Here is a 130,431-nt window from a genome sequence, read left to right on the forward strand (position 1 = left end):
TCCTAATCTTTGAACACATTTAGGAGATTTCTTTCATGTGTTTTGCATTCTCAGTCTAAGGTAGACTTATTCAACATAAATTTTTTCTCAATTTCACTGAAGCATTAAGTACCATACATCAATAATTAGAGAAGTATTTGTGAAATCCCTCAGAGGAATAATATCCATGCTAGAATAATCAAATTACATCCAATCTTTTTTGTCCTTTCTCATTCTAGTGAGGAACATACATAAAGCATATACAGTATGTGTGCATGTGTATATGCTTTATAAACATATAGATATAGATAGAGGTGATACAGATATGGATTTCCATGTATATTAGTGAGCTCTGTTAAATGAGCTTCTGTTAGCCTATGTTGGTAGACCCTATTACAGTGTTATTTCACTACCTGTCACCCCCAAATTTAGTGTACTTAAAGAAACTTGGATATAACATGGTAGAAAAAACCATAAAACTTTAATTTGAAAATACCTTAACACTCATCCCAATGGATGCAGAAATTCCACTCTGCAGGAAAACACATTCCATTTTAGGCAGCTCTCATAGTCCAAAATTAACCCTTATGTCATTCTCTCTCAGTAATGTTCCTCCCAGTACAGAAAGCTCTCATTAGGCCTTGGGTCCCCAGCTATTAGTTGATTACTAAAGTGCTTTGGCTTGTCTACTAATATTAATAATTAACTTGATTGATTAATATACATTAAAGGGGCAGGGGAAAGTCATGCTGGTGGGAACCTGTAACAGATTGGTTATTTATTTGAACACTATGGGGCATTAAGAGTTCATTTTGGCTTCCTTGAATACCGCAAAGCAGATAATTGCTCACTTTCCTTAGGATTAAGAAAAAAATTACAGTTTTTTCACAAGTTGCAAAATGTAGTGACTAATCCTTATTACGTTGTATTACACAGTTGTATGATGACTCCTCATGTCAAGAGACCATTTCCCATTCCACAGACTAGACTTACTTGACTTTCTGTTTATTTTAGTGACACTCTTGTTTGAAATTCTGGGGGCTTCTTATCCCTTTGAGTCACACACTGCGTCTAGGAGCCTCTGCTCTGGCACTTTTAGCACCTCATTAATTACTGACTGTAGCAAAGTCCTGCTGTTTTGCAACTCCTCTGCCTTTGTCGGGAAATCACAACCCCTTGCTAGAATGAGAAGGCAGGACAATAGTTATCTGCCAAATGTCCAGTTTGCAAGCATATTACAAAGGCTAATTATCTTAGTGTCTAGTAATTTCCCTAGATATTCAAACTTGATAAGATAACTCATTGTTTCTCTGAAGTACCTTTAAGTTTAGCACCAGGGGAAATCCAGGAAGCATTTGCATTCAGCTAACTGATATTCAGAGAAGTTAAATAATTGTTAAAGTTAAAAATGAGAACAGGTGATGAAACAATATACCCTCCCAGTTAACATAGCCATCTTTTAGAGGGAGAGCCCAAGGCACAATACCCACAGGCAGGCGTAACAGCACCCTCAACTTCTTTTGCACATGCTGTCTGAATCTCTCATTGGTTTTCAATATATGCTCTGCTCCACTGTTTTTTTTTTTATTTTTTGTGCATCCTAGTTCTGATACCAATCCCTCCTACCCACGCCAACAAATTTTAAGTGCTTCAGAGGTACGAGCCATATCCTCTAATATTTTTACCTGTAACACCTATAAGAATGCTCCACACATTTCAATATATAAATACTTAAAATGCAGGCTATTTTCCTATTACACAATATAAATAATTCTCAGAATCAATGCAAGATCTTGCATGACAGCTAAGAATCTTATGAAGAAATAACCTGTCAAATCAACCTGGTGTTCTATATCAAGATGGCAGATGTGTTGAATATAAGTGTTATCCACACCAGTATTAGAAATGTATTATTTGGGGCGCCTGGGTGGCTCAGTCGGTTAAGTGTCCGACTTCAGCTCAGGTCATGATCTCACACTCCATGAGTTCGAGCCCCACGTCAGGCTCTGGGCCGATGGCTCAGAGCCTGGAGCCTGCTTCCGATTCTGTGTCTCCCTCTCTCTCTGCCCCTCCCCCGTTCATGCTCTGTCTCTCTCGGTCTCAAAAATAAATAAGTGTTAAAAAAAATGTATTATTTCCCTTTGTGTCATGTTTATCAATAAAGAGACTACCCATTCTTGAAATCAATATTCCTCAATCTGGGGTTTAAATATAAGTAAAAGGAATCCAAAGGACAGCTTTTCCCAGTACTGAAGAGTCCCTACCCCTTCTGTTCATAGTAAATCCTAAGACTCAGAGTCAAGTTAACCATTCTGATTTGCTCTCTCTCTTCCCCTAGAAACTATGGTTATCTTGTCTGAAATGTTCCCTTTCAGCACCAGCCCTTCCCAAACAAAGAGACTTAGAGGTGTTGAGAATCAGTCACTGATCTAGGAGTAGCAATAGCTCTTGATAAAGATAAAGGGATGCCTCACTTGAGTCCTACCTCCACCTCTGCTCCCACCCTATCAGATATTTTGGACTCTCATCCCACATTCTCTCTTTTCCATGCTGACCTCCCTGCTTTGTGAGTCCATCCCCTCCTGTCACTTAGTGAAAGGACAGAGAGGCTCTGAGACAAAAATGATCTCCCACAAGATTACCAGGTAAAAGGAATGAACACCACAAGATCACCAGTGTTTCCCGGGCTTCCTTGTTAATAAATGGCTTGTTCAATATACTGAAAATTCTGATTTCTGACTCAGTAGGTCCCAGACCTAGACTCTGGAATCTGTTTTGTCAATAAGAGCTGTAGGTGATTCTTATCTTTAGGCATATTTGGGAAAGAGTAAAGCAATGTGCTTCACTCTGTTGGCACACTAGAAACTCTGGGAAGTATTTAAATCATACAGATACCCCAGTCAGCGGATTTTTATTTAATTGCATTGAAATAGATCCCATTCATCAGTACGTTTAAAAGCTCCCCCAAAGCAGCTTCTCAAGCTTTAATGTGCATACAAATCACCTGGGAAATGGTTAAAATGAGTCAGTAGATTGTTATTCAGCAAGTCTAGGGTGGGGCCTGAGATTCTGCATTCTAACAAGGTGATGTCTGTGGTGCTGGTCTGTGGACCACATGTGAGTACCTAAGACTATTAAGTGATATCTTTGGGACTGGAGCCAGAGCTAGAGGTAGCACTCACTCACTCACTTTCCCTTTCCCTCTCCCTCTCCCACACACATTATTTATATATTTTAGATTCCAGTAGTGAGTAAAATGAATAGCATGGAAGGGAAGATTGAGAGTAACCTGCTGACCTGCCTAGATGGGAGAACTACTAGGTGAACAAAGGTGACAACATGCCATAGGTGCCTCACGTAAAGCCTGAAATGTGAGTTCTCAGAAACTGGCCCTGAATGTGAATCTGAACACGGTGAGGGGGCATATGCACAGAGTGGGTCATTCAGTTGGTCTCAAAAGAGAGAGGAGGAGAATTTGAGCCTAAGTCTTTCCTTTGAACAGGAATAACTATAACACCTGAACTGCCCTTTCCCTATATCTCCCTGAGATTTGCTTCAAAATCTGGATTAACGCTCAAGTCTTCGAAGACTGGCACCTTGACTGAACTGCTCATCTGTAGGCTAAAGAGCAATCTTTTTCTAGGGATGAGAAAGTATATGTAACATAAAATTTTCATTGTTTCTATATTTCTTTATATCTTCTTCTTGACTAAATTATGACCTCCTGGAGACCTGTGCCCTTTATTTCTTCTGTGGCACTCTCACAACATTTAATAAACTTGAGTTTATTGCCCACACCATAGACACTCAGCACTCTCACCAATTGGCAGTGTGGAAGCCGAGTCCAAGTGATTTTTGTATATGGCAGGAAGTTGAAAATAAATGGATACATTTCAACAGTATTAGTTAGCTTAACACATGAATAAACACATTGCCTTATTTATTTGGGCAGGTTATAATTTTTTTCCTTAAGTCTGACTAAAAAAATAAAAACAGGGCCACTTGTACAACAAATTTGTGTTGAAGTTCTCTATCATAAAAACAAATATGGGCTTCATTTCTAAAAGTAAATGCAGAAATATTAGAACTTCCTTCTATTATATTCAGAATTCACCTGACCCTAGACTTTAAAAATGCAAGTATATCAATATCAATAAAGAATTATTAAAAGAACCAAAATTAAAGTGTTTAACTCAAGGATATGAGTAAATTCATTATTATTTTAAACTCTATGAAGAATTCTTCATTGAAAAATGATAATGAGAAATTGAGGATAATGCCCAAAGACGATACTAAAGAATTACTACATAAATGTAAGTGAATGAATGAATAAACTAGTGAATGAATGAGCTGTTCTCAAATTCCATTGATATGAAACAAAAGGATACAAATTTTTAAAGCAGCATGAGTGATGAAACAGCATCCAGAATCCTGGTGTGATCAAAAGTATCCTACTCGTGAAAGGGAGTGCATTTTATTCTCAGCACTGACCATAGGGCCTTGGGCAAGCCATTTAAGCTTCTGGGTCTCAGTTTCTTCATATACAAAATAAAATAAAATATACTAGATGATCTCTAAGAGTTCTTACAGTTCTCAAATTTTATGAATTTTGCAAGCCAAATTAAGCTAAAACATTCATTAAAAATCAGAAGTTTTACCAGTTTCTAGGCAAAGATTCTAGTTTCCTTTTGAAATTTCAACACAGAAACCGGATGTTGGCATAGCTTGCATTGATGAGAAATGAAATTTGTTCTAAATCTTTAAAAGCCTACATAGAAGATTGGAAACTCCCCCAAGGTCTTTAAAAACAGTATATACACTTTCCTCTCTCAGAGATGCTTTAAATATTCTCCTACCGCAGGTTCAACTGGCAAGCAGGTTTCCCTATTGTACTCCAGCCCCCACTGATTGACAGTCACAGCACATAGCCCTGTATGTAAAGGATCCTAAAGGCCCTTAGCCCTTGGGGGGTCAGAGTGCCATGATCACATCAATATTGTACACTTCTGAGGAAGGGAGTTGTGGCTCCGGACTGAACATTTGCCAAGAGTGAAAGATTAAATTAACTGTCAAACCCTTCAAGTTCTCCAAAATACATGTATTTCAACTTGGTATTAAAAGTAATCACTCTTTGGGGTGCCTGGGTGGCTCAGTTGGTAAGTGTCCAGCTCTTGGTTTCAACTCAGGTCATGATCTCACAGTTTCCTGGGTTCAAGCCCTACATCAGGCTCTGTGCTCACAGCATGGAGCCCTCTTGGGATTCTCTCTCTCCCTCTCTCTCTTCCCCACCCCCACTCATGCTGTCTCTGTCTCTCTCAAAAATAAATAAATTTTTTTAAGGTGATCATTCTTTAACAATGGACATAAAATAAAAGAATCCATTCAATTAATCCAACAACAGAAAATATATTTATTCCAGGGGATCCAGATGTTCCATTTTTCAGCCAGTCTTGCCCATTATCTGTAAGGACCTATTGAATCTTATTCTGTAAATGATCCATGACTTCCCTCTTTGTTATCTTAATACAAACTGCCTACTTTAATTCCCTTATTTACTACCCTTCTGCATACTCATTTTGGTTTGCTTATGCTAGGCTCTATGCTGATGAAAGGAATCAGAATCTGACTTAAGGGAAACCTCAGAACCCAATAACTGCAAAGTATATTTCTCATTCATGCAATATGTCCAGCATAGTCAGCAGGGGCTAGGGAGTGAGAGGGCTATTCACCATAGTCCCACAGTGAGTTAATCTGATGAAGGCTTAATTTTGTCAAGTGCTTCCATGATCATCAATTACAATGTTAAAAAAGAGAATGTGGTAAGCCAATTTTGACTCTTAAAACTTTTATCTTCAAGTGACTTAGTGTCACTTCTGCTCTCATGTATACATTCTCCACTTAACTTTGCTGAACAGCCCCATAGCTACCACAGAAGGCCATGTCGGGGCCAGCAATATAGAGAAACCTCTTTGGGTCATTTTTTTACCCATGCTTGAATGCTGTACAAGATGTCTTTGGCCCCCAAGTAAATTTGCTCTTGAACTATTATATTAGGTCCCACCAGCATAGAGAGGAATTTTGTATCTCTTCTGACCTTTGATTATAAGGTCCTCATGGACATTTTGGTTCCAGAAAGGCTCCACTCCCACTTCCTTCTGATAAGGAAATCTTTTAAGTGCTGATTTCTCACGATGACTTTTAGTGAAACTATATACTTAGACCTCCACACAAAGTTATTACAATATTATTGACTATATTCCCTATGCTATACTTTTCATTTCCATAACTTACGTATTTTATAACTGAAAGCTTATACCTGTTCAACCCCTTCACCTATTTCGCCCATCCCTCCCCAACCTCTTCTTTGGCGACCACCAGTTTGTTATCTGTATTTAAGAGTCTGTTTGTTTCTTTTTGTTTGTCTATTCACTTGTTTTGTTTCTTAGATTTCACATTTAACTGAAATCATATGGTATTTGTCTTTCTTTGTGTTACTTATTTCACTTAATATAATACCCTCTAGGTGCATCCATGTAATCACAAATCACACATCCTTTTCTTATGGCTGAGTAATAGTCTATTTTATACACACACACACACACACACACACATCTCCCATCTTCATCCATTCATGTGTCAATGGACATATTTGTGTTCTTTCTATATCTTGGTTATTGAAGTAATACTGTAATAAACATAGGGGTACATATATCTTTTCAAATTAGTGTTTTCGTTTCCTTTGGGCAAACTCCCAGTAGTGGAATTATTGGATCATATGGTATTTCCTTTTTGAACTTTTTTTTATTTAAAATTTTTTTAACGTTTATTTATTTTTGAGACAGGGAGAGACAGAGCATGAACAGGGGAGGGTCAGAGAGAGAGAGACACAGAATCTGAAACAGGCTCCATGCTCTGAGCTGTCAACACAGAGCCCAACGTGGGGCCCGAGCTCACGGACCGCGAGATCGTGACCTGAGCTGAAGTTGGCCGCTTAACCGACTGAGCCACCCAGGCACCCCCTTTTTGAACTCTTTAAGAAAGCTATTTTTCATACTGGTCGTTGCACTAATTTACATTCCCACCAACAGTGCAGGAGGGTTCCCTTTCTTCATATCCTTGCAAACACTTGCTATTGCTTGTCTTTGATACTAGCCATTCTGACTGCTTTGAGGTGATAACTCATTATGGTTCTGATTTGCATTTGTACTCTACTTTTAATCTTCAGTGCACGTTTTGGATAATTTTCCTGTGTCATAGAACATGCCTACTCAGATGAGTCGTGTCAGGGAATTTTAATTTTTTTTAGAACAACCCATTTTATAATCTTTAATGCAATCTCTTCCTTCACTAAGGAGATTGCAACAGAGTGTCTAAATTAAATTTTTATTAATGCTTTATTGGGCGATCCCTAGAAAACTAGGTTCATCCTTAAAACACACCTCCCCTCTGCTGCTGCTTTTTCTTGCAGTTTTGGTTTCTGCCCTCATTTTTCACCTCCCATAATCACTAACCATCCTTATTAGATGCAAATCTCCTAAATACTCACATTCCATAATGCCCTGCACAGGTTGGACCTTCTCCCTTTGCCAAATGTCAGAGATCTGTTACAAAGAAAACAATCTAATCAATATAATCCACCAGTTCTTCACTTTCTTGAGAGTATTTGTACTTAAAATAAATTTCTAGTTGTGATGATTTCAAGCAGGACATACATAATTTAATCAATAAGAATAGATGAAAATATGCATACACATTCACACACAGAGGAAAGCAAGCTATACATATCAGTATCATTATTTAGGGGAAATGTCCTCAAGTTATTATCTTGAATTTCTAGCTATTATACTATGCATCTTTAACAAAATCATGAATGACCATATTGTATGTAATTTGTAACGTTACAAAAAAAATATTGATTCTTATGACCACAAATAATGAAAATTCACCATAAAGTCATGCAACATCAATTATCATTCTTAAGTTAGAGAATCAATTAACAGCCAAGGAATAAATCCATTAGTTTACTTGCCTCCTCTCCTAAACCCTGGTAAATCTATTTTGTAGGGCAAAATCAGTGTATCTATTTCATTAAATCTTAGAATTATGGAATTTAATAAGATAGTAGTTTCATGTTCTTATGCACTAAAATGACAAGTCTTTCAGTCAATTTTAGTAAACAAAAGAAAGGCCTCCCAGCAAGAAGGCATGTACACAGTGGTTCTTTTTAATGAAGAGACTTGTAGATTGTATTCACAAATTTTTAGTAATGCTATCTTAGCTCTTGAGACCAAAAAGAAAGGAAGGGAAACAGGCTGAAGTTACCTCTATATAAAGAAAGTCCTTACGACTTCTCCCACAATCAGAATGCTCCAGCAATTTTTTCTCGGTGAGTTGCAAACCATAACACCTCTCTATTAATGGACTTAATGCCAAAACATCATTGCAAAAGTAGTCTGTACTGATCTGATATTCTGAGGTCTCAAAACTGGAATTTAAACTCAATCCAAAGAAAGAACTAATCTAGAACCAGAATACTCTTTACAGATAGAGTATATGGGAAGTCTCATTTTGCTTTCTTATTTCAATTTGGTATCAGTTTTCTGACCTCCCAAAGGGTTTGAAAGCTTGACTTTATACAGAGATCAATAACCTTTTCATTACCTTTGTGATGGGTTAAAAACAGCCAGTAATTCTCATATTAAAAGATGGCATCTATTGGGTAAACTTTGGAGTCTGGGCCAGCCCTGTAACCTGCTTTCACCATCAGAATGTAGTGGAAATGACACTAGAGAGCTTCAAAAGGGCTTTTCAGTCTCCCCAAAGAGCCCATGCTCAGAGGGTTGAAAAACCACCTGAGGAGAGAGGCCTGCCTTCTCTGCGGTCTCAGATGAGCCCACTCAATGACCTACCAGCTGAATAGCATATGAATGAAGCATATAAGCCTAGGCAGAGAGACCAGCAAGAGAACCAGTCAACCCACAAAACTGTGAGAAGCCATGAATAGTCAACAATTTCAGGCACTAAATTTTAGGGGTGGTTACAGCAATTTGTAACAGGATTCAAGCTCCCTGGGAGGAAAATCCTTTGTTTCCCTTCATTTTCTTACAGAATATTTCTCACTGAGGCAATAGGAAAACAAGGCAAATAGGCTAGCATGCAAATGTCAGAGGCACCAGCCAATGAGAACCTTTTCTATTCCTCCTAATGGCTTATAACTCCCTACATCTGTGGCATACCCCACGGGACAACATAAAATTAAAATAGGTTCCTAGAAAGAAAAGAAGAAAGAGAGAGGGCAGAACTAAGCTAACTCTTAATCACTACTACGTGACCTAGGGCTAGGTTTCAGAGTAGAAATCTGCTAATGTGGAGAAGTCTAGACAGCCAAAGGGATAAGGTTCAGCAGGGAAATTCTGGGTAAGGTTGGGGGCATAAAACATTGTTTGGGGAGAACAAGTTGCAAAGGAATTCTAGAAGGTATGGGGAATGGTGGAACATGAGGCTGGGGCAAGAGAATGAGAGCAGCTGGACACCTAGGAAGGCTGATCCTCGTTTCTTTGTCGGTTACTCTAAATACACTCAAACACTTGTAGGAAATAGGAGAAATGAAGAGTCATTTTTCTCACATGAGAGGAATCTACCCACAGTGTATCTACAATAAGCTGGTCAAATCATTAACCTACAAAGACACCCCCCCCCCCCAACACACACAGGTATCAGCCATTAACAACTCTCCCACACGGTCAATATTGAGCCACCTTGAATTGCTGAAGGAGGAGGAGTCCTGATACTACTCCAGACTACGGCTGCCTCCCTAGCAAGCAGGCAGCTGACTGGAACCACTGACCTCCAGAAAACAAGATAGAAGACCTTACACCTCCACCTCTGAAATCAGCACCAGTCTAAAGCAAAGGAAAAAGTCTTTCCTTATCTACAGTAAGACTCACCATCAAGTCCTTTAAATGCTGGTACATTTTAGACACAGAGTTTATCTCTACGCCCCATCCCCACGCATTCTCTTTCCTCTTCCCACAACATACCACGTAGACTTTATCACACAGCATTTATTTCATGAAAGCTTCAATGGTTTATACACCTGCCTCCCTCAGTGAGGGTTTTCTACTTGAGGGCAGGGCTATGTGAACTACTGTTCATAGTCTCGTATCTCTAGAAACTAGCATGGTGTAGAATAAGAGTAACCAGCTGACCAAAATTTGTTACCCAAACACATCAGTAGTAACAAATGTAAACCATAAATGATAGCTAATTACATAGATGGGGAAAGGGTTTTATTTTTTAATATAGGTCCTTTATTTTTTTTAATGTTTATTTATTGATTTGAGAGAGAGCATGCTTGCATGAGTGGAGGAGGGTCAGGAAGAGAGGGAGAGAGAGAATCCCAAGCGGACTCTGCACTGTCAGCTCAGAACCCCACGCATGATCTCACAAACTGTGAGATCATGGCCTGAGCCAAAATCAAGAGTTGTACACTTAACTGACTGAGCCACCCAGGCGCCCCTAACAGAGGAGCTTTAAAGAGATGTTTCCTAAAGCCTGCTGTTGAGCATACCCATATGTGCTTCTACACTCCATTTTATTTGCTATAAACTATAACATTGCTTTTAACCAGAAGATCAACACGAACTATAAAGTCATCTCTTCAATATTCTTGTCTTAAGGGCCATAAATAAAACTTCTGTTTGTCTAGCCTGGAATCACCCATAGCAGGCAGCCTTAACAAACATTTGTGGGATGAATGGATGACCAATTTACCTTAGCTACCACACTTTACTACCCTTTCCAACAAGGCACCCTTACTTACCTATGAATTGTTCAAGATGAGTTTTAGATCTAGCAGAAATTAATTAATTTTTTAAAAGTGACTTAGTCAAAACAGCCTCAAAATCAATGTCATCTGCTGCTGCTGCTGTGTCCTGCCTTGCTCCTTCTCTTCCTCGTTATCATGTTGTTTCTAATGCCGGGCTATAATTTCGAACATGAACTTTGGTCTGCTCCTTGACATTCTGATTCTAGTTATTCGCTCTGGCTTAGCCCACAACCTTACTCTGATGTTGGGTGCCCATGGCCTTCCTTGATAAGCCTTTCTGGCTTGTAACCCTCCAGTCTCCCTTGATCCCCTCCCCTTCATCCAACTCTGTTTTAATCAGGGTGCATTCTCTGGAAAGGCCAGATGACATGAGAAAAAATAAAAATCACTGGCTTTAAACCAGGCAAGCTGGTTTCAAGTCCCAGCTGATACTTATGGTCACTTAAGAACACAGCAAGAAATTTTGGAAGGTACTTTTACAAGAGGACTATGATAGTGCAGAGTTAAGGGATACAACAGGAGATGTTGAGGAGCCCAGGGACTAGGAACAATGGGAAGCCATTTCCACTCCTAGGCCTCAACAGGCAGGGAGAGTAGAGGGTGTTATTAAAACCTGGGAGAGATAAAGCCATGGAAAAGGCCTGCTTGGCAAAGGCCCTCAGTCACCCTGAGGGATACACTGATTTCCAGAATGATGCCAAAGCAGGGAGGGAGCAGAATCACTCTTTCCTTACATGCTCCCACTGGTGTCCCCGTTGACTGAACTAAACCAGAAAGCAGAAGAGGAAAGCTCTGATGACTAGTCCACAGAAGTCAACATCCTGGGATCACAGAGGACAGAGAAAATAGATGTCAGGGTAATATAAAATAACCAGAATAGTTCCATGTAAATTTAGGCAAGTGACTTTACCTTGCTGACTTCAGTTGTCTCCTCTATGAAACAACTGTTTTGAGGCTGTTTTGAGATAACACATGCAAAAACAAGTATACAAACATGCTCATTAGGGGTGCCTGGGTGGATGAGTCTGCTAAATGTCTGACTTCGGCTCAGGTCATGATCTAATGGTTCATGGGTTCAAGCCCCATGTCGGGCTCTGTGCTGACAGCTCAGAGCCTGAAGCCTGCTTCTGATGCTGTGTCTCCCTTTCTCTCTTCCCCTGCCCTGTTCACGCTCTGTCTCTCTCTCTCTCTCAAAACTAAATAAAAACATTAAAAATTTAAAAATAAATGCTCATGAAAATGATCTTTCCCCTAACCTTGCACTCTCCATTTCATAGTACTTTTATGTCTTTGATAGTAAGCCCTCAACCTAAAGCTGCAACCACAGCCACTTAAACTTCACTGTTGACTTTCTGAGAGTTTCTTGAGGCAAAAGAGACGTGGATATAAATCCTTATCCAAAGATTTAGATAGGAAAAAGAAAGGAATAGCATGAAATAAAAGGGAAAGTCCTCATTCAATGAAATCCCTGTTCCTTCCTCATCTATAGATTTTTGAAAACAGGAACTGAGATTGAGTGGTTATCTCCAGGAGGTTCAAAAGTCCTTTTCCTTAACCACTCCAAGCATCTGCTCACAATCTGAGGCTTAAAATTTGTTCTTCCTTGTCCCAAAGTCTAGAGACATCTAGAAAGAGTAAACTAGTTCTGGACACATTTTGCTAGGCCAGAGTCATCTAGGATTCTTGTAATGGGTTAAGCGTTTCCAGAAAATCAACAAGTTTACAAGCAGGTTTCTAAATCTGGGCCTATTGAATTAAACACAATTCTGTAAGTGAAAGCTGTGATGTCACATAACTAGAAATAGCATTGACATTTGCAATTACAAGACTGCCTTTCTTTTTTGGATATATTGTCATTATTTTCAGAGCTAAAAGGCACTTTGGAGATCATTTAACTGAATTCTCTCATTTTTCAGATGAAGAAACCTGAAACCTAATGATAAATGCAGAACAAGAACTTCACCTTGGTCCCTAGATTGCTAGTCTAGTGCCCTTCTTACTGTAACACATAGCCTTTTGATATTAAAGCTCTACAATCAAAAATTTCTGAGGTATTAAATTCTTTATATTAAATACTACTGGATATTCGCTTTTAAATGAGCCCAGCAATTAGCTTATTTGTGAAAGAAAGAAGTTTTTAAAAGTAAGGACACTAGACAGTGCTCACCAGTTTTGTAAGTGTCCTATAACTTCATCTGGGAGGAAGAACATTCCTTCTTGTTGACAGAAAGTAATCCATCATGGGTCTTGACTTTCTCATTTTCTTAATGCTATATAACCATTTAATCATTTTTTTTAAATTGCTATAATAATTCTGTCTTCTTTATTTCTTGCTCTAAGAATAGTAGCTGTCCTTCATCTGCTAATTTCAATGCCTTTTAAATGCTGCCGTCTGCTCTACATTTCAGGGATGACCTCTAGCTGCGTCAGTTACCCCACCAGCAATACCCTGTTTTCACTTATTCAGATGTCTCCAGATCTGAGTAACTGGAAAGCTGAGCATTTTCAGGATCTGCATGTTAGCTCTGTGGTATAATGACTGATGTCAGCCTGAACTTTGCCAAACATCTCTCATCACTACTAGCTATATCCCATTCCAAACGATTGGGCTTGCTCTCTTTCTGGAGCACACCCCCTTTCACATATTTGAGTATGGATTCAACAATATGACAATCATTTTCTTTCCTTAAAATGCCACTCCTGCCATGGACAAAAATAACTTGTTACTGTTGTCACTGCCTGCTAGGGGAGGTGGTAAAGGGGAGATGAGAAGTTGTAGTAACTAGTCTGGATGTGTTTAGTCCCCCATCTTTATCCAAAACTATTCTATTCTCCTGGCTGACTCTCTTAACTCCTGGTTATCCAAACTCCTTGGGACTTGAATGTTTTCTGGAGAAAAATTACAAGCAAACGTTGACTTCTATGCTGAGCCTATGGCTTGTAACTTGCTTTAGGCTTGGGTCCTGGAATACATTGGCAGCCACAGACTTCTATGAGTGTCATTTTATTGATTTATAAAAAAAAGGGGGGGGGTACTATGTTGCACAAAATAGGCCATGGCATGCTTTCCATAAGCTGCTAGGACAGTTGAGGGAACGGACGACTCAGCCAGGCAAGTAAACACACGTTTAATAGTACGGTAACATGGATCAAGAAAAAGTTATTCTAAAGCATAGCGTCAAGAGAGAAAGAATACACTCTCCATTTATTTAATGTTTTCCTTATGTTTCCTCAGAACAGTGCTTATTCGTTGACAAGCTTTCCCTGCACACAGCATCTAGTACTTCTTTCCTGGGATAGCCCAAGAACTGCAGCCTGTCTCTGTGCTTGTTTATTTATTTACACTGCCATTTATATTCTCATCCAAACTAACATATGTCTGCAAAATACAGAGTGAAAAGTACATGTCTTTCTTCGTGTTTATTTCCCTGAAGTTGTTCACCAAATTGCTTTTTTTTACATCCCTTTTGCAATCTCATCCCATCCGGCTCAAGTATCCCGGATTAGAAAGGCCGTCTCTGGAGTCCTTTTCAAAGGGAGCCTCCCACAGCCTTTAAATCCCCCACATTTTATGGTGCAGATATTCAGGATCTGAGGTATTAAGTAAGAAGGAAAGCAAAGCTGACTGGGACGGTCACAGAAAAATAGAGTAGCTTCTTGTTTGGATAATCATTATTGGAAGTGTCCTATTATCTGTAACCTTTCTGGTTCAAAGTAATAAACTCAGTCATTTGCAACTGGACATCATGCAACAGATAAAAAAGGGTAGTATATGTGTGTGTGTGTGTGCGCGCATGCACACACACACGCACACGCATGCATGCAATGTACAGAAAATACAGTTCCGCCAGAGAAAGAAATGTTGCAAATGGCAATTCTTAAAAATAAGTCAAAAATAATCTTGAGGCGGTTGTTGTCTTCCCCATAATATGAAATCTAAAGAAAACTACATCTAACTTCAAAATTCCACTACAGGTATAAAAGTAATTAATATTTAATTAAGGAATTAGCCGGTAAAAGCCAGCCTCTCAGATTCTACTTTTTAGCTTCTTAACAAGAATGTATTTTATGTTCCTTTCCGTTTGCTTCTGGGCCACTTCATCTCCTCAGTCCTCTCCTCTGGGATGTATAACAACTACACCATTGACGACTTCAGAGACATACAATTTGAAGCAATGCAAGCTTGCAAAATGGGATGGGTAGGAGCAATGACCTTTTTATCCCTCTCATTTATAAACACATAAATAGAAGACAATCCAGTCTAGGGATTATAAATGGAGGAAAAAGAGAGAAATACAAATCTTACTTGCTTCCCAGAAAGGCTTTGGCTATATTCCAAACCTAAATTATTTGAGCATAACAGTTAGCAAGGTGTATATGAATCGGGGACTTTTTCAAAGTGACCTCTCAGGGGCTGTGTAAACTGTAAGGTTATAAAGTATTGTCTTTAGGATATTATTAAATACAACTACCTACTAGTTTATATTAAAATCACTTTGAGGGCTTGTGACTTTAAATCCTTCTTCAGTAACTTCTGGAAGCTCATCGACTTGTGCTACTGGAGAAAAAAGGTGGGAAGCTTACCACTGACTAATAACAGCCAGAGTGCATACCGCTCAGAAACGCCGGCCCTCGGTTCTCCCATCCCTGGGTGGACCAGCGAACCTTATTTTCCAGATGCCATGCGGCCCTTACCTGCGCTGGGAACAGAAGGAAGTAGTGGACCCTCCCCTCCTCCCCCAAGACTGGAAAAAGTCTTTCCAAATATCATTCCCTGCCCTCCAGATGAGAAACTACACTGCACAACAGATCCTCTCAAGATTGAGAGACGGAGGGTGAGGCAGAGAGCACGCGCCAAGCGAGGGCAATCAGACTGAGGAGAGAACTGCCTAAGGGGTGGAGGAATCTTCCAAAGCAGCAGCAAAGGCTCAGTTTGGAAGAAAGCCTCAACACAATTGAATGTCCAAAGGGACGGTCCTGAACGCACACACCGCTGGTTCCTACCCACTCCGGGCAGGTAACCCGAGGGCGAAGTGACCGCCAGCGCCCAGTGAGCTCCTCCGGACCAGCCTCCTGGCGCCCAAGTGCAGCTGCCTTTATTGAAAGGAAGAAAGAAAGGGAGCAAAGCTACAGAGAGGGTCTTCAAGAAAACTGGAAAGGAGTCCGCAGATAGAAACCCTCCGGCGATCTGCCTAGGTGGCGAGGTTAGAGCTGCCTTGGGGGCCAGTCGTTGAGCGCCAGTGCTGGGGGCGGAGGCGCGAGGGAGCTGGGGAGCTGTGCCCGGGAGAGCGGGGTGCGCCCAGCCTGGGGCCGCGGAGAGTAGCGGGCTCAGAAGCGGGGGGCGGGGGTCTGGCGCCCGCCGGACCTTCGGCCCCAACACTCCCAGCGCGAACGCGCACACCTCTCCCCGCGAGAGCTGCCTTCTGAGGGGGCTCTCCTCACCACGCTGTGCCTCCCCCACTCCCCCCGGCTCGCGTTCTCCGCCTTCTTTGCAGTGTCCAGAGATGCTCCGTCGCAGACCCGGGACCCCTTAGGCGCCTCTTCCCGTCCCTCTGCCAAATCGCAACGCCTGTACTTTTCCAGCTCCCTCTTTCCCTCTTGAAATTGAAAGTTATTGAGGTCGCTCAGGGTTGTTGCTCCAGCAGTTTCCTTCCCCGCCCCCGAGCTCCCCCCGCCCCCCGCAGCCATCCCCCTCTTCCCCCTCCCTCGTCCCGTCCTTCCCTCCCTCCCTCCCTCCACCACTGGAGCGGCTCCTACTCGCGAACAGCAGAAGCAGCTCGGGGTCTCTCCGCCGCCCCTTGGCCATGGCCGCGGTGCCGACGGCGCCCGCTCCCCTAGGATCCCCGGGCCCCCGCCGTTGCCGCCGCAGCCACCGCAACCTCTGAGCCCAGTGGGCCGCCGCCGCCGCCGCCGCCCCCCGCCCGCCCGGATCCCACCCGCCGCCGCCGCTCACCATGCTACCTGCGGCCGTCCCGGCGAGGCCGCTCGCTGCTCGTGGAACCTTCGCTCGCGGTGTTGACAGCCACCGTTGCGGAGCCGCCGGGGTCCAGGGCTCGGACAATTTGAAAGTACAATAGTTGGTGTCCCTGCACCCGACCCGCTTCGTTTGCCATCCCAGCACGCCTATCGGATCTGCGGGGAGAAGTTGTCCGCTGCTTGCGTTCTCCCTCTCTGTACGCCCAACACCTACCTATATTTCTAAAACATTTAATATAATTAACGGAAGAAAAAGGAGAAAAGGAAGGGAAACATTACTGGGTTACTATGCACTTGCGACTGATTTCTTGGTTTTTTATCATTTTGAACTTTATGGAATACATCGGCAGCCAGAACGCCTCCCGGGGAAGGCGGCAGCGAAGAAGTAAGTGCAGTGTTTTTTGTTTTTGTTGTTTTTTACGCGTTTGCTCCCTCCCGCTGCTTTCACCTGTCGGGTCTTCTAGCCTGTCCAGAGTCAGCTCCCAGCTGCAGCGGTCCTCCCGCCCAGCACCCCACGCCTCCGGGAGAAGGCGGTAGTCCAGGCTCCGGTATTGACGGCGTCTCTCACGGCTTCTCGCTACGCGCCCCTGTCTTCCTCCGCATCCTCGCGGGTGCCAAAGCGGGCGGACCGGGCGCTAACGTGGCTCCCGCCCCCTCGTGACTTAAAGTTCGCGGAAAAGTTCTGTCTTTCGTTAGACTAGCTCTAGGTATTTGTGCTTTCCTTCCGTGACTCGGGCGGGGGCCCGAAGCCCCAAGCATCCTAGACGCCCGACCCGCGAGTTGCCCCTGGCCACTGAATAAGCGCCGGGGGAGGCGCGGCCGCGGCGCCCGCTCACCTCACGCCGACGCCTCGGACGGGGAGAACTAGCTCGGGTTGCGAAGAGCTCGCGGGGCCGGCCTGGGAGCCAGCGAGCAAGCGCCTGCGCGGCCGCTATGCGCAACCGCGCACGGAGAGACCAGAAAGGCACGCGGGATGCTCGGGGTTCGCGTGTCTGCGCGCTTGCTGAGCCATTCGCGATTCCACTCCGCCGGCGGGGTGGGGGGTGGGGGGGTGAGTAGGCACTGCGGAACCCGCCGCTGGGAGCCAGAGGTGCAGGGTTTCCAGTTACGATCTTGCCCGTCACGCGTGAGCGCTTTTACCGTCTCAGGCTCTTTCAAGGGTCCCCTGGGGCAGACGGGGCCAGTGAGGGTGGGGTTCCCCCCAAAGACTTAGGCTCGCCTCCTAGCTGCCCCTTATCCTGACTCCTGTTCCTTGGACGGTTATTTTGTGAAGGCATCTTAAAACAGTGCTCTGGCTTGAATTAAACAGGTATCCCCAGGGCACCCTCAACACGGGCTGGTCTGTCTGAAAGGTGGCGTCTTCCAGAAACTAGGAGACAGGCGCGAGAATGGCACGTCTCCCTGCGCCCGGGTAGCCCGGGTAGCCCGGGTAGCCCGGCGCGCTGGCGTCTGTGCCGCCGTGGGGAGTCTGTTCGCAAATAGCAGGGCCGGGGGCGACCCTGGCTCCAGCGTGGGGGGCGCTGGTAGGGTCAGGGAGGGAGAAACCTTCCCGGAGCTCGCCGGGGGCAGAGAGCGGCGCTACTGCGGTGGCCCCTCGGACCTCCGCCGCGGGGGAGCCAGTGACGCTTGGCGGCGACGCGTCCGGCGCGCGGACCCTTCTCGCAGCGCCGACCCGCGAAGCCTCTCGCGGCGGGCGCAGCGCAGAGGACACAGCACAGGCTTGTGTGAGATGGAGATTTAGTAATCGCTTCTCTGCGCTGTCTCTGCCCTGCCCCTGGACGTGAGGGTCCCCTGAAAGCTCCCTTTGTGCCACTCGCCTCGGGCAGACAAGGTCTGATTCACCTGAAAATTGCCTTTAAAAAACGTAGCTGGGCCCAAGCGCCAGGGGATCCGGCTCGGTCTCACCCGCCTCTGAGATCGCGTAGCAAGGGGCAGGAGGGCCCAAGCTAAACATGTCAGGGCACCCGATTTATTATTCTTGGCCTCTGAATGGTTTGTGTTCTTCGTAACTCCTCCATCCACCCTTTCAGTCAAGACGTGCGGCCGCCTCACAGAAGGAACGGCCTGGGGCTCGAGCCTTGCCCTTGCGCCCTGGTGGTCCCTGCCTCCTTTCCTCCTCGGGATGGGGCAATCTCGTCTCTGGTCGGTTGGGAGACGGATGCCGGGCCTAAAGGCAGCCTCTTGCTTTACACTGCTCTTACCCACTACTGCCATCACCCCACCAAGGACCCCAGGGGCAGGAGCTGCACAAATTCTGGGGCGGGACAGGGTCCCGAGCGTCAGTACAGAGGTGCCTCTGATTGCTGTTTAAGGACCCCTGTTAATGAAGGAAGACACAGGGGGAAAAAACTGGCCATCCATTCGTTCCTACCTCTCCCAGCTGACCCTCCCGCCTGCCCCCCGAGGACAACTGTGCGGGAAGCTGCCCTGTGATGCAGCCCCAAAGCTGCGGAGAGCAAGGGATGACGCACCTCTAGGCTCATACTAGGCAGAAATCACAGAGTCAAAGGGGGAACTGCTTTCCGACTTGCCTTAACCATCTCAAGGCCAAGTCAGAGGCGCCCTCTGGTTGTGTAGCGGGGATGAGAGAAGGAGTGGGTGGCATTGGGTTGAAATTCCAATTATTCTGTGGGAGTGGTGCTGGGAGAGAGCTCCCATAACAAGGGACGCTCCTTGCTTCTTAGCCCTGGAGTCGGCCTTGGCGGCTGGGTTTGCTGGTGCAACGCTGGGAGAGGGGCGACCCCTTGCGTCCTCTGAGGAGACAGACGAGGCTCCTGGCAGGTGCAGTATGATTTTTTGGAGAATCTGGAAGGAGTGGAGGGTAAGGAGAGATCTTTGTTAAATGTCCATTGAAACTCAAGGCCAAATTTCGTGTACATGTACTCGTTTCTTTGGAAATTTGGGAAGGAAATGTGTAAAACTTTTTTCTTCAATTACGGTCTAGGGGAAAAACTTTTACGAAAGATAAGGTAGTAGTCAAAGGTATTTTAGGAAAAATATAAAAAAGCGGTCCTTACTATTTTTCCTAAGAGACAGCTAATGTGAACATTTAAGAGTATCCTTTTTGGCCTGTAGTTAAATAGCTTCACTTTTCTACACTTTTAAAATCTTAACTAAGGATACAAGAGATAGAAAATTAAGGTGTAAGGACTGTTTTTTCAAAGTTTTTTAAGTGATCTCTTGAATGTTTTAGTAGAAAAGTTTCTTGCCAAAAAAAAAAAAAGACATTTGTTTGCAGTGTTAAGTATTGTGAAGTGTAAGGGACCATGGTTAATCCTCAGATGTAGCAGATGAAGTCACGTTAGTATTCTCCTGTTTTCCTGACACAAATGCTGTACCATTTGTCTGTACTTTGTGAAAACTAGTGATCTTTAAACATGAATTGTGTACTTTAAAAATATATGTGGAGTTATGGGTGCAACAGATACACAATAACCTTTTTTTTAAATCTATTTGGATTCATATACAGCTTCTAGAGATGACTAACTTTAATTTATTTAAGATAAGAATGAAATGCAACTCTTACTTAAAACTCCCCAACCAGCAATGTTTTCAAAGGCAAGGCTTGGCTTTAAGTACAGTGCTAAATCAAGAACCCAAATCCAGTTCTTAACTCATTTCCAGCTCAGCCTTTGCAACTTAGTACAGTCAGCTTCTGAGTTTCAGATTATATGCTAATAAAATTAAAGGTCATATTTACCATAATGATAATAACCACAATACCTTACTGGCACATTGAACTTTCACTTGAATTATTCATTCAGACCCCTAAGTAGTAATGTGAAGTGCGGGCATTAATATTCCCATTTTACAGAGAAAGAATCTGAAAAACAGACTAAGTAATTTGTACAAAGCCATACAACTAGTAGGTAGAATTTGTCTCCTGCTAGTTACACTACCTGCTGATCCATGTCAGAGAGAAAATGTCAGTTATGTTAAGTAATACATCTGATGGTCTCCAGACCATCATTTATCCACTTTGAGGAATAAGCTGTTCTGGTTGACTGAAGATTTTTGGACTGATACTTACATTAGCAACCAACGTCAAAAAATTAATTATTTAGTAATAACAGTAATAACGTATACTAGTAGTGAAGCTTGCTAAATATAATAACATTATTTGGTTATTTAGAAGACATTGTAGGATCATATTATTCCAGAAGATTATTGTTAGAAACATCATATGCCTTTGTAGTATACATCTATTAATTGGATTTTAATTGTCTGGATTCTAGGTACACACAAGTTGTGAAAAGCCATTGCGTGCATAATAATTACAAAGCTTCCATTGCACAATCTGCGAAACTTCTAAAAATATTTCATAAATATATCTGAAATAAAGGAGTAAGAATACAGGACAAATAATTTTAATGGTAAAAAAATAAAAGCCATCTTATTAGAATACTCTGGTCATTGTTCATGACATTGTTTTGGATGTGGAGCCATTCTTTGGGATTCTGATACACTCTTGGTAATTACACTGCTAATTCTAGTAAATAACAACTTATAGGATAGAAAAAATATTTCATTCTACTTTGCATTTGTAGTATTAATTTTGAATGGAAACATGTTTTGGATATTGGCTACAATGCGTTTTCCTATCTGTCTACCTTTGTTACCAGTCTACTTTGTTTTTGAGAGAAACATTGTTTAATAGATGGGAGACATGAGTAAAATTTGCTGGAGAAAATATATTCTGCAACCTATCATGTGATATCTATGAATCAAAGCAACAAATTTAAACTCGTAGGCAGTAATGGCAGTATCTAAAGACACTCAAAAGACATTTATTTTTGTAAATTCTGATATAGTCACTATTATACTATCAGAGTTATTTCTTAAAATATCTTTTTGTTAACTATTTTAATTCCTTGTTTATTACTTTAATGGAAGGATTTTACTTAGAACATTAAGAATGATTAATTTTTAAATATTGTGTTTTTAATCCCGAGCTATTCCATGAAAAGTAATTAAGAATGTAAGAATGAGTGTGAAATTGACTTAATATCATTTCATTGTTCCTCTAAGCATGAAATATGAACAGTATTCCAACTTATAAGTAGAAAAATTTTGCTAAATCATTTCTCCACTAAATATTTTACACATAATTTAATATTCTACAAATTAGGTCCCCAGAAAGCAATGAATGGAAATTAAAACATGTACTTACATTTGATTTTCAAGTTATTATGGGGAAACCATACATGCCACGATACTGCAAAACAAATTTCTTAGTCATTTGATCATTTTAGACTATTTCAATCTGGACAGAGATCTCTAGATTGCTACTAAATATCTGAAAATATTTTCCCATTAATATTTTAATGCAGTCATTCTTTTAAATTCTATGTATATACTGTGTACAGTTGTCAGAACCTTAAATGGAATTAAAGACCAAATGGTCCCTTTGAAATTACAAGAATGAAGTGTCAAAAAAATAAAACTATTCTACATATAGTTATTTCTTAAATCATCTTTTCCTGCTTTATCTCCATCTAAATGTTTCATTTTGGATGTTGTCCTAACCTTTCTTCCTATTTTCCCACTGTCCACTCATCCCACCTCCCAAAAATCCTTTTCCAAGTAGTGAATTCTTGAAATGCCATCAGAGTGGGTATTATATTTCATGAAATGTAAGATTCAACTTTGGTTACCATTAGGAAAACATCATTCAGTTCTGAGAGCATGGTAAGGATCATGCAAGACAGTGTGTTGAAATTACATGTTTTACTTGGTTAGAGCTATTTCTTTTCTGAACAGTGCATTTTACATTGGCATGCTTTTGAGAATGATCATTTGAAAAGTGTTGCATCATAAATTATATAGACTTTTTTAGCTTGCTTTTTGATTTTGAGGGAAAATGTGGATTGCTTTCTTAATTGTGGATTTTTTTCTTCAGGTTTAAAATGATTGGATTATCTTAAATTTACCATCTGTTGGACAACCTAGTAAGTTTGAAATGCTTTGCAAAACATGAAGTGTGAAATGTACATCTGTAAAATTTACTGCCCATTTTTTCTATTTATTTAATCCCACCCATCAGATATTTCCATTCAGGAATATACTAGCATTCTGCTTAAAGTACTGATCCAGCAATACCAAAAAGAATGGAATGTTCCATTCTCAAGGATTGTGGGGGTGCTGAGAATGTTTAATGTCCAAGTGCCATTGAGTACCATGAAATCCCATTTTCTGCTCCAAAGACTTTGCAACAATATGAAACTTTTGAGCAAAATACCTACATTTTCACATTTGAAAAGTTTAAATAATTTCAAAAATTCATTTTAAAAATACAGTTACAGGTGCCTCTTATCTGATAAGAGCATTTCTACTTTCTTTGTTATCTTGGCAAAGGACCTAGTTGCCATCGGCTGTCACTAAAATTCTTCTGGAAGTTTTATAGAGAAAATTCAGTGGTACTACAGAATATGATTGCCCAGTTAAATATGTATTTAATAGCTTTTAGCTGTCGTTATGCCTTATGCAAAAATCTAGTCCAGTCTTCGAAACACTACCTGATTGGCATTCCATCTGACATTTAAGAATTTGATGAATAGCAAGCATCATAAATTCATGGTAGAGACTGGGACGCTAAGATGCAAATGAGGGAGGGGCGCCTGGGTGGCTCAGTCAGTTGAACCTTTGGCTTTGGCTCAGGTCATGATCTCGCAGTTTGTGAGTTCGAGCCCTGTGTGGAGCCTGCTTCAGAGTCTGTGTCTCCCCCACTCTCTGCCCCTACCCCACTCATGCTTTGCCTCCTTCTCTGTCAGGAATAAAAAAACGTTAAAAAAAAAATTTTTTTTTAAGATGCCAATGAGGGAGAATCCCCAGGGTGTGGTGGAGAAAAGTAGACTGGGAAGTAGAACTGGGTTCTAGATCCAGCATAGCTACTAATATTTGGACGACCCAGGCAAGTCCCTTCACCACACTAGGTTGTAAGTCCTCATCTGTGAAATAGGGTGGTTGATTGAAAATTTGTAAGTGATTCCTACAGTCTCTTCAACTTATCATCTTTTGGCTTGAGAACGTAAATCAGGCTAGGGAGTTAAACAGTTCTTCTAAACTTAGTTGTCCTTTTCAACTAAGTTTAGTGGATGAAGATTGAGAATGCAAACAACTATAAGTATTCATTTATTATAAGGAAATGCATATAAAGATCCATTTGTAAGTACCTTATCAAAGTACAGACTGAATTAATTATGATATTTCTCATTCTTCACAATTTCTAGTGCCCCAAAACTGTAGCCATAGCACCAGTCAGCATACTCAGTCTTCAGCAGGCCTATCTTGTCCTTGAGTCTTGGGGTGCCTGGGGAGCTGGTTTGGAATGCACTAGAGAGATCCTGCAGAGCTCCCCTACCATGGCAGGCTTTCAGAAGTGGCCTGTGCTGGAATGGAAGAAGCAATTACAGTGGCCCAGGTTTAAGATAATAAGGGCCTGTGTTATGATAGTGACTGATTGAGCAAGGGTGTGTATACAGCACATATTTTCTATTGATCGAATGTATAGGTCTTGGCAACTAATTGGATATGAAGGGAAAAGACATGGACACATTTGGCAGTAAACTTTGTAGTATAAGGACTCAGAATCGGATGAATGGAAAAGTCATGGAGATAAACAAAAAGATGGGAAAGTGAGAGAAGCAGACTGAGTAGGAAACTTATTTTTCTTTTGAGCTATCTTTTGTTTGAGGGCCAGTAGAGCATCCAGTAGCTCAGAATCAAAGTTTCAGAGTGTCGGGGCTGAAGATAAGTATTTTGCAGTCACATAAAGGAGATAGTTGAATGCATGAAATAAAATCTAGTGGTGCCGTATTTATTATTAAAAGGGTTTGCATAGCTGACACTGAGACTCACTCTTATTGGTAGTATCAAAATAAGATTAAGGTACTTTCTGTATTTTAAAGAATCTAATATATCATTCTTAACTGCAGCTTCTCATTTTTATAAGAGAATGGTCACTGAGCTGCATTTTTAAAAATTATTTTAGAAAGAGAACACAAGTTAGGGAGAGGGGCAGAGGGAGAGAATCTTAAGCAGGCTCCATATTCAGCGTGAAGCTAGACTTGGGACTAGATCCCACAAACCTGGGATCATGACCTGAGCCGAAATCAAGAGTCAGATGCTCCACCGACTGAGCCACCCTGGTGCCCCTGAACTGCAATTTTAAGTTGCCAAATCATGCAACTGGACATCATACTTGGAAATCTTATCACCTGTGGAACTGTCTTACCTAGCCACAGATCACAGGAGACTTAAGAAACTTTATGATAATGAAAGATATGTTCCCATAAGGTGTAAAAAATGCTTTTTAAAAAATCATTCCATTGGGATCTCCTCATAACAGCATCTCCTCATAACAGTGGCCTTCTCCTTTCAAGCAGATTTCTCTCCAAAGTGTGCTCTCTTATAATCAGTGGTTCTGAGGATGGGGCGGAACTTAAAGGAGCCGAGTCCCTCTGGACAGTGTGTGGATTCCCTCTGCAACATCTCTTCTGTGTAGTTACCCAGCCCTAGTAACAGCTAGGACCCCACCCTCTTTCTCCTCCTATTCAATTTTGACCTTCTGTATCAGAAACAGGTAGTGTTTTCCAGTGTGTCTGTTCTTCTAGTTCTCTTCTGAGTACTTGGCTTGGGCATAGGATTCAATTAAGTTATGTTAAAACATCTTTCTAAAATGAATACACAATAATGCAATGCACTATATTCACTCCTAAAAACTGTCCTCAGAAAACTAGCTGGTAAGCATATTTATAATTATACCCCAATACAAAGCACATTCCTGAAAGCAAGTGGTAAAGCAGCCCCCATTTTATAACCACATAATACAAACCACCACCACACAATATAAAATAACAGAATTTGTGAGATGCTTATTTTAGAACACTGTTTTTTTAACATATGCTTGATAAGTTGGTAAGAAAAAGAGCAGCTATTTTCTCATTGTTATGTTCTTTTCTAATTCAAAGGGACGTCACAGGTATGAACACAGTCATCTTGATAAAGGCTTTCACAGAAGGAAAGGCGTATTGGTCACATTTTACTGATATGAAAGAGACAAAAATGTCACACCAAAGTGAGTGTAAATGCCTTGTGGCAAACTATAGTTTCGTAGTCCTCAGACCACTGTTATATTCATATATTTGTTATTTTACTATACATTTATACTTATTAACATGAGTGTTGAGATACTGATTATTATCTACATAGCTGCCATGTTTTGGGGCACCTGAGTGGTTCAGTTGGTTAAGCTTTCGGCTCTTGACATTGGCTCAGGTCATGATCTCATGGTTTATGGGTTGGAGCCCTGCGTCGGGATCTGTGCTGACAGTGTGGAGCCTGCTTAAGATTGTCATTCTCTCCCTCTCTTTCTGCCCCTCCACAGCTCGCTCGCTCTCTCTCTCTCTCTCTCTCTCTCAAAATAAACTTAAAAAAAAATAGCTGCCATGTTTTAATCACCTGTGAGTGCCAGATCCTGTACTTGATGTTTTTGCAAATGTTATCTCATTTAGTGTTCACACTTACCCTGTAAGGAAGGTACCAATAGTCTCATGTTAGTTGCCTAACAGCACTCAACAAAAATGTGGTGGACCTGGGATTTCAGCCCAGGTTTGGCTCCAAAGCCCATGTCCTTCCCTGATTTCTTCACATCTCCTCGACTCCTGGGATTATTACTTGGGCGGTAATAGGTGTATTTTCTCAAACCTCAGCTCACCTTTTCTTTCCCTTACTCTCTCTTTGCTCATTTTTTTTCTTCCTCCTTTAATAAACCACAGCTGCTTCCCCAACATTTACTATAGAGGTCATTTCTGGTGTTCTAGTACTTTCTCCCACTTCTCTTTCTTTATTTCTACCCCTTTGCTCTCTTTCCTTAAATTTGCCCTACTGATGGTTTTTAAAAATAAAAAGTTGTTGATTTTTTCACTAGAAGCAATAGAGTAGCACATCTTATATGAAATACTTTGAGATTATTCTTCTCATGTACCGTGTGCATATCCAGGAGAAGATTAACTTGGGCATGAGGATGTGGGAAAGTTTATAATTTTGCAGTTAAATATCAAAAACCTTTTATGTAATTTACACCCACAATAGATATTTCACTGGCTAGTTTTTGTTTTCCAGAAAAGTTATCTTTACGGTGTTTCATAAAATCTGCTATTTATATTACTTTTACCATGAGTATTAACAGCAACCTCCACTCCAAATTCTTGCTTTATGGGCCTTGGTACAGTGATTTTCAACCCTGATTTCAAATTAGAATCACCTGGGGAATCTTTAAAACAAAACAAAACAAAAAACTAATGCCAGACTCCACCCTGGGCCAAATGAAGCAATCTCTGGGGATGGGCCTGGACATCTGTATTTTCAAAAGTAGCCCTGGTGATTCTAATTTGCACCCAAGACTGAGAACTACTGTTGAAACCTTAATTCAAGAGTAACTATTACAGGGGCACCTGGGTGGCTTAGGTTGGTTAAGCTTCCCGACTCTTGATCGTGGCTCAGCTCATGATCTCATGGTTCGTGGGTTCGAGCCCTGAGTCGGTCTCTGTGCTGACCCTGCAGAGTCTGCTTGGGATATTCTCTCTCTCTCTCTCTCTCTTTCTCTCTCTCTGCCCCTTCCCCACTCTCAGGCTCTTTCTCTCAAAAATAAATAAGTAAACATTTAAAAACAGAATAACTATTACAGCCAAGCAGCTGTTAAAAACAATGCCAGTTTCATGGGGGTCAGACAGAAAAATGCACTTGTGTGAGGCGTGACAAGAGATGAGATATATGTCCTCTGAGCAGGTAGTAGTTTAAAATATAAAGTAGTCTGATAGCCCCATATTGTTTATCAATAGAGTATTGTTAATTAAACCTGTGGCACTGACCAGAACACAGCAGACTACCTGACAGAGAATTGTTTCAGCTGAAGAGTCTAAGAAAAGAGAGCAAAGTGCACACAGTAGGACACGATAGTGTGTTTAACACTGACTTCACAGAGCAAGAACATTGCTGCTGGGAGACGTGCACCCAGAGGAGAGCCTGCTTGCTGCTGAACTCCTCCGTGGGTGAGTGAGGCAGTAAATGGATAGAAGATGGGGTATCAGCCATACCAAAATTTTTTTTTCAAAGCTTCTTAATAATAAACAACTGTTTTCATGTCTTACCAAGTGATTGGTAATGTGCCCTCGAGCCCTTTTTGTTTTTAGAACACACGTAATGGTTAGAAAACTGCCTAAAAGAAATAAACATTCCTTTCTTTTATAGTTTCAACAATTGCTGACTAACTTTAGATTGACTACTGTTGGTGAGTAAAATTACTATAAATAGCGTACTTTAACTCCATGTTAATGGGTTAAGTTTTGTGGTAGGTTGTTTACTTATGAACTTACTGCTTTTTACTTCTGTCCTAATGTGCTCTTCTGTGGGTGGTTATCTTCATTACATCTCATCTATTATTCTTTTCCAGTCAATGAAGGATTTTCAAACCTTGTCATAAACCAGGGAAATCTCCATGTAAAAGTGAAGTGGAAGTCTGGGCTTCCTGTCAGACTTAATTCGGCTTGTTAAGGGGGCTCCTTGGGAGAATTTGGGTTCTAGTGAGTCATCAGGCCAAATCCCAATAACCACAATTGCCAAAAGTAATTAGACTGAGGAAAGCCAGGCTTCTTGGGAGGAGGGTCATCACAGCACACTTGAGCCATTGCTCCGTGGTCAGACCTAGTTACTTGTCCCTAAGGATTGGGAGCAATCATGAGTTACAGAGAGCAGGAAATCCACCAGAAAACAGTGCTTTTCCACCACTTTTTTTTTTTCTTCAATAGATTATTCACCCTAAGCATGCAAGAGATGAAACTGTGCCCGTGGCATACACGGTATAAACTGCAGTTCATGTCACCATCAACTTGACAACCACTTTGTCTGCCTGCAGGGGTGCATTTGCACACACAAGGAGCTCCTGCTGCTCTGCAAGTACTCTCCTTCCCATCCTCAGTAGATGAGAAGAACCTAAAAAGCTTACTCTGAGGCTTTGTAGAAGAGGTGTCTGGTTAGGATGGGAAAGGAAGAGATCCTTGTAAGCATCCTGAGTTCAATTTAGATATAATATTACTGAAGTAACATTTGGAAATAAGAAAATCATAGTACATTTCCAGGACAGGGGTTCTAAAACCTCCAGAGCTAGGAAAGGGCCAAGAGTGCACTTACGATTTCTTGTACTGAAAAGAATACCACTTAGAAACATGATGCCATAGTAGCTAAGGAGAAGTTATCAATAAGTGGTGCTCTAATTTTAAACTTGTAATATGTTAGAAGTTAGAAGATTGCTAAACATTTCTGTAGGAAAATATTCACGTAACACAAAGATATCTGTGCTTAATAACCTAAGTGAAAGTTCACCTTTGAAATTATTGGCAATTGCCTCAAACATCCAAAAAGGATACTCTGTCACTCTATGTGATGGATCTTTAATTGTACAAAGACACAGAGTTCCCACTGTTCACTGTCCTTAAATGGGGGGAAGTTTCACATTCTTTTATGATTCAAGAATAATTTCAGATTATTTCAATACTTCTGTGACTTTGGATCACTAGCTCTTTTTGTTTAAACATGTGGCTGGGAGATATTGCTTACTTTAAATCCGTAGAGAGGCAGGCAGTCAGATTCTTTTTCTGGCCAGCATTCTCTGGCAAGTGGCAATGTCCAGGTAACATTTGGCAAGTAAACCTTGGCCTCATGCACTGTGCACCTTGAAGAGATGCAATGACCTCTAGACAATATGATATTACCAATTTGGTAGCACTGTATATTTGATTTTCTTTGGTCTTGAATTTGACTATGAGATAATCTAAGAATAGAAAAATTTAATTTTTGGAAATTTAGCAGCAGAACTGTGACCTCTATTTACTTGTGTCACTACCTTTGGAAGGCATGTCATTTCTGCCATGAAATACAAAAGATAGAGACAAATGCTGCTTGGCCACAAGCTATATGAGCACATACTGAGCTGCTGAGTATTTGTTTCTTACAAAATTCAGTCTTGTCTTTCTAATTTATGACCAATTTGTTGACCTAAGTCCAAAAGGGCCTTCATTACTATTTGGTAACAAGAAACCCCACAGGTGGCATCTTTAGCCACCCTGACCTCTATTCACCCACTCACTTCATGCCATCCTCAGAATAACTCTTGAGGTATCTCTTAGCCTCTTCCATAAAGAGGAGGCAGTCTCTCTTTCCTATAGCACATTTCCGAGACATCCACCCAGCTTTCCAGTTCTATCCAGGGCTTGATGTAGACCCAAGCTTTTAACATAGATCAGTGGGATTTCCTAGGAAGCCAGTTAGACTTACAGGATCTTGTCGATGCATACTCAGCCCTGGTATCAATAATCAATAGCATGTGCCATTCTACCCACTACTGAGGTTCCAGGGCCCAGCCCTGATTCATATCTGTTTTCAGACTTGTGAGCATTATGAGCCCATACGTCAAGGTTTAATTTCTGATAAATCAAAGGACAGTTCCAGGAAAAGAAATTCCCAACCATTTCAGGCTACCACTGCCATTTTCAGCATCCATGTGCACATCTCACTGAAATTCCAGAAATTCATTAAAAACTGCCTCTGAACTTAATATATTATCCATACTATAAATGGAGAATGTACAATCCCAGAAACCTTTATGTAATAATTTTTAACCAAATTACTAAATTAATAGGCTGAGGGGCAAAAGTACTATTGTTCTTCAGGTAAGAACACATTTTAAATGAAAATTGGCAGGATTTTCCAACGTAGGATATTTTCTCTACCCTACCCTAGCCCCAAATCACTTCCTCAAACACTCTTAAAATTCTAAACCACTACGAAGATGAGTTGAACAGTCTTAATTTTAGAATCTTCCAAAGAAAAAACAAACACACAGACAGCCGAGTTAATTTATAAAACACTGCTGCATTTATCTTGGCAGATTTCAGTTCTCTCCTGTCTAACTCTTGCAGGCTAACTCACACTCAGCAATTCATGGAACCAACAAGTCATTTCTATGTATTAAGCACATTGGGAACCATTGCACAGAATAAGTCTGGTGCTTCTTCTCACTTCTTGTACAAGTTTCTCTTCTCCTATACAATTCATTTACTGGGTCTCTGAAACCTAAATAATCCCTTTACTTTAAACCTGAAGCAAATGGAGAGTCATTTTTACAAGAGCAATAAATGAAAGTGGCTGTTGAGATACTTTACTTGAATTGGTCTGCACACTGAAGTACCTTTTTGTTAATACAAACCCTTCATATTCTAGCAAGCAGCTCCCTGAAATTCTAGGGCTGCTTAAAATTATACGACCAGAGACCAGGAATCTCCCCTCCCCCACCAGTTCCCTGCTCCTGGGAGTATGCCAGCAATTTTGCAGGATTCATTCTGACAACTGTTCTGGTGTAAATATTTAGAGAAATCCTTTCCATTAGAGATTAAACAAAGTGTAAGTAACTGCTCCTAAATGATAGATCTTATTAATGTTTGCAACAGCAGGCCTTATGCTATCTGATGCACAGATTCCAATACACTGGAAAAGACTAAGGGAAAAAGAATCAAGACAGGAATTACATGTAACTGTATGTAATGTGAACTGAAAAATATTGTCTTAAGTTGCTGTTGTAGAGACATGGTTTAATTTGCACAGAATGTAGGAGAAATGAGTTAATTTAAATAGAAAAGAATAAAAGTTTGCTACTGGTGTTTTAATGGTTTATAAAAGATGGGGGGGGCGGTAATTACAGATCTCTTTATCAGCAGGTTCAAATGCAGTTCTTAGCTATTTCTCCCTTTCCCTCCAAAACAAAGTAATAATAGATCTGAGATCCTATCTGATATAAGCTCTGGTTTATATATTGTTAAAGATTATTAAAAGGGATAACAGCTGGGCTCTAGTGCTTATACAAATACCACTTGTTAAAATAGGGTGGTACCCTATCTCAGGGGGTAGAAGCACACTCATGTTCCACTTCTGTGCCTTCCTGTTTGCATGGCATTTGGAAGTATTTATTATGTGCTAAGGGATAACACAGCTAAGTAATTTAAAGCATCAGAGCCTTCACTGACTGAATTTAAAACTAATTCTACACTATTGATGATTACTATCATACTTGACTAAAAAAGGTATACATCCTGTAGACTAGTTATTGTTTCTCCTTGCCTTTGATGATTTAAGGCCTCCACTATAATCTAAAAACCTTTAATTTTAATTCATTTCCTTCACTGGTATCACTATCTAAGATTTCTCATTAATATACTCAGTTTGCCTTCTTTATAGGAGTAGGATTTTTTTAATGCTTATTTAATGTTTATTTATTTTGAGGGAAAGAGAGACAGAGTGTGAGAGAGGGAGGGGCAGAGAGAGAGGAAGACACAGAATCTGAAGCAGGCTCCAGGCTCTGACCTGTCAGCACAGAGCCCAACACGGGGCTCAAACTCACGAATGGAACTGTGAGATCATGACCTGAGCCAAAGTTGGACGCTTAACCGGCTGAGTCACCCAGGAGCCCTGGATTTTTTCCCCCCTGTGGAAAAGCACTATGATGCTATGTAAATAAAAAGATGTAAAATAAAAAGATGCTATGTAAATAATGTTAAAATATCTGCAGTGGGGTTTTACTTTTCCTTGTTTTGCTTCAATCATGTAATAACAATCATTCACTGCTGAGTCTTTAGTTGAATGTCACTTGAATCCTACATTCATCCAAATTTAGCAGAGAAATTAATAAAAAGATACATACTTTTTAATTTTTTTAAATGTTTATTTATTTTTGAAAGAGAGACAGCACGAGTGGGGGAGGGGCAGAGAGAGAGGGAGATACAGAATCTGAAGCAGGCTCCAGGATCTGAACTGTCAGCACAGAGCCCTATGTGGGGCTCGAACTCACAAGCCATGAGATCATGACCTGAGCCGAAGTCAGACGCTCAACCAACTGAGCCACCCAGGCACCCCAATAAAAAGATATTTTAGGGAGAAGAAATGGAAACTTCATAACCTTCATTGCAGAAAAATAACATCTTTCTAATTGCCGTTTTTAGACCTAGATCTTCTTGAGTTTGGACTATAGTTCAAGAAATCCCAGATTAGGGGGCAGGTAGATTGTTTTCTAATAATATTCTGCTGTATAATTTAGAGAAAACATTAATTTAGTCTACGATTCCATTGCACACACTATAAAATGAGACTCATAATCTTTCACTTATCTGAAAGCAGGAGATGTAATGTGAACTGCAAAATATTTCCTCCAACAGGAAAATCAAAGAACTCTGCCTTTTCCTTCTTGTAGCATGCTGTTCCCTTAGGTAGATAGTTGTCTGTCACAATTTCAGTATGGACTTAGGACTTCAATTCAAAGGCATGAGTTTCTCCTCATACTTTCATGGAGTTTTTTAGACCATAAGTTTTTAAAGCTAACCAGTGAAAAAGAAATTCTATTGGGGAAAAAAATAGGAGGAAAAATTGAGATTAAACTTAGTCCTCATTGAAACAGCATAAATTCATTCATTCAACAGCAATTTATTGAACATTTAGGATGTTCTGACATTACAAAAGTGAGCAAAGCACACATACAACCTGCCTTTGTGGCATGTCACAGTGGTTAAGGAAAGAAAATATAAAACTCGAATTAAACATTATTCAGCTGAAGATAAATCAGAGCTGTTAGACACTCTTTCCAAGCTGTATAGCATTTCTTCTTAAGGCTTGTTTAAACAGAATTGGAAATTAATGAGATCATTCATAAATGAGCCAACGCACATTCAGATTTTTCTCTGAGAAATAAGGGTACCAGATAGCATGTGAAGAGTGAGGACGAAGCAGGAAGGTGGAAGGAAGATCAACTGAAAACACTGGAATTTATTGGGCCTCCCAGTATTATCTTGTCTGAAAATTTATGACCAATGAATAAGAGCCATCGTTTAGCATGACATTTGTGACAATCATAGGAAGTATGCTATGCGTACTGTAAACGCAGTTGGCATTGTTAGGTAAAGCTTGTAATGGAGTGGCATAGTTTAGCTGAGCAAATTTCCATTTTCGGCACATTGACTAATTTCTATAGTTGAACTTTCCCACTAGTTCCCTAACTGGAATTACTCTTACCAAACAAATATTAAAATATTGTATGTTTAAAAATAGTGCATTTTTGTCCATCTCACAGAGGCATTTTTCAAACCTTTTATGGTAACCCCTTGACCACTACATGGAACGTATAATCTGATCTGCTTAAAGCACCAGTTTGGTAAACTCATATCAACATGTTATTTGGATTTCTTATGTAAGTCTGCAGATGACCTTTCCTAACATCAATTGATAGCTTTAAAGATGTTAGTTGCCAGAATTCAGAGCCTTGAAAATAGCATGATCCAATTCTTTTCTGTGTGTTATTGCTAACTTGTGAAAGCTTTTGAGTAAAGAAAGGTAAATATCCAGGTGTTTTTATATGTATTATCTCATAAACCTCACAACAATCTCACGATATAGTTTATTTTATAAGTGAAGAAACTGAGGCTCAAAACCATTAAGGAACTGACCAAAGTGACAGCCAACAATGGTACAAGTAAGAGTATACTCAGATCTTCTGACTTAAAGCACAGCTTTCCCGTTACACTCTGCTTTTCATCAAGAAGAGAAAGCCAGAGAAGTGTTAAATGGAGAGTTCTCTCTACAGCTGAGATGGTACCACAAATGGCTACTCAGACAAGAAATGAACTTGAGAGAGAGTAAATTGTGTGGTCAGCAGTGGTTGCTTGAGGAGAGCAATGAGAAGGCTTTAAGTTGTTTTTAAAGCAGGGGCCTGATAAGATCAGAACTATTGTTCTTAAAAGATCACTCCAGGGGCGCCTGGGTGGCTCAGTGGGTTAAGCATCCAACTTTGGTTCAGGTCATGATCTCACAGTTCATGAGTTCAAGCCCCGCGTGGGGGCTCTGTGCTGACAGCTCAGAGCTGGGAGCCTGCTTCAGACTCTGTGTCTCCCTCTCTCTCTGCCCTTCCCCTGCTCGCACACTGTCTCTGTCTCCATCTCTCTCTCAAATGTAAATAAAAAATTTTTTAAATATATATGTGTATATATATATGTGTGTGTGTGTGTGTGTGTGTGTGTGTGTGTATATATATATATATCACTCTAATTGCTAAATGGTAGCAGTAGTGGTGGTGGGAAATGGAAACATATGAGCTGTCTTGGTTAAGGATATAGAATCCATAGGGAAGAGTGTGTAGAGATGGGGTTCCTAGACTCCTGGCTTTAGCAACTGGATTGGTGCCATTTCAATAGAAAATACTAAAGAAGGAGCACATGTGGATTTGATATACAGCATGTTTTCATAGGTAGGAAGATTTCGGGAAGCAGTGTATGCAGCATAATCCCCTCATATTACTTAAGAAGAAAAAGAGAGTCCAGAGAAGTAAGTCAGCTGGCTGAAGTCACTTTGTAGTGGACCAGGGAGTAGAAACAACTCCTGTGGCTTGCTGTTCTGTAACACAAAATGACACACAGAGTTCCAAGGCTGGCCTTCCAAAGAAGTGTTCTGTGGATCTTCTGGCAATCTGATTCTTATTTGTATAATTAATGGTAATTTCAAAGAGAATTATCTGCTCGCTGGATCAACACTTATTTCACAATCTCTTTATTTCTGTACTCCATGAGATCCAAATCTAAAAAGTTACTATAACCTGTTGCCTTAGTCTAACATGACTCATGATGGGGCACAATTTAAAACAACAAACAAATTACACATACTATCATCAAATATAGCTGTCAATTTTCTCATCAAATGTATTCTTATTCTCTTCTTGGGAATGGTTAGATTCAAATCTGGCCCTGAGTTGGTAGAGTATCATTTATGCCCACTATTAACTATAACATATCAATATAATTTTGTACAGCTTATAAACATTGTCTTATTTGATTTTTTTCAATACCCTTATGAAATGGGCAGAGCAGGGTTTTACCATTCTCATTCTACAGATGAAACTCAAAAGATGTTAAGTGATTTGTATAGTATCACAAAGCTAGTAAATTTGAGCAGAACTCAATCTCAAATTTCTGATAGGGGCATATTTGTTTTGTTTTAACATATAGGATTTTAACAAATCCTATATGTTTTTTTTTGTTAGATATAGAGTATTTTTGTTAGATAAAATAGATATAAAATAAAATAAATATAAAATAGATATATAAAATAGATATAAAGTATTTTTGTTAGATATAGAGTAGTGAATTTGGATTCTGAAATTAGCTCCCTCTAAAAGTTGACAACAAGTCCACAGCCTTTCCTGGATGGCCACGATCCCCATTTATCTTCTGTGAAGTTCCTCCTATTAGTATGATGTCTTTGGATTTCACAATAATGGCATATAAATTGGGGGAAATCTTTTTCACAAATTAGATTATTCTTAATGGCTGACAAGGTGAATTGGTGGATCATTAAGGTTCTTTCCCTTTAAGTACTCATGTGTGAGCCCATCCAGGGGGAAAGAGATGCTGTGGGGAAAGACTGCTAAATAAGCTATTTTAAAGACTGACCAACAATGCTTTCAAATCTAAAAATAAAACTCTAAGCCCATGGCTCACCTAATAGCCTTTATAAACTAAAAGAAACTAAAAATAGAGACTCTTTGTAATATACAGTTGTCCCTCCTTATCTGCAGGGGACACATCAAGACTCCCCGGTGGATGCTTGAAACCAGGAATAGTACTAAACCCTATATATACTGGTTTTTTCCTACACATACAGACTTATGATAAAGTTTAATTTCTGAATTAGGCACAGCAAGAAATTAACAATAACAACTAATAATAGAACAATATTAGAACAATTAGAACATCATACTGTAATAAAAGTTATGTAAATGTGCTCTCTCTCTCTCTCTCTCTCTCTCTCTCTCAAAATGTCTTATTGTACTCTACTCCCCTTCTTCTTGTGATGCTGTGAGATGACCAAATGCCTACGTGATGAGATGAAGTGAGGCGAATGACATAAGCATCAGGCTACTACTGACCTTCTGACTCTGTGTCAGAAGAAGGATCATCTGCTCCCAAAACATGGTTTCCACAGACAACTGAAACAGTGGACAGCAAAACCGTGGATAAGGGGGGGGCTACTGTAATACTCTGTGAAATGGTTTTTTAAAAAAGACCTTTTCCATTTTGTTATTCACTGTCTATAATTAGTATTTTTGTTAGATATAGAGTAGTGAATTTGGATTCTGAAATTAGCTCCCTCTAAAAGTTGATTAGCATGCCTTCTCATGATAGTGTACAATCCAACATGCCTGGTGGAGATAGGATGCAAAGTGAGCCAGGTTGTATCTCTTTTTTGTAAAAAAAGATTTTGGCTCTGTAGTCTCAATGTAGAGTGATTATTTCTAATGGACCACAGGAAAATGTGTCTTATCCAGTGAGGAAGGTGGAAAATCAGAGGAATTTTGGTGTCTTTGCTCCTACTCTGGGCAGTGTTCATGACTAACTTTCTAGGTCCTGTCTCCACAGTGACTACTCACCAGCACTGAATATCAGGGAATGATCTCAAACTCTGGAAAATGTGATCGGATATTGATGCCATAAGAAACTAAGGTTAACTCCAGCATTTTAGCTGTCTGGCTTTGGAAAACTCTTGGCTTTCATACCTAAATTCATGCATGCTCAGGTGTGATGGTTGAAATGCTGTATTAGAAGAATCTCCTCAACTTTGTTTTCTGAACTCCTAGAACACATGAATTTTTTTTCTTCTTTTTTAATATTTTCATTTATTTTTGAGACAGAGAGAGACAGAGCATGAGCAGGGGAGGGGCAGAGAGAGAAGGAGACATAGAATCCGAAGCAGGCTACAGACTCTGAGCTGTCAGCACAGACCCTGACGCGGGACTCGAACTCACGGACTGTGAGATCATGACCTGAGCCGAAATCGGACGATCAACCGACTGAGCCACCCAGGCGCCCCAACACATGAATTTTTCTTCAGATTCCATAACTTTTCAAATCCATGACGGTTCTTTGTTTATCTTCACGTAAACTCCTTAGCCTCTTATTCATCTCCTCATGTTTGGTCTTAATTTTTTCTCCCTTTAGTTCTCTCCATAAATTTTACATTTTAGTGAAATCAAAAAACCTCTGAAGAGTGCCACTAAGGCTAGGGGATCCTTCCTTGTGAAGTCACCAAAATTTCCTAAGTCTCAGTTCTTGATTTGGGGGAGGGGATTATTTTTTATAAAATGAAGGGGTTTATTTGTTCTTTATGGTTTATTATGAGCCCATTTATATGCCTAGTCCTGGGCTATGAGTTTGGGATACAAAGCAACAATAAGACAAGTCCAATCCCCTAGGACCTCAATATAATCATTTGTACTTTTCTCCTTCAGTCACCTGTCCTTCTAGTTTGATATTTCTTTTTCCTTTTATCGCCATTAATTACATCATTTTGTTCCTGATCTCCCCAGTTAGAAACCCCCAAATCAATATTATTCTTTCGCGTACCCATTTATAGATTTTTTTTCATTTACCCATGTAAAATTGATTGTTAAATCCTGTCAACCTTGCCCATTCTTCTTTGGAAATAATTTTAAAATCCTGCCCTCTTTTTTCCATTTTCCCATTAATGCTATTCTAATTTAGCTAATAGCAGTGCCAGGTAAGAATATAATATCTTAATAACTCAACTTTTAGTGTCTCCTCCTCAGAAATTATTCTCTTTGTCATCAGAGTATTTGCTTAAAACAAAATTAAATCATGTCACTGATTTGTCTATAAACGGTTCCAAGTTATATATAAGATTAAATTGAAACCCCTAGCCAGTTTCCTCATGTTTCTCAAAATCCAGCCTGGATGTCAGGTTTCCCAAGTAGGTGGTTCCAGATGGTTAGTTGTCTCCTTTCTGCCAACGACTTGTACATAATATTTACCACCCTGGCTGTACTTTGTTTATGGTCTCTCACTGTACTTCAGACTCCTAGGTCTTATCCACCTTTCCATCCAAAACACCAAGCTTTGTTTGACAAACAATCTTAGGAAAAAGGAGAAAATGTGTTGGGTGTGTTCTATGGTACCAGAACTTCCTGAAAGACAGGCAGGTTAATGGGGAGAGGCTTTAAGATGTTCAATATGTAGAGATGCTGTAAAATAAATATATTGGCTGCCCCCAAATATCATAAGATTTGTTTTACTAGACGTAATTAAATGGACGGTTCTGGGGAAGCTGTTTGAACTAAATCCCTCTAAACTTTCAAAGGTTTCTGATTCTGTCAGCTAGAAGCTAATTAATTATGTGGACCACAGTGTTCTCATCTGAAAGTCAAGAGGGAAGGAAGAACTGTAAAATCCTCTTAAATTCCCCAGTTATATTCACCATTCTCCCAAATCTTCTTTATGTGTTCATACATAACACTCTTGCTCATAACATTCTCTTCCCCCCTTCCCATTTGTCTAAGGTCTTCTTTTCCTTCAAGTCTCATAACTATTCCGAACTGCAGGCTGGCACCTTCAGATACCTCAACCATCAGTAATTGCTCTTGCCTTGTAATAATTTCTGTTGCACTAAGTTTCTGGTATGTATATGTATGGGCCTTAAAATATGAAAAGACTGTTATACTAACTATATCTTAGGCTTCTTGAGTTAGAGACCATGTTTTGTCTTCAGTCCTAGAAGAGAAATCATTGAATAAGTACTTATTTGTGACAACAGCAGTGATGTGATACTAGAAGTGGGGTATCTGTATCACCGGTGTTGCATTCACCTGAGGTGCTGCATATAGATGCGACTACCCGGGCTCACCTTTTCATTCCTGAATCAGAATCTTTTGGAATGAAGTCTATGCATTCACATTATTAAAAAGTACCTCAGCTCAATTTTACACACGGTACAGTCTTAGAACTTAACTGGCATAGACCTTCAGGATCTCTACACCATTCTGATATCATTTCTGTGGTATACCTTACCTCTTTCCGCCTGTTTAAGCAGGCCCTTGTTTTCAGTGGGTTGCTAGAGTCCCAGAGAACTTGTTGCCCAGAATGTTGTGTGAGACTACCATATCTGATACTCATTAAAATCTGTGTCTGTGGTCCTTAAAAAGTAGCCCCTTCCTGTGACTGTTAACGAGTTCCAGGCTCCCTGAGTTTCCCCAAATCACCTGTGTTAGAAAGAAGCATCAGCATTCTGCCCTCTCTCCAGTTTTCTTACTTGAAGGGTTTTGAGAGAGTCAGTAGTGAGTAAAGCTTCACAGCTGTCTTGAGTAAGAGTGGAACTAGTACAAGGTTATAGTTAGTACTTCTTGGGTAAAACGAAATGCTTTCTACATACTGACTTGTAATGAGTGCCCATAAGAGTGCTAGGTGCTTACATGGGATCTCAATTCAAATAGAAATTCCCCTGTTACAGATGAGAAATCCTAGGTTCAAAAAGCTTACTCAACTTTTGTCTAAATAACCAGACTGTGAACTCCTTGACACAGATTATTGGTTTTATTCAACTTTGGATGCTCACTAACTAGAAGCATGTAGATGTTGGACAGTTTAATTGTCAAAATGAGTAGCTGGATGAAGAGATCAATTTTGGTTATTCAGCTAGTAAATGTCAGAACTGTGTATGAATCCAAAGCCAGTTCTCTACCTCCCAGTCCCTGTGCTGCTCTGGAAAGTGTGCAGGCCCATATCTGAATGAGGTAGTGATGCAGTGAACCATGCACAAAATGTATCATATGCACAAAGGTGGATATCTAGCACCTTCTGTTCTGCCAGCAATTTTGTGAATCTACGAGAAAAAACCGCTTATTTTTTCTGCTCAGGATTTTAGATGTGACCCATAAAGCTGGATTTGTTTAATGATATGCCCTCTATTTGCACATCTTCTTGTGCCTGTTAAAATACCACAAGTCTTTCGCCTGCTGTTTGCTTACACTAAGACTTCAGCCATCAGATATGCTGCTCTAGCATGCTATGTGGCAAGAAGATCCAAGTTTATTCAGAATATAACAAAGTAGAGTTTGTTTTTAGCACAAACTGAAGTTTGTTTCTTTCAAGAATGCAAACTTAGTAGTTATGGAATCACAGCCATGCCGATTCATTACCATTAAACTATCACATTTTCTGTTTATGTTGATTTCTAATTAATTCTCTACGTTAAAAAAAAAAAAAAGGAATGGAACTCTCAGCCAGACCAGAGTACATAATGATTCCCACTGTTGGATGAACACTGTTGGATCTGTCTCATGAAAAAATGCTGTTATTACCACCCACTAACTCATCAACAGGTCCTGGCTCTCTACAGAATCTGGGTCTCCCTTACCCCTATCCACTCCCTCTTGTCCTCTATTCACCTCCACTTGGGAACATGGCCACTTGGAAAAGGGGAAGCTTTCCCTTCCTTAGCAACAGCTGGAGATGCTGATTCAGTACCTTACATTTTACACCCGTAGCAGGGTGCATTAACCTTAAGATAGATTTTCTACTTGTGGTCAAGAAAAAAACACTATTTTTGGTTCTACAAATACTTTCTGTTGCAGTGTCAACAGCAGAATCAACTATAGTTATCTGGTAGGTCACAGGAAAACTAATATGGCTTTCACTACTTTTGAAGAATGAACTTGGGAATTAACCCACAGATTATTAATTTATTTAACAGAAAAAAGAACAGAATATAGAGATTCTAAAAGAAATATTATATTAGAAGTGAAAATTATAATGCTGTTGCTCTAAATTACCTAAACTTTGTCAATATGCATCACTAATGGCAAGAATTCAGAAAAATGCAGAAAAGAGTATATGCAAGATTACAAAATATTTTATTTTTTATTCTGTTTATTTGTTCTTATGATCTATTATGAATTCCATAATTTCCTGTGTATTTTTACCACCACCTCTATAATAAAAAAGAATGACTCCACTCCAATAAAAAAGAATGAAAATGTAAAACCCCAAAGCAAACTCAAATTATTGCTAGAGAAAGATAGGAGAAACAAAGGAGAAATGAAATGTTTCCAAGAGCAAAGAACATGTAAATTGATGTACATTCTCTTCAAAGATAAGAATCAGAGTGTAAATCTCTATCTTGTAGCTAGTTAGAACATTCTCCTCTAATATAAAAATTGGTAAGACAACATGTTTCCAAGGAACACAAGTTGCTGGTTCCATTTTATGATCCATAAAATTAACAAAAATTAAAGTAAATAACTATGTCAGGCAAAATGTGTTCTTTCCTTTCCTTCTGATATTCACTTAGCAACGCAGAGTCTAAATACACTTGGTATATAATCCCAGGTATTTACATTGGCCCACACGGTTCTTTAGGATCTGGCTCTACCCTCCTTCTTTGACCTCATCGCATACCACTGCTGCAACCTCATTGGTTCCCCTTGTGCTGTTCCTTATGCCTGGTTCTTTCTCATGGACTTAACATCTTTGCACGTGCTGGTGATCCACCTGGGATATCTTCCCTCCCTCAGGTTTTCATAGTTTACTTCTTCTCGTTCTCTAGGTCCCAGCTCAACAGTGACATTTTAAAACGTGCCTTTCCTGACCGCTATATGTAAAGTAGTTCCCCAGAGTTATTCCCTGTTTTGTTCACCTGTTTATTTCACTCACACCATCCATCACAATCTTTAAGCATCTAATTGTGTACTTGCTTACTAACTGATTAACATCATAAAATCAGGAACTAGATGTCTTCACTCCTACATTTCCTATATCACGTGTACTGTTAGGCACATAGTAAGTTGTAAGAAATCTGTGTTGAAAACCTTAATCACGGTCTTCACAGTGTACAGATAATGCAGCCCCTTTCATCTGCCTTTAGTTTCTAGTCCTAATTCTGTAGACTGTGGATGGACAAAGCCCAGCCATTGGCCACCAAGTTGGCATCTAGCTACCAAATATTCATCATAGCTTAGATTTCAGGAATTCTATATCTGCCATCATTTGCTAGCCATTTTCTTAATATTTTGAGCTGGCTTCATTTTAGTGGAAAGTCTAGCTAATTGCTGTTTAATGTTAGGTCTGTGTTATTACTGTGGTTTTATTTTAAAGTATTTATAGAATATAAATATTAGACTCCCTTCAGGAAATTATTATTCAGTAAGAGAAAGAGAAAGATTTTCCAAGTTCTCAAAGAAATAGTTTCCATTAAAAACAGTATTTTTTCCCCACATAATAATGGTGGAGCCCTAACTGGGCTTTATTCAGCAGCTGGTGAATACATTCCTCTCTGAGACTTTAGGAATTTTGTGAACCCATTGGTGTGGGTACAAACTTTCAGAGTGTTCAAGGTTGATTCACTGGGACAAAAGATGTGACAGACTCTATTATCCTAACTACTTCAGGTCAATTAATGTCTGTGCTATTGACTTTAATTAAAAACTATATAGAGTGTGTGCACATCGTGCGTCTAATTACATATACAATATATACACATATGTACACACCATCTGATGGTACACAGTATTTCAGAAATATCAAAATCTATTATGTTTGTGTATATAAACATATGGCTTTCTCAACAAATTACTAGTCAGAAATAATATTGGAGGACTATGACAGACCTATATTGATCCAGTTATCATCACTTGAGAATGTAAAGGAGTATTGTGTACCAGTAAGTAATTATATCCATTCAAACAGCTTTTCATATTGTGCTGTCTATACCTAACAAATGATTATGGAGATTTAGCCGTTGTCTGTTCTGCCTTGGCTTCTTTAACTTATGAATAAATAAGAAACATTGACTCTCAATATTTTCTGGGGTTGATTCAATAGAATTTAAAGGAGACTGCCAAGTAATTCAAATTTTTAACACTAGATTTTTCTTAAAGTGAATAATTCCAAACATTCAGAGGACTCATGAAACATCTCTTTCAATGACCATAATGCTATATTAAACTTAAAAATGATTCCATAATAATCAAGACAGATATAATATGATAGATGTGATAGATATCTAGAAATGATATGATAGAAATGTGCTATCCTTACATAAGCAAAAAATAAGTCTACATTTTCTTTAGGTGAATAGATAACTGAAATAAATACACCTAGAAAAACTTTTATTATTTTATTTTGAATGATTTATTTCATAATTAAGCATCCTCAAAGTGTATATGATTTGAAATTTTATTCCTTTACCAGATGTTTATAGGCACATCCCACTTAAAATCAGTTATCATAAATACTTTCTATTAAGTGTTTACCTCTTTGACATCTTTATTATTTTTAAAAACACAAATAAATAGCTTATCTTTTATATTTACTGCCTTCGTCTCTTCAGTAATAAAAAACTCTTCACTGATAACCCATTTAATAAGCAGCTGCCCTGTGTAGAAGCTAGGAATTACCAATAAAATTATGAAGACATTATCAAGACTGACCAGATACCTACCTTCAAGAAGCTTCAAGTCAATGTGAACATCCTTGCAAAAGAAGAGGACATGGAAGAAAGGACAAAAGTGAAAATAGCTTTGCTTATAGAATTCCACTGGCCTCTTCTCCTTACCCTGTCTCCGAAGGCCACCATATAGAGAAAAGCAGGCAGTGAATGTTGTGAGAACAAGAATGCTTTAGGAAGAATTTGGTTTTTTTTTTAATTATTATTATTAAAAAATTAACTTTTATCACATTTGTTAATTTATTATTTTTTATTCTCTGAATTATAAAATCTCAATACATTACTTTCATGTACTTAGCACTTTAAACTTCAATCAAACCTTTTATAAACTTAAATTCTGTACTTCTGGAAATTCTCTAGCCACAAATAAATGACCATCAGAGGTAACTGGCAGCAGGCAACATTGAATTTCTTCCACACAGAAATTTATAATAGATGTGACTACATTTGCAGTTGGGGTTTAAAAGGGGATTAAAGTAAAGCAAATCCTTGAAGTTTGTACTTAAATTGTTACAGAAACATAACTTAAATTTCAATGCTGCAACTGGTTTAGTATATCGTAAAAAATGAAAATAACTAGCCAAAGATTGTGTATTTACCAAATGCTCTACCATTTAAAACTCTATGTTCTGGATTTTTTATCAAAAAAGTTGATTTAACTCTCAGGACAATAGCCTTTATGAGCCATTACATCAGTTATGCATCGTAAGATTACCAAATAGAGAAATAGTAGGAAAGCTTAACAGCTAGGAAAATTGAAGTCACTTATTCAAGGGATATTAACAGGTCAGACACTGAACACTGAAAATTGGTTTAAATTACACACTAATATATACTATTTTCATCCTTAACCTTTGTATACAAGTTAAGAAAAGATGCTTCCCTCTTTCCCAATTTTAGGGAAAGATACATCAATTTTACCATGTATTTGACACATTTGTAAAAAAAAAAAAAAAAAGTCCCAATTTAACTTCCTCATGATTTCTGACTGTTTTTCCACTCAGATTTACCCTTGTTACATAGCTAGAGTATACTTATATATGTAAACAGATTGTTACCAGACATCAAAGATCTAGGTTCTAACCTTTGATATCAACTGCTATTTGTCTTGTAGTTTCAGAATTTCTTTGAGTCCTAGTTTGGGGTTTCAAGATAAATAATTGTGATGGCCTCTATCCTTACTAATAAGGAGTTAATTTAGCTTTCTATGAGATGCATGCTTTGAAAGCAAAAATGGTGTAGAAATGAACTGAAAATATGTCTTTTTTTGTTACCAAATATCCCTTATTTTGGACTATGTTTCCTTCTTCTGGCATTCTTCAACTCCTCCCTCTTTCAGATGTCTTCTCTAATTAGGTAGTTACAGCCAGAGACTCACCCTTACATCTCTAGCAACCAGTACAATATTAAGTTCCATCTCTTAAGGATCACTTTCTGGATATTTCATAAAATCTTCAAAATCAATGATCCTAAGCCATGTTTACATTTTTATACTTTTTGTTATTCTGTGTACTTGCCCCCACACTCCAACTGCAGGCTTTTACTCCCCCAGAAGTCCCTCTTCTCTTCTATTCACTCACGGGCTGGAACTCAAAACACACCTTCTCAAATCCTCTTTCCTGTTCGGTCCACATTCTGTTAGTCACCGTATTTGACTGACTCCACCTCCTAAATATCCTTGGAATAGTCATACCTTCCTCACCACATTACCCTGCCTTTGCTATATTTTAAGCTATCACCAGTCTTTTACCTTGATCACTATATTAGTCTTCTAGTTTCTGTGTTTTCCATGCTGCCAGGGAGATCACCTTTCCAATACAAAAGTGATCACGTCACCCACCAGGTTGAAATCCCTTATATCTACAGAATAATGTCCTTGGCACAAACCACAAAGAGTTCCATAATCTAGATCTACCCAGTGCTTGCAATCTTTTTGATACTCCTCATATCTCCATTAACCACTCTTTATGCATCAGATGCATTGAACTCATGCCAGTCTCCTTCCTGATGTGGATAATTGGGGTGTTCCCTCCTCTGGCCTCATGATGGTCACTTACATACTTATAACTTCAACTTATTTTCTAAGATTAAGTTTAAACCTTAGATATTTTATGAAACCTCCTCACCATTAATACCTCCATTGTTTGTATAAACTAATAGTACTAAAACATTTTTTAAAAAGAGGTGATTCGGAAATACAAAATGAAGTTTTTATCAGAATGGAAGAGGAAGAAGGATGAAAAGCAGAATTCTATTTTCTGTCTTAGAATCATAAGATTTTAAGGCTGAAAGAATTGTTACAGTCAATCCAGACCAAAGTTTTCTGTGGTTTTCATGTAAAAAGTAAAACCTCCCCTTAAGATGAAGTTTGGGGAATTTGTATCTAGTTGTGTAATACAGGCTGTAAAAATTGAGTGACCCTTACATAGTATTCAAGAAAACAATCACTACTCTACTCAACTGTAAAACAAAAATCTAGAATCCTAGAATCTGAGCTTCAGAGTCTTACTTATTCTCACTTCCCACAGCATAACACTGAACCCTTTCTGAAGAAATAAAGTTGGCTTCTTTACTTTTCAAAAATCTATTTTGCCAAAAAATTTTGTCTAAAAAGGCACAATATGAAAAAGAAGCAAGAAGAAGGAATGTAGTGCTACGCTATGAGTTGATTGTGCTAGATTTCATCAGTAAAAGTTTTAAAGAAAGAATGGAGCGAGGTACTTTGTCACATCTCAAAATTTTGATGGGAACTGTTACCAGGTCATTGGGCCTGTATGGAGCTCTTTCCTGGAGAAGTTTCCAAACATCCAAAACCCATTTTTTAAAAAAAAATTGGTGTTTATTTATTTTTGAGAGAGAGAGTGCGAGCATGAGTGGGGGAGGGTCAGAGAGAGAGAGAGAGAGAGAGACAGAGGATCTGAAGTGAGCTCCAAGATGACAGAGAGCCAGAATTGGGCTCGAACTCACAAACCACAAGATCATGACCTGAGCTGAAGTCGGACACCTAACCGACTGAGCCACCCAGCATCCCCAAAACCCATTTTTAAGTGAAATTTATTTTAAGGTACATCAGTTTTTGAGGCTTCACATATGTAAATCATGTTTATTCTCATAACTGATTTAAAGTTGTATCATAATTGACAAAAGTTTCAAGGTGCTTGAAATTATAATTTTGTTTCCTTTGGGCAGCTGCATTTCAGAGATAGAGATAGATTGTTGTGGGCCAGTTAAACCTAATTTCATTCAAACTCAGAGTCACTTAGTGCCCTGGGCTTGAAGTGACTTTCCTTCAAACTGAGGTCCACTTCTCCACAGACAGTTCTTATGAGAAGATTTCACAGGTTTTTAACTACACATCTTGCTTCTTAAAATGGACCAAACTAGAGTCTGAGCACAGGAAGCCCTCTTCATCCCTTTCCTTTTTAGGGTCTTTCCCTACAGAAAACACATTTTCTGTAAGTCTCCAATGATGAGTTACCGCAATGAAAAAGTACCCTGTTACTTGGAGAACAGTTTTCACTTACAAGTTCCCCAAGTCCTGTAATGCCTAAACCTCCTGTGCCACTTTATATATTCTTCCCACCCCACAGAGGAGCATGTACAGGAAAAGCAGACTTCCCTTCCCCCCCCCACATTTCCTCATTTTATTTACAAAACGTCTTGGAATGAGAATGAGCTGCTTGTGGTTCCTGTGGCTGATTCAGGGATGCTTTCCTCTAGGCAGAGGACACTGGTCAACCAAATGACCTCTCTGTAGCTAATTCTTGCACCCCTGTAGTAAGGCTGATTGGGCTTGTAGGTACCCTTTCTAACTAAGCCTGGTGGGATTTGTTTTTGCAGTAAAGGACTTAGCAAGAACCAAACATCACTCTGAAGACAGACCTGATAATGGCAAGGCCCATCACACCCCAACACGCACACACACCACTACCAACAAGAGAAATCAGAAATACACTGGGGTGCCTTTGCACTCCTGTGCATCAACCTTTGTTTCTTATAAAGGTCAGAATTTTTGCCTTCTGGATTCCTAGAGGAACAATAAAGCTACTTATAGTGTATTTGAACACAGAATTCATTAGGAGAAGAAATCATCCCAAACACCAGCTCCATGAGAGATGTACTTTAGTCAGCAATTTTACACCAGCTCACACACAGATGTTGATGACCAGTTGATAGTAATAAGAAGATTTAAAGTTGTGAAGATCTCAAGTAAACATGACTCTTCCACATGTTTGTTTATGTTTGTTCAGATTTGCTAATGAATAGCCAGCTCACCACACATGTTGATGATTCTTGGAAACCTTAGAATTCTTAGGGGTATGTGTAGCAGTAGTCTTTAGTGTCATGCCCTCACCAAATACATACTTGAGTAGAAGAAGTAGAATTATTATATATTATATATATAACATTATAAATATTATATTATAAACTATAAATATTATTATAAATAGCCACATGGTCTTGTAGAAATACTGGTAAGATAAGTATCACATTGTCATCATGGTATCAGTTTGAACTGATAAACATTAAACTTATGTGAGAGGAAATATTTTAAGAAAGCATGGGGGTGGGGGAGTCCCAAGAAGCTACATAGTTTCAGAATCAATTTTCAATGGATCAAAGAGTAATATTGTGTTCTCTAATAGACCATACATGAAAAAAGATATCCTAGAACAAAGTGTCCTTACTCAAGTTAAGCCTTTTCTATGTTGTCATCTTTGCTTGAAGAAATTAGATACGTGCTCATTGCATAAATGATGAGCAAAGCTAATATACATTGATTTTAGGGAATAAGCTCAAAATTACCCAATCTCCAATCTGCCAGGGTGCTAGTTCAATGAGAATATTTCACTACATATAAATACATATATGATCCATAAATAGTTTGAGGCAGTATATTCTTAGTTTCCAAATGCCAAAACTTAATCACTTAAAGTTTTTAATAACTTTTAAATTGAAAACAATGTATGTATATATTTAAGGGAAATACTAGATCACAGAAAAGAGAGGGGAAAAAATCCCAACTTATTCACCCATTACCACCAATTGAAAGCTAGTGAAACAAATGTATCTCTGCCTCGAGAATGTCATTGAACTTCTTTATTTATGATTTAACATTTGTTTTTGTCTTTGTACATTTGTCCCTTCAGTGCATCCTAACGTCAGTCAAGGCTGCCAAGGAGGCTGTGCGACGTGTTCAGATTACAATGGATGCTTGTCATGTAAGCCCAGACTATTTTTTGTTCTGGAAAGAATTGGCATGAAGCAGATTGGAGTGTGTCTCTCTTCATGTCCAAGTGGATATTATGGAACTCGATATCCAGATATAAATAAATGTACAAGTAAGTGCTACACAGAATTATGTTTTTATCTCACCCTTAGGGACTTTCCAGATTTGAAATGGCCTCTAGCATATTTGTGATATTTGGTGTTAAGTTAATAATAATATTTACCTGATAAGGCTAAAGCATACGTGGACTTAGCCCTCAGAGCAGGAAGATTTTCACCTCTTGTAAAAAGCACTCAAGTTTTGTAGGGTTTTTTTTCCCATCATAAAAGCAAACACTGAGAACATGGTTATTACCCACATAACCTACAGAAAACTACCATAAGCATTAATGCCATCTGAGTTCCCATTACTGTCACAACATCCCATTACTATCACAACATTTAATGATTTAAAGAATAAATTCAGCTATTTTTGCTTCAAGAAAAATTCCAGTATAACATAAATGTTGGAAATAAATGTTGAAAATGCTCTCATATCACCTCTCATCTGGACCCCAAAAGTCTACTCTTCACAGCGTAGACTGAGTAACCTTTCAAAATGTAGCTTTAGGAAATACCATTCCTCTGTCAGGCACCACATATAGCTGCCTACCTCTCAAACTCATTTCCTATGACTGCACCTCATCCACTGTGCACTGGCCTCACTGGCCTTCTTGCAAGATCTTCCCACCTCAAAGCCTTTGCAGTTACTGTACTACATTCACTATTCTGGCAGCGTGGAAAGCTCTTAGCCCACATCTTTGCTTGGCTGGTTCTTTTCTTTCATTCAATATTCTCACATATCACCTTCGCAGAGAGGTATTTCACGACCAGCTAACTCACAATAATCAAACTTTTCCTCTTTTCATTTTCCATATCTTTCCCCTACCTTTTGTTGTTGTCATTCTTTTTTCCAGACCACCTCTTACTCTGGAACCAGACTGCCTGGTTTCAAAAATCACTCTGATCTGGGCTGGTTTCAAAACTTTTTGAGTCTCAATTTCTATAATTCCCTGTAAAATGGGAATTATAATCAGGGCTACCTCACTGGGTTATTGTAAAGTTGAAGTGACTTAATATTGTAAAATACTTGCAGCAATATCTGACTTACTAATCACCATATAAGGGTCAGCTATTGTCATTGTTTATTGTGTCTTCCCTCCTAAAATGTAAGCTTTGTGAACTCCTTATCTCTCTTTGGTGCACTGATGTCAATCACTATCTAGAATAGTGCTCGGCACATAGTAGTCAATCATATACTTCTTGAATGAATGAATGAATGAATGGACCTCTAAAATAGCACTAAAGCAATATCTAGTATATTTCATTAAAGTTCTGACGAAACACTTTTTACTGTTATTTTATATAAATGGATACTCGGTCTTATAAACATTCTTGGCAGTAGACATATTGCCAAAAATTTTTTCGTAGGACTCTCAGTACAGTAATTTTGAAATCAATGATTGATGTTCATCAACTAAATGACTGTGGAGGAATCCATACTTTAATTTAGAAAAATAATTTTGAATCCTAATTGTTTTGACACAAAAGTCACATGTGCCTGTGTTGTAAGCATAGAGACCTGGACCAGCAATAAGTAAGTGAAGATAATGAAAGCATATTTCTTTTCTTTTTTTCTCTTTCAGAATGCAAAGCTGACTGTGATACTTGTTTCAACAAAAATTTCTGCACAAAGTGTAAAAATGGATTTTACTTACACCTTGGAAAGTGCCTTGACAATTGCCCAGAAGGGTTGGAAGCCAACAACCATACCATGGAGTGCGTCAGTATTGGTGAGGAGGATTTCTAAGATTTACAGGGGAAGATAAACACCTCCAATGATAATGTCAGTCTCCATGGAAGTGCTGCTCAGAGTTTTGTTTCACAAGAACCTGAAGGGGTATCTCCAAGAGGCTTTCTTCATCCTTCCTTACAAAGATACCATCTTAACAGTGCTCCCACAGCCTTAGCCAGCATGTATCACAGTACAGTTTACCACCCCGCGGGTGCTCCATTATTTCTTAGGGAGTGTTAATAACTGTTTTGGATAGTCTGATCATTAAAAATTTATTTCATATTATTATTTAATGAACTTTATTTAGAGTAATTTACCATATACACACTTTGTGCAAGTATATATCATATATGTTATACACACACATACATATATATAAAGATAAAGATAAAGAAATATATGAATATATGAATATATGAATATGTATATTTGGTCTTAAACTAAATTTTCACTTTAGGACATGAGTTTCACATAACACTTAGGTCTAATGTCAACCAGTGAGCAAAGTTGTTTGTTTTTTTTTTTAATGTTTATTCATTTTTTGAGAGAGAGAGAGAGAGAGAGCAGAGGAGGGGCAGAGAGAGAGGGAGACAGAATCTAAAGCAGGCTCCAGGCTCTGAGCTGTCAGCACACAGCCCGAAGCTGGGCTCGAACCCATGGACCATGAGCTCATGACCTGAGCTGAAGTCAGACGCTGAACTGACTGAGCCACCCAGGCATCCCAGCAAAGTTGTTTTTTAAAGGCAGGGAACATTCTCTGGATATAGCCCTTTGGTACTCAGTAGATGAGCCAAACACCTACAGAAATAGAACTGATATAGTTAAAAATCTCATTTTTTTCTCTCACCCTGCTTTACTGAAATGTCCTGCTTGCACAGGTATTCAGAAACAAGGAGAGGATTTTGGACTTACTCAAACTGACAGAAGGACATAGTCATAGGGTCTGATTAAATGCAGGCTGAAGTTCTTGAAGGGGAGGTCCCTCAGACCAGTTGTTTGTCTAAATAACAGATCACTGTCAGGCTTTATTTCTCCCTTTTAAATGTTGTGCAGCTACTACAACGACGAGTTGGATGAACAGTTGGGGAGCAGATGCTCAACCAAATGGGAAAACAGCATACTAAATCTCAAAATCCCCTGGGCAAGAGCTACAAGAACCTTTGATGCTGCACTGATATTGGCATATGCACACAAATGTCCTTCTGATTCAGTACAAGATAGTCTCCAGGATTCCCCTGGGGTCCCCACAGATAGATCCCCCGTTAGAATCGAAAGTGCTGGAGCAATAACTCGAAAGTGGTGACTTAACTATTTCAAGTCCAGAAATAATTGAAACAGAAAACACTCATTTTTCAACAAAGTTTCTAAGAGAATGAAACAAATAGATGATATTTTAATGATAATTTCAAAAGCATCTGGAAAACAACATTTCATGGCTCATTTTGGTTGAGTCTTCTTTTTTTTCCTTCTAGTCAATAAAGACACAGAAAAACTAGTTAGAAATAGGGTAAAACGTACATGAGAAAGCACTTCAAGTTCATCTCTGTTAAGTCCTGAGGGCTGATGACTAAAGGTAATAAGTTCCAAACTGTGGAAAAAATAGGAAACAATTCTGCGGAGTATTCAAGGACAGAAATTCAGGATGAGTTGCAGAAAGTTTGTGCCATTTCTCTACCCAGAAAAAGGGGCGCATGTTGTTTAAAGGGCGCATGTTTAGATTTTCTTAGTTGTTTAAAGTGTAGTATTCAGTCCTTGAAAGGCTATTTATCTTCAATGTTTTAATGCTTTTCTATCATAGAGAGCATTTGGCACTTGGCACTGTTTAGATTAGCTAGTAAAGCTTACTGGTAATTCATACTACTATTTAGACGAAAAATATTCTTAAAACAATGAAATTTAAGAAATTTATATATTTTAGAATAGGGATTAGAAATCTAAAAGCCATTTAGCGAATCTGGCTCATTGAACAGTTAGGTATAAATCACCTAGGACACAGCGCAAATCCGCAACTTTTGTTGAGAGCCAGCTCTTGTTGCTTGCTGTAAGGGATGTCTCCCAGCATGTGCTCTCTAGCCAACAAGTAGTAGGTGGGCTGTGACTGAGGCTTGCCCCACGATTTCATGAAAAATGATGACCTGTTTGATTATCACAAAAGAACATTAAAGCCTATTCCTTTAGCAAATATGAAACTAGGACCCGGAGAGCTGAAATAATGACTCCAAGGACACAGTGTGAGTTATTGTCAGTGCTATTATTAGTACCTTGACTCTAGCTCTCTGTTGTTCACCAAAGATTTTGAAGAATGTGTCCCTCCCTCTCTTTCCTGAAATCTACATTATGTGACTTGTTTCTTATCCAGATTATTACCAAGAGGAAAGGTCATAACAGAGAAAATACCACTCTGATATAGAGCTAGGGTGAAAGACTTCTGCCTCAAAATATCCACTCCTCATGGTTTTCTGTCATATTAGGCATAAATGTCCACTGAACCCAATTGTATAGGAGAATATATTTGTTCTGCTTTATGCTGTAGATATTTCCTTCCTTTCTGCACTGTCATTGTGCCATCCTCATCGCTCCTCTGGGAGAGTTGGCCTCATTCAAGTAGTCACAGAGGGAGATATCCAGCTTTAAACTGTGAGTAGCAAGGAATATGCCCTTGCTATGTTCTCAGTGTAGCCATGCAGTTAGTCAACAAGAATGAGAGCAAATGAGTAATGCTGTCTTAAGGCCCTTACTGGTAGAACATCCAGTTCAGCTTTTCTTCCAATTCAAGAATTCCTTTTATAGCTTTGTAGACTGATGATCTATCACAGCATGACCATTTCTGGGGACAGGAAGCCAATTACTTTTTTGAGACCCTTGTTTCATTAGTGAATAGTTAAAGATTTCCAGGGGCACCCAGGTGGCTCAGTTGGTTAAGCACCCTACTCATAATTTCACCTCCAGTCATGATCTCACAGTTCGTGGGTTTGAGCCCCTCATTGGGCTCTGTGCTTGGGATTTGCTTTCTCCCCCCACTCTCTGCCCCTCTGCCCCTTCCCACTTGCCCTGTTTCTCTCTCTCTCTCTCTCTCTCTCTCTCTCTCTCTCTCAAAATAAATAAATAAACTTTAAAAAACTGTGTTAAGATTTCCAGTGTTAAATTGTCCTTAATACAGAAAACAGAATAGAAAAAGGGTGTAATTTTGTTTTTTTCTTAATTACCTCTTAACCAAATAATGCCCCAATTCTATGTTGTTCAGACCTGAATATAACTTAAATCATCCTTTTTGTTGTCTTTACATGTTTTTCAAAGTTTCCAATTTTCCAGAAATATTTTTTACACAGTAACATTATAGGTTCATTTTATAGTATTTCTCTAGGAAAGTTCTCCTCTTCTCAAGGATTTTTAACTATCCCTTCTTATTAGAGCTTTTTACTATCTGAACTCATCAATTTTAAATATTTCCTCTTTTTCTTCCTCAATGGAATTCTCTAATATTGTCATTAGAATTTAATTTTTAGAACCATTTATATCATATGACTAAGGACTCATAATTGTAATTTTAAAAATCTTATTTTCTGAAGTCTAAATATCCATTTTCCTAGACTACTTTTACAATTGTGAAGAAGCCCCAAAGTTCTTAGTCATTTTCACATCATGTTTTTTTTGTTTTTTCTTTTTGTTTTTGTTTTTTTCGCCCTCTTAAATGAATACTGGACAAAGTGACAGCTCACAAACTTTGATTTTCATTTTTCCATTTCCTTTCTCAGAGGTGTTTTTATTTGTTTTGTGTTAAAGATCCACTGTTTTTGTGTCATTAATATCAGGATGGGAGATACGTCCTAACTGGCAAAAGATTATGATATCAGTAAGTGACTTCATTGTTCTGGTCTTTAATTCAAATCATGTTATAACTGAACATGAAACTAGTATAGGAGTGGTTCAGTAAAGTTCATTTTTTTACGTTCATAGAAACTTAAATTAACTTATCTAGTCATTTTCCTTTAACTCTGTGTTACATTCAGATACCTGATGGTAACTACAAAACATGGAAAAAATGTATGGCAAAGTGGATTTAAATTTCTAAAACATTTAGGTTATATTTTTTGAGGCTGCATAAAAGATAACATTCCACTCTAAAATAAGGATTTTTTTTCATCAGAAGGAAGCAAGAAAGGTTAATGGAAAGTTGTGGAAAGAGAATCTTGTATCATCGAAAGAATTATTGCTGCAAGCTATTTCAGTTATTGTAAATTAGGAAGTTGTATGAACATAAATAAAATGATAGCATCTTGCAGATATTTATTTTCATTAGAAGTTCAGAAATCTGCTATAAGACCTTGGAAAGCCATGAGTGAAAAGAAGGTATTAATATACAGAAAAGGGGAAAAATCTACAAAAGAAGCTTTATAGAAATTACATCTGTTCAGCTTAGGAATCACTCCTTCAAGTTAATTCCAGAAGCAGCTTATCAACCGAAGTTGATCCAGAATCCACTTACATACATGCTGCTATGCCTGAAGAACACCCATTAATGAATGATAATATTTACGGGCACCTGGTGGGGGCTCAGTCGGTTAAGTGTATGACTTTGGCTCAGGTCATGATTCAAGTTCATAAGTTTGAGCCCCACATCGGGCCTTGTGTTGACAGCTCAGAGCCTAGAGCCCTTTTTGGATTCTTTATCTCCCTCCCTCTCTCTCTCTCTCTCTCTCTGCCCCTCCCCTGCTCTCTCTATCTCTCCTTCAAAAATAAACATTTTTAAAAAATTAAAAAAAAATTAAATAATAATATTTAAGTACTCCACTGCAAATGAAGCAGAAAAGGAAGTGAATTGTAGACAACGACCCGGATGCATTTTTTGCTTAACCATTTTCTAGCACAGAAGTTCTCAAAGTGTGTTCTTGGTACCTGCAAATCAGCATCACATTTATTGTTAGAAATGCACATTCTCACGAGGGGTGGGGTCTAGTTCATTCAGCAAGCCCTCCAGGTGCTTCTGTTGCACACTAAAGAAGTACACTAAAGATAGCACATAATAATGACTAGTCTATCAAGTTATGGTCAGGATCAATCAAAAATTAGAGCAGTGCTCTAGAAATTGTGAAGCATCGGTCAACTGTGAGCAATTAGATTAGTGCCTGGGTTAACAACTCTAGAGTGAAAAGTAAACCTAATGCAAAAATGAGTTTACCTGGCACTGTGAGCACTACAAATGTGAAAACATTTTATTCCTGTCTTTCTCTTTATTTTCATTTTCTTTAAGTTACCTTGCGCAAGTTTGCTCTACAGGATTTCTGCTCAGAATTTGAGCAAGTTTGTTTCTGCTGTTCTGTTTCAGTGCACTGTGAGGCCAGTGAATGGAGTCCTTGGAGTCCATGCATGAAGAAAGGAAAAACATGTGGCTTCAAAAGAGGGACTGAAACACGGGTCCGAGAAATAACACAGCATCCATCAGCAAAGGGTAACCTGTGTCCCCCCACCAGTGAGACAAGAAAGTGTACAGTGCAAAGAAAGAAGTGTCAGAAGGGAGAACGAGGTACTATCATACTAACAAAATGTACTTATTTGAAGCCTCATAATTTTATGCAAATTTCACTTTATTTCTTAGGAAACAGTGTTATTGGTCATGTCTAAAACTCCAAAATGTGTACCAACCAAAGCATATGCTCTCTGTAAATTACAGAATATAGATATGCAATTTTTTTAAAAAATGGGAGTCTGGTATCAAAATTATAGAAGTATGTTAATTAAATCTTGATGAAGGAGGCTGCATTAGATATTTAGGCCTTTTTGTTTTGGGTCATTATCTTTCCTATCATCCACCTTCCTTGTGCCTAGAACACGTTTGAGAAGCCTCATAAACACAAGTTCTAACACCATTTGGTACAAGACCATAGTGAAGAGACTCCAGCCATCAACTTACTCCTTTTTTCATTGCCTACCGTCAAAGTAGTACAATTCGGTTGTAAACTTTTCTAGCTAAATGTATTTTAAAGGTTACCTAGTATTTTTTAAACATTTATATTTTTTTAATGTTTATTTATTTATTTTGAGAGAGAGATTGAGAGCAAGCAGGGGAGGGGCAGAGAGAGAGGGAGAGACAGAATCCCAAGCAGGCTCCACACCATCAGCGTGGAATCCGACATGGGGCTCAAACTCATGAACCATGAGATTATGACCTGAGCTGAAATCAAGAGTCAGACACTTAACCGACTGGGCCACCCAGGCACCCCTAAACATTTAAATGAATATATGTTTTAATATTGACTTTACATTTGAACTAAATGACCAAGGCCACATTTTATAAATATAATATAAGCATTAATGAAGTTTGATCCCCAGATTTTTTTTCATGTTATACTAACTTTGTAAACTAAGTTACAGAACTTATTAGATCAATCGTAAATAACTCTGTGTCAGAGCTTATTCTGAAGTCTTATGACTGCCAAGGAGAAATATACCATTTAATATAATGTTTTAGGGTAATTAACTTCCACTTAGAAGATCTGCAGTTTATCTTTAAAATAGAATTTTTTTGCCTTTCTCACTAATGTCCTCGACTCCACTGCTTACAAAGATATTATGTAGCTTTATATATTATTGGTAGTTCTGTTGAGCCAATAAATGATCCTCAGTGAATTGCAACTTGAAAGGACTTTGGCTGCCTCTGTAGTTGGATTTCCTGTGCTTATTTCATTCATTCATTCCTTCCTTCCTTCCTTCCTTCATTCATTCATTCATTCATTCAACATGGTTTCAATGAATTATTACTCTGTGGCCAGACACACCACTAAGTCCTGGGAATTCACAACTGAATGGGGTAGTATACCTATCCTGAAGGTATATGCAGGGTCCAATGGAGGGTTGAGATGTTTAAATAGATAATAGCAATATCATATACAAAAGGGAGATTATAGATATGTGAACAAAATTCAGTGGGAACAGAGAGGAGGTTGTTGTGCAAACTTGAACATTGCTCATTTAAGAAAGATCTTGGGTCACTGGTACTTTGCAAAATGTCTTTCACTATATCAAAAGAGTTGGCCATTATCACGATGTATCCAGCCTGATGTTGCTATTAGTAATCAAGTAATTAATGTGATAAAATTTTTGAAGACATGGATGATTTTAAAGGGAACTTCAAGTTTGTAAATGTGTAAGATATTTTGATTAAAATTAGGTTTAAGGAATGAAAGTTGGCTAGGTCTTTCTGGCATTTGTTACCAATTAATTTAAAACATCTTAAATTTTAAAAGTTGGATTTGGAAATCAAATATTTCATCACTCTACTTGTTGGTAAACTCCCATAGCTGTACACTTACTTATGTTTGTTAAATTTTCTTGGAATTTAATGACTTACAGGTGGTCCTTGCTCACATTATACTTTCACAAAGATTCTACATTACTAATCAGTATTCAGTATACTTGACTTTTAAAATAGAAGTAAAGAAAACCTTATCCAATAGAAAAATTAAATTATGATATAATTCTTTTATTTGAGAATGTGGTCTAATATATTTTCCTGGCACTTGATTTAAATATTAACATTGAAAATGTCAGTTTTTAAAACTAGCCACACGTTAAGACAAATAAAGCCACAAGAAGTTTAAAATAACCTATGGCATAAGCTTGGCTTAAGTTTCTTCTGGTCCTGGGGTGCCTGAGTGGCTCAGTCAGTGAAGTGTCCAACTCCTGATTTTAGCTCGGGTCATGATCCCATGGCTGGTGAGATCAAGCCCCATGTTGACTCTGTGCTCACAGTGTAGAGCCTGCTTGAGATTCTCTCTCTTCCTCTCTCTGGCCCTCTCCCTCACGCACACCCACTATCTCTCTCAACATAAATAAATAAACATTTTTTTTAAGTTTTCTGGTCCTTTTTCCTCCTTTATGAGCAGGATAAGTTACATTTACAAATAGAACTTTATACAACTAGAAAAATTTAGGAGCTTTATCCTTTTTCAGATTTGATAATGCATAGACTACCAAGTGGGAAATATGGATCACATTTATAATTAACTTTCAAATTTAGTTCTACTTTTATTTAATCTCTATTGATCTTTATATATGTCTCAAAAATGTTTTCCCTAGTGGCTCATAAATTTAAGATAGGAAGGATACCACTTCTCCCTTCATTTCTTACTTCCCTAACTTAATAGTTTTCTTAGCTTCTCTTAATGATAACTTAACAAACATTCTATTTGAACATGAAGAAATCAAATAGCAAAGTAATTATGAATCTGGACATGCCACTATATCAAATATCATATCAAAATAATAATGTTACCCAGAGTCTTCTCATTTAAATTCTGAGATATATATTATAAATACTTATGAAGCTATAAGAAGACAATTACAATAAAGTGAAAAAGATTTGACTTCTCCTACCATTGGCTTATAGACTCATAAATAAGATCTTTTATGGTCATGGTTTCAGCATTTCTAGATGAGTAAACTAAAAGATAAGGCTTTTAAAATAAAATTTGTCCTAAATGGGTAAGGGGCACTAAGGAATCTACTCCTGAAATCATTGTTGTACCATATGCTAACTAATTTGGATGTAAATTTTTAAAAATAAAATATAAAAAAAAACTAAAATAAAATAAAATAAAATAAAATTTAGCCTGAAAATCTTGAATTTAAACTTAAACTCCCTGTCTAAGAGATTCACAAAAGACAGAGGTAGATAACTCATATTTGGAAAAGGTATGGAGCATGTGTTCAGGATTTTTTTCTGCTGTGTTGTAATTGCCAAAGGCAAGGTCCCTGGAGAAGAATGATAAGATCCAGAAATGACTTTTCAAAATGTACACAAAGAAGAAGCTGAATTGAAGGAAGTAGTTTTTAGTAACAGTGAATTCTTCAAGTTGTGAGATGTATTTTAATATTGTTGAAAAAATTGGTTGCAAAATCTTACACACATACACTCCTTTTACTAACATTCTTCTCATACTTAGTCCTAAGAAATGAATCTAAGGATATAAATGTAATTTTTGTAGCCCCCTAAATTTTTATCTGATGTTTGCCTCTTCTAAGATTATTTCCCTTACCTGACATGTTGCCTTTTAATCAGTCTTAACTTCTCCCTCAATTCCCAACTTTAATAAGAAGTTATTACCATTGCAATATTGTCTAGCTTGAGCCTATCTCAATGAAATTATATATCTGAAATGTCAGCTATATAAAATATATTTTAAGAGAGTATAAAGGCTAATGTATAGACTAGTTTCACATGAGCATTAAAACCATGTATTGAAATGGAAGTAAACAAGGAGGAAATGCATGTTCAACAGTTATCAACTTACATTTATGAATTTTTGATATACTGTTCATCATCATCTTAGATAAGGGGAAGTGAAACAGGACAGGAAATATGTATGTGCCTGTATTTGATGCCAAAGGGTGATACTGTGTGTGTAGGGGCATTGAGAGGTCAGAGGAAGGAGGATCACTAAACATGTTTCTCATTCATTTTTTACATTTCTTTAACTAAAGAGAATTTCCTATAGATATTGGGCTTTAACGAAATTCACAAGAATGAAAGAAATTTAATTGTATGAAGAAGATAATAATTACTTATATGTAGCACATAATCTTGGGATAGAAAGGAGAAAGAAGAACAGAGTCATGGAAGAAATGGGGGAGGGTGTACTTTCTTGATTCAAGAAGAAATAGCATCCTTCCTAGCAGAAAGAGAAAAGAAACTATTAAAATGAAAATATAGGCATACCTCAGAGATCATGTGGGTTTGGTTCCAGACCTCCATAATAAAGCAAATATTACAATAAAATGGGTCAAATTAATTTTTTTGTTTCCCAGTACATATAAAAGTTATGTTCACACTATGCTATAGACTAGTAAGTGTGCAATAGCATTATATCTGAAAAAATAATGTACATACCTTAATTTTAAAATTCTTAATTGCTAAAAAGTGCTAACAATCATCATGAGTGAGTTGTAATCCTTTTGCTAGTGGTGGGTCTTTCTTCAATGTTGATGACGGCTGACTGATTAGGGTGGTGGTTGCTGAGGATGGAGTGGATGTGGCAATTTCTTAAAATAAGACAACAATGACGTTTGCCACATCAATTGACTCTTCCTTTCACAAATGATCTCTCTGTAGCTTGATAGCATTTTACCACAGTAGAATTCATTCAAAATTGGAGTCAGTTCTCTCAAACCCTGTTGCTGTTTTATCAACTAAGTTTATGTAATAATCTAAATCCTCTGCTGTCCTTTCAACCATGTTCACAACATCTTCACTGGAAGTAGATTCCACCTCAAGAAACCGCTTTCTTTGCTTATCCATTAGAAGCAATTCCTCATCCAATCAGGTTTTATCATGAGACTGCAACAATTCAGTCACATTTTCAGGCTTCACTTCTCATCTCTAACTATGAAAACCCTATGCCATCGTCTTCCAATAGAAGGCTGGTTAGTCTGCATTGAAAATCTGCCATTTAGTGTAGCCATTTTCATTAACGATCGTAGCTAGATCTTCTGGAGAACTTGCTGCAGCTTCTACATCAGCACTTGCTGCTTCACCTCACACTTTTCTGTTATGGAGACGGCGTCTTTCCTTAAACCTCATGAAATAACTAACCTGTGGTAGCTTCAAACTTTTCTTCTACAGCTTCTTCATATCTCTCAGCCTTCATAGAATTGGAGAAAATTAGGGCCTTGCTCTGGATTAGGCTTTGGCTTAAGGGAATGTTATGGCTAGTTTGATCTCCTATCCAGACTAATAAAATTTTCTCTATACCAGCAATAAGGCTATGTTGCTTTCTTATTATTCATATGTCCAGTGGAGCAGTACGTTTAATTTCCTTAAAGAACTTTTCCTTTTCATTCAAAACTTGGCTGACTAGTGCAAGAAGCCTAGCTTTCAGTGTATCTCAGCTTTTAAAATGTCTTCCTCACTAAGCTTAACCATATCTGGCTTTTGGTTTCACATGAGAGATGTGGGACTCTTCCTATCACCTGAACAGTTAGAGGCTATCATAGGTTATTAATTGGCCTAATTTCAGTACTGTTGCATCTCAGGGTATAAGGAGACCCAAGAAGAGAGAGAGATGGGGGAAGAACCAGTCAGTGGAACAGTCAGAACTCACACATTTATCAATTAGGTTCTCTGTCTTGTGAGGGTGCAGTTTGTGGTACCCCAAAACAATTACAATAGTAACATCAAAGATCACTGAGCACAGATCACCATAACAAACACAAAAATAATTTAAAAGTTTGATATATTGCAGGGGTAAATATGATACAGAGACACAAAGTAGCAAATGCTGTTGGTGCCAATAGACTAGCTGAGTGAAGGATTGCAACTAAACTTCAATTTGTAAAAAAACAAAACTAAAAACAAATAAACAAACAAACAAAATGCCATATCAGTGAAGCGCAATACAGCAATGTGCAATAAAATGAGGTGTCCAGAGTCATTCCCAGGGATTAAATAAGTGTAGGGAATTATTGCATTATTTGAATATATTATATGTCGCCTTATGTGCCTTCTCCAAATTAAAAGCAAAGTTGTAAAAGTCATCTTGGTTCCACATAAAGGAAAAATGTGACATGCTAATCCATAATTGTAATTAACCATTTCTTCAAATACCAGTATTATAAATATGCATTATGTTTTATCATGAGCATGGTATTTAAAATGACAGCAAAGTCAATTTTTAAAAATCAAGCAAATAAAAAATGAGTCTGCTTTGTTCCTAGGCTTGCTTCTCTGTCTTTTAGGTTACTTCTTAAAGTGTTTATAACAACTATTCCAGTATAGTTGAGTTTTCTGCAGGAAGAATTTGTATTAAATATGCATTCAAATTCAAAACAAGACATTTAGCAAAGATTCCCAGAACGATTCATCAGAACTCAACTAGATGCATTCATTAGCTCAAATTTGTAGTGTGCCAGTTGGCTAGAGTATTTAGATGATGTCCTCTCCCCACCTTCACCTCATGGAGGACAACCAGCTGGCCTACACACTCATCCTGTGTTAGCACTGAAGGATGGGAGTTTTCTGCTCTTTCTCTACACCTAATTAATAGACTAGCCCTTTGAGAGAGGTCAGAAAATATTCAGGAAAATACGGAGCAGAAATGATAACAGCATTAGAGATGGTGATTCTCAACCACACATGATTTTGTTCCCCAGGAGACATTTCTGATTATCACAACTTGGAGGGAAACTCTACAAGCATCTAGCAGGTAGAGGCCAGGGATGTTGTTCTACTACAATAGAGAGGACAGCTGCACGCAGCAAAAATTATCTGCTAATCATACAAGGATGAGAAACCTTGATATAAACCTAACAATCTCTGTTTGTTATCCCTTCTCGGGGCCTATCCAGTCCCTACTGATCCATATTGTTTGTTCAAATTCTGTGGCAGACCAGCTACCATCAATGAAAAACCTCATATGGTGTGACTCTTTGGTGAGAAGGACAAGATAGTGGGACAGAGGGGGAAATTTCATTTCCCAATATAAAGGCAACAATCAATTTTATTAAAAATTAGTATTGTTTGATTTAAAATATTCCAGCACAAAAATATCCAGGTATATTTAAAACTTGCAAGAAAGGTAGTCGATTGAAGTAAATAACACCCTTCACTCTCAGAGAAGTGGTTCTTGGTATAAATGTATGTACCTCCTCTCAAAAGCTAAGCCAATTTTTTCATTTAATGTCCAGTGTGGAGAAGCCTGACAGTTGTTTAATCACCACTTACCTTTGTCTTCACCAAAACTAATCATACAGCTATACCCATCTCTTGTCTTTTAACACTCTTCTCCCTATTAGGTGGAGTCATGTGAAATTGTCACTTTGTAGGTCATAAATGGCCAAATATTAGCAGTTTCAGATGGTTCAACCTAACACTTCAAAATTTTATCCTCTGAATTTTGTAAGTACTAAAACCAGACCTAGAGTGTGGTTGTTATAGATCGAAAGATTACAGTTTATATATACCTCAACCCAATTTAAATATTAGGCTTTTAAAAATAGTACAGGTGTACTACTTTTTTTTGAAGGATATAGGCACTACTCATCTCTAAAGATCCCATAAATCCACAGTTCATCTTCAGATGCTTTTCAGTCATGGTCACTCAAGGCCTCTTTCCTTATTTTAATCTGATTATTATTTTTTCTCCTTAGCTATATTACTCAACTTTTATTCCTTTTCTTAATCACCAGTGTCCCATTGAATCCTTGAAGCATCAAATTAGCTTGCAGACTCAATGGATAATGTCATAATTTATTACCCACACAGATAAAAGAAAGTTACAGCTGCTGTGACAGGCCACAACCTTTTTCACTGTTTCTCCTGGTATTGATATTACAATGGCAGGATCTTTGCAATCATTCTCTGCTGCCCAGTTTTGTGGGTCGAAAACCATGCCACAATCCTTTCTATGTATAGTTTACTCCCTTCTATAAAACAGAGCAAAAGGATCACAGGCAACACCTAGAAAGGTGTTGAAAAAAATGAAATGACAGTTACTAGGTTTCTTGCCTCTAACACATTTTTTTAAATTTTTTATTTATTTTTGAGACAGAGACAGAGACATCTGGGAGAGGGGCAGAGAGAGAGGGAGGCACAGAATCTAAAGCAGGCGCCAGGCTCTGAGCTGTCACCACAGAGCCTGACACCCAAACTCATGAACTGCAAGATCATGACCTGAGCTGAAGTCAGCCACTTAACCAACTGAGCCACCCAGGCACCCCAACCTCTAACATATTTTCTAATCCTATTGTATGCTCTTAAACTTCTCAGTGTTAAAGGAAAAGCTCTGTAGGAAATGAGAAGCTTTTTATTTCATGCCTTGCAATCCTAGGCACTATACCATTTTTATCATTCAACCAGAAGTTATAATCTCTTTATAATGAATGCCAAGTTTCATTCCATTTTTCTGGCTATCCAGGATATTTGTAACATTATCCACGGTGGTCAGAGTCAGGTGAACATACTTATGGTAGGACATACTCAAGTGTTAGCATGATCTGTGCACTCCCTTCCTTGCTATGGTATAGAATCATTTTTAGGCTTCTCTGCTTTGTTGGTATATACCTTAGCATCCCTATTCTAAAAAAGTCTTTATGATAAATTATCCTTGTAAATGCCTGTATTTTCTGATACGTCTTTTTTGTGATGTTTATAAATAACTAATGCTTTTCAACCCATTAGTGTGTGTCACGTGGCACACGCTAGTCAGAATAGAGTAGTAGTTGTACTATACAAAAGCATTCTTCAGTCCCTAAGCAAGCAAATGATCTTGCCTGTGCATGAGGGTTTCAGTTACTTTTGCTGCCTAACAAATAACCCCAAAATGTAGAGGCTTAAAACAACAACCATTTATTTAACAATAAATGTGAGTGGGCAATTCAGGCCTAGATTCACTATGCACTTCTGGCTGGGCTCCCTCACATGGTTGGCTGGCTAGAGGACTCAGGAAATTGTGCTTGGTTTCTATCATCAATAAGATGGAGAAAGGGATCTATAGGGTTCCACGAGGGAGAGTATGAGGAGTTCCTTTTGAGGCTCGGCTCGGAACTAGCGTGATTTCACTTTCACCATATGCTGTCGGCCTATCAAGCTAGTCATAAGGTCAGTCCTGATTTAAGAGTTGAAGAAATAGATTTCACCTGTTGGTGGGAGAAGCTGCAAAATTACTTTTCAAGGTGGCTTGCGTATACAAGATTGGGTGGAGAGCTGTAACCATTTTTGCCATCTGCCACGAGGTCTTTCTCTTGGTTGCAGTTAGATGAGTGTGATTGCCCATTCATTCAACTTTTTTTTTTATACTTTCTAAGGTACTGTTTCTTCTTTTGTAAAAACACACTCAATAGTTAATACAGGAGATGTTGTATAGGAGACTATTTCCATTGTTCTTTCCAATTTGTATGTAATGAGAGGAATAGGAAGAATAAATAAAAATCCAGGCCAAGATACCCTCATATTCAACAAATATTTATTAAAAAACACTGGCTATGTGTCAGGCTGAGGATATAGTACTGAACAAGAAAGGCAAAAGTCCCTGCCATCATGGATATCTTATTCTAGATGTTGGCATCATGATTTATGCCATTCCACAAGGTAGTGATTGCCTTGATCACCTCACTCCTAGCATAGAACTGTGTTAAGTTTTCGTCTTTGCAGTTTCCTCCATCAGCAGCTGTAGTCTTCACTGGAGTTTGCTAACACAGTCACAGACATTTCGTTTATGCTGGCAAAAATGAAATATCTTTGACTACTTTTGTTTTGGTCTCAAGGCGAATATATGTATTTCTTCTGTGACCACCATGTTGATGTGCTAATCTGTGTTTGTAAGACAGCTAAGCAGGGTTAAAGATACAGCTTGTGGCTATGGAACAGAGCTGAGTTAACGGGCCCTTTGGAGAAATGACCCCAAGACCTTGGCTTCATTTGCAGCCTGTTCTAGCCAACTGAGATCCCTGCCAATTAGGAGGGTTCCCTAGAGAGAGACTCGGAGAGCATCAGCATAAATTTAAATTCTGGACCCCCAAATACAGTTTCCAAAAGAGCTTTCTTGTCCTTTGCTAATTACAAAGTAAACATTTCTCCAGCAAAAAGACACTTCCCCCTTTCATGCTTCTGTCCTCCTTCCCACCTCCCTAACACAGTCACTCCTTGAAACTGCTGGTGTTGCTGAAACCTCTTTGGCAGAGAAGACACCCCACATTTGAAGGCACAAAAGAATTATTCTTTCCATAGATCATTATCTTGTCCTCTTTTTATCTACTCCAGCAACTTCGTCATGGAAGCATTATAGACTAACTTTGTAGATTGTTGTAGCCTGGGAAGAAAGGAGTCAGGCCTCCCAAGAGGTGTGACCAGGCAAATACAACCAGATTACAATTAAATTCTGTGACATCATTGAAACAGAAACATTCTCAAACTTGTTTACATTAAAACTATATCATTTTTAGCATCATGAATGGAAATGCACCACTCAAACAGTGTAATCTTTATACATTGCTGTCAAACCAGACCCCAAATAGAATGAGGTATAATTTTTAATGATGGACAAATCCAAGCATAAAGTGTCTGGCACCAGTGGGCTATTATTATTAACATGTACAAAATGAGTGTGAATTGTAAAGTCATCAAAACCTCTTAGTCCACTATGTTTCTGCTCCCTTCTATATCTATTGATTGCTTTCCTTCTTTTCTTTCTTTCTTTCTTTCTTTCTTTCTTTCTTTCTTTCTTTTTCTTTCTTTTTTAAATTTTTGTTTTTGAGAGAGAGAGAGAGAGAGAGAGAGAATGAAAGCAGGGGAGGGGCAGAGAGAGAGGGAGACACAAAATCTGAAACAGGCTCCAGTCTCTGAACTGTCAGCACAGAGCTCAATGCAGGGCCCAAACCCACGAACCATGAGATCATGACCTGAGCCAAAGTTTTAGTTAAAAATGTAAAAAATCCAACATTTTAGTTAAAAATGACAGATCTCAAATTAACTTAAGCAATAAGAAAGCTACTGGCTTAGGCACAGTTTGCTCTAAGGGCTCAAACAATATCATTTGCTCTTTCTCATCATTTCAATTCATCCTGCTTCTGTTTCTCTTTGTTAATTGGCGTTGCTCTCTTCTGCTGCAGAACCTCTCTCTATTCAAGAGAAAAGCTGACTCTGGGCAGCCCTAATTCTATATCCATGTTGTTCTCAATCCAAAAGGATAGTGCGCTCTCCCTTCTAGTATTTATTCATCCATTCTCATTAAAGGACTCAAAGTGACCCTGCTTGGGTCACATGTCTATCCCTTTGAACCAATCACTGGCAGGGGAACTAGAGTCTTATGATTGGTCTGCCAATTGGTTGCATGTCCACCCTTGAAGCCAAGGGACATGTGGACTATTCTGAGTGGTAGTTCTACATAGATATAAGGATGCTTGGCTGACAAAATGTTACAAATTACCTCCTTCAAAAAAAGAAATTCAAAATGTTAAAATTGAGAGGTTTGTACACTTCTGTAGGGTAGTCCTTGTCCAATATTATTCATGAAGAAAAAAAATTTAAGTGAGGAAGAGTAACCTAAGTTCTACTCTCTCTGTTTTAGACTAGAGAGGCATGTCCAGCATAATACTAATAATAATTTAACTTAACTAATTTGTTTTCTGCTTTCTCTGGTTTGCTGGAAACATTTTTATGTGAGTAAAGTGGCCCTGAAATGAATAGAAAAAGAATCCACAACTCCTACAAGTGGTTTCTGGGATTGATTTGTGCAAGCTAAAGTGAAGACGTGTCCAATTCTAGCTGCTGAGTGTTCTGTGTGAAATGTACCAGTGTGGGTAATGACCTTTTGCTTGATTATGCACCAGGTCACTGGAACTTTAAAATTAACTCAAACCTAATTACTGAACTCTTGTGTTTATACTGTGTATACAACACCCGGTCATAACTCTAGCCTCTGTGAGCCGAGACGGCCATAATTGAGAAATATGCCTTGTAAAGGGTTGTTTTGTTTATTTGTTGTTTCTACTGAAAAAGCCTGCTTTTCTTATTTGTGCAAAGGATCAGATTTAAGAAAGAGTTTCTGAACAGAGTCCAGTTACATTTAATATCTTCATGCAAGACATGTACATTTCTAGATAAGATATTCTTTTTATTTTTGCATTACATAAAATTTAATGTCTAGAAGTATAATGCTACTTATTTCTCACTGATATTTAGAATAATACCACATTTTAGGGAATATAAACATAACTAATCACACACTTGGGAAATATGAATAATTGCTAATTTCAAAAATTAGACATACAGTATATGCATACTTAAGATCAACAGTTAATATCTAATTAATTGCAATCTTATAATCCTAATTGACAGAAATAATAACCTAGTTTTCCATAATGTAATTAGCATAATGCCATTTTGATAGCTAATTATTTATGGAATATGTACATATGATAGTGAAGTACCCCTCAGAATAATAAATACATACTATAAACATCTGATGTGATGTATATCATATCCAACCAACACCAAAATCATAAAGGGATTTGGTTTCTTTCAAATTTGGTTTATTTAAATAGCTAAAACACAGTTTACTAAAGTATTTCATGGGCAAACCTCTGGTGGATTTACACTTGTTCAATTTGTCATTTTGCTTTGAATTGTGTAGGAAAAGGGAGTTTTTCTATTTAATTTCTCTGCCTCAGCCCTTTGGCTTCTGACCATGTTTGATGCCCTTAATGCCTCCGCTCCTGCCTTATCATCCTTTCCTCCCATCCCCTGCAGCCTTCCTCAATTTTCCAAGAATTGTCTCCTTGTGGAATCGTTCATGTTCACAGTCTTCAAAATATGTTGAATATTTGCAATGTCAGCTTGGTGAAGTCAAAAAGTACTAAAATAGCTAGAAAGGCAAAACCATCTCAGTTCCACTCTGGATTTGCTGTTTATTTTAAGGGTTTTTGTTTAGTTTTCACAAAAGCATTTGATTTTTAATATCAATAACGGTATACATTCTACATTATGTATAAGATACAATAATGGCATATATACCAATGTACCATAATGGTGTAATGGATAGTAAAATTTGTCCCCTTTTACTTTTATTACCATAATTAAAATCTCTATAATGTCAGTGAACTTGTGCACTCACTTTCCATCAAAGGTAGAAGGGGTGAGATATATCATAGTATTTAAAATACAGGCTGAGGGGCGCCTGGGTGGCTCAGTTGGTTAAGCATCTGATGTCACCTTAGGTCATGATCTCACGGTTCATGGGTTCAAGCCCCACATTGGGCTTCACCCCACCAGTGTGGAGCCTGCTTGGGATTCTCCGTCTTCCTCTCTCTCAGCCAACTCTCTCTCTCAAAAACAAATAAACTTTAAAAAAATTAATATATAAACAAAATACAACACAGGTTCTGAAACCAGAGTACCTATTTTCAAATTTCAGTTGTGTTTTTAACTAACTCTATAACTTTAATTATTTAACCTTCGTATACCCCATTTTCCTCATCTGAAAAATTGGGATGATAACAGTAACCATATCTCAGATTTATAGCGAGGAGCTAATGAGTGTGTATAAAACTCTGAGACTTGTATCTGGCACATGGTAAGCACTTCATAATTGTGAGCTCTCATATAAAATGGAGTCCCAAACATTGGATGGATAAATCAGAAGATGTGCACATTTTAAATATAAATTTAAATTTTACTCCCCAGATTATTTTTTCAAAAAGGTTTTAACAGTTCACATTTGCAGTATATCAGGCATGCTTATTTTTATTATCCTTGCCAGAACTGGATGATGTTAGTCCTTTAAACTCTTGCCAATCTGATGGATTAACAATGATATCCTATTGTTTATTATAGGCATTTTTCTGACTAAGAATAAGGCTAATCACATGGTTATTAGTTATTTGCATTTCTACAGAACACCTATTTACATGTTTTGCCCATGTTTCTGTTGAGTGATTTCTGAATCATTTGTGGGAACTCTTTGTATAATAGGGATATCAACCTTTTGTCACGTATATAGCAAATATTTCTCTTACTCTGTTATTTATTTGACTATAGTGTGTTTTCTTATCTTTTAAATAATGATAACTTTTCCTTCTAGGTTGCTGACTTTTTTAAAAATTTGTTAGATACTGTAATCTTAAATGTGTGAGTGTTTATTCAATAAACATTTGTTGGGCAGCATTTGTGTATTAGACAGTACTGGATACACTACTAGTGTAATATATTCGTGTATACATACATATAAGCTATCTTGCCCCATGTCCCTCATAAACTCACTTTTGCCTCTGGTGGTGTAATTAAAAAGATGTGTGTGTTAGGACTAATCTTACTCCTCTTGTATAATAGTAGTACCATGCGAAACACCAGAATAAGAAAGTCAAAAGACACCTTAGAGATAAATGGTTCATCCTTTTTTGGCAATAAATGACACCAAGACCTAAAGAGATTAAGTAACTTTGCCCAAGTGGCTTTGTCACAAGGCTGGTAATGACAGAAGGGGAATGAGAATCCCAGTACATTGCACTTTTCACTATATCATTCTGCTTTATCGACACAATATTTTCTGTTGTATTATTACTTCCACTAACAACTGTGTTGATGTTAGTAATTCAATTTGTGGAACTATACAGATATTTAATAGTGTGCACTAACTTCACGTGCTTTCTCCTTTTTTGAATCACTTCTTATCAGCTCTATTTTTAAACAGCAAAATCATCCATCTACTTGAACTATCCTTAGTTCCTACAATGGAAAGAGAGTCTCCCCTCAATTAGTTAGGTCTTTCTCAGTAAGTTTTTTCTCATTGCCTGAAGTGAATTAGGGCCAGATATTCTGTAAAGTACATTTGAGTATTAAGCTGAATCCTCCCTGGAAATGTAGTCTGGGAAGGGTCACTAAAAGGAACCAAATAAAAAAGTAATGAAGAGGCATATAATAGATATCTCATAGGGAGAAGAGTGGCCTTTTTGATGCGTGTTTTACCAAGTCTTGTTTTGCTCCTGGTAATAGATTGCTGGGCTATTTATAGATGCTTGCAAGGTGAGAAGATTGGATTAGAAAAGTAGTTTTCAGATGGGTTGTAGTAACAGAACCCTCTGCTTTATTGAAATCTTATGCACATCCCCATATATAAAATAGATAAAAAATACAAGTGCTTGTTGTTAGTGAGATCTGGAGAAATTGGAACCTTTGTGCACTGTTAGTAAAAAATGTAAAATGAAGAGCCACTATGGAAAACAGCATGCTGGTTCTGCAGAAAATTAAGAATAGACTTACCATATGATCCACCAATTCCACATCTAGGTATATATCCAAAATAATTGAAAATAGGGTCTCAAAGATATATTGGTACACCCATGTTTATAGCAACATTGTTAACAATAACCAAAAGATAGAAGCAACCCAAGTGTCCATCAACAGATCAATGGATAAACAAAATGTAGTGTATACATATACAATAGAATGTTATTCCGCCTTAAAAGGAAGAAAATACTCCAGGGAATGAAAGGGTGGTTCAACATCTGCAAATTAAATAATGCAATGTACAGCATTAGCAAGATGAAGGATAAAAATCATATGATCATCTCAATAGATGCAGAAAAAGCATTTGATAAAATTCAAAATCCATTTATGATAAAACTCTCAACAAAGTGAGCATAGAGGGAACATATGTCGACATAATTAAGGCCATATGTGACAAACCCACAGTTAACATCAAACTCAACAGAAAAGATGGAAGCTTTTCCTCTAAGATCAGAAGCAAGACAAGGATGCCCACTCTCCCCACTTTTATTTGTCATAGAACTGGAAGTCCTTGCCAGAGCAGATAGGCAATAAAAAGAAATTTAAAAACATCTAAATTGGAAAGGAAGATGTAAAACTGTCAGTATTTGTGGATGACATGATTTTGTATGTAGAAAACCTTAATGACTGCACCAAAAAACCTGTTAGAACTAATATGTGAATTCAGGAAAGTAGCAGAGTACAAAATCAGTATACAAAATTTAGTTGCATCTCTATATGCCAACAATGAGCTATCAGAAAAAGAAATTTAAAAATAATCCCATTATAATTGCATCACAAAGAACAAAATACCTAGGAATAGATTTAACCAAGGAAGTGAAAGACCTGTCCACTGAAAACTATAAGTTATTGATGAAAGAAATTGAAGAAGACAAAGAAATGGAAAGATATTTCATTCTCATAGATTGGAAGAATTAATGTTATTAAAATGTCCATATTATGAAAAGCAATCTATACATTCAGTGAAGTCCTTATCAAAATTCCAATGACATTTTTCACAGAAATAGAACAAACTATCCTAAAATTTGTATGGAACCACAAAATACACTGGCTAGCCAAAACAATCTTGAGAAAGAACAAATATGGAGGCATCATGCTCCCTGATTACAAACTATATTACAAAAGTAATCAAGAGTATGGTATTGGTATAAAAACAGATGCACAGATCAATGAAACAGAATAGAGAATCCAGCAATAAACCCACACACAAAAATGGTCAATTAATTTATAACAAAGGAGGCAAGAATATACAGTGAAGAAAAGATGGTCTCATCAATTAAATGGTGTTGGGAAAACTGAACAGCTACATACAAAAGAATGACACCATACACAAAAATTAACTCAAAATGGATTAAAGACTTGAATGTAACACCTGAAACTCTTAGAAGAAAACATAGTTGGTAAGATACTTGACATAAGTCATGCCAAGAAAATTTTGTATCTGACTCCAAGAGCAAAGACAACAAAAGCAAAAATAAACAAGTGTGATTACATCAAACTAAAAAGCTTCTGCATAGTAAAGGAAACTGTCAACCTAAAAGACAATCATTGGGGCACCTGGGTGGCTCAGTCAATTAAGCATCCAACTTTGGCTCAGGTCATGATCTTGCAGTCTGTGGGGTTCAAGCCCCATGTAGGGCTCTGTGTTGACAGCTCAGTGCCTGGAGCCTGCTTTGGACTCTGTGTCTCCCCTTCTGTTTGCACCTCCACTGCTCACCCTCTGTCTCTCTCTCTCTCTGTCTCTCAAAAATAAATAAACATTAATTTTTTTAAATAAGTATAAATAAAAGACAATCATCTACTGGAAGGGAGAAAATACTTTCAAATCCTATATGTGATAGGTAGTTAATATCCAAAATGTATAAGGAACTCATACAACTCAATATATAAAGAACTCATACAACCCCAATTCAGGGGATCTGAATAGACATTTTTCCAAAGCAGATATATATATGGCCAAGAGGACATGAAAAGATGCTCAGCATCGCTGATCATCAGGGAAATGCAAATCAAAACCACAATGAGATGTTATAGTGACACCTATTAGAATGGCCAATACCAAAATAACAAGAAATAATGTATTGACAAGGATATGAATAAAAGGGGATCCTCATCCACTGTTGGTGGGAGTGTAAAATGATATAGCCACTATGGAAAATCGCATGGATGTTCCCCAAAAAGTTAAAAATAGGACTACCATATGATCCAGCAGTTCGACTTCTGGGTATTTATCTGAAGGAAATGAAAACACTAACTTGAAAAGATATATACAGCCCCATGTTTATTGCAGCATTATTTACCACACACACACACACACACACACACACACACACACACAGTGGAATACTACTCAGCCATAAAAAAGAATGAAATCATGACATTTGCAGCAACATCGATGATGGATGAAACTTGAGGGTATTATGCTAAGTGAAATAGGTCAGACAGAGAAAGGCAAATACCATATGATTTCATTTATATGTGGATTCTAAAAAGCAGCTAACCAAACCAAACAAAAATCATAGATACAGAGAACAGAATGGTAGTTGCCAGAGGGAGTGGTTAGAGGAGTAGGCAAAACAAGTGAAAGGGGTTAAAAAGTACAAAATCTCCGTTTTAGAATAAATAAGTCATGGGGATATAATGTACAGCATGATAGCTACAATAATATTATAGAACATACTTGAGAGTAAATCCAATAAATCAACTTTGTATGGTGACAGATGGTAACTAGGCTTGTTGTGGTGATCATTTCACAATATATACAAATAACAAATCGTTATGTTGAACACCTGAAACCAATATAATGTTATATGGCGATTATACCTCAATTAAAAAATTTTTAAAGGAAATAAATTGTCCCATTCTACAACATGGATGAAACTTGAGGACACAATGCTGAGTGAAATACGCCAGTCACACAAAGACAAATACTGTTTGATTCCACTTATATGAGGTACCTAAAGAAGTTAAATTCATAGAGACAGGAAGTAGAATGGTGGTTGCCAGGGAGTGGGGGTAGCAGAGAATGGGGAATTGCTATTTAATGGGTACCGAATTTCAGTTTTTCAAGACAAAAAGATTTCTGGAAATGGGAGGTGCTGATGGTTGCACAACAGTGTACTCAGTGCCACTGACCTGTGTACTTAAACATGATTAAGATGGTAAATCTTGCCATCTGCATTTTACTGCAATATAAAATAATTTAAAAATACAGAAGTGCTTGTGTTGAAGTAGTGCTAACTAACCAATTTACCACGTGCTAGAATACTCTTTAAACGATCATTAAATAAGATGGTTTATGAAATCTCTTTTATGTTTTTCAGTTAGATTCAGGTAAAACATGAACTTGACATTGTATGGACACTTTACTAGAGTAAAGTATTTTTTTCTTAGGAAAATTACTTGAATCTTGGAAGGGAAGAATATATCAGTGTGCCCCCCAGTGTGCATCATGCAGAGGTTATGTCAGACATCTTAATGTATATTATACTGTAGCTGTAGGATGTTGTAGGGTGACAAGAAATAAGTAGCTGTGAATGCTAGCTCTTTCAGGAAATACTAACATGATGGGCTTTGTATTTGTTGTTTCTTGGTTTTTCCTCAAATCTGTATTCACTTTTACTAATTTATGGAAGTGTAGCTTCCATATTAACATCTGAAGCAGCAGAACTATGGGAAAAAAGACATTCCTAACACATACACTTGTACACATAACCTTTAACTTGTAATAAATGCAATGCATTGAATCATTTTGAATATCTTTTCTTATTTTGGTCCCACCCAATCCCCTGACACAATGCTTTTTCAGACTTTCTGTCATTTATCTCTCCTTTTTTGATTGCTAAATGCATAATCCAAAATACTACGTTGCAAACCAGCCTAAACTTGGCTGGAGCTTAGGGGCTTAGGAACACTTTTTATATAAACTCTAAGAGGTCAAATTTAGAAAAATCTCAGCTGCTTTACTTGGATCCCATGAGCCACTGACCATTTATAATTAATATTAATAAATGGCAGATGACAGATGTTTATTGCTTAACTAAAAATGTGTGTGTGCAATACTAAATTTTTTAAAAATTAGTTAAAGACACAAAGAACTTGAATATATATATTTGGAATAATGAATATATATTGAATATAATGAAAATATATATTTATATACACATAAATATATATATTTGGAATAATGAATATATATATTGAATATAATGAATATATATATATATTTGGAATTTTATATATATTTTAAATATATATATATATTTGGAATATATATACATATATGTGTATATATATATATATATATATATATATATATATTTGGAATAATGAAAAGAATAAAACTACCAACATATAATCCAGAATCCTCTAACTGTAAACACCCAAAGTTCCATAGGAAATACAAAAGTATTTTTGATTCATCATATTAAGCATTGGACTGCCATGAAACTCTATTCCTTTAAGTTAAAATGCCTATTTCACAAGCAGTTCTCTGGAAAAGAGGTTTATGAATCATTAATATGTTCTTAACTATCAATCTCACAATCAAAACCCAAATTGTTTAACATGTACAGCTCTTGAAATTAGAAATTTGAAAAAAGTAATATCAAAATTCTGAGGTGGTATAAATCTTTATGTTCCATGGAGCCTCACTAAATAATATAACAACTGGAAGGGACTTTATTCACCTCTGGATACTAAAGAGTAGAACACAGTAATTCAGCTATTAGTTATATTATTCTGGGAACCTGATAAGATGATTAAAATAGAAATGAGACTTCTAGTTTGAAGAAGAAGTAAAAATGGCTTTCCAGAGGAATTATGATGGACCCAAAATCATGTAACAAAAAGCCAAAAAACAGGAAAATAATGTGCTTAAGTTGTAGTCCTTATTCAATTCCAATAACCATATCCATTGACATAGATTCTTTCCAATTGGGCTGTGATTTAGTAATATGATTTGCCTAAATCCTGGCAGTTTTGCGTAATTAACTCATGCAGTCCTTCAAAAATTCCAGGCATCTCTGCATTTTTGTTATCAATTCCGCTTTTAAAATGAGGAAATTAAGACACTGAATGTAAGTAGTAGACTTAAAGTCACACATAGTAATTGGCAGACACAGAACTCAAACCCAGACCTGACTCCCAAGTCTAGTGAGATTTCAAGCAACTGAGGTGGAAACTGTTGGTAACTACCTTACGAGTGTTAGCTAGTCAGTAAGTGAAACAAGATTAGGACATGGCTCTTTTGTCTATTAATCCAGTCTCATTCCATGCTATCTCTTTCCAACACTCCTCCCTCATGTTCAAGATAATCATTTATTTCTTTTTGTCTGACCTTTTCTAATTATACCCACCACACATGTGGTTGGAATTATCCATTATTTCTTATTATTGTCATTTTGTTGCTGATAAAATTGCGAATGTTCTGTTTCTACCACCAAATTTCCTAAGTCTTTCTGTTTTACAAACATTCTGTTGTTCAAAGAACAAGCTTGAACTTAATGAGCAAATTGGCCAATGATTCTCCTTTTACTTCAAATCACACTGATGTTTTAAAGCCAAATGGTTTTCACAAATTGTCAACATCATATTCAAATGCAGTAAATGATTATGTTAGCAGCATCATGCTGTCTAAACAAAAACACTGTCAGTCAATAGAGCCGGTGACATTCAGGCTCTAAGAGCATTGTGCAATTTTTCACAGGGTTATGTTTAAATATGAACACTAATAAAAATCCTTGTTTGGCTTTTTTAAATGTTATAAAAATCAATACCCCATTCAAATATACTAAAATAGCATTGAAAACATAAAATGAAATTCACTAAAAAACGTATTTCAAACGTTCAGATTTTTGATTCAATTTACAAAGTATGTATGGTCTCCCAAGTGTTGTGTGAATCAGTGAATATGCCAGACATGGAGCAAAGTTCCCACCCCAGGAGGCTTCCAAGCCTTAAGCAAGATGTAAGTGGATAGAGTTCCAAGAGAGAACATGATGTGCATGTTTGAATAAAATAGATGCAGCATGACTTTTGGTTTGTTCTTTGAGAACTCACGACTATATGGAAAAATCACATGCTGCTCTCGGTTGCAGTAGACATCTGCTGAAAGCACATGAGATTGAGACTGGAGAAATGGTGCAAGATTTCTTCTAGAATATAGTAACTTATAGTAAGAACAAAATTCTTATTCTTACATTATAAATGTACAGCATGCTCACCCGTGTAGGCAAACAGAGGGCAGTGAGCTATTTGTTAAAAAAAAAAAAAAAAAAAAAAAAAAAAAAAAAAAAAAAAAGGAGCACTTATTTCCTCCAGTAAATATTGTTAGATATCCATTTACAGCCTTTAGTTTGGACAAAGAACAGCCCATTTCTAATGGTGTGTGTGTTTATGATACCTTGCTCTTGGCAAAGGCTTAAAAATTTAAGGAGGCTTTTAAATATTTTTTAGACATGAAACTGAACTCACAAAATAAGCTTAATGGCAAGTTAGTCAGAAACACATGGATATGTTTCTTTAAATTATGTACAGATTTTCAGAATTAAGATGTGGTAAAACCTACTAGTGGTCTATTAAGCCATCTAAGTCACTAGAAACATAATTAGAGATTTTCAAATTCAAGGATGTCCTAATGGAAATAAGAATAAATTGGTGGTTGGCACTTTGGCATTGCTCACATATTTTTACAAACACTTCATTTAGCCTCATGTTGGAATAGTGAATATGCTCCCATCAGGAAAAGACCAAGAGGTGTGAAGACAGCAAGGGAAATGTGGAATATTAAGAAATCAGGGTAATAGATACATATGAAACTGCTTCTATGCTGGACTTTTTGTTGTTGTTGCTGTTGTCTTTATAGGAAGATGTTCTGTGGGTTTTCAGGTTGACCCCACTGCTGCCATATTCCCTAGAACCATTAGTATGGAACTAGTCTTCATTTTCCTCAAAGTTTAATATGTGTGTTCTACCCAGTATTTTATTTTATCTTATTTTATTTTAATGTTTATTTTTGAGAGAGAGAGTCAGAATGTGAGCAGGGGAGGGGCAAAGAGAGAGGGAGACAGAATCTGAAGCAGGCTCCAGGCTCTGAGCTGTCAGCACAGAGCCTGATGCAGGGCTCGAACTCACAGACTGTGAGATCATGACCTGAGCTGAAGTCAGATGTTCAACCGACTGAGCCACCCAGGCGCCCCTACCATGTATTTTAAAATAATATGTATGGAGTCAGAGAACCGGAAACATAGTCACCAACCTTATTTTAACAAAGCCTGTTTTATGATGTATTTGTATTTATTCTTAGCTATATGACAGGTTTCCATTTGAAGTACTCAGTAAAATTATCTTAGACCAGTTTTCAAAGAAGTCCAACAAAAATAGTGTTTAGATTTATGGAGAAGCTTTCTGTCTTTAGGCAGGTTTATTTTACTCTTCAAACTAGCCATGCCATCAGATGAATAAGGAACCCTTAGACTTCATTCATTTACACCCCTGACTTTAAGCACAGATGCATGAAAACTTATTCAATCTTAAAACTTTTTAGTGAGTAGATTTTACAGCACATTTCAACATGAAAAGAAGTGATTTCCCCAGCTTATTGAAAGCAATCAATGCTCACCTCACCCTCTTTACATTCTATAATTTCTTCATCCTTTACTATATACATTTTCCAAGAGTTATTTATGATTTGTGATTATTTGATTCATGGTTGTGCTCCTATATTGTGTTAATCTTCGACTGTGCCCACTTGTTTTGTTGTATTTGTCTAACTTATAAAATAGAGGCCCTTATTGAAGGACCTTTATCAACGTCCCAAAGCACATTATTTAGTTTTTTCAGGGCAAGGGAGGATATGTATCTTGCTGAATATTGAAAACTCCAAAAATCCAAAGCAGTAAGAGCTTTGCTCATGTGAATTAAAGAGTAAGTTTGAAAGACATTCAGCTGTGTTACTTTCTTAAATTGCATATGGTTAATCTATTGCTGCCAAATGGAAATTGGTTAGATGGCTGCTTCAGTTATCAAATAATACTACCTAATAACATTGATTATTTTTGTGAGTATAAAGTGCTGGAAAATCTTATACTTTCTGATAATTTAAATACCTCTAAAAACAACCATTTGTTTCAATATTGAATTGCTTAACAAACCCCTTTTGTCCCTGACAATATTGCAAAGGTTAATTTTAGCACACATCACAGTCTATTCTAAATCGTAGACTCCAAACTCATGAACTAAAGCTGATTTTTTTTATTACTTAGCATGATTTCTGCATCTCCATATTAGTCTCAGTCTGAAACTACTAAGAATAGATTTAGCACCAAATCTGGATAATCTTAAAGACTGTATTCTTTAAGACTGGCTCACCAAATTGTCTAATACTGGTGAGTGAAGACATAGTATATTGGATGAGGGTATTGTTAACCATATTCTCTCCAAAATTCATCTGAAAATGTTTCCTTGTAAGTATTGCGTATTTATCATCAAAAATCATCACTATTATTTTAAAACACTTATAAATTACCCATCTGAAGATGATATGCTCTTGGGTTCTTTGTAATGTTAAACAGATACAGACATAAAGACAAAAGCAAATTCCAGAGTATTTTTGCAGCTATGAAACCATCATAAAAAAAAGGTTTGTGACCCCAATGTTACCTTAACACTGTCTTGAGCATTTCATATTTAATTATAGTAGATTACTCACCAATATAATAAATATAGATTTATGAGATTCTTTAATGTTCCTAAAACAAATGAAAACCACCCAAGAGGAGCCTTACCAACCCTGAGGTTGTCCAGATTGCATTGGCTCAGATTAAGTGGAAGATCATTCATCTCCAAGGGTCATGCAATTAATCTGAGAGTGGGCATTAAAGCAATGACTAAGCAGAAAAGGAAGCTGAAGTACAAGCCTGTAACAAAAAGGGCTGGAGCTCCAGCATTAAGAAGCCTATTTCCTTTTTTGTGAATAGACCTAAAATACTTCTTACTATCAACTTCTTTGGATCCTAAAATCCCACTTGTTTAGGTCAGCTAAATTTTCATGACCATTACTGGTACAATACAGCAGGTGAAAAAAAAAAAGACTTTCAAAAGAGCACATTGCATTTTAATGTCTAGGAAGAAACAAAGGAACTTTACCTCAGGAGTCAGCAGAAAGGATTTTAGGATAAATTTATGAGAATCTAGGGTTTGGACATTGAGAAAGCTCAAGACACAATTTAAAGAAGAAATATTCTACTCCAGGGTTTATATATTTATTTAATTTCAAATAAAAGTAAAAATTCATCTTAAATTAGCTCAGGTGACACCAGTTGTAAAATATGAATTCCTTGTAGCTAAATTACTATACTCTTGATAATCCCTATGATTCCTTGTGGCAGCAAATTTTTATTTTCTATAAACACTGTTTGCCCACCCCCGCCCCCCACCAATCCACTAATATTCTCAAACCTTACATTAGAAGCCAAGACTTCTTTTGAACTTGGTCCTTCCTTAATGGCAGCAACTTTCTCCAACTGGGGAGAATCCTGACCCAAAATTGGCCTGCCTTTGGGGTTTTACTGTGATGTGCCATGGCTGATGTCTCATGAAAAGTGACTGCTAAGTCTGTTGCTCACATCAGTGTTCCCACTGGATATTTTGCTCATTTCTTGGGAATTTTAAAGAATAACAAATAACCAACAAATCATCAAAAACTATAACATGTTACCCAATTCTTGGGACTAAGCCAATGACACTAAAATCTTCTTAAATATCACAAATGCAAATTCTCAGCCTTCCAGCTACCAAATTGTACTAAATTTGCACCAATGACAATTCCATATCTCAGCTGTACAGAAGGGGCGCATTCATCTGGTAGCTGTCAACCACGATGTTCTGCTGCCTCCGTAAACCCAGCTGGCCATACAGCAGGCAGGAGCTGCAGGCTTGTCCCAAGACAGCAGGGAGGAGTGCCCTGTCACAAAGAGGATATAGATACAGATGTAATCTAGAATTGATCTGAGGTTGACACCCAATGTTCCATGACAGTAGTAGGTGCTTGTCACAATAACTTAATTCTGTATTCCATTAGAATTATTGATTAGGTGTGAATATAATACATAACAAACTATAGGAATGAATAATGAGAACTGGATCAAAAACTAAAATGATAAAATAAAAACTGCAAAGTTCTAAAATTGTACATTGAAAATATTTGCATCTACCTTCTCTCTTTTTGTAATTTGAATGCAAGCGATGAAAAACAAATGGAGAAAGGATTCACAGGAAGCCAAACCTTTACAAACGTGTTTTTTCCTCAAAAGCCAATTATTAAATGGCCGTCCAGGGAAGGGGGTCAGAGCCAAACAAACAGTGGTCTTTTGTGTTTTGTTATTGGGGTTTTGTTGTTGTTTGTGTGTTTGAACAATAAAAGAGGATAATAAATTTTATTACCCTAGTATCAGTCTCACAATCTGTGGGATACAGGGGCGCCTGGGTGGCTCAGTCGGTTAAGCGTCTGACTTCGGCTCAGGTCATGATCTCGCTGTTTGTGAGTTCAAGCCCCGCTTCACGCTCTGTGCTAATATATGAGAGTCTGGAGCCTGCTTCAGATTCTGTGTGTGTCTCTCTCTCTCTGCCCCTCCCCTGCTCACTCTCTGTGTCTTTCTCACTCATATGTGGAACTTGAGAAACTTAACAGAAGACCATGGGGGAAGGGAAGGGGAGAAAGTAGTTTCAAACAGAGAGGGAGGCAAACCCCTAAGAGACTCTTAAATACAGAGAACAAACTGAGGTTGATGGGGGGGAGGAAGGGAAAATGGGTGCTGAACACTGAGGAGGGCACTTGTTGGGATGAGTACTGGGTGTTGTATGTAAGCAATGAATCACGGAGATCTACCCTCGAAACCAAGAGCACACTGTAGATACTGTATGTTAACTAACTTGACAACAAAACATATTTAAAAAAAAAAGAAAAGAAAAAACAATAAGCCAGTGGGAGGGTGAAGACTTCGGTTTAAAACAAAATTATAATCTGTGGGATACAGTCCTTCTTTGGCTCATTTCTGAACTAGCAATGAAGTGTGACATGAAGCTGGTACTCGGTTAATATTAGTAAGTATTTAATTAGCTGCTCTTCTAGGACTGCCCACCCTACAAGAGAACCTTTATAGTTACCTTAGAGCCAAATATCAAAATGTTAACTAATATAAAATGTTAACAAAAACTAATATAAAATGTTAACAAATATAAAATGTTAACTAATTCTATTTCACTGTATAGATGTTTAAGCAATAGGTTATATGTTATAGTTGACAAGTGGAGACATTTTGTAGAATTTGGGCCGAACAACAACTATAAATGTTACAGACAACTCCTTGAGAATCTCTGAGGTATACACACCGGCTTCTTAATTACTAAACTCATAACACAATGTTATGTCTTAAAGCCGTTTTAATTCGAACCCTATTCAAATTAAATTATTTTTGCACATAATCAAAAAATAAAAGATAAGTAATATGATTATATTGAGAGCAACGTAGTTTGGGGTATCCCTTCAAAGAGTTCCCTGAAATGATTGGAAGAATAATAAATGAAAACATTCATGCTATAAATATGTTAAGTTATAAGTCAAAATAAATAGTAGAATATCAGTTGCCTATGAATTTTCAAGGAAAAACAGGCTGGGCTAAGAGTCAACATCCACATAACATGACATTTATTGCCTTCTATTACATATTATATATAATATAATATTATATTACATTACATGTATAATTTTAGGCACTTCTAAAGGATGTTTATATTTTGTGAACTTTTTAAATGAAATCAATAAAATATGTGGATAAACAAAATACATATTGTTCTAGATTTCAACTAGATTTTTTCATATTATAGTTCAAAAGTATGAAAATATTGCTGAGAAAGGAGCATCTGTGTCTTTTCACATATAACTTTTCTTGATTATTTTCTAGGAAGGCAGACTAAACATGCAGTTCTGACATAGTGCAGCATCCCATTTTGATTTCTGGTAATCTCAGAAGCCTTCACCGGCTAAAAAAAAAGTCTCTGAAAAGGGCAAAACTTTCTGACCTCAGGAGGTTCTAATAGGAAGAACTGAAGCAGTGAACACCAAGAGTGCAGAAAACATTGGAATAAATTCCCCAAAGTTCTGTAACCACATTGATGTGGGCGCACGGAGGAAGGCATAATTTCATTCTTAAAGAATCTCCCTGTTTTCACATTCTTTCATTTCTGTTAAAGCTGATCTTGCAGATGATATAGTCCAGATGAATTTCTGCTTAATAGGAACTCTTGTTCACATATTGACACTGAAAATGTATTCACCGTATATGTAAAAAAATAAAATGGTGAGGACCCATCTTGTTTCCCAATTTGGCTTAGAATTTATCAGATAATTTTTAGGAAAAGTACATTTTTGATTCACACAGTGTTGGATAAAGAAAAGAGGTATGAACTTTTAAAAAACTAGTATGCGTTTCTTTTTGACACTTGGCTGTCTTTGATTAATTTATCATTTTGTATCTGTTATCAATAAATTCAACTTCTCTAATTCCTGGATCGAAGTCTCCAGAAAGGAACTTAAAGTGCTTATGTTTTGGGGCGCCTGGGTGGCGCAGTCGGTTAAGCATCCGACTTCAGCCAGGTCACGATCTCGCAGTACGTGAGTTCAAGCCCCGCGTCAGGCTCTGGGCTGATGGCTCGGAGCCTGGAGCCTGTTTCCAATTCTGTGTCTCCCTCTCTCTCTGTCCCTCCCCCTATCATGCTCTGTCTCTCTCTGTCCCAAAAATAAATAAACGTTGAAAAAAAAAATTAAAAAAAAAAAAAAGTGCTTATGTTTTAATAGTCGGTGTAGACGTTAGTCTTGTATCTTCACTGCTCCCAGCTGGGGTAATTTATAGGACAATTTTATTTATTGGATCACATCATCCCCAGAAAGAGAAGATTTCTTTACTGAAAATAGCATAAAGAAACTGACAAAGCATATAATTGTGACAAAGGAAAAGTAAGTCTGATAAAATACCTTGTCCTCCTAGAAAATTTGTGTTTCTGCATTGAATTGTCATTGAACTGTTTAGTTTAAACCTTGTGGTGTCACCATTCATATCGCTTTGCATGATTCTAGCTCTGAACATACTGTCTACTCCTCCTTTCATTTGCTTTTATGTATTAAGTTACTACTATACACCAGGACCCGTGCTAGATGCTAGAAGTGAAAATGATAAGCAAGATATACAAATATGTATGAGACTCATTTGAGAGTTCATAATTTAATGGGAGAGTCGATTGTAAACAAATGGCAAAATAGATGGATGGGTATGATGCTCTAGAAACAAAGTGGGTAAATTGTTATCGGCTCTTATAGAACAATTAGAATTTTTCCAGCTCAAGAAGCTTTCCTTTGAGGAGCAGCATCTAAGGCATAAAAACAAGAGCATACAATGACCCACCAATCATGAGATGCATAGTGTGGCTAGCGGAGAAGCACACTAGGGAAAGAAATAATGCTCTATAAAGTTTGGGAGTACAGGCACTAGACAGATTTAAAAACAAGACACTAACAGGAACAAGAGACCAGCACCCTGTGCTTTTTTATAAGAAAATAATGTGTCAACAAGGTGGAAAACATCTAGAAGCAAAAAAAAAAAAAAAAAAAAAAAAAAAAAAGCAATATCCCTAGTTTTGCAAAAATACATTCCAGAGATATTAAGAAGCTTGAACTAAATGCGAATGAAGAGAGAATAACACATTTGAGGGATATTTGAGAGGTAAATTTTTCACAATTTTACTAAAGCAGATGGACTTGAGTGGGTTATGGACTTCCACCAAAAGTCTTAAGAGAATGAAGTTCCCCTGAGGTTTTATCCTACTCAGATTAAGGCTGTTTTATTTTCAAAGGTGACTTGATTCACTCAACTATTTTACATTTTTGCAGAAATCATTGTTACCATCATCATCATTATTTAAAGGGTTATAATTTCATAATTCTTTCCATTTTCTAAGTACCTATATATATATCATTCGTTCCTCACACCTGCCCCAAAAAGTGGGAATAACAGGAACAATCCATTTTAATTTATAAATGAGGCAGCTGAAGCACAGAAAGTGCTTCATTTAAGGTCACATAGCTAAGTAATATAGCCAAGTCTAAAATGCACACTTCCTGGTAACCATTTCAGAGTTTTTTTTATTTATTTATTTATTTTATAATTTGAGAGAGAGAGAGAGCACAAGCAGAGGAAAGGGCCAGAGGGAGAGAGAGAGAGAGAGAGCATCTCAGCAGACTCCTCGCTCGGCCCAGAGCCCATTGCAGCTCCACCTCACAACCCTGGGATCATGACCTGAGCTGAAATTAAGAGTCGGTCGCTCAACCCACTGAGCCACCAGGCGCCCCTGATTTTTGATATTTAATTTCATGCCACACATATTTTTAAGCACATGGTTTTTGTTTTTTTTTTAATATGGTCTTGAGAATTTCTGTAACATTAGGAATGGACAATGGCTAAATGGTTTGACAGAGAATCAGACTCAGATCTAAGACCTAAAGTCAAGGTCACAGAAGCTATACTTTACTGCTTCCCTGATTCCCTGATTCCCTGCTGGAGAATTGTTAGGGAAGACTTCATGAAGAAAGCAGCTTTTGAAATGTATCTTGAAAGATGTATAAAAAAAATCACAAGGAGTGATTTTCAAAACACTTAACGAGTCCAGTAAAATATGTTCATATATTAATCCATGTAGGAATCAAAAATGTCAAATATACCTACATAATGAATAAAACTGTTTACAATGTGTTGTAAGCGATAGTGAAAATCATCTATGATCAGAGTGATCTCTGAAATACTTGATGATTTTTAAATTTTTTTAATGTTCATTTATTTTTGAGACACAGAGAGAGAGCATGAGCAGGGTCGGGGGTGGGGGTGGGGGGCAGAGAGAGAGGGAGGCACAGAATCCGAAGCAGGCTCCAGGCTCTAAGATGGCAGCACAGAGCACGACACGGGGCTTGAACCCACAAACCATGAGATCACGACCTGAGCCAGAGTCAGACACTTAACTGCTGAGCCACCCAGGTGCCCCTGTAATATTTGACGATTTTTAGAAATCACAGATATCATTGTCTGTTTAGACAGATTCACACACCCATACCCAGATGTGTTCATACTCAAGAAAGGCTGTCCAGTAAACATTCTGTGTAACTCCTCAAGGTTGCTGCAACTAAAAAGTACCAACAGAGTTTGCAGGGCTCCCAAATGCATTTGATTAAGGGTGACCCAGGTGTAATGGAGAAGATTTTCCCTCTCATCTACCACCTCCCTAACCCCCAGCACAGCAGAAAGACACATCTGCCAGTGTTACATCTGCCGTAAGTATTTTTACTCCTAGGTATTTTTAATCACCTCCTACTACCACCCCTTTGCCTAAAAATGCCCTGAAGATAAGGGAAAGGCTTATAGACAATCACTGACCACATGTTCCCTTTTCTACCTCAACATGGTCTTCTGGTACAGAGGAAGATTGTTCACTTCGCTCAGAAAATAAAAACCAAAACCATGGGTTATCAAAAAGCATTTATCCCTTTAAAACCTTTTTCTATTTCAGTTGGCCTTTTTATTTCAAAGATCACCTTATTTGATTCTTAAATATTCAAATGAATGTTCGTTTTCAGGGAGATTGAGTAAAACAGAGTTCATTCCTTCAGGAATTGTCACAGTTCCTTTAATTTTTAGCTCATTTGTTTAAGTCTTTCCTGGGACTTTCTCTCCCCATTAATTGCATTACACATACCATTTGCTGCCCTTGCTACACCCTCTTAAATTGGAAGTTTCATCATACTACCCAACGGCCCTTTATTTGGGCGGAATTCCTCTACAAGCAAAATTTAATAGATCACAACAAAAGCCATGGTCATTCAAAATCAAGAGGAAAATCAGACTTCTGAGACTGTGTAGTACCACTTCAAAAGCTCCAAGACTGGGCCAAGATGTGCCAGGATCATATTTCATTACTTTAAAAGAAGACTATATTCCCAACTCCACCAAATAAAGCATCATTCATGCCTGCTACAGAAGATAATTTAAGGAAGAAAAGGTTATTTTGCCATCTTTCAACTTTTCACAATCATCCAAGTCCCTTCCTCTCTTCCTCCATTTCCCCTTTCCCACCCTCTCCCTCACTACTGCTCATTCTCCACTCTCAGAAACTTTTTGTGAGGCCACTGATTCCCAGTTTGGGCCTGGGTCCACATTCCTCACCTCAGTGAAACTTCAGAGCCTTCAAATCCCTGAAACTGTTCTAGAATTTAAATTCCTTCTCAATATAGAAGACAGTAGAATACCTCTCCGTTGCAACCTGGACTTCTAACTTCTCTTCTTGAAGCAGCCTTAGGGATACATTAGTTATTCGTCATTGGTTTGGCCCCAAAGATGATCTTCTAGAGCATAATAAGTCAAATTATTTCCCTGCGACCATGATGTAGCTTTCTGGAGCGGGATGTTGTCACTTGAAGCCCATATTGGAACACATGTGGCTTACTGGCTGAGGACTCCATAATAATAAATAGCACTCGGGGTGCCTGGGTGGATCAGTCAGTTAAGTGTCCGACTTCAGCTCAGGTCATGATCTCACAGTTTGTGAGTTTGAGCCCTGCATCGGGCTCTGTGCTGACAGATCAGCCTGGAGCCTGCTTTGGATTCTGTGTCTCCCTCTCTCTCTGCCCCTCCTCCACTGGCACTGTGTGTGTATCTCTCTCAAAAATAAATAAACATTAAAAAAATAAATAATAAGAATAAATAGCACTCATTAAGACAAGTTGTTTGAAATACTGGGTAATCATGGCATGCTTGCATATGTAAGAATAATATCAAAGCATCTCTCTCTGTATCTGTCCTTCCCCCAAATAAAATGATAGGCATGAAATCAAGAAAAGAGAGTATTATTTATCTTTCATTTAAGTTTTTCAACAAATATTTATTGAGTATCTACTACATACAGGCTCTTGACAAAAAAAAAAAAAAAAAAAAAAGCAAACCTACCCCACTCTGGAGCAATGGTACCAGTGCTTTACCTGTGTACCTGGTATGCGGCCCTCATACACCTCAAGGTTCTCTGTGTACAAACTTGTGCAAATGAATCAGAAAACTACTGCTAGAAGCCCCAGTATTATCTACCCGCCAACAAAATAACCTGTTCTGAGAATTGTGTTTCTTTTGAAATATTTTTATAGGGAATCAAAATTAAAGTTGAGTTTCTACAAAGAAAAGTTCATCATTTTTGCGATTATTAGTACGTTCTTCCTAATATTACAAAAAGTAGAAGCATCATTCAGTATCACCTTGACTTATTACAAAAGCACCTAGAAATATAGATAAAAATTCAGCAGATAGTATATTGTTATACCCTTAGGTACCCAATCAAAACAATGGAAGGAAATGAACCAGTTGGCAGCAAAGAAATAGGACATAGGGATAATATCAATGTTGGGAGAGAAAGTCCATACATAGAAGATTGAGTTTCCAAAGAATGAAAGTAATTCTTTAATTGCTTCTGCATTAATCAAATGCTTATTAGAGGACCATATTCTTTTTTCTCACAACATGTTGAGTTTGTGAAGAAAAAAGAGGATGCAAATGTTAATTTGGCATATGGAAAATATGTTTGGTAAGAAAAAGTTAAAAGTCATATAGCCTAGCAGAGTCTGTTAATTTTAAAGGTTCAAGCAGCTGGGGCGCCTGGGTAGCTCAGTCGGTTAGGTGTCCGAAGTGCTGACAGCTCAGAGCCTGGAGCTTGCTTCAGATTCTGTTGTCTCTCTCTCTCTCTCTCTCTCTCTCTCTCTCTCTCTCTCTGCCCCTCCCTGGCTTGCACTCTGTCTCTCCCTCTGTCTTAAAAATATACATTTAAATAAATAAATAAATAAATAAATAAATAAATAAATAAAGGTTCAAGCATCTGAAGAACCCTTATAATAAGATGAATCTCCTTTTAGACATGTTAAAAATTAAATACGAAAACAAGCTTTCTGTCTCTGAATTGATATTTTAGGGGCACTTGGGTGGCTCCGTTGGTTAAAAGTGTCTGGCTTTGGCTCAGGTCATGATCTCTTGGATTGTGAGTCTGAGCCCCACAGCCAGCTCTGTGCTGACAGCTCAGAGCCTGGATTCTGCTTCGGATTCTCTGTCTCCATTGCTTTCTGCCCCTCCCCTGCTTGCTCTCTCTCTCTCTCTCTCTCTCTCTCTCTCTCAATCTCTCTCAAAAATGAATAAACATTTCAAAAAATTGAATTGATATTTTAAATCCACCTAAAAAATAGAACTTTTCCATTTATGGTGGGAAGGAACCGACAAATAAATATGTACATATATAGTTATATTTATACACAAACATAGACACACATTTGCTGTACATGTGCCCACCTCCCCAGCTCTCCTCTCCCACCCTAACACCCATCAATGCAGTGACAAAAGGAGTACAGTGAAAGCTGTAAAATGAGATGTCATAAAATCTTACTAATCTTGTTTAATTATAGGGTCCATATTTCTAGGTTAGTGAACATTCAATTGCTAAAATATTTTAGAGAAATTAAATCAGTTGCATTCCACTCAAGTATATGTAACCACTATTGATGAAGTAATTACAAGGAGCTATCTTGCTGGTTATAGAAATTCATGTGGAAAGTATTTCCAATTAAGAACAGATATTTGCACGAACAGAGTAGGATAAAAAGTACTTAAGACAGTTTGCATTATCTGCCATAAGTGAAATATGCCGCTTATGATCTTATTTGCCTCAAGAATGAAATTTATTTCTTATAAATTTTAATATAATACAGGCTAAGTGAGATTTTTCTGTTTCCCATACTAGTTAAGAAATCCATAGTTTGAGGGGTACCTGGGTGGCTCAGTTGGTTACGTATCTGACTCCTGACCTCAGTTCAGGTCTTGATCTCTGGATCATGGGTTCAAGCCCCATGTTGGGCTCCATATGTGGAGCCTACTTTTAAAAAATCAATAGTTTGAGATAGCATCTGTAATTAAACTTTTTTTTCTAATACTGAAGCAAGGTGAAAACATTTGAGAATGAGATGCATTAAAAAAGTGAGCTTTACATAGGTAATCAATAAATAGCTGAAAATATTAAATTATAGCTATAGAGGTGTATCATATCTGTACTAAAAACATCATTGAGTAACACGTGCTAAATAGGAGATTTGGTAGTTGTTTTTCCCTCTGTGATGTAATTCCAGATCAGAGTTTCATTTTTTCCCCAATAGAACAACAAAAAAGAAAAGAAAGAATGGGCTGTGGTACAATGAGAATTAGACATCAGAATCAACTAGTGCATAAAATGATGAAAGAGATTAGAATAGTCTCAATGTTTCTTATATAATCAATCACTGCAAATGTGTCAGCAAGTATGAGGCATCCCCTTCTGTCAATACAACCAAGTAGACAATCTGGGTTAGGCAGGAAGTACAGCATAGGCAAACATGGCTATCAACACTTCTTTCACTGTCTCAGAAGAACAAAATTCGGAGACAAGTTCTTGGAACAAATGGAAATGTATCCAAATGAAAATCAAATGATAAATGCCAAGAGAATATTCTTTCCTTGGAATTCTTTCAGTTCTTCAGCTTAACCAGCTGGAATGAATTTTCAAGTAGCATTTTGTTCAGCCTTTTGAAATGAAGGACTTTTCTGTTAATTGGAAAGCTATATTTCATCAAAGATGAAGACAGTGCTCTTGGCTTAGTGATTCTCTTTTTAAAAAAATAATAAGAGAGAGAGAGAGAGAGAGGCATTTGGTAGATATTTACCCTCAACAAATTCCAGAACATGTATTTCAAGTGTGAAAGACTGAGCTGTGAGCCTATATACATACCTAACTAAAGAAAACTGGGGAAAATTCAAATACCAGTGTTATTCTAAGCTCTGCATGAAAACTCGGTATTATACTGTGCTCCCTCCTGAGAGGAATATGTAAGGACAGAAAAAAAAATCAAATGTTATTAACTCTCAGAATCAAATATTGATACAACTGACGTTTTTGGTTTTCTAAGGTAAATGAATTGCATAAGGCAACAAATTTAAGGATTCTTTATTCTGTTACTTTAACATGTGTTTTGAGGACAGGAATAGCATGATTGTCAACTCAGAAAGATTTAGAGCAAGAAAATAAAATTAACCAGGAAAAAAATATTTAAGACTCAGATTTTCAACACAACCTACACTTTAGACAGTACTTGCAACTTAATTGTTGATTAATGATATGTTAAATACACATTTAAAATTTAAATTGACACAGAATTAAGCAAACTGATTTATCACAAAGCATGTGAAAAGTTCTTCAAAGGAGTTAATTATACTGTAATACTAAAGAAATAATGTTTCCAGCCTTCTTAAGGGAATCCCTCGATAAGCAGTCTGAATGACAATTATGTATTCTGTTTTATAATAATTTTATAAGAAAGCCTATTTATGATGCTATTTATATACTTTAAGTCTGGCAATATGCATATTATAGGAATGATCAAAGAGGTTATTTTACTGTTTTTTAAAAATATTTGAATTGCTGCAATAGATTTTTTAAAGAATGATGTGAAAGAAATATTTGACATAAAAATTCCTTAGACTCAGACATATTTTGTACCTTGACATATAAGCTGATGGTCTATAGCAGCAGGCAGCATAAGCCTCAGATGGGCAATGAGGAGAGAATTGTAAAAAAAATAAACTCATCAACTTTTTTGAAATAGTCATTAATATTTGAGAAGACTGGTCTAAACTGAAAATTTCAGAAAGGACATTTAGCAGTGCAACTAGGCAGGCTTCAGTCATTTTTTAAATAGTGGAGCCAGCCATACCATTATCTAAATTTCTAAAGAAAGCAATATACACATTAATCCCCCTATTATAAGTTTATAAACAGTATATAAAACCACCAAAATATTATATGCAGAGTGATTTTTTTTCCTTAAGAGACCAGTTAATATTCATTCCACAAACTGGCCATGAATTTTACAGTAAAAGTAGTGAACTAAATTTGACTGAATTTAATAGGTGAAATTTACCAGCACACCCTTTGACAATAAGTGAAAATCAGAATAAGTTTACATGCTTATCCAATAGATACAATTTCATAAGATCCAAGATCTAGTTCAAAACATATTATACAAACATGCTTAGATCAAGAAATTTTCAACATATGAATTAATGTGCGTGATTTAGTTTCCAAGAGTTTTATAATCTAACCGAATGTGGTGGGTAGAATCTCAAAGAGATTTTGCATTGAAAGAAAACAACAAACAAACAAAAAAGAACATTGCAAACACTAATTACAAATGAATTTTAATCAAAAGGTAGTTGATTCAAGAGAAATAAGCTTATATAAAAGAATACTAAACTTAAAGTAGTTATGTAAGTGAAATAGTTATAGAAATTGTAATGCCCTACTATGTTTTTTTTAATATTATAAAATTAAAATATAAGATACCTTTTACTTTCATGATGAGTAGGTTGTAAATATTGCAAATAGTAAAAAAAAATCTTTGGGTGCTTTCTCCTTTGCACTTTTAACTATTCTTTTAACACTGATGATTTACAACCGGAAGACATTTTAGTATGCATAGTATGCAATATCCAGTATCTTTAACAGTTTGTTTTGGACTCTAGCTAATGTCCCTCTTGAGTGCAAAGAGTCCAGGCTAAGGTTCTGGTCAGCAGAAGGAATGAGATGGAATGGAGTTACCTTGGGTGAAAGGGCCGTGGAAATTTCTGTCAGCACATAGAGCTAAAATTCAAAATTTCAGATCCTGAATCTTCAGTGAGTGATGAAATTACTTAAACAACAGAGGGAAAAACTGTCAAGGCAAACTGAAAATAATCAATTCCTAAGGAAAGTATTCGATTTCACAAAAGAAAGCTTTATTGTACTAAAGCAGATCATGAAAATAAAGGTTCTAAAAAATTGTGATTTTAGATATTTATGATGTTTGCTATAAATAAAATGATTTATATTAGGACTGCATTCATGCCTTACTGGGATTTTTAAACTTAAATCATTAGAGTTTCTCTTTCTCCCTTTTGATATTGAGTGTAACAAAATATAAAAATCTCTGATAATTTTATTAGGATTTCAGAAATGTAGCAGTGGTAGTTTAGAGGTAAAATAAAGTTTCTAAATAAGATATAAATGGCATAATATGTAAATAATTTCCAAAACCCACAGTACTACATGTTACATTTTTGTGACTGGGAAGGTGATGGAAATACTGAAAAATAAGTAAACTGTAGCAGTAAGAAAGAAGGAAGAGAGGCAAGAATGTGGTGACTGGATGGTGCTGACATAAAACATCTCTTTCAAAATGCTGTTAGGATCTGATGAGCAACTTGCTGCTCAGAATTCAAATTACAAGAGGTTAAGAAAGTATACTCTAAACCATAATTTCTATCAAACTCTCTGTTGTGTTTAGTCCACACCCTTTCCTTTTTTTTTTTACTCAGTAGCTTAAATATGAACTAAAACAAGGATGCCATGCCACAGTGTGCTCTGTTAAGATGTGATGGGGGGCAGAAGAGCACTGTGGTTAAGAGCCTCATTGTCCTCAGTGTTAGATGGAGGTTATAGTAGAGTTTTTAGACCCAACACTCTCACTTAGAAGTGTGCCTGGTATGTGTAAGTGTCCATTAAACTTTAATTATCATTACTCTTACTATTTTTAGAAATAGACTGCCCTGTCATTTTCACCATGGTTACTGCAACAGGCTAGTAATTGGGAGTTACTGAGCAAAGAGGGTAGAAATACAAATAACCTAGCCTAAGAAAAGGTGAGGGAGTGAGGAAGGTCCCTCTGAAGGGGTGACATGTGGGCAGAGAATTAAACACAAAGTCTGAGTTAGAGTAAGGGATGTAGAAAGTGCATTCTAGTAAATGTATCAAATACATGGGGTCAGTAAACATAGTGGGTTCTGGTGAGTAAAGTGCAGGAGTGAGTAGGAACCGAAGTATGAGGCCATTAAGAAACTTAGGTTTATCCCTTTCACCTCCTAAAATTTATACTCAGTGTGTTACAGTCAGAGCAATCTTGTTTCTGAATTCCCAAAAAGAATGCAACACAAACAGATTGCATCTCGTATATTAGTCCTTTTCGAATGGTGGGAAAATGCTATTTCAGTCTTAATATGTTTTAATGATCAGAGCTATCTTTGCAAAAATGGTTCAAGGTAATTTCCCAAATTAACAGCATTTGGTAGAGTCTGTAATGCTATGCTAAATTATTTTTCTGTGAATAATTAATCAGAAGCATCTTGGAAGTTAAGTAGAAATGCAATGAAATTAATTCAGGTATTAAACTAGAGAGTAAATAATTCAGGTAGCTTTAAACTTCAGTTTGGATAATTTAAGTGCCTATTTTCAAAAAGCTATCCATTCCTTTATATTTTCACTATATTTGTTATAAACTCCTAGGTTAAAATAATAGCAAGGAAATGAGTATTCCAATTTATTTTTTAAAAAACAAAAGATAAAAGGTTTGAATGTATTTCTCAAGTTAATTCTACTTGGTAATAGTACAGCTGAGAAGGTCTGACTTTCAACCTGTTCTTTACCACTGGGTCAGGCTGTCCTGTGTTGGTATAGCTCACAATTCAAAAGCCTTTAAATATGTATCTACCTACTAGATCATAATTGCCGAAGAAGTAATACTATAGCAATTTCCCCTCCTCTTCAAAATTCCCCCAGTGATATATTAACTAAAAAGAAAAATATTTGGAATTTCCATCCTCTATGCATAAAAGTAAGGTCAATTCTAGATTTATAAATCATCAGGTTAACCCCATTTTCACATCATTTGTGCTTTTTTAAGGTATAAAACCATGCATTTCCAATTGAACTTCATTCCACACCCAATAATGAGAAAAGACCTAGAAATAATAAACTTTATATTTTAATGGGATATTTACTTAATTGGTTTTAGTTATAGTAATTGATATTTAATCCTCAGTCTAGGGTGTGGGATACATTTTTAGCTTTTTGAGAAAATTTTTAACAGCTTGCCTTGGAAGTGAAGCTCCATAAAGCTCAATGGCTCCCCTTAGTGATGTCTTGCAAGAAATTCACCAAGAAGCCACCTTCATAAAGACCTCTGCACAGACATTTCTAAACATTCAGAAAATTGTGAATTATTCACAATTTGACTAATTCTCAACAAATAACTCCCATCTGTGATTCTGGGGAGACCAACTTTTTTATTTATAACCCTATTACATTTTAAAAGGTAATTGAGCATTTTCCAGTTTTCATTTTTCACTTGGAACTTAAATATGTAATACAAAATTTAGGAAAAATAATTCAGGCCCATTTCCTTTTCATTCTTTTTTACATGTTTATTCTTTTTAGCTCATATTTCTATTTGAACAAGTTTTTATTTTTTTTTTTAATTTTTTTTTTTTTTTTTTTTTTTTATTTTTGAGACAGAGAGAGACAGAGCATGAGCAGGGAAGGGGCAGAGAGAGAAGGAGACAAAGAATCGGAAGCAGGCTCCAGGCTCTGAGCCATCAGCACAGAGCCCGATGCGGGGCTCGAACTCACAGACTGTGAGATCATGACCTGAGCCGAAGTCGGACGCTCAACCGACTGAGCCACCCAGGCGCCCCTGAACAAGTTTTTAAAAGACAGTCTGCAACTAATTTTCATTTTGTATCTACGTGTCTATTCCAGATACACCTAACCAGAAAACGTGCCTTAAAAATTAGTAGCTATAGTATGTGAAAAAAACATACTTTATATATAAGAAATTAAATGAGAAACCATGAGATGTGAAATAAATTCTAAGAGTATACATTTAGGGAAATTGGATCTCCTCTTGGTCTACAGCTATGGTTCTTTTTTTTTTTTTTTTCAAATTTTTAAAATTTGTTTTTATTTATTTTTGAGAGTGAGAGAGACAGACCATGAGCAGGGGAAGGGCAGAGAGAGAGGGAGACACAAAATATGAAGTAAGCTCCGGGCTCTGAGCTGTCAGCACAGAGCTGGACACAGGGCTCAAACTCACGAACTGCGAGATCATGACCTGGGCCGAAGTCGGACATTTAACCAACTGAGCCACCCAGGCGCCCCTACAGCTATAGTTCTTAATTATGGCTGCACATCAGAATAAACTAGGAGTGAACTTATTATTCACTATAGGTTCCTGGGCCCATCATAAGAGCTACTGAATCATAAACTCCAGGGGTGGGGCCTAGGAATATGTATTTTTCAAAGTCACCTATACTTGGAAACCTGGTCTGCAGAAGGCCCTAGGAGGTGCTTAGATAAATGACTATATTATTTCTGTATTAATAAGAAATAATTTCACTATCACAAAAACATCAATCATGTATTCAATTACATGGTAGTGGTTTGCAATGAAATATTAAATAACACGTGGCTAGAATGGTCTGCAGAGAGATTTTAGGCACTCTTAAAAGTTAAGGCTCAAAAATAAATACCTTTCACTGCCTATACTCCCTCTATGGATTCTAATTACTTTCAAAAGTGTCCCTGAAATAAAAAAAATAATGTCACATGTCAGAGTATCCCATTGGCCTTTTGTAAACTAGTCACAGAAATATCCAAACTCTGCCTTGCTCTCAGATTCTGATTCTTGCCCTTTTCCAGTTTTCAGTATCACTGATCCTCAGGACTAACTCCCAACATGGCAGTTGAGTCCAGTATATCGTTCCAGCTTCTCTGAGTAATGTCCTATATATAGACTCTGATCAAACCAAGGAAGTCTACTTTTTTCAGCTCCCCAGATTCATCATGTCCTTGCATGCCTTCATTGACAATATTGTTCACTGCCTGACATGCCCTTTTTCCCTCCGTGGCCTGGCAAATGCTCATTCATTCTTTAAGGCTCAGCTGAAACATCACCCTGTCTGGGGAGTTTTCTTTCGATCTCCGTTGGCAGAGTTCAGTGCTTTCCTTGCTGTGCTCCCAGTAGGATCTTGTTCATGCTTCTCTCTATTTTAGCATTAGCTTGTAACTATAATTATTATGCCTGTCTCCATATCTCATTAGTGTCCCCAGGTTTTAGTGCACATTTTGGCATGGAGTAGAGGCTTAATTCATGTTTGTGTAATGAGTTAATAACATTAGCTTTTATTTCACCCATGATTAATGTGTGCCCAGCACTATGCTAAGTTCATTGTAAGTATCTCATGTAATCTTTACAACATTTAGTAGGTAGTAATGATTATCCGTATGTTAAATATCAGAGAGCTAATCCTGAGAGATACCAACAAATTGTCAAAAGCCACACAACTCGTTGGTGACAGACCTAGAATTTGAACACTGTGTTTTTCTGACTTTAAAAACACCATTGTTAAACAAATGTTTGCACCATAGTGCTTCTCTGCAAAGGCTCAGAATGTGCTCGATTGCTAATAGCAATTTCTCTTGGACAGTGTCTATCTAACACTGCCCTCATACCTGGAACATCGAGGGATGATGAACATTCTTTTAATCATGAGAGCCCTCTACAACCCAATTCCATTGCCTGTGTGCATGTGTATACATGCCTAAGCAGTGAATGACAAAACACAAACATATACGTAAGATTGTGATAACTGGAATGCCTAGTTTGCAAAATTATCCAAAAAGAAAAAAAGTATAAAAACAACTATTGATCCCATCAATAAAAAGTCAGCAGAATAGAAAAGAAGTCCTCTTTAATGGAAACCTTACAAAATTTCCCCAATTGCACGTGATTTTTAATGGACTACAGCCACTCTTCTGCATTTCTATTTTATTTCTTGGACAAGAAGAAAATATATTATTTATGCAAAAGGGTAGTTAGTGTTTCCAACCACTAACACATGGCGCGTAAAAAATAATAATCCCATTCTTCTATTGTGCAATCACCCTTTGTTGGGCAACAACAATGTACAATGTGCTAGTTTCCTGTTGCTTTACTAGAGCCTCCCCTTACACTCACCGCCCAGACGAAATAGTTATTCCTTGGATAATAAAACTATAATACTGAGTTTCAAGCTACTTCCAAAAATGTGTCTGCCTGTCTTAAGAAATAATCATATCAGTTTGCTAATAAGCAGAAATACACTGTAAGTTGAGTATGTTGTCACATGTGGCTAAAAAACATACAAATCAATCTGTAACCAAGAAAGAAACAATATATTTCTTATGTATCCAGAACATTATGGTTAAGATCACAGCTGTAAGATGTTGGACCATCATCAAGAGAACAATGTCAAACACTGAACTTTTGGATAATTTCCATAAAAATTTTGTTTGGGGTCAGTAGTTTTTATGGAATTCTGGAATGATTTTCACTGACCATGTTTTTAGAGTTGAACTTGAACACCTCCAAAATGCTCCTCAAATGGAAATATTATGTAATCTAACCTTTGCAGCCATGTCCTTCTGAAAACCAAGCACATATCATGAAAACCAGCATTTCTTTCTTTCACTTTGTACAGTTTCATGAAAATTACATTAGGCTACATATTTAGGAAGGTAAATTTACTCTTCAGTTTTCTCTGTTTTGTTACCAAGTTCCTGTCAGCACTTCAAAGGTGTTAATAATTAAAGCCAGAATGAGAAAAAAACAAAACCAAACCTGGATTCCTTCCACCAAAATTTTATCAATCCAGCAATATTCTTTTAAGTGAAAAGAACAATGGAATTGGTGAATCAGTGTAGAACTAGCTCAGCTCTAGCCATAATATTCAACTCTTAACATTTTTTTGTTCATATCCAAAACAATTTGACTGCCTTACAGTGGTCTGAATTCTCATTTTTGTTAACTGTCTTTAAAGTTTAGAATTTGGAGGTGCACTATGTCGAGCCCAATGAAGCAAGTTTTCATAAAGCAGTTGGAAGGTTTTACAAATATAATCTCAGACAAAGCTAGTTGTGGCCTAAAATCATTAATCCAAGGAGACTGTGTTGGCTAAGGATATATATGCAGTATTAATAATATTGCTCCCTAGGATTCTGTAACCAGAGCTCAAGGAAAAGAAAGCCAAACCACTGAATTCAATATCTGCAGCCTATTTCAGGACATGAAAATATTTTGGTTCTCTCATGCAAATAAAGTCTCCAAAATACTTTTATCCAAAATGATCCTTTGTAGACAGATACTAATTGCAAATGTTACACGTCTCAGTCTGTGGGGATATACATTATCAGGATTTGTCCCACATCAAGGAGTTAGTAGGTTCTTAATTTTCATTTCCTATGATTTTGATTTAATTCAGTACTTTCTCATTGGGATATATGTAGCAATGGATGTTACTAACCCCATTCCCCGGAAATTATTTTGCACTTTAGAATATATATGTATGTATGTGTGTGTATCCATATATATAATGTTTACATGATTATAAAATATTTAGTTAATTTGCTGTCCAGAAATAAATAAAAACACTCTATCCAATTTGGTGCAAGTCTCATGCACTTTGCTCAGATTACTCTCTTCCCCTAAAACTCTCAGCAAGTTTCCAATACCAACAGAATGAAACAGTTTTCCACCCTGGCTCCAGTCTACCTTGCAGTACGTCTTCCCACATCAAAACCTTAATATCATGTTGGTTCCACTTTTTAAAATGCTCCATACTGTGAATATGAACTAAATCTATAGTTCAGACCCAGTTCAAGATCAGAGACCTCCATTGAATCCAGTGTATATCCAATAAATATTTGCTCATTTGATTGATAGAGACACAGTGTTCCTGCCCTTGTAGCTTATACCATAGGGTTATTGACAAGTTATAGTTGCCACCACCCCTGCATGTAATTGCAAAGGAAATTAATTTCAACATATAAACATTTGTGTTGAATTAAGGTACAGTTATCCTGGTTATTTGCGTATTTGTTATGCAAACCAGTTTTCTTTTAGTAGATGGCATGCAGTTATATCAGCAGACTGCAAATATGTAACTACTACTTGGAAAAATTTAAATACAAAATAGTGCCTTAAATGGGAGCCAGATAGCAAAATGCACATTAAAATTTTCTTATATGGCAGGAATGTATTCAAAATTTTATATGAAATATTCAAAACTATAATGTATATTACCAACTGTAGAACCCTCTAAGACTGTTCAGAATTATCATATATCCATTGCTTCCTTATATTTTGTACTTCATGTTTACATTTCTTAAAATATAATACAGACTTAATCGAAAGTAGTTGAGTAATTTAAATAGTAATTTGGGGTCGCCTGGCAGGCTCAGTCAGTTGAGCGTCAGGTGAGTTGAGCTCAAGTCATGATCTCGAGGTTTGTGAGTGCAGGGCCTGTGTCAGGCTCTGTGCTGACAGCTCAGAGCCTGGAGCTTGCATCGGATTCTGTGTCTCCCTCTCCCTCTGTCCCTCCTCCCCTCACACTCCATCTCTCTCTCTCTCTCTCTCTCTCTCTCTCTCAAAAATAAATAATAAAAGCAAAAAAAATTAAATAGTAGATATTTAGTATCTATGAGTACGATATGCAACAGAGAAGTTTAACTCATTTTTTAAAACTTAGAATAACCAAAGAGAGCATAGTTGAGTATATTTTTTAAAGGTGTATTCTTTTATTTTAGGAAAAAAAGAAAGGGAGAGGAAAAGAAAAAAACTTAATAAAGAAGAAAGTAAGGATGCAATACCTGATAACAAAGGTCTGGAACCCAGCAGAGAAACTCCAGAACAACGAGAAAACAAAGACAAACAGCAGCAGAAGAAGCGAAAGGTCCAAGACAAACAACAGAAATCGGTATCAGTCAGCACTGTACATTAGAGGGTCCCATGAGATTGTTGTAAACTCATGATGCTGCTATCTCAACCAGATGCCCAGGACAGGTGCTGTAGCCATTAGGACCACAAATGGACAACGTGTCAGTTACTGCTCAATCTAAACAACATTCCAAATAGTTGCTATAGTCTTCATACAAGCATAGTTAACAACAAAGAGCCAAAAGTTCAAAGAAGGGATGTTTTCAAATGGTTATCTTACATGCTTCTGTGCATTCCTGAGAGACAAAAAATCTTGTACATAACTATCAATAGGCTATAAGATGTAACAGCGTAATGATGACATCTGGAGAAGCACCATCTTTTCCCTATAAAAGTAATTGTTCAAGCTATTGCTTTAAGAAGCGAAAGATAGTTCTGCAAATTCAAAGATGCAGTATCCCTTCAAAGTAATATAAGAGATCAGGGAAGAGAAACAGCCTTGTTTTGTCCAGGAGATCTAGAGAGTGCTCAGATACTAGGGCCTGGCATTTGGAATCATAGAATTTCTCAGCACAGAAACAACCGTGTTAAGATTGGTTCTATTGCCCTCACCCTGTCCTTCTGCAAGAAACATGAGAGTGTACACCAGAGTTAAGAATACCATATGGGATTGGAGAAAGGCAAAATGTGGAAGAAACCATAGCATTGGAGATGATTTCTGTGCTTTACAAGACTGTGAAGTGTTGTGATTACTGGGAACAGGTCTCCAATCTATGTCAGCACTGTGTGGTTCAGCCTCTGCTACCCCTCGGGTTATATAAGTCTGTAAACATGTGCCTATAACTTCCACAAACAAAATCATACCTATTAGAAGAAAATTCTGATTTCATAGAAAACAAAAGCTAGAGCAAGGAGAATAGAACATGTTTGCAAAGTCATGTGTTTTCTGAGGGAAAAACAATGTTATTACCTGCTTAATGGTCCACCTGGAACTAAAAGGGATACTACTTTCTAACAAGGTGTATCTAGTAGGGGGGAAAGCCACCACAATAAATATATTTGTTGATAGTTTTTAAAGTTTTGTTCATTTTGTTTTATTGTTTGTTTTTATTGGAAAGCTGTTACTCTTACAAACTCGTGAATTAGGAAAGACGATTCTGTATCCTATGTAATTTGAACATACTACATTTCTCAATGTTTGTTTTTTGAATCCACCTTTATGTAAGTACATAGAGATTTACTTATAGGATATTAGGAAATATTTATTCAACTTCTCTCTTACTCAACAAAATTCTACTATAGATGCATAGGCCTCCCAAAATTATTTCACTGCTCCCCATTCATTGTTTAGAAATTAGCATCTTTCCTTGTATGTCAGTTCCTCCTGCATCTTGAACATTTGGCCTTTTCTTCTCCATATTTTCTCAGTCTGTGGATCTCTTTTGGGGATTGAAGTCACCCTAGCTGAAGGCCTCACCAGTGTTTCACAGAGGACACAGCCAGCCCAGGGCAAGAGGAGGCATCTCTGAGCAAGCAGTACAGGAGCTCATGGCCCACCTTAACCTTCTGTTGTAATGGAAGGATGCATGGTTGCTCTGCCCACTACACTGCCTAGCCCTCTAAAGATCATGCTTCCTGAAGAATTGGCAATGAATCTGGCTTCTGGCTGCCTATCTCTGGTCACCCCTTTTCCACCAACTGTACTGTTCATGTGGACTGCTTGCCTTAATTCGTTTTTCATTTCTTTTTTTGTCTTCCAAGATATAAAATTTTTGAATGATGCATTTCTGTTTCTTATTCTGGTGTTTTCTTTTCTAGTCTGCATGAGATAAGTGTTTCAACCAACTAGATCGATTCCCAATGAACAAAATCAATTTTATTTTCAACTACAACTTATATCACCAAGGAGAAATAAAAATGTTCCCACAAAACCATATTAAATGGAAGTATATTCCCATGTTCTAGAACTTTTGGATGGTTTCAGACACCATCTTTGTCCTGTGTTATCTGGTCAAGCTTAAGTTAAGGACAAATTATTTGTGTCTCTTTCTATGCTTATCACATCTCCATTCTTTCAAAAAGCAATTACTGGGAAGGTCTACGCCTGCAAATGAGGTGCTGGAAAATGGTCTAAATTAACAAGGATGTAAAAATTGTGGCAACGACTCTCAAGTCTTCCCAAGGGTTTTGACTCAAGACTTTTACCCCAAGATCCTCCAGAAAACAGCAGATAATCTAAATTCCTGATGCAGCACTTAAATAAAAATAGAATTATCACAAAGGAAAAAGAAATGAAAATTAGCATTAATATGCACATCTTGGGTGAAATATAATGAAGACAAAGATACCATTAATTTTAAATGTACCTTTAATAGGTCTTGAGGCACACAGAATCATTGTGATCTTCAAACTGACAGCCTACTTACCTTTGAGCAAAAAGTCATGATCAACTTCTGGCAAATTTCCCACACTAGTCACAGAACTCATTAGCTTCTGTCCTGATTCTGTCTCTGGGATCTGTTTAACTATTGATGGTAATGGATGGCTGGTAAATTCTTGGTTCAAAGAAAATGGAGAGAAAGTGCACAGCAACATAAATCCGTCTATATCAGATCCACACTCTTGGTCTCCAAATTCTGCTTCATAACTGAAGGGTGGTCTCTTTTCTATCATCAAAAGTTAGGTTCTGGTCCCAGGTGTTAACCATTGGCAAATCACCTAAGTGCTCTGGGTTTCTATTTCTTAAGTGCAACCTGAAAGAAGTCAGCTGGAGGTGATCACTGGCAGGGGAGCATGTGACCTCTTTGTTAGTTCAGGGTGATGCCCCTAATGAGTACTCCTCAGTGGTAGTGTTCTTTGGTTCCTCAACTCTGCTTTTTCCCAAAAGTGCACATGTATAGGCTCTTAAAGGATACAGATTGAACTATGATGTTATTGACTTAAAAGTTATTCACATTCCTGGTTATTAAAATATTGAAATGAATAGCACTGAAAAAGAAAAAAAGGAATGTGTAAATACAGCTAATGCCAGGAGGTTTCAAGATTTCTCCACAAAGGGAGATCTCAAAAAAAGTAGGACATTCTCCATAGCTAAAGTTAGGTGGTCTGCGTTAACATCCCAGTTCTTTTACTTAACCGGTCATAACCTGTATGACCTTGAGCCAGTTGTATGGTTTCTCAGAGCCTCCATTCTTCATCTGAAAAGTGGAAATGGCAACACGTACCTTGCGAAGTCGTTGGAGAATTAAAAGGTTCATCACTCAGTATAAAATAACTATTCTGTATGTAAATAAATATCACTAAAAAAGTAATGAATGACTAATTTTGGGGCGCCTGGGTGGCTCAGTCGGTTAAGCCTCTGAGTTCAACTCAGGTCATGATCTCATGGTCCATGGGCTCGAACCCTGCATCGGGTTCTGTGCTGACAGCTCAGAGCCTGGAGCCTGCTTCAGATTCAGTCTCCCTGTCTCTTTGCCCCTCCCCCGCTCACACTCTGTCTCCCTCCTTCAAAAAAAAAAAAAAAATATATATATATATATATATATATATATATATTTAGAATGGTCATCACTCAATATAACTATTCTGAATATAAATAAACATCACTAAAAAAGTAATGACTAATTTTGGAGCCCCTGGGTGGCTCAGTCGGCTGAGCATCCGACTAGATTTTCACTCAGGTCATGATCTCATGATCAGGGGATCAAGCTCCGCAGTGGGCTCTGTGCTGAGTGTGAAGCCTGCTTGGGATTCTCTCTCTCCCTCTCTTTCCTGCCCTTCCCCCCCCCCCCTCAAAATAAATAAATAAACTTTTTTTTAAATGTTTACACATTTACTTTTAAAAAAGTAATGACTACTTTCACAAGTCACACATATAAATCAATTTTATTTCTTGACTAATGATAAGTGATAATATCCATATAAGCGTACACATGTAATAATTTCAAGTTATATATGTGAGAACCACGAAATTACATCAATAATAATAACTAAAAACACAAGTTTTGTCTTGAATCTTCTTAAAACTGAGAAATTACTCACTTTCAAGTATGCATATGTATTTTATCAGTTAGCATAAATAAAGACACCCCATCTTTCCCATGGATATATTTTAATAGCAGAGGAACTGACTAGACTTTTTCAAAACAGTGGCACTACTTCTATACAAATTAGGAGGGAAAAGTCCTCTTTCTTTTTTTTTTTAAACAATTTTTTTTAATGTTTATTTTTGACAGAGAGAGAGAGAGAGAGAGACAGAGCATGAGTGGGGAGGGGCAGAGAGAGAAGGAGACACAGAATCCAAAGCAGGCTCCAGGCTCTGAGCTGTCACCACAGAGCCCGATGCAGGGCTCGAACTCACAAACCGTGAGATCATGACCTGGGCTGAAGTCGGACGCTCAACCGACTGAGCCATACAGGCGCCCTGAAAAGTCCTCTTTCTAAGGGTGATTTGTTGCTTCTTATAATAGAGTTCATAAAATTGTAGCTTCTTTTGTGCAGCCTTTTACCCTTTGACTAAATTATATTCTGTAATTATCCCCAAAGCAGTCTGAGTGAGCTATTGATCTCCTTTTTTCACTCATATGTGAATTTAAGAAACAAAACAGATGAACATAGGGGAAGGGAAGGAAAAATAAAATGAGATAAAAACAGAGAGGGAGGCAAACCATAAGAGACTCTTAAATACAGAGAACAAACTGAGAATTGATGGAGGGAGGTGGGTAGGGCATGGCTAAATAGGTGATGGGAATTAAGGAGGGGACTTGTTGTGATAAGCACTGGGTATTATATGTAAGTGATGAATCACTAAATTCTACTCTTGAAACCAATACTACACAATACGTTAACTACCTTGAATTAAAAAAAAAAATCTTAGAAGAAAAAAAATGAGGAAATTGGGGCACAGGGAAGTGTCCACAGTCACGCAAGTAGCAACCAATAAGCCTGGAGATCAGTCTTCGCTCTAGCTGATTCCAAAGCCCATGTTCCTTCCCCTACATTATGTCCCTTTAAAATCATATTTATTATTCCTTCCAAGAATGTCCATGGCACACGTTGTGGAAGTATTTTCCTGTGATCTGAATCAGTACCTCATGAACAAGAATCTAAGAAGTCAAATCACAAAGGCCTTAACCAAGGATAAGACTCAACTCTGAATGTGTGTATAAATGTGTGTGTGTGCCTATATCCATGTCTGTCTGTCTTTGCGTGAGCTCCAGAGGGCCTGTGGGCTACCTGGTGGGGAAGTGAATGGGAGCAGGCAAGTATGTTCAGAGGGTAAGGAAAAATGAGAATTATGTGCCATCAGAAAAGACCATAGTTCGGGGCGCCTGGGTGGCGCAGTCGGTTAAGCGTCCGACTTCAGCCAGGTCACGATCTCGCGGTCCGGTCCGTGAGTTCGAGCCCCGCGTCAGGCTCTGGGCTGATGGCTCGGAGCCTGGAGCCTGTTTCCGATTCTGTGTCTCCCTCTCTCTCTGCCCCTCCCCCGTTCATGCTCTGTCTCTCTCTGTCCCAAAAATAAATAAAAAACGTTGAAAAAAAAAATTAAAAGAAAAGACCATAGTTTGAACAGAAAAGGAACAGCACGTCAGCAGGTATGGCTCCTTGGGAAAGTCATGGATTACTGCAGCCCTTTATGACTGTGAACTGATGCTCTGTTTAGTTCTTTCTCTGTTTAGTTCTGTAAGCAGGGTATTTGCCAACATGACCCTCTTTTCATTGAGTTTCTGGTTAGAATTAAAATGATACAGGAAGAAACATCAACAAGTCTTTTTGCTATTGGACCTGCCCTAACAACTTCCTTTAGATAATGCCTCATTTTCTCCCAGCTACTTCAGACAATAATTATCAATATTTTAATTGCCACACCCTTTTCTTGCCCATCTTGTCTCTCAAGCATTTCAGAGGCCCACATATTCATCATATAAACAGGTTAAAAAAAGAATGGAAAGGGAAGGGAAGAGAAAGGAAGGAGGGAAGGAAGAAAGAAGAAAGAAGACAAAAAATAGTAACCATTTTTATTTATAGTCATTAAAATATAGTTTTAAGAGAACCTCAACTAGTAAAAATATTCCACTCACTGGAAAATTGGAAACATGGTAATTTCAGAAGACAGAATTGCATGACCATAAAATAATCTGATATACCAACAGCTTGAAAAATAATCTTATGCTTCTATATCTACAGTTGTATGCAATGAAAAATATTGTTGAAAATTATTTTGAGACCATACAAGATACTGAATCATCTACTGAAGATTAAATTTTATTTTTAAAAATAGAAAATTGGCAAATATGCATTAGAAAAATTTTCAAGCTAAGTGGAATAAATAATAAATTTAATTACCAAAGATTTCTGGTTAGTTGAGGTTTAACTGATATACTAGCTTTTATACTATTAATATCAGTTACTATTTTAGTTCCCCCTATCAAATTTCCATCACAAATGGATTTTAAGTAAGAGATAGATTCTTCAACCAATTTAATAGCTCATTAAAAATTTTATAGGAGCATCTACCTCTATAATAAAATAATACAACACATTTATAAATGTTTTGAAATTATAAACACAATAAATATATAAGCTAATATTGTTTTTAGCCTGTCACTCGCTGCAGCAACAGATTGATTGCCTTTCCTCATTCGTCACATTGTTGACCTCACTGGACACTTTATTCATAGAGGAAATTACCCATATCTTTCCCAAGAAGGAGTTAATAAAAGTACTAATACTTGAGGTGACCACATATTTAAGAATGCAGCATGCAGCCTTTCCTTCTGGCATATTTTCTTTAACTGTTATCATTGGAACTTTGTCAAAAATGGGGCAGGAGACATCACCACCACTTCACTTCGCAAATTTTGTGGTGCTCAGACATAATAACATAAGCTACTATGAAATTTTTAATCTATACCAGGAATATTTTTGAGTCAGTTGATGGTACTGTGCATGTTCTCTCTCTCCCCAGATCATGCATACTCTTGGTTGTTCCCAACCTCTCAAGAGGTAGGAAATTCTATGCCAGCTCAGTCAAGCATTTGGCCATGACTGTCTCGGTATCTGAAAGGGAAAGGCAAGGCAAGGCAAAGCAAGGCAAGAAAGCAAAAGAAAAGAAAATACAAAGCTTCTGATTCTGAAAAGAAGGAGGGGGTGCTTACTTTCATCCTTATCTATAGATACTCTGTGATAACCATGCACTGCCTCTCGCCTAAAATGCTATGCCAAAAACAAAACAAAACAAAACAAGAACAAAAACAAAAAACAAAAAACAAAAAACAAAAAAACATACTTCTAGCCTTGGAACTGGGCTCTCCCTGGTGGCAATGTCAATCATCCTAGCCTCTGGCCTCTTTCCCCACTTTGCTCCTGTACTTTGCTTGTTTATGTTTTTTGGTTGACTAGTTTAAGAAGAAGAAAAAATATTACCCAATGATTTAAAAATTAATGTAGGCATATGTTGGAAAAGAAATAGTTTAGCAAGTTCCTCTACTCTTAATATAAAACTATGGAAAGAATATTGTTTACACTTCTTAAAGCAGTAGTTTAATAAAAACAAAAGGAGGGGTGCCTGGGTGGCTCAGTTGGTTGAGCATCCGACTTCAGCTCAGGTCATGATCTCACAGTTCGTGAGTTCAAGCCCTGCGTCGGGCTCTGTGCTGACAGCTCAGAGCCTGGAGCCTGCTTCAGAGTCTGTGTCTCCCTCTCTCTCTGCCCCTCCCCTGCTCATGCTCTGTCTCTCTCTCTGTCTCAAAAATAAATAAAACATTAAAAAAAATTTTTAAAAACAAAAAACAAAACAAAAGGAAACTAGGAAAATAAAAATAAAAACACTTGGTATTTAACATACAAGGAAATTTCTTCATGCAGTAACTATTTAGAAGCAGGTCCTATTTATCACTAAGTTTGCTCCTACTGATCTTTTTCCCATAGTTAAAAAAATAGTGGGGCACCTGGGTGGCTAAGTGTGTTGAGCACCCAACTTTTGATTTCAGCTCAGGTGATGATCTCAACGTCCATGAGATCAAGCCTCTCATAGGGCTCTGCGCTGACAGCATGAAGCCTGCTTGGGATTCTCTCTCTCCCTCTCTCTCTGCCCCTCCTCTACTCACACTCTCTCTTTCTCAAAATAAATAAATAAACTTTTTTGAAAAATGGGTATGATTCACTTCAGGAATACACCAAATGCTATAGGAAAATAGATTTTAGTGTTATCCAAACCATCAGTGAGAATAATATATGATTAAAAAAAAAAAAAAAAAAAAAAAAACCCAGAGAGAAGCAGAATCCTTAGGAAAGGGAGTCATTTTCATGCAAATTAATTCTAGTTTTCTTGATTGACATCCTAGCCCCTTTTTAAATGTTGGAGTTTTTAGAATGGAAGGGGAAAATGATTTATTGGAATAAACCAATATTTCTACTTGTCGACTGTGGAATATTTAAAGCATAGCTTAATATACAAATGTGTGTTAGGGCCTAGGGAATAGAATTTATGTACCTGTATGATCCAATCAAATTTGAGATGGGGTTATTTATACAAAAGAAGAGTCCATTAGAACTTGCTGTTCTAGGTCTCCAGATTTCTAAATTTATCATGAAAAATCATCCTTCCCACAATCATCAGAAAAGATTGTTTGGTCATCGACATTCCTGCAATCCTAAGCAATCTGAAATTCCAGGCTAGTATCAGTTTTCTTGTCTCTACTCTTTCCACTCTCCAAAACAACCAGTCAATTAGATAATAAATAAAGACTAAATTGGCAAAGAAGAATTAAAAATTAATAAACTTAAAGAGCAATTACTATAGGAGAGCATCATTTGTTTCAGGTTTAATATTTTGGGAATGAAATCACTTTGGGAAATGAATATAAAAACAATTAATAGAGGTACTCCCTTCCTGTCTTAGTCTGTTTAGGCTGCTACAACAAAGTATTAGAGACTGGTTAGTTTATAGATAACACTTTTGGAGGCTACAAGTCCAAGATCAAGGTGCTGGCAGATCTGGAATCTAGTGAGGACCCACTTTCTGGTTCATACATGGCACCTTCTCTCTGTGTCTTTGCATGGTACAAGAGGCTAGGGATCACTTTGGAGCCTCTTTCATAAGGGCACTGATCCCATTCATGAGGGGTCTGCCATCATGACCTAAGCACCTCCCAAAGGCCCCACCCACCTCCTAATACTATCTCATTGGGAATCAGGATTTCAACATACAAATTTTGAGGGGACACATTTAGACATAGCCCCATCCATTAATGAGGTGCCATTTAAATAAATGAAGAATGAAGCTATACATCCTTATTGTATAGCTAATTAGCAACAGTACTTTGAGGGGCCAAAAGAGCTACCCAATTACACTTAGTATTTTCCTATGTATGGGCTACATAAATATTTTTCTAAAATTTTCTATCAAGTCTCTGGGTAGAGGTTAAAGGCTTTGTGTTATTTTAATAATTGCTTTACCAACCCTTGTGTTCATAATAATTATTAATGTTTTCCAGTCTGTACAAATAATAAAGAAAACATATTATTGCTTCAGTAGCTACATAACTTTATTGGTTTTGATAACCAAAAAAAAATCATAAAATGTGAAAATACAGTCTAACTTTGCAGAGATAAAGTGATTTAATTATCTTTTTGAGGGAAAATGTCTCTCTCTATGAAGGCAATCATGACTGAACCACTGAACTAGCCAGTAAAACTACGCAAGACTCAATCATTAAGTTAAAAGTGAATTGAGAAGAATGCTTCAGAAAACCAATTCATTCTCGAACGACTTCTTAAAATGTGGGAAGAAAAATAATACTAAAGTAGGAGAAAATAATTAAGAGTGGAATCGCCTATGTATTTGAATTTGCAAAATGAAGCTTCAATCTTACTGCAAAGTGCTGCACTTACTTTCTGAAGATGCCACACCAGCCCTAATCCCAAACTGTGCTCAGTGCCTCCACAACCTTCACTGGATGCCACATTCCTGGCTTCTGTTTTGCAATGCCCCCAGCCCCCACCACAAACTCAGTGCTGGATTTCCCAATAGGAAGACTAAGCATGCTCTGAGGGACTCCGCAAAACAGAGGTAAGAAAAACAATTTTTGAGAAAAAAAAATGCTGTTTTATGTTACAAAACAATTTTTGAAAAGCAAATGCTATTCCACATGACCAAAGTGGTACGGAAGTAGTCACAATGGGAAAAATGAGAACTTTGTTGAACTTTCTCACACTGGTGTTACAGTTTAATATTGTTTTATTTTGCAACACATAGAGGAAGAGGATAACAGAATCTTTCAGCAGGGGGCCTTCACAACCTTGATGGAGCTTTACTTCACAAACACAACCACTTCGTCCCCCCCACCCCGCCCCGCACTCCCCCTGCCCAACAGCCACTAAGTACTAAGTACTTAGTACTGCCCAACAGTACTAAGCCTGGTTCAAGATACACCAGAGATTGTATCAAAACACAACTAACTGCTCTGTAACCTGGGTGCCTTGGGACAATCTCCAGTTTCACCTTTGACAGGAGCCAGATCTGTAAGCCAATGTACGGAGGCACAGTCACCCATTCTACCTTGTGTTTCTTTCATTCTCTGTGCGGGGTAATTGCTGCAGGAATGCAACTCTTCCTCACAAGTAAATCATGTAAAACCTTACACGATTAAAAGAAAAAGCAAGAAAGAAAATGAAAAGGAAAAAAGAGTCCTCATAATGAAGGGAAATGAAAGGAGTAACAGAGAACACACTAGAGAAACCCAGACACGCACACTGTTTCTAGTGCTCTGTAGCGTAACTCACACCCAGAGTAAACCGTCTTCACTTGGAGAAGCTGTCTCTCTATAAATAAACAGACCAATGTATCTTTAAAACGAAAAGGGCTTGGACTGTCATAATAGACATTGCAAAATAAATACAAAATAACATCTGGACCCAAAGCGTAGGATACAGTGGAGTGACACAGAGTGTTAATTTTTCTTAGTTCTGTTAATAAAGTATAGATTTCATTTTTTTATATTTAGGAAATGCTTCCCATGATTAACCAAACACAAACCAAAGACATCCTGATTTTAATTTAAAATCCCAAAGAATGTAATACTGTCTGTACACAATGTCTTTTCACAAGTTGGGCTAATCTTAGCGATACTTTAATTCTTTTGTTTTCTACCGTTAGATGCTAGGATAAGAAGTGTTCAATTACTAAGCCAATACATTTAAATATGAAAATAGTTGATTATTAGCTCTAATTACTATTGGCACTGGTAAACAAGAAAGCTATCATCTTTTTGCTTTGGGAAACCAAAACCTCCAATGTAATATACTAGGAAAATGAAACACTTCTATTATAAGAGAATATTACAGTAATTATTACATTTAAGTGTTATTCATTGCAACGACAAGCAAAAAGACCATGTTTTATGTGCTTTTCATAAACATCCAGCTTGGTATAGTGATCCCATTCAATTGTTTAGAGAGACCCTACAGCAACTGGTCGGGCTCTCTTCCTGTGCAAAATAATTACATGGAATGCTTGAGTTTCTGCTAATACACTTAAGGATTGTTAGATAGGTACTTGCCCAGGACTCACTTTGCTTATTTTCTGTAACGTTCTGATAGTATTTTTGTAGGTGACACAATAAGCATTGTATGTCCAATGCCAAAGAAACAGAAGCATTAGAAACTTATGTAACTTATGAGTAAATTGTAATACCTCCTAAAAAATGTTTATGCCTAATTTATGTAAATAATAATAATCAGCTAAATTATTCCAAACTCATATACTGTTATTTCTTGTTCCCAGTTCATAAATCATGATTTTTTTTTTTTAATTTCAGAGACAGCAAGAGAGAGAGAGAGCATCCAAGCAGGAGAGAGGGGCGGAGGGATAGAGAGACAATTCCAAGCAGACTCCACCCCCAGCAAGGAGCCAGACACAGAGCTTAATCCCATGACCTTGGGATCATGACCTATATGGAAATCAAGAGTTGGATGTTCAATTGACTGAGCCACCCAGGAGCCCCAATAAATCGTGATTTTTTTTAATGCAATAAACCTGTTAATAACTAGTGGAATAATAATTCTCATTTAGTCAAATAAGTATGTAAAAATATGTAATCTTGTATAAGTGGTTTTAAAAAGTGTACTTATTTCTCTGGACACCTCTTGGCTCAGTTGGTTAAGCAGCCCACTCTTCTTTCTTTTTTTTTTTTTTTTTAATTTTTTTTTTTAACATTTATTTATTTTTGAGACAGAGAGAGACAGAGCATGAATGGGGGAGGGTCAGAGAGAGGGAGACACAGAATCCGAAACAGGCTCCAGGCTCTGAGCTGTCAGCACAGAGCCCGACACAGTGCTCGAACTCACGGACTGCGAGATCATGACCTGAGCCAAAGTCGGCCACTTAACCGGCTGAGCCACCCAGGCATCCCTTAAGCAACCCACTCTTGATTTTGGCTCAGGTCACCATCTCATGGTTGGTGAGCTCCAGCCCCTCCTTGGGCTCTGAGCTGTCCTGGGCCTGCAGAGTCGCTTGGGATTCTGTCTCCCTCTCTCTCTCTGCCCTTCCCTGCTCACATTCTCTCTCTCTCTCTCTCTCTCCCTCAAAAATAAATAAACGTTTAAAAAATGTTATTTCTCTTTCCATAAGCAGTAGTGTTTAGCAGAGGAAAACTGATGAGACATGGTCTGAGATACCCTAGCATCTACTAACTGTCTGCTCCCCAAGATACATGTTTATTGTATTTCTTACATATGACCTACAATACACCAGCAAAATGCGGGACTCGGTTTTCCTTTTAAAATTATCTTTTGAAAACAACAGTCATATTATTACATATATTTTTCTTTTTTTCTTATTTTTCTGATTAACCCAAACACCAGTTGTTAAAAGATGTTCTAAATTCTAGTCTGTCTTTTATCAGATACAGTTCTGCAAAAGTTGGAGGTAGGTCAGATTTACCCGGGCTACAAGTTGTAACAAGTTGAATAAATGGAGTCACTGGAGAACCCTAGGAAATAGGTCTGGGGTTGCCTTATTTAGTGAATAGTAGTGGAAAGAGCCCACGCTTTGGAGATAGGAAGACTTGCATTTAAATCCTCCCACCACAGGTGGGCGGTGAGGCCAGTCAGGGCTGGCTCTCTGCTGGGGCCCCTGCGCGTACGTCTGGTGGGTCCCATGGCCAGCTGGCAGCCCCGGGCCTCTGGGCCGAGGAAGCGGCCCTCGGTGGCGTCTGGGTGGCGTCTGGGGCCGCAGAAAGAGCTCCTCTGCCAGAGCTTGAGAGCAAGACTGCAGAACTTCTGGGGCTACGCGGAGCTGCTGGGGGTGAGTAGGATCCCTGGGGCTTGGCGCCTGAAGCCCCTTCCTCGCTGTGCCTCCAGGGGGCCGCCCTGCTGCGGGATACCTCCCTGGCTCGTCACAGTGACCCCACAAGAAGGGATGTCTTTCTGTAAAATGAGGGAACTAGACTGGTCCACCACTCCGGTGGTCCCGATGATAATGTGATGACGGGAAGCGTGTGGCTCGCTTGGTGCGCTGTATACACAGTGAGCTCTGCAACTCCCCCTCCCCCCCCCCAACTCTCCGCAACCCACCAGGTGCTCCTACTTTCCAGCCGAGACTGTTGAGGCTAAAAATTGTGGCTGGAGAGGCTAGCCCAGGGCTACACGCAGCTCAGAAGCCAGGATATGAACCCTGAACTGACCCATGTCCCTGGCCCGGCTTTCTGGGCTTGCGCGCCTGTTGGGATCTAGTAGGGGTCCTTCCCATCTTCAAAACTGGGAAGAACAACCCAGTTCTAGAGTCCTCCAGAGAGAGGTGGGGGCATTCGTTGTTCCTTCCCACCTCACTGTACTCTCCCTCGAGAAGAAGTCCGCCCCTATCCCATGGTTCCAATATGCATCCAGCAGCCAGGGGTAGAGTGGGAGGGGCCTTTAAAAAGAAAAACTTTATTTCAGAAAATCCAAACATATAGAAGTAAAGACAAAAGTACCACCAGACTCTCAAAAAAAAAAAAAAAATACAATACAATACAGTAAAATAAAATAAAATAAAAATAAATGCTTCCACCATAGACTAACCTTATTAAGTTCTTTGAGTCTTGGTATCCTCTTATATAAAATGAACTTATGATTACAGACTACAAACCTGAACTAATTTCTCAAGTATGAGTAGTTCTTTGCCAGTGAAACAAGATAGGAGAGGATTCATGGCACCACAGGCCATGAGTCTGGCATGAAAGAGCATACACTGTTTGGGGAACTCTAAGTGGCATGTGTGTTCTCTGACAAGAAACTAGGGAGGTGCATGAGTAGAGCACAGATGACAAACAGCCTTCTGTGCCATGCACAAGACTTTGGACTTTATCTTGAAAACAGTGATGAGTCTGGTAAGGAGTTTAAGAAGAGCAGTGGGATGATTCTTTTTGCCTCACAAGATGCCTTTGGTGGCAATGACTGGATGGAATTTTTTAACGAGTAAAGAAAAGAAGATTCCGATGAGCAGCAGTTTTAAGTGTATGGGTATAAAATTGTATTATTTAACTTCCAAATAGCTAGAGCATGAATTAACTCAGAAAGAGGTGAAGGAGAGGAGGGGTTAGATACCAGGGATCATTTGGAAGTAGTAGCCACAAAACCGGTAGGAGGAAGCAGGTGAGTGAAGCGCTTGTTTTTCTTGGTGGACCTGAGGGGGCAAGGTCACTCACTACCCAGGGAATCTGCCACAGGCAAGAGTAGAATTGCTTGTTTGCTTTGTTCTTTTTAAGATGTGTGAAACATTCACTGGAGATGGACTCAAGGGAATCTGAAATATAAGTCTGTTCTTGATTAAAATGTATGAAATGTGGAGATATCGATTGAAGAATAATAATCATCTAATAAATAAATCTGAGGGCATGGGTGAGTGGACCTGAGGAGAATACAGTTAGAGAGAAGAGACTGAACAACTAGCAATATTTAACCAGAGAGCAGAGGCCAAGGAGGTGGTGGAGGAAACTGAGACAGCCAGACTGAGAGGTAAATAACGAACAGAGAAAATGGTAACACACAGACACTGGGGTTGAGAATCAAAAGAAGGTATGAGTATACCGAACGCCATAACAAAATCAATTGATCTGAAGACCCCTGTGTTCCCGGGATCTGGAACATCTTTCCAGGTACTCATCTGGTCATCTGCTCATCTTTCAGAAGTTGTTTCCAAAAAGCTGTGAGGATTCAGAACTCAGTGTATTGAGAACAGAATGGGAGGTAGGAAATGGCAGATGTGAAATGTGGGCCATGCAACAGAGGAACCATTTTGGTGGTGCAGTAAGAGGAGCTCTCAGAGCAGGGCCTGGAGCCAAGGTGTGATTTACTTGGGTCCGCGTTAGGAAGACAGAAATTAGACTGGAGCATGTTAAGCCATTACAGCAAAAGAGAAAAAAGAATTTCCTAGTTGACAGACAAGGAGTAGAATTACACAAACCTGTAATAAACTAAAAGTGCAACTAAAAATATTGTATTAAGTACGGTGGACAATTACCAACTTAAACAGAATTGCCATTCTAATCTGTTTCTCCAGTTTTCTCTCAAATGCCCATATCATTTCATAATTCTCAAAGATGATTTTTTTTTAACTTCTCCTTTATTTCACTGTCTCCTTTTTTATAAAAACACATTTGGCAATGTTAATTCGCCTTAAATGGTCTTTCTATCTGAAACCAATCTATATGTTTACTGCCCTCCTTAATACCTAGGTCAAGTTTCTCAACTTTTAGGCAACATTGCCTACTCAACTTTTGTCCAAAATTTACATGAATTTCTACTTTTTTATGTGACTTTATAAAAGAATTACAGATACAATAAAAAATGGATGTAATAGTCCTTTTAAAAATGTGAAATACAAAGTACAGTAATAAAATATATAAAATACATATTTAATATAAAGTATAGAAACATAAAGTGTAACAATATTACTCATATCATTTTAAGGATTCCTTATTGCCTTCTCAGTCATGTCGTAAGCCGGTGTTTGAATCATGAATAACATGAAATCAGTAACAAGAAGAAAAACTGTTTATGGCAATTTATGACTATCTACTAGAAAAAAAATTAAGAAAAATTAAGATCTATGAAGCATTATTTTATATTAAGCATACATTTTTTTCCATACTTGCTTTTCTTTATTTCAAATACATGCAGTGGCAGCCCACTGGTTACAGTCCTATTTAATGAAATCTGTTCTATTTTGTTATAGTTTATAACCCCATCTTTCACATATTGGCACACTTTCAGCTATGCTATTAAAAATTAGATGTTTTATTAATGTGTTTAGTTGCTGATAGGAAGCATCTTGTGCTCAGTGTATTCAGCAAAAATAGAGCTAAATTGTCTCCATTAACTTATTTGATGTCTAAAATCAAAAACCTTATATAATGCTTATAGTATAGATCCAATGATAAATATAGAATTTTAGTCTTCCGCTCAATTGAAACGTAGGTAACCGGTAAAAATCTCCTATCTTCAAAGTTCCCCTGAATAAATAAAGAAAAGAGAAACACTTGTTTTCAAGTCAGATCCCAAATCATAAAATCAAGTATCAAGGATCAGAAAAGCAAGCAATTTTCTCATATCTCTTGTACATTAAAAAAAATTATCACCTTTATCACCTTCTCAAAAATGCTCATTTTTCTTAAATTCCCTTATTTTTAAAACATATTTTCTTTTGCCTAAATCACAGGGCCTATCCTGGGGAACAAAGGTAGATTCTGAAGACTACACTAAAGCTGTATGTTTATACCTGACAAAATTCTAAAACTAGTATTAAGCTATCGATGTGGTAGCAAGGCCAGACTTTACTGTCAAAAGGGACCGTACAGGCCACCTGGAATCTCCACACGTCTCAGACCTCAGGAGCTGCCTCAAAATTTGCACTTTCCTGTTATGTCCATTTTTTTGTTTGGTTGGTTGGTTTGGGAGGGGTTTTTTTTTTCTTTTTTTGGTAAGAGTTTTTAAAGTAATAAATTAGGGAAATATCATAGACCATATCTTGAATTTAACAAGGGATTTGACAGAGTTTCTCTGGATATTTTTGTGAATAAGATTTACAGAAGCAGCTACAATTAGATGGCTGAGCCACTCGGTGTAAGGAACAGTGATAAAATTATCTATGTCAGCCTGCAGATTCTATAATGGCATACCAAAGTCTTTGCCCTTCATCCTTTACTGTTAGTTCATCTCAGTAGCTTAGATGGAGCTAAAGAAAGCATGCTTATCTAAATTTGAAAAAAATAAGACAGTGCTGAGAGAAATAACTGATAGGTTGGATAAGATTAAAATTGTAAAACTAGAATGTAGATGGGGACCAAAATGATACAATCAATAAGAAAAGAAAGCCTCGATCCACATGAAAGTACTAGGAACTACACAGGAACAAGAGAGTTAATGGCTATTGGCATAAGGAAAAAAAAAATCAACTCTTCAAGGTTTTACTTGATCACAAGCTTAATGGGAGCGATGCATCTGATGTGGTGCCTAAAGGATCTAGTGAAGGAGCAGTGCTGTGGACAACTTGCCATCCCTCAGGGCTGCTGCCATTTTCACCTTAGGGTCAAGTCGTGGGAACTAGCTCATCTGAGTGTCTGCACATTTCTTCAGAGGCCCATAATAAAATCCCGTTAACAATTTGGAATCTTGAATACAATCTTGAATACAATTTGTTTGTATTCTCATGCCACTACCTGCTCAAGTTCAACCCTGAGCTTTTTTAGGAAATGTGAGGCCACGGAATCCCAGCACATGAGGATTAAACACCAGCTACCCTCTCCATCCCACCCCTGTCTTGAGAGAATCATTCAAACGGACATGGAGGGCTCAGTTTACAAAGAGTTTGGTCATATGTTGGATTCTAGGTGTGGGGTTAGGAGAGATGAAAGTGAGGAGTGGAGGAAATTCAATTCAGACATGAAGCAACACAGATGAAAGAGGGAAAGGATCAAATGTTGGTGGGTGACCAAGGATGAGAGGGATGTTCATGGAGGAAGAGGAAGAAGAGAATGAAACTTCCTTCTGCTGTATTTAAAGCTTAACTTCTCCTTGAAACTCAGGACATCAAGCATAATCATGCTTTACACTTACGCTCAACTGCCATTTTCTGACTCCCTACTCGCTGGCTGCACATTTATCAAAGCCTTGAGCAGACCAATCACCAGCTCAGCTTTTCACCCCTATTTCTACTGCATCTTGGATGACTGTCTGTTCTGTGTAGCTAGTATGTTCAATGCCTCAACCTCATTGTCTATATACCTCTATTCGGACACCCTGGACCATACCACATTCGGAATTCTTCCAGTTTTGGATTTATAATTTCTGGATTGCCACTCTCCACAATCTCCCAAATTTTCTGCTTCCTCAATGTGCTGGTCCACAGATTATATTCTTCAGTCTCATTAAGGACTTGTTCCTTTAATTTATCTTAATTTTTCATCCTCCTTCTGATTTCATTCAGCTATTCAGCTCAGCTTCATTTTTCTCATCATAGTTAATGTGAGGATTAAGAAATAAATTATGTAAAACACACAGCATTGCTCCTTGCTAAGAGTAGGCATTAAATGATCATTATCAATGCTGGTCCACTAACGCTCATGATTTATTACTTAATAAACTCCCTTGCCATTACTGTCAATGTCCTTGCTCTTAACCCTTCTTCTGCATCTAATTAGTAAAACTCTGGCCTTGGATCAACCAGTCACTCCTCTTCCAGTTTCATATCTGGCTGCCAAGCGCGACTGAAAACAAATGTCACAACCATGAGGACTGATGCCACTACAAATCCATGGTCTGCCCCACCAGTTGAGCTATTAACATTACACAGTAAAGCTTCTGGTCTGCTTCTCTTATTCCCCACAATAACATCTTCAAACATTCACTCTGATTTTCTCCATCACACTCAGAAAAATGAATTCTACTTTAGTAAGAAAATAGTGACCACCATGCAAGAACATTCCCTACTTACTGTCTCTCCCTATAATACAAATGTAAATACCGTTAGAGCTAGACTTACCCCCTTCTCTTTCGGTGTTAGCTAAGTGGGTGTCCTGCATTTTGAATGTCAATCCTTCCATCTGTTCTTTGAAGGACATCTTTCCATTTCTTTGGAACCTTATTAAATCAGTATATTTCCTTTCTTCTGTATCTCTAATGTCTCTTTTTCTTTCAGTATGTCCCATCTTGTCTCTGTATCTCCTAGTGATCCCTTTATTTTTCCTTTTCTTCTTAGAGCCAAGTTGCTCCAAAGACCAATATGTTCTTACCTCCATTTCCCCATTTCCTAAGACTGTTTCCACCACTGTTTCTGTGCTACTTTATCTCCATTAAATCCAGTCTTACAAACATCTTTCTAGTTGCTAAAAGCAGCAGACATGGCTCAGCTCTTACCTTTCACTACCTCTCTACTATTCATATTATTTATCATCTTCTTGAAATCATTTCCTTGCATGATTGTTATGACATCAACTACTCTTGATTTTCCTCCTTTATCTCCCATATAGAAAATCTCATTCATTTACAGGATTTTAACTACCATTGATTGTTAATACTTCCACATCTAAATCTCCAACCCTGGTCCAGTCCAGATCCATGTAGCCAATGGATAGTTCAAGAAAAACAAACAAAGCTTCTTGATTTGGATGCCATATAACATTTCAAACCTATTACATCCCAAATTGAACTCCCCATCTTCCTCCTACCTTGAAATTTGCTTATCTTCTTTTTTCCTATCTTGGGAAACTACCACATCCCAAACATTTTGTCAAGTCATAGATTGCATCCAACCTTCACATTTATCTAGTTATTGAATTGTCAATTTTTCCCATAATATTCCTTAAATCCATAATTTTGTTATTATTATCCTATGATGACGGTTATACACTGGCATTCTCCGTGTAGTTTTCTACAAGACATTCCTCATTGTGTCTGCCCAAAGTTACTGGAGTCATACTCATCAACCACACTGCTGCCAGGTGTCCTCCCGATTGAAATATTCCCCCAAAGCTCTCCATTGCTTTTAAAAACTTACTAACAACTTCCACTTATTAAAAACTCACTATTTAAGTAAATACTTATGGGCTTCTTTGCTCAGAAGCCCCTGGACAGTCTCATAATGTGAGGGACTTCCCCTCTCATGCAGCCCTGTGCAAGCGATGCCCAATAAAGCTTTCTGTGTGTTACTGCTCTTCATGGGCTTATTTTTTCTTGATGAACCCCAAGTCCCTTGAACCCTAGCAATAACCATGCTATACTCATTTGAGGATGAAATCCAAACTTTATAGCAGACCCTGTTAGAGAATTCATCGTCTGGTCTCTGTTTCTCCAGCCTCATTTCTTGCAAACACTTTTCTTTGTACCTGCAACATTCCAACAGTAACCTATTAATTGCATTTCCTTAAATGGCCATATTCTGTCTCATCTTTGTGCTGTGATAACTTCTTTGTTGGGATAATAAAATAATGCCCAAATATCAGTAGAAAAATTTAACTTAACCAAGGTTAATAAAAGGTCTGATAACTGTGTCTGCTGTATTCCTCAGAGGAGGCTCAAGTCAATAATTTATTTTTTGAACAGTAATCAGTGCATTCTTCCTCTGTGCCTGGCATTCTTCTGGGTACTCGGAGTACATTGGTGAATAAAATAAACATATGCCAAAAAAAAAAAAAAAAATCCCTGCACTGTGAAGCTTCATTCTGGAGGGAGATAGAGTGGCAGTTGGCAAATTTAAATACAGTGGATTTTAGATTTTATAGTGGATTAAAGAAGATTTGGGGGAGGTGACATTTGAGTTTTAAGATTTTACTCTGAGATAAATGGGGAGCCACTGGAAGTTTTGAGCAAAGAAGTAGCATAATCTGAATAATATTTCAACAGAATCACCCTGGCTTCTAGGCTAAGAATAGATATTAGAGGGAAAGGAACAAAGGAAGCAGCTGAGAAAAGATGGTGTCTTAGAATAGGGTGGTGGCAGCCATGCTGGTATAGAAGGTCAGATCCTGGAATTATTTTGAAAACAGAGCTCCTAGATTTGCTCATACATTACAAGTGGGGTGTGGAGGAAATGAAGGAGTTAAGCATGACTCCAGTATTTTTTGATAAGAGCAACTAGAAGGATTGAATGGCTATTGACTGATGGGGAATACCATGGGTAAGGCCTTAGCATTTATTCTCTCTCCAAGCATAACTTTTCTCCTCAATGAACTACAGGCATTATTGTATTATCAACACTTTCAAAAACCATCTTGATCCCTGGAGAAAAAAATGATTTGAACCAAACAATCTCATCTCAAATTGTACAATAAAATAATGACAAGTTGGATGGATCAGTGTGTTCTCGATACTCTGATAGTCCATATGGTCTAAAGCATAGTACAAATCAAATTGCATCCATAATAAATGAGTCACAAACAGGAACTGTTTGAGGCTTGCAAAAATACAGTATAAATACAAGTGGATTTTAAGATTTATTGTGAAAAAAAGCTGTTTTTCTTTACTTTGTTTTATAACCCTTCTCTCTTCTATTACCTTCTAATTTGTCATTCTTTTCTCCTTTCAAAAATTGTATTTTGCCCTGGTTTCTCATTGGTCCACTAAATTTTGAAGGCATTGGTTTTAACCTGAAGTCAAAATGTGATTTCTGGAACATATGTGGATTAAAGTTCATCCAAATCCATCATGTTTTATTTTAATCAGTTTCCTATTAGCAAAGCAAAAAGTGCCAAACCTACTACAAAGTATAATTGGTAACAGAAGGGTGCTGGTGACTCTCATTCAGAGTTGGTGGAATGGGTACTTGACTCATGACTTGCCCAGGGAAAATATTCACACTGCTTCAAAAATTGAAAAATCCTAGGATGAGAAAATGAAATGTTTATGTCAGCCTGAAAAAAAAAAACAAAACAATGGTTATTGTAAAGCCAGAATACTTAGGACCTCTATATTATATCTAAAAACTGACGTTAGGCAAGTCATTTAACCTGAGTCATAGTTTCCTGAGGTGCAAGGCATCTTTCCGTAGTTTTTGTCTTTCTTTTCTTCTTGCTTCTCTTCGTCTTTTTCCTTTCATATCTTTCTTTCATTCCCTCTCCCCATCTCACCTTCACTCTCTCTTTTTCTTCCTTCCTCCTTTCCTCTCTTCCTTCCTTTTCTGCTTCCTTTCTGCCTATTACATCTCATGCCATACGGGATTGAGAGAAATTTCAATAAAAAACATATCCAATGAAATAATGGGAAAATGAGAATAGGAATAGAAAGCCAAGAGTACAAATAAATACAAATCTGTCACCATAAATAGCACCGAAAGAGCTGTAATAGTTGATCTGTAAGCAATTAAATGTTGAAAAGATTTAGCTTAGGTTGCTATACCTTGATTGGAATGAAGATATTCAATCACTACTGTCAGCTGGCTAGGAGCAATCACACCCCCTTGTGGAGGGGTTTGAAGTTCTCAGTTCCCAGTCAGCTCTAGCATTTGCACACACGAGATAGGTTATTCCTGCTATTAGGGCCTTTCTAAAATTCTCCCTATTCTATGCACTTCCTAGGTAGATAAACACTGACAGTGTGTTTAACCTCTCTGAAATAAGTTTCATTATCTCTAGACACTGAAATAAACATAAATCTGTATATTGCTATAAAAACAAAATATATATGAAAGTCTTTGTATTCATTTTCTATTGCTGTATGACAATATTGCCACAACCTTAGAGGCTTAAAACAACACAAATTTATTATCTCAAGTTCTCCATGGGCCAGGAGTCTGGGCATGGCTTAGCTGGATCCTCATCTCAGAGTCTCATGAACTTGCATTCAAGGTACTGGCCATGATGCTGTTATCATTTGGAGCACAGAGTTCTCTTCCAAGCCTATTCAGATTGTCAGAAGTCTGCTCCTTGCAAGTATAAGACTGAGGTACCCATTTATTTTTATTTTCTTCCCATTGGTTGGTGACCAGAGGCCACCTGCAGTTCTTTGCCATATGGTTCCCATAGTCAGGCCACAACGCAGATGTTTGCTTTCTTCCAGGCCAGGTGAAGTGAATCTGTTGATGTTTTGTTTGTTTGTTTGTTTGTTTGTATTTTTTTAATGAACTCTTTTAAGAGTTCATTCAGGAGCTCCTGGGTGGCTCAGTTGGTTAAGCATCTGACTCTCCATTTCAGCTCAGGCCATGATCTCGCTGTTCATGGGATTGAGCCAGTGTTGGGCTCTGCTTGGGATTCTGTCTCTTCTCTGTCCATCCCCCACTCACATTCTCTCTTTCTCAAAATAAGTAAATAAACTCAAAAAGAAAAGAGTTTATTCAGTTAGGTCAAGCTCACTAAGAATAATTTCCATTTTGATATTTATCAGTCAACTGGTTAGTGACCTAAATCATAAGAGTGAAATCCCATCATACTCACACTTATACCCACTCATTGGGTGCAGGTTATACTAGGTCATGGGTCACTGGGTGTCTCTTAGAATTCTGTCTGTTGAATGTAGCATACCATGACACCCACTCTGTGCAAATAGGACATGTAAAACAAGATTTTATCAAAAGTGCTGCCTGGTTTAATCTTTTTGACACACCAGAATCTTGACTCTATTGAATAATCGGTTCAGTCTAGGTACCATTTCAGCAACGTGTTACCTCCAGAATTTCTCAAATTCAAACATTTTTGTGTCCTTCATCTATCTCTATGATACACTTAAATATTTGTTAACTATCTGCTGTATGCTGCATACAGTGCTGGGCAGTGGTGACAATAAAATAGGCGTGGCTTTAGGCTTCACAGAGCTTATCACTAGTACTGGAATAATAAAACAAATAAACACCCCACCCCCCAAAATAAGAGGGATACAATCTTTTCTAAATATGGTTAGAGCTTTCAGTCAATGAAAGGCGTTTAGCAGAGTAGTGGCATTATTCAGATAGTAATTTTAGAAGATGGCACTGAACATTATTAAGAAATTAATGTTTGTTGAGAATGACTGGACCCATTTATGAAATTGAGTATTTGGTACTCTTTACCACACATAAACATATGACTATGTTGGCTTTAGCAAGAACTCAAGCATCTTTCATCAGCCTACCTTAAATTCTACTTACAATGAAGAAGAACAACTCTAGTTTAATTTTGTTCGAGGCTTGAAGCACTGTATTGGGCCACAGTTGTAGCAGGTGCCATTAAGATATATCTGTGGCAGTCTAGTCACTAAGACCCCTCTTTTTAGGGATGCTTCTTGCCAGTAGATGTGATCTCAACTGGAATTTTATCCAACTGGAATGACTCATCACTTAGAATTAGTTTGGCTGTATATAAAAATAATAATAATAATGACTCAAACAAGATTGTTTATTTCTATGTCATGTTTAAAAAAAAATCCTGAAGATATGTGTTCTGTGGCTGGTCCTGGGCTCCATGATGCCATAAACTCAGGTTCCATGGACCTCAGCTCATTCCTTCTACCTCATGGTCCAAGGGAACTGGTCAAGTTCCAGCTGGACTCCATAACAGCCAGTTGAAAAGAAGAAGACCTGAAAAAGAAAGGAGGCAAAGAGCGTTAGCCAGCTGCCCATTAAGAAAAGTTTCCAGAATCTGTAAAAACAAAAACAAACAAACAAACAAACAAACAAACAAAAACCTTCTGCTTACTTCTCATTCACCTCAATTGCATGCCATATCTAGCTGCAAGGAAAATTAGAAAATGAAGACTTTTTTCCAGGCAGCTTATTTCCAACTAAAATCCAGAGTTTCCATTACAAGGAAGAAAAGGAAAATGGAAACTGGAGTAGGCAACCAGCAGTCTCTGCCATGTGGTATAAGGCAGGAAATGAATTTGAGTGGAGTAGGCAAAGTCCACAATTCTAGGCCAATTTTGTTCTAGGCCACTCAGGCTAACCCAGTCTAGACAAAAGGAGACCTTTATGTGGCTGGCCTCATCAACTAGAGTTCCCAGTATAGAATTTGAAGTTGGAGTCCCAGTTAGAAGTAGTATAGCAGTTTTTTATGATAAAAAAAAAATAGAACAAATGAAAGTTTTGATGCAATAGTCTGGACCCTATCAGATATATGTGACAGAAGCCCACATTGATCTAGCTTAAGCAAAAGGGGATGAAAATATATTCATCTAATGCTCAGAACTTAGAAAAATACCAAACAACCAAGACTTTGGGAAGACAGGTGTTGAACTAGCCTCAAGGATAAACCAGACACTGAAAGTGTCTTCTATTTATAGTAATATTCTCAAGACACTCACCTCTATTTTGAGGGGTGGAGAGGTCAGCTTTATCTTCTTGGATTTCTCATTATGGTAAACATGTGACATGCCTGCCAGCTGCTCAAACATGCCTAACAGTTCCTGACCAGAGAAGAGATAGAAGGAGTTTCGATTCCTGGAAAGGGACTCTGATTGGCCCAGTTTGAGGAATATTTCCATCCTTGGACCAATCACTGTCAGTCCCCAAGTGAGCCAAGTGTATGAAAACAGGAAGGCAGAGGAGCTGTGTATGAGGAAGGAGGAAAGCTACTGAGAAAATAAACTCAACAGTGGTCTGCTAGACTTGGAGCTGACATAGGAGAGCTTTGGAAGTGCCGAACATCAGTTCTAGTAGCAGAATCAGAGACAAAAAGAGAATAGGTGTTTCTGTATACATTTCAGAATTTTAATATTTCTTCAGGAATAATTTGAGAGTAAGATCCATTTAAGAAATTTTCATTTCTCTATGGAAACAAAGGATGTTCTTGATTAAGAGAAGAGATGCAATTTGTTTAGTTTTATGGAAACAAAACAATTTTCAGACACATTATATTTCTGGCCCCATATAACTGAGCTGGGCTTTTATCTGATGGATGTTGCATAACCCTGGCTAGTTCTTCCACCCAGCTGCATAAGAAGAGCAAGGGAGCTCCCTTGAGTTCCTCTCCCAGCCAACCCAAAAAACACAGGAAGGGAATCCAACCAGTTCTGCACTATGCCTTGGGCCGAAGACACTTTCTTGGTTTTCTCTGCGTTCTTGCACTGTTTGTTGCTAGATGGTGTGCTTCCCTTGACTCAAAGAGTGCTGACATCCAGACTTCAGATTTAAAATTTGAAGTAGAAGCAAAGAAAGCAAGTAGGTCTTCCACTGGAGTTTGATCCTAGGCTACTTAGGCCCAGTTAGCCAAGTGAAAAGAACCAGCATATGGTTGAGGCTAGTCTAGCCACTGGAGCTCTCCAAGGGGGAGCCAAACCCCGCATAGCAATAAAGTGCTCTTTGGTTTTGTTTTCTCTGCATGGTATTTGTTTTTGTTTTATTTGTGGGTATAGATACCTGTTAAGAATACAATTAAGGTGCTTGTGATTCTGTGTCCTAGCTAGCCATATCTCTTTCCATAAAAATCTTTTGCAGTTCACATATACATATATACACGCACTCACTTTCCTATACTTTATCACAACTGACTACATGCATATATATGTGGGATACTGATATCCTAGTATAGTGGAGTTCTAAAATTGACTTTTAATTCCTTTTTTCCTAAGGAGCTTATGAGACCCCTTTAGCCAGTGTAAATGAGGAAAAATAGTATCTGTATTGCCTCAATCTAAAATCTTCTTATATTCTCTTCTATGACTGTGATAGATTTTAGCAGGCCACCTGCGTTGGGATTTATGTCTTACTTAAAAGCCCTCATTACTATTTTCAGAGTAGTCTTTTTCTTTTATATCTACATGTTCGAATTTCACTATCAGTTGATTTCTATAGAGAATTGACTTCTCTGATTTGTTCCACAAAATAGTTTCAGCCTGCTTTACTTCTTAACCTTGAAATGATCTCTCCCCCGCCCCATCTCTTTCTTGGATGGATGGTGGATGGATAGGAAAGAAGAGAGGGAGGGGAGGAGGGAAAAGAAAAAGAGAAAGGAAGAAAGAAGAGAGGGAAAGAGAAAGGAGAGAAAGGGAGGAAAGAGAAAGGAGGGAAGGGGAGGGGACGGGAGGAGAGGGGAGGAGAGAAGAGAAGAGGAAAGTTAGTTTTCAGAGAGCATTGGTATTCCACAAACATTGGCAACAAGTGTTATCTCCAGTGTTATCTCTAGTTGATAACAACTTTCGTATTGGCTAAAACATGAATATCATGCATGATATGGATTGAGAAAGTATCTATTTAACAGTTTCACCCATAATGCCATAGAGTTTAAAAACATAGTTAAAATTCAGTTTCCTCCTCTTTTGATAGAGGATAACCACAAAGGCAATAGGTACACAGGTGTCGCAGAGAGGGGGCAAAAAGAGGCTCAGAAAAGAGAGACTGAGGCTGCCAAATACTAACTTCTCTACCTCAGTGCTTGACCTTTTCTGTGGCTTAAGAATGAGCAGAGGAGAAGCTTTGAAAAGCCTAGGGAATGGGTTTAATTGCCCATGTGGCACTTTTGAAATCAGGGAATCAGTAAGGGAGGGCCTGAGATCTTATGTACCTCCCATTCCCCCAGCCTTTGGCCAATTACTTACTCACACAAAAATATGAATGCCTAACCCTTTCTCCTCCAGTCAGGACAAATGCTGAGGTGAATTTTACTTTTCAGAAGACTTAACATTCTCTGAAAAGCAGGCTAAAGCGCCTCCCTGGCTTCTTTTGCTTCCCTGTCCTGCTAACCCCACTTCCTTCCTGGGATCTTCCTTAAGCACTTCCTTTACAAATCATGTGTCTGGGGGTTGGTATGCTTGTAAGAAACCTGGCCTAAGAAAATATGCTGTCTTGAATAGAAGAAAAAATTATAAACTTGGAGATGATCTATCAGAAATTGCATAGGATGGGGCGCCTGGGTGGCTCAGTCAGTTAAGTGGCTGACTTTGGCTCAGGTCATGATCTCACACACAGTTCAGGAGTTCGAGCCCCGCATCGGGCTGTGTGCTGACAGCTCAGAGCCTGGAGCCTGCTTCATATTCTGTGTCTCCTCCTCACTCTGCCCCTCCCTGCTAGCATTCTGTCTCTCTCTCTCTTTCTCTCTCAAAAGTGAATAAATATTTTAGAAATTAAAAAAAATTGCACAGGGCTCTAAGCTCATCCACAGAACTACTAGCCGTCAAAGGAATGGCATCTGTCAGATGTCACCACAAAAATACAAGGTTGAAACCCTTCCTAAACTAAGCCTGGATGAAGAACATTTTTATATATTCAGCCTTTGTACCAAAGGAAAGAGAGAAAAAAAAATAAGTTAACGTCCATACAAGTTGAAAGATTCTTCTATCTAATTGTGGAATTTTTTTTACTTATTATTGAGATATAGTTGACCAATTGTGGAATTTTTTAAAAATCTTTTTAATGTTTATTTATTTTTGAGAGAGAGACAGAGCATGAGCAAAGGAGGGGCAGGGCAGAGAAAGAGGGAAACAGAATCTGAAGCAGGCTCCAGGCTCTGAGCAGTATAAAGCCTGATGCGGGGCTCAAACTCATGGACTGTGAGATCATGACCCGAGCCGACGTCAGACGCTTAACCGACTAAGCCAGGCACCCCTTGTGGAATTTTTTAATAGAGAAAAATGAATCATAATCTATTCCTTTTTAAAATTATTAATGGGAATATTGAATTATATTGATTTATTCCAAAGATAATAAAATTTGTATTTCAGTTACTTTCTAGAGAAGGGTGAAGAACAGAAGGAAAAGAACAGGGGACAGGGAATGGAGACAAGGAGTCACAATGAGAATCAAATTTGCAATCATGTCTAATGCTTAGAGAGTGCTTATT

General features: G+C 37.8%; 1 protein-coding gene and 1 long non-coding RNA gene across 2 annotated transcripts; both read left to right on the forward strand.

The window, feature by feature from the left end:
- The first annotated feature begins 16,778 nt into the window (after positions 1 to 16,778).
- On the forward strand, positions 16,779 to 102,753 carry RSPO3 (R-spondin 3). Its single transcript, XM_007078654.3, has 5 exons — positions 16,779 to 17,168; positions 49,312 to 49,503; positions 51,076 to 51,222; positions 56,551 to 56,748; positions 101,584 to 102,753. Exons 1-5 carry the CDS (start codon positions 17,072 to 17,074, stop codon positions 101,775 to 101,777), a joined length of 828 nt encoding a protein of 275 aa, XP_007078716.1. The 5' UTR covers positions 16,779 to 17,071; the 3' UTR covers positions 101,778 to 102,753.
- Positions 21,187 to 28,077, forward strand: LOC122238433. Its single transcript, XR_006217353.1, has 4 exons — positions 21,187 to 21,254; positions 22,683 to 22,731; positions 25,753 to 25,859; positions 28,034 to 28,077. It is a non-coding gene; the product is annotated as an uncharacterized LOC122238433 (long non-coding RNA).
- Positions 102,754 to 130,431: the final 27,678 nt, after the last annotated feature.

The sequence above is a fragment of the Panthera tigris genome, chromosome B2 (genome assembly GCF_018350195.1).
Source record: "Panthera tigris isolate Pti1 chromosome B2, P.tigris_Pti1_mat1.1, whole genome shotgun sequence".
NCBI classification, from domain to species: Eukaryota; Metazoa; Chordata; class Mammalia; order Carnivora; family Felidae; genus Panthera; species Panthera tigris.

Bases quoted from the DNA above. Each gene is read 5' to 3' on its own strand.
- RSPO3 (XM_007078654.3), top strand. From the start codon at position 17,072: ATGCACTTGCGACTGATTTCTTGGTTTTTTATCATTTTGAACTTTATG. The intron at 51,223-56,550 runs GTGAGGAGGATT...GTTCTGTTTCAG, and splicing joins CATGGAGTGCGTCAGTATTG to TGCACTGTGAGGCCAGTGAA. The intron at 56,749-101,583 runs GTACTATCATAC...CTTTTATTTTAG, and splicing joins GTGTCAGAAGGGAGAACGAG to GAAAAAAAGAAAGGGAGAGG.